At 40.0% G+C, this 121,896-nt stretch overlaps 1 protein-coding gene across 2 annotated transcripts; it reads right to left on the bottom strand.

Annotated features, from left to right (window-relative positions):
* Positions 1–734: 734 nt before the first annotated feature.
* On the bottom strand, positions 735–76,462 carry COL17A1 (collagen type XVII alpha 1 chain). 2 transcript variants are annotated; one of them, XM_040361837.1, is made up of 56 exons: positions 76,252–76,462; positions 59,956–60,021; positions 58,486–58,536; positions 58,200–58,301; positions 56,978–57,121; positions 56,813–56,860; positions 56,552–56,587; positions 55,527–55,574; positions 53,713–53,856; positions 53,474–53,632; positions 53,307–53,378; positions 52,076–52,174; positions 51,909–51,989; positions 50,468–50,626; positions 48,750–48,830; positions 48,633–48,671; positions 47,043–47,222; positions 41,934–42,131; positions 40,813–40,851; positions 40,385–40,411; positions 38,268–38,294; positions 37,702–37,764; positions 37,495–37,599; positions 37,089–37,151; positions 35,426–35,461; positions 33,455–33,508; positions 33,067–33,102; positions 32,916–32,951; positions 32,505–32,567; positions 31,727–31,762; positions 30,486–30,557; positions 28,411–28,437; positions 26,392–26,427; positions 26,237–26,269; positions 24,993–25,070; positions 22,721–22,756; positions 22,494–22,553; positions 19,947–20,000; positions 19,166–19,288; positions 18,182–18,295; positions 18,031–18,090; positions 16,167–16,202; positions 15,952–16,005; positions 15,741–15,836; positions 15,127–15,174; positions 14,016–14,162; positions 13,074–13,193; positions 12,740–12,823; positions 10,034–10,123; positions 8,360–8,536; positions 8,035–8,181; positions 5,993–6,208; positions 5,706–5,849; positions 5,309–5,380; positions 4,757–4,819; positions 735–3,720 (listed from the first exon to the last, which is right to left on the bottom strand). In XM_040361837.1, the coding sequence occupies exons 2-56, from the start codon at positions 60,008–60,010 to the stop codon at positions 3,671–3,673; spliced, it is 4,518 nt and encodes a 1,505-aa protein (XP_040217771.1). In that variant the 5' UTR covers positions 60,011–60,021; positions 76,252–76,462; the 3' UTR covers positions 735–3,670. The 2 variants fall into 2 exon arrangements, with proteins under 2 accessions (XP_040217771.1, XP_040217772.1); XM_040361838.1 differs by having other exon boundaries at positions 13,074–13,190.
* Positions 76,463–121,896: the final 45,434 nt, after the last annotated feature.

Below are 121,896 nucleotides of genomic sequence, written 5' to 3'. Positions count from 1 at the left end.
TCCATTATTTACCTGAAATGAAAAAGAGTTATTATAGAAGAAGAGTTCCTCTAGACCAGTGGTTCTCAACCTGGGGGTCGGGACCCCCTCGGGGGTCAAATGATGATTTGCCAGGGGTCACCGAATCCTGGGCTGTTCCTGAAGCCCACACTGCTCTCCCAGCCTTTTGCGGCCCCCCAGAAGGGCTGTCCTTGGAGCATGTGGCCGCCCAGCTGGTACGTTCCTGTGGCCTCCCACCAAGGAGTAAGTGAAGGAATAAAAATAGAGAATACATGGAAGGGAGAGGAAAAGGGGGAGGAACCGAGAGAAAGAATAAGAGAAATAACAAGAAAGATGGCTAGAGAGAGGGATGGGGGGAAAAAAACAAGAAATTAGGATAGAGAGAGATACAAGGGAAAAAAAGGAGAACAAAGAGAAAGAGTGGTACATCTTAAATGTACCATAAGGGGTTTTAACACTGTACGAGTGGAAGGGACTCAGGGAGCGCTAAATGTCTGTGGGTTAGGGGTGCAAATTACTTGTCTTGCCACGCAAATAATTTTACTGTTAGGGGTCCCCACAAATTGGAAAATGTTATCAAGGGGTCACTGCACTAGAGGGTTGAGAACCACTGCTCTAGACCCACATGTGAAATTGGAATGACCTATGTAAGTTAATAAAAAAAATTGGAACAACGCTCATGTTAGAAAATTCCAATATGAAAAGTTTCAAATATATATATTAAGAATCTCGAACACCATATAAAAAATGTATTTTATTTTGTTTTACACAAAGTGCATATGTGTCTGATGTCATTACAAATCTCACACAAAGTAAAGCAACTGTAAAGTATGAGTACAAGTCAAACATCTATTGAATGTGGCTTAACACCTACAGCAAACCAGTTTTCATGCACACCTGCTGTACGCAGCCATGCTGGGACTAAAACATTATTTAATATCACACAGGCAATCGATCCTCCAAGAATTGATGACATCACAGAAGCATGAGGACACTAGTTGCTAGGAACCAGATGGGTGCAATTCTTGGTTCCAAAAACAAAATGGCTAAACATGTAAAAGCAACAAGTACACTTTAACATCTTTGAACAAAGTAAATGTTTCAATAGCTGTGGGTTTCTAATAAAATTATTTCCCGTACATTTACACAACAGCTGCTAGAAGAATGTCTACAGGCAATAACTTACTACATAACTGTCCATCTTAGTCCTCAAAGACCATGGTTCTTCCATGTTTTAGGATCCCTCTATTAACAAAGTGAGGCAATGTCAATGAAGTAAAATGACTGTGCCTGTCTGGAAAACATGAATGTGGACCTCAAGGACTGGAGCTGGACAGTACTGACTCATATATGTTTCACCAATACAAAAACTTAAAAAGCTGAAAAATACAGGTTCGTCCTTTAACTGTTACATTTACCAGGAGGTATAACTCTTCATGATTTTACTGTAACTTGGTTATTTATTATGTTGTGTGAGGTCTCTCCTACAAATTTTTCTTTTATATTGTAATTCAGTGGTATTTAAACCTGTACTACGGCAGTGCCAGACATATATGGGGTAAAATTTCCACACAGCACAAGTAAAGCTCTAGTCTTATCTTTTATTAAATTCATCTACGTTTCCATAAAGAAATCCTGCAACTAGTAATTTGGCTCACAATAGAGGTTAGGTTTGAGACCATAGGTTTGATTTACTAAAGGAAAATAGGCTGTTTACTTTGCAAGGGCATTTTCTCCGCAATCACTAGGCTAATGAAAATTTTCCTTGCAAGGTGATTAGCCGATTTGCCTTTAGTAAAGAAAGCCTTATCTATCACGGCTTCTGTGTCGTTAAGCTGATGCTTCTGAATCTGTAGGCTCCGGGGGAGCCTATTGGCATATAATATAAGTATTTTCACTGTTCTTCCATGTCCACAAGAATATTTTATTATTTCAACTTTTTTTTAAACAGTGTTTAACCAAATACTGTAATTCCATAAAATAATTAATTTCAATTACCACTCTGTGTGTTGGAATGAAAAGTCTCTAGTGAACCATTCAAAGTAGAAGGCCAAGAGGAGAGCTTTGAATAAAGCTGGCTAAGGGAAGAGTGAGTTTTTAGAAAGCCACTTTTAACCTACAGGCAGTCAGTTGTATAGATGATAATCTGGACAATGTGAAAGCTTTGAATGCTTTATGTAGGACAAGATGGTACATTTAGAAATAAGAAAAAAATCATACATACAGTGATCTATATTACTGTACTGTTTAATTTGTTGAATTGTTGAAAACAGGGTAAGTATAACTATATAAATAAAATCTTTTTAATGGTCAACTGAAATTCTACAGTCATGGATTCGGTATTGGTGTATTTGGTGAAAAAAATATATTTTATTTAATTTTTATGACAGAGAACCCATTTTCTGATCCATAATTAAATGGTTACTTATACTGTATCCCCCTCCCCCTTACATTATCTACTAGATTCTCCTGTTGTCAAGTCAAGGTTTTTGGCGTTGTCAATATTCATAAAGACCAGCATCTCGAGACTTCAGCTGATAAAAAACTGTGTATGTGCCTGTGCCTCATAGGCATGTCTACAGATTATCAGTATTGACTTCTTTTTGTATTCTATATGGTTAATAAATACAGCAGGCTATTGGCACAGCACCTTTCTTAGTGCATGGATATACCAGGCTTGTTTTATCTCTACATCATGTAAACTATTCACTAAACCTCTGCATATGGGCCCAAACTGCTAAATACTTGTAGGCTTTAAATGATATTAAAAAATATAAAAGATATTCTATGGATACTAAAATGAGTTTGTAAAAAACACTTTTAAATGTACAAGTCTAATTATAAAATAACACTCACAATCATATCTGTATTAAAGAATAAAAGAAACAAAACAATAAAGGAATTACATTGGAAGACAAAGTATCTTTTAGAACACCAGTGCCATTGTAGTTGGGTTCCCGGATTGTGTAGCAAGGCAATTTCAGGCAACTTTGATTTTTCCTGAACTGTATTGCTCACGTTGACAAATCTTGCTGGGAGTATTAGTTCAACAACATCTAAAGGTCTGTATTTCCTGTCTGTGGTTTCTGATGTCATATATTGGCACTGGAGGGGATAGCGTAAGAAGGAGGTGCTGAATTGCATCAGTGTTTTCTCATGGCATATATACAAAATTGTGTTACATTCTTAGGGTGAATATGGGATTGTTTTTCATTATCCATTAATGAATTAATCTGTTGCACCTCGTTGATACACAATCCCCAGTAGGAATTACAGGTTGTATCTCTTAAACTGGTCACTGCTTAGGAATTTTTTTTAATGCCCGTTAATCTTTAAAGTTATTATGGCATTAACAATTAACTTTTTTTTCTAGAGAATATACTAACAAACATAATGAATATCTTTACACATCTTTAAGTTTTCTCCAAAGTCATAGACAATGTTCGTATCAGTGGAATCGGTGGAGAATGAAGACAAAATGTTTAGTGGCTGATATAAATTATTGCTTGTTGTTGCTCTGAAATGTTCTTGTGGAGGAGCACTGTGTCCAGATCCTATTTGGACTGCTGGGTGTACAGAAACAAGATTGATGTACTCTCAGCTTAAGTTTATGGCTCTCATCATATTAAGCAGCAGATGATCCTGGAAATCACTTGCTGAGATGGTTTTGTCAAACACCAAGGCTTCGTCTTTTTCTTTTTCCTACAATTATAGATTCACCTATAAAAACAAAAAGCGTAAATATGTCTTAAAAAAAGCATAAGGCCGGATATTGTTGCCTTTCCATTCTGGAGTCCCTACTTGTTTGGCTGTCATGTTGACCCTTTTGCTTTAATGTAGTGAGTCTCTGATCCAGAACCAACATACAGAACAGGTCTTCTAACGTATTTCTCAAGTTCTTGCATAATTTTTCCAGATCAGTGACTCAAAAAGTATTGAAGCCTGGCAACTAGCTGCTTTAGAAGGAAGTCAGTAATGACAGTTCTTAAATGTATCTCTTTACAGGAGTCACATATAATATACATTTTTTCACTGATAACTATAAGAAAATCTATATATCGATAAATGTATTGTCCACTAATGTGGAATACAGGATCTTCTAAAACGATTTTGGCTTGGTGGTCAGTTGCTTTGTGTTACAGCAATGGGACCCTCTACCTAAGTTTTGAATATATTTACCATGTTTGTATAGCTGTTCTTTTCTGTTTACAACTTTAGTAAGTAATGTTATCCAACATTTTTTTTTCCTGCACACTCTTCAGGAGCTATAGCTGCCAAAGAATCTTCATAATCCTCCACACTTTTAGGCATCAGATGCTTGGACCCTCTCTGTGCTCTGTGGTTCCATTTATTGGCCCATAGATCAGTACTGTGTCCAGTAGTGACATACGGGCTGGCTAATAGGACTGCAATGCACAGCAGGAGACACAGGCATCCAACACATTTGGAGTTATCAGGTTCCTAACATTCTGTTTGAGGCCATAGATCTGCATGAAAGCGAAGTTATGACTCTTTGTGTGCCGGAGAGGTACTTATTAGGAGTCTTTTTTTTGCAGGCAGCCTATTATAATATTTTTGTGGATAGTGGTTAACTTACTTTTAGTGGCTTCTGACCAAATAGGCCATAGACTGTGTGTTTGACTGTGGTAGGACTATCAGTGTGTAAGCTGCTCAGAAGTTAATTCTCTAAATAAATATTCTGTAAATAATGCTGGGATTTGTTGGAACTGCAAAAATATGTATATTAATAGCATACCCTTCTCTCCTGTATAACCCCTTGGTCCCTGTGGTCCAGGGTTTCCTGGTTCACCTCTGTCACCTGTAGAGATAAGGAAAAACTTTCATATTTTGCTTCTACGTCTTTAACACAGAGAAATGCAGAATTGTTTTTCTTCTTTTTCTCTACTAGCATTGCAGGCATAATGGATGTATAAAGCAAAAAACATTCAAGATTAACTCAGTGTATTTGACAGTATGCCTGTTGCTTCATAATCAGCTGTATTGGCTGTGTGTGCAAAACCATAATACATGGTGTCTAAAAGTTCACTAGAAAGCATCAACTTAATTTAGGTACAAGATTTATTTATTACGTACTAAATAGAATAAAGAATATCAGTGACTGACTCAATAATGTATAGAATAAAGCTAGATTTTTTTTTTTTTTTAATGAAATGTACTCTTGTTGAAATTATATTTGGTAGAATAATAGAATAAAAGCCCATACATAATAAATTAAAAAACATCAAATAATTTAAATTGATAAATAGCCTGTATATTTAAAAAAATCTTGTTTATATCATGTTGTTACCTTTGAGACCACGGAATCCCCTCTCTCCTTTCTGTCCTGCCAGACCTGGTGGCCCGGCAATGGTTCCATAGGCTGAAGAATAAAAGGGTTTAGTTGTTAATCTTGCTCTTGGATAATGTGGTAGATACCTTCACATAGAAGTTAAATTGTATGATGGCAGCTGGTAGACCAAACTATATATTAATCTATTACAGTCGGTATTTACTACTGGTATAAAATGCTAAAACTTTCCCAAATATAGACCAGCATTCTATACTATCTTATAGGATAAACCATGCTCTATATAATCAAATGCTACTGACTTTTTCAAACAGTGAAATGCTATTTTTTAATCATTGGTTCTTTATTCTATTTGTGGAATATAGATAAAATATAATACAGAAAGCATGTCTCTTACTTCTGAAGAGTTCCATAAGATCAGTGGTGATGTTAGAATGGGTTGCATATATCTGACAGATTCCGGGTGGTCCTGGTGGTCCTTGGGGTCCAGGAACAGAAACTCTCTGCTGGCTGAAAGAGCTATCTCCAAGAAGGCCTTGACCTAAAAATTGCAAACCAACAAAATCAGGGCGATACAAGGATAATGAATGTGTATGTTCATGCGACAACATTATACTGTTTCAGCAATTCTGTAACCTTATCTACGTCTACTAGCTGGAAAGGCAACTGAAGCAAAGAACCTACTCTGGATTTGATCTGTTACACGAGATGCCACTTCATTATAATCTATGGAGAATGATGAGGAGCCTGATGAAGAAGAGTATGAGGAGCCTGATGAAAGGGATGATGATGATAAAGAAGATGATGATCGAAGTTCCCCACTGTCTCCCTTGAATCCTCGTGGTCCAGGAGGTCCAGGTGGTCCTGGAGGACCAGAGATGTATCGGCGGATGTTGTCACCTGTGGAAAATAAAGAGAGTGTAAGTTATAATGTGGGAAACTTTGCACTTCATATTCCTAAATTCATTAAGCAAGTGTAGCACCCTCTAGTGTGCTAGAAGTGGTAGTGGTTAGGTTTTTGTTAGTATAGGCTCGTAGCCAAGCCTGTCTATTTGTTTGGTCTGGGTAGGAAGAGACTCAGGCAGAGCTGGGTGACTCACAGGCAGCATCACTGAGACCCCACACTTCTTTCCAGAACATTCTGGAATTTCCTGGAAAGGAAAGAGGAAAACAGAGGTGGAGCTGCCTGGAGTGTTCTGAGGAGCCCCGACCAATCCACAATCTGGATTGGCAGGGGGCAGGCCTCTTTAAATACTCAGAGTCAGCCCAGCTGGGAAGGTGTAGTTCTGGTGGAAGCTGGAGATGAAGTGCTACACTGTCATGATTTTAAGGGAGCTCCCCAGTCTGGGGGGGGGTGACCTAGGGCCTGGGTTCGGGTGCAAACAGGACCATCTCAAGACACTCAGTGGAATGAACTGTGGTGGCATAGGTAGTGGAGAGAGGCAGCTGCAGCCAAAAGGGCTGGCAGGGCGTGGTGCTGGGACCAGTAGTCACGTGGACAGCTAGCATTGGGACCATCTATATTTTTTCTACACTATAGGGACCCGAGGTCCCTGCCTGCAAAGAGAATTTGCTTTGGGCCTGGCTGAGCCAGTGTCAATGCCTGCATATCAGCGCTAGCTGGTCCTGGAGAGTGAGATCAAGAGCCAAGTAAAGTGCTGGAGAGCGAGAGATCTAAAGTTGAGTCAGTGCTAGAGGAAGTTGTATATACTGGAGATGTATATAGTTCAGTCCCTACATTTTTTGCAATCATATCTACCCAGAGATGGACTGGCCATTGGGACTACAGGGAGTTTCCCGGTGGGCCGATGGCTCAGTGGGCCGGGTTAAGTGACAGCGGACCGCGGCCCCCCTCCGCTCCTCTGTCTCTCCCTTTCTGCAGCGCTCACCTCCTCTCCCTCACCGCAGCGCTCACTTGGGGGGAACAGAGAACCAGGGGGGACGACAGAGGAGCATGGGGGAGGGGACAGACAAGCTGACTCAACAGCTATGGCCTGGGAGTTTCTCACTTCTGCCTAATCTTGTCCCATAAGGGGGGGGGCACCAAACTGATTCTTTGCCCTGGGTGAAATAATGTCTAGCTTCCCCCCTGGTACTGCCTATAAGAGTACCAGTACCAGCCATTCCACTCTAATAAAGTAGAATGGCTAGTGAAGGGGGAGAAGGGGATTGGGTGGACCGGGGGGGGGGGGGGGTGCGGGAGTTGTCCGGCCCCCATGGGAGAGACCTGTCAAAGTAGGCCAGTCTGGATGAAGTCCAGGGCCAAATTTTCGTCCCAGTCCAGCCCTGTATCTACCTTATCCCCATCCAAGTTTAATCCCCTCAATAAAAATACCAAAACAGAGTGCATAGACTGTTTTCTGTCTGGGAGTGACTGAAGATTGAGTGCCTGGCTGGACAGGGTGACAGACGGACCTCAACTACCAGCAGCCCTTACAGGGGTACCGCTACACAAACAATACATACTGAGTATTGCATTTGTAGAAAAGATTACATGGAATGATTTGACTTTCAGTAGATTTAAAGAAAAAGGTTTGTTTGTAAAACAGAGTAAAAAGCAATACAATAATACACAGCAATCAGTAAGATGCCATATTCCATAACCATTGAATATACCAGCACATAGACAAAATCAGCTCAGGCAACAAGAATGGAAGCATGTCACCTCTGATTTATGCTTGGTCCTGGGTCAGGCACTAAAGAAAGTAAAAAATAAATCTATTTACTTGTTAGATATTCAATAAGCTCAGTCCGTAAAACATCGCTCCTGGAATCCTCAGCAAAGGTGGCAAAACTGCTGCTTCCGCTGCCTGGTAGTCCAGGTGGCCCAGGTGGTCCAGGTGGTCCTTGAAGGCCTCCGATATGTTGCACATCTTAAGAAACAAAATGGTACCAATATTAGTAATGATAACTTAGTCTTAGATCAACAATTTCTTTACCATATTTCCTGTAATGAGTGTTTGAAAATTAAACTCAAAAACATTGAATGGCTGCTAAGTCAAATATCTAAAAATAGTTAAATAACACTGGCCAGAAAGGCATTGTACTTACTTTGCAGGTAACTTGCTATGTCCTCTGGAGTGAAACCAGCTGTCAAGCTTGCTACAGAATTTCCTGGTGGTCCCATGGGTCCTGGTGGGCCCTGTAGGCCTTGTGCGCCAGGGCGACCTGGGCGGCCAGGCTGACCTGGTGATCCTGGTTGCCCAACAAGTCCTCTGAATTCAGAAGCTAGATTTGTATAAATATTAATAAATTATTATTAATACAGATACCAGAATAAAAATGATGAGGCATACATCAGTAACAAAGAAAAAGAAAAGAAAAAATATATACTGTATATTCAACGTTGCATATATCCACTTAAAGACCGCCTCCTGCATATATACGTCAGCAGAATGGCACGGCTGGGCAGATGTATGTACAGGTACGTCCTGTACATGTTCCCAGCCGTGGGTCACGGCACGCGCCCGCGGTGCGCTCCCGCAACCCGGTCCGAAGCTGCGGGACCCGCGGACCCGATCGCCGCTGGGGTCCTGCGATCGGTCCCCGGAGCTGAAGAACGGGGAGAGCCGCGTGTAAACACGGCTTCCCCGTGCTTCACTGTGGCGGCTGCATCGATCGTGTCATCCCCTTTATAGGGAGACACAATCGATGACGTCACTCCTACAGCCACACCCCCCTAAAGTTGTAAACACACACTAGGTGAAACATAACTCCTTCAGCGCCCCCTTGTGGTTAACTCCCAAACTGCAACTGTAATTTCCACAATAAACAATGCATTTTAAATGCATTTTTTTTTGCTGTGAAAATGACAATGGTCCCAAAAATGTGTCAAAATTGTCCGAAGTGTTCGCCATAATGTCGCAGTCACGGAAAAAATCGCTGATCGCCGCCATTAGTAGTAAAAAATATTTTTTTTATAAAAATGCAATAAAACTATCCCCTATTTTGTAAACGCTAGAAATTTTGCGCAAACCAACCGATAAACGCTTATTGCGATTTTTTTTTTACCAAAAATATGTAGAAGAATACAAATCGGCCTAAACTGAGGAAAAAAACTATTTTTTTATGTATTTTTGGGGGATATTTATTATAGCAAAAAGTAAAACATATAGCTTTTTTTTTCACAATTGTCGCTCTATTTTTGTTTATAGCGCAAAAAATAAAAACCGCAGAGGTGATCAAATACCACCAAAAGAAAGCTCTATTTGTGGGAAAAAAAGGACGCCAATTTTGTTTGGGAGCCACTTCGCACGACCGCGCAATTGTCAGTTAAAGCATTTTGGTCTGGGGCTTAAGTGGATATTAATACACACACAGTATATATATATATATATATATATATATATATATATATATATATATATATATATATATATATATATATATATATATATATATATATATATATACATTTACACACCGGCACTGTACTACTGTACTACACTACTCCCTGGTTCAATTTTACTATTTGGATCATCTCAGTGCTAACTGAACAATGGTATTGAGACTAATTCAGCATCCAATGAATGAAAGTGAAACAGAGAGATGACATTGTTAAATCTCCATTGCAGACTCGGAAACTAGATGCCTTAACTGCCTGTGTAATGTGACAGCCATGTGTAAAATACACGATTGGCTGCATAGAATGAGAAAAATTATCATAGGTAAAACATACTGTATATGTATTTGAAATGTATTTAGCATTACACCATTCTTTCTTACTTTGGAGTAAAGCTGTTATATCGCCATATTGTGATCCAGGTAATCCTGGTGGGCCAGGTGGTCCCGGAAGTCCAATCTGTAGCCCATGATCTAGAAGACAGACAAATGAACATAAATCTCTTAGAATGTACCAGTGGCACAATTGTTTCAATTTACCGGACCCGTCAGACCAAGTCATTTGGTATACACACACGAATCCCTCCCTCTTTGTTCCCAGTGGCACAAATAAACCACTTTTTGTATGCTAGTGTCTTTATACCCTGGTTTGCTCTTTTTTAACCCCACCATAAGAATTAAGCCTCGTACACACGGCCGAGGAACTCGACGTGCCAAACACATCGAGTTCCTCGGCCAGTTCAGCACTGAAGCCGCCGAGGAGCTCGGCGGGACGAGAGCTCCCATAGAACAACGAGGAAATAGAGAACATGTTCTCTATTTCCTCGCCGAGCTCCTCGTCGGCTTCCTCGGCCGAAAGTGTACACACGACCAGTTTCCTCGGCAGAATTCAGCCAGAAACTCGGTCGGAAGCTGAATTCTGCCGAGGAAACTGGTCGTGTGTACGAGGCCTGAGCATTGTTGTCAGCATGTAAAAAGATTTGGCCCACTAGCTGGGGCACAGTTTTGCCATGTGAGTAAAGCATATAGATCAGATCACTTAGCCCAAGGGTGCTCAAAGTTAAGCCATTATTGCTACTATTTATTATACTTTTTATTGACTGGTGTTGTACCACTGAATTGGTGTAAGGCCAATGTGGTGTCTATTTTTAAAAAGGAATCAAAGTCTTTACTGTAAGTAGCTACAGACCGGTTGGTTTAACTTTTATAGTCAGGAAGATACTTGAGAGCTTAATAAAAGACCACATAGAAGAGTTTTTGCTAGAATTTTTTTTTTTTTAAAGCAATAGTCAGCATGGATTGATAAAAGACCACAGTTGTCAAACAAATCTGATTTCCTTTTATGAGGAGGTAAACAAAACCAAAAACAAAGGAGTGGTTAGGAACATTGGGTCAGATCCTCAAAAGGGATACGCAGGCGTATCTGCTGATACGCCTGCGTATCCCTGTTTCTCCTCCTGTTTACGCATAGATATTCCTAAGATCCGGCAGGTGTAATAGTTTTACACTGTCGGATCTTAGGATGCAGTACCTCGGCCGCCGCTGGGGGAATTTTTCGTCGAAATGCCGCTTCGGGTATGCAAATTAGCACTTACGGAGATCCACGAAGCGGTTTCCCTTTGTGAAGTCTCCGTAAGTTGTTAGTTTGCAAACGCAAAATTAGGGCTGCTTTTACAAAGTGTAAAGTTAGTACACCTTGTAAAAGTATACCCTTCTTTCCCGAGGTGATGTGCTTTGTGGATCGGGCACTTAGGTAGAAATTTTGCGGCGGTGTAACTTAAATAGGAAGATTTAAGTTAAGCCCGCTGGCTGTGGATCTGGCCCATAGTATACTTGGAATTTGACACAGTTCACCATACACGGCTAATGTGTAAATTAAAGCGCACAGGCTTAAAAAAATTAGTTTGTAAATGGAGAGAAAACTGACAAAGTCTGTGTTCAGAGAATAGTGATTAATGATTCGTAGAGGTGTACCCCAAGGTTCAGTGTTAGAACCCCCTACTTTTTAACATATTTATAAATGATATAGGGTCTGGGATTAAAAATACCATTTCAGTGTTGTGCAGATGACAACAAGCTATGCAGTACAATTACGTCCTTACAGGATGTCTCCCAACAAGTCAAACTTAATGCAATATTTAATTGGGCAACTATGTGGCAAATGAGGCTTAATGTTGATAAAAGTAAATTCATGCACGAGGGGGCTAAAAACATTTATATAATATACATACTAGGGGGAGTACAACTGAGGGATTCAATGATGGAAAAGGACTTGAGTGTTCTGGTAGATCATAGACTTAATAATAGCAGGTAATGCCAAGTTACAGTTTTGTAAAGCTAGCAAATACTTCCTTATATTAAAAGAGGTTTATATTCCAAAGAGAGAGACATACATTTGCCCCTGCACAAATCATTAGTAAAACCTCATCTGGTATATGCAGTTACATTTTAAGCACCAGTGCACAACAAGGATACTGGAGAAAGTATAGAGCATTGCAACAAAACTGATAAGAGGCATGGAGGACCTTAGCTATGATTATCTGAACTGAATTTATTCTTTCTTGTGAAGAGGAGATCAAGGGCAATATTATCAACATGTATAAAATTCATAAGTGGTCCATATAGTGAACTTGGTGTAGAGTTGTTCACGTTCAGGTCATTACAGAGGAACTCTTTACATCTGGTTGAAAAGAAAGGCTTCTTTAGAGAGCTGTGAAAATGTGGAATAGACTCCCTTAATAACTGGTTCTGGCCAGCTCAGTAGATTGTTTTAAAAGATAACTAGATGCATTCCTAAAAGTACAAAATATAACTGAATACTAATATGAGAGGTAATAACGCCAGGGGTAGTTGATCCAGGGTATAGCCAATTACCTCATGGGCAATAAGGAAGGCATTATTTCCCCAACTGGAGCAAATTGGATCATGCTTCTTTTTTTTTTTTTTTGCCTTCCTCTGGAGGTTTTCATTTGGAGGTTTTTTATTCAAGTGGCTTTTTTTAAAATCTATTTTAATACATGTTTAACACTACTATGGCATATGTATGAATTTCCTGCTAGTTTTGTTCAAATACAATTTTTTTTTACATACTTTGCAGCATGGACAAGATTTCTTCATAAGTTACAGCTGGACCTAGAATTGTTCCGGCTCCATCAGTTGAAGTTAATCCTGAACCTAAGAATACAAAACAGACAGAGTGTACTTATGGAGTCTATTTCAATCATGCAAAGAGCAGCAGTATGCAGCTATTCGTATCGCCATTCAAAATTCACCTTTTACTTATTCGGCTGGCCTAAGCTGCTAAAAGATGAATTATGTTAGTTTGCCACAGAAAACTGCACACTCTGCACTGCAAATCAAAATGTGTTGAACGTTTTTCAATAAAGAATGGAGGTTCTCACCACACTAGGTATTCAAAACTTACCCCTTATATAACTCATAACTCGGCTTGCCAATTCTGCATAGTCCACTTCTTGTCCAACATCTCCTGGTGGCCCTGGTGGTCCCTGCGGTCCAACAAGGTAGTTTCTGACATTTTCACCTGCTCAAGTGGAAGGACATGTCAATTAGATGACGTGAATTCAAACTATACCTGTTCTAAAAATGTATGTTTTTATTAAACTTTCGTGCACTTTTTTGATATTACCAAATATTCCAGTATATCTTAAGGTTTATTGAAAATACTTTGACCTTCTCAAACCATTATGAAGGAGGTTTATTAAAACAGAAGCATTCAGAGTCTGGGGCAGCTGTGCATAATAGCCAATCAGCTTCTAATTTCAGCTCGTTCAATTAAGCTTTTGCAATAAAATCTGATTGGTTTCTAATCTGAGTAGCATCAGATTTTTCACTTTGCAGTTTTAGTGAATAACCCCCTATGTACCCACTTTACTATGTCAGATACTCCAGCCCTCAAAATTTTCAGTGGAGAGGGGGCGCTGAGAGCAGATGAGTGACATTGTGCTCTCCAGCTGCCTGAATGATAGGAGTGACGCTGCCATCACTCCTAGCAGTTATTAATGTGTCCACTGACTTCAATGCTGAGAGTTACTAATGCGTCCTTTGATGCCAGTGTTGGGGTTTTTACGATGTCCACTGACATCAATGCTGGGGGTAATTACCGCAGCCTCTGATACCCGTTTTTGAGGTTATTATTACTGGCACCAATGCTGGGTAGTATTATAGCGTCCACTGACACCAATGCTGGAGGTTATAATTGCGCTGTAATTTAGAGGTTTAGGGGCAGAATTAGGGGTGGGACGGGGTAGGGTGGGGTAACTGGTGGCGAGTAACTCTTAAGGTCTGGCTAGTAACTCAGGACTTGAAATTTTGAGCCCTGAGATACTCTATTTCATTTATTACTTACTTTGGAGATACTGAGCAATGTACTGTTGGACTTCTTCTGCTCCACGAGCAGAACTGCCAGGTTCACCAGGAGGACCAGGTGGCCCGGGAGAACCAGGTGGACCGGGTGGACCAGGTGCACCTTGACCAGGTCTTCCTCCAGCTGGACCTAAAAAGGTAAAATAAGCATTTTTTTATATTCTAGACAAAATATCAACATTTCATAACACCAATCTAAAAACGTTGTTTATATAAATGGTAAACCACTTAGATGTTTATCAGCATGCAATAATGTAAGCCTATCATGGTCATGGACTTTTAAGGAAATGTTTAGGATAGCAGTCATGGAATGACGGAACAAAATACTACCAGAAGATGTATCATTATCTAAAAACGTTACTTTTAGAACATGAACTAGACTATCACACTGAAATTTTTGTAATTTTTTTTACTGCCCTCTGTGGGTTTCATCAGACTAGACCACCTTCTTCTATTGCTCTGTGGTCCAGTTTTGATGATCATGTGTCCATTGCAGATGAGTTTGGCTGTGGATAGGTGTCAGCATGGTCGCCCTGACTGGTCTGTGGCTATGCAGCCCTATACACAACAAACTGTGCGTTCTGATACCTTTCTATCAGAACCAGCATTACATTTTCAGAAATTTGAGCTACAGTAGCCATTTTATTGGATTGGACTACATGGCCCAGACTTTACTCCCCACATGCATCAATAAGCCTTGGCCATCCATGTCCCTGTTGCCAGTTCACCGGTTTCCCTTCCTTGGAACACTTTTGGCAGGTTCTGACCACTGCAGACCCGGTAAATCCCATATAAGCTTCAGTTTTGGAGTAGCTCTGACCCAGTCATCAAGCCATTATAATTTAGTTCTTGTCAAAGTGGCTCAAATCCTTATGCTTGCCCATTATTTCTGCTTTCAGCACATCAGCTTCAGGGACAACGTGTTTACTTGCTGCCTAATTCATCCCATTCAGATGTCATAATAATGAGCTAATCAATGTTATTCACCTTAACTGTTAGCGGTCATGTTATGGCTAATCTGTGTACAATGATATATATTTAATACTGTTTCATAGCTTACTACATTCATACCAACTTTACATGTTTTTACTCACCTCTGGAGCTTCCTGGAATACCAGGGGCACCAGGAATACCAGCTTCACCTGCAAGTAGATTTAATAAAATTTGAAATCCAAACTGTTGATCTGCTTAGTTATTTTATTCTGTAATGTCACCCTTTGAAACTCAAATTTACCTGGATAATGAACATATGTGCCTGTATATTTGCTTAAAATTTGTATTTTTGACATCACAACAACTCTAATATGCTAATAATTGTTAACTAACCCCCCTACCATTTGCCCTAAAGTCTAATCCTAACCCTAAACATACATTCTACCCCCGTCTAATCCTAACTGAGTAACCACTGATGAGATGCATGTTTGAGGAAAGAGGGGCGTGATCATTTTTAACATTGACGGCACAGACAAAAGGAAATCACCAGATGGCCCCATTTGAGAGTTAGGCTGGTCATACGTAATTTTCTTGTTCAATTTTCTTTAGACTTCAACTATGTAGTGCAATAGCCTGCCTGATTGCATAATTATTGGAAGTGTTTAGGTTTGACCTCATATTATATGTTTTGATAAATCTAAAGGAAAATGTATAATGTATGGCAAGCCTTAGGTTGGTACTCGGTTATCTGTAAGATCTGTGAAATATACATTACCTCTCTCTCCTGGTTGTCCGGGTTGTCCTGGGCTTCCGGGAGATCCAGGTGATCCTGGAGATCCTGGGCCTCCTGGAGGTCCGGGAGGTCCAACAGCTGAAATGACAATGCAAGAATCAGGCATAATTGGTATCATATAGTTAACTAATTGAAAACAAACTTGTTTTTGTGGAAAATGTGTTGTTTTTATCAAATTAACAAAAGTACTGACCATCACGGCCTTGTGATCCCGGAATTCCTGGTTGACCTGGATCACCTGGTTGTCCTGTAAGATAGAAATGCAGTTATTTACAGACATTCCTAAATCCAGTTTGTAAATTTCACTACCATCATAGCTTGAGATAGGATGAGGAGCTATATTTTCTATCACAACTAAATATCTACAAAGAAAGTAGGAAAATAAAAATATATATTTATTATTTTTACCTGGTTGCCCTGGAATACCTCTTTGACCAGGATCACCTACAGAAATAAAACACAAATATTAATGATTGTTGTGTGAATTAAATACATTCCTTTGCCCTAATGATTATATTAAAAGATTCATTTAGCCAAATGCCTTTGTTCTTCACTGATTGTATACTGGGTCATTTATAAAATGTGAAGTAATGAAAACTATATAGGAAAGTAAAAGAGAATATCTGGTTGTTAATTTTTATCAGTAGCGGATGGGTGTTAATTCTGTTTTTAGACTTTTTTGTAAACTCATCCCAGTGTTTGTTGCCGCCTAACAGCCAGTTGGATAACAACCAAAATACAGTGAAAATTCTCACACTGCAATTGGGCCAACCTAATTTGCTAAGAGAATAATAGCCAAATAACATTTTGAAAATGTTGAGTGGATATATGTGAAACTTATGATTTTCATTTATGGTTCACTATTTTAGGAATGGACATTAGTCTAATTAAAATCAAGATCATTTTCCAAAACGGATTGTTAAAAACAAATACATTCTGCCAGTTGTGTCTAATTTCTCTGCAATTAAAAAACAATATATATCTTGATACTTTTAGAAATGGGCTAACTTTCTGCATCAACTTCCTGTACTACATCGTGCTGATTGAGAGCACAGTGTTCACACAAAACATTGGGAAAGCCTACTGTACATCTTGGCAGCTGTTTTTTCTTGTGCAGACTTACTCAGCTATTACAAAGAAGGTAACATTTTAATGAGGGCAAACCCTTTTTTTTTAGTTTGGATAGAATAAGGAAAGCCCTGCTGTTTTTTTTTTTCACCATCCCCCATTCAGGAGATTTCCTTTCACTTCCTGTACCATAGTCCCATTCAAAAACAGGAAAGGGAGCAAACTCCCCCAAATGTAGGGGAATCCCTGGTAGTCACCAACACTAGTGTCTCCATTGGAGATTTCCCCTCTATTCCTGTTCTAGTGACCACCCAAAGTTGGGATTTTCTTTCATTTTGACTCACAGTGTTAACAGGACAAAACAGAAAGGGTGAATCTCCCTAACAGGGACACAGGCAACAATAAAATCCTCCACTCTCCACTCCTCTACTATCTAAAATGAGAATATTTACAAAAGTTTTGCCTTCAGTTATACTTTAACAGCTTCTCTCTACTGTAAGCCAAACTCTTCTGTGATGTCTACTGAAAATCTGTTCGACACTTTTGTCTTATGTTTCTAAGGCTTGTAGGGACTGCTAATACTGTATGCAAAAGTAAACCTGTACAGAGCAAAACAGCAGTACTCTTGAATTACTGAGCTCTCTTCTGCATATATTTACCTTTCCTTTGTTCCCTTCCCTGCCAGGAGGGAAGAAAAATACCGGATACCTACTCCCCTTCTCCCATGTGACAGTGTTGCTGCTTGGTGACTGGCCCACTGTTATCACATGATAGTGAAGAGGGATTCATCGATCTTGTGTAAACTTTGACTAGGATCAAATAAGAGCTTTCACAAGGCTTCTACTCTTCACTTCAGTAGCAGAAAACAAAGGGACAATAAGTATTAGATGCTATGAGGCTGGCTTTAAAGTGAACCTTATGCTTTGACCTGTGTTGCTACAGAATGAGGCAGTGAAGACAGCATGTGCTATAAATTGAACTACTCTACTGTATAAAAGCTTCTCAGACTCTTAGTCCCTGACACTAAGATTCCATTTACATTCTATGGATCAAAGTCGCATCAAAAGTCACACCAAAGTATTGCAGGCACCTTTTCAAAGTCGCTGCGACTTTAAGTCCTTGCCATGCGAATTTGATGTCCAAAGTCATATGACAAATTGCACAAGTGTAAATAAAGCTTTAGTGTTTCATTATTTGCTCTTACCTGGGTCTCCTTTACTTCCTGGTGTGCCAGGAGGTCCGGGTGGGCCAACAACTGCAGCTTCTGTGGAAACAAAACAATGTATTTTTCAGTTGCCACCACTTTATCTATAAGATATTTGACAGGCAGTAAACAGTTAAAAATGTCTGCATACCTGCTGATCCTGCTGCACCTGCTGCACCTGCTGGACCTGCTGGGCCTGATGGGCCTGCTGGGCCTGGTGAACCTGGTGGACCCGCTGGGCCTGGGGGTCCCTGTTTAGCTTCTCCTAAACAACACAATCAGAAATGAATGTTAAATACTTTCCTATATATTAATATAATTCTTATGTTAAAAAAACAAAAAAGACATAAAGAGAATCCCATTTGGTCCTGCTTTTGCTGATCATTTTCAGATAAATCATACATATAATTTAACTAAAAGATATAAGTACCAGGATAAAAAAAATAAAAATTTGATGTTGTAATTAAAGTAGTAGCCTAGTCCATTACTCTAAGGCCCCTTTCACACTGGCGCGGGGGCGGCGTTGGCGGTAAAGCGCCACCATTTTTAGCAGCACTTTACCGCCAATTTTGCATCGCTATTCGCCCACTAGCAGGGCGGTTTTACCCCCCACTAGTGGCTGTAAAAGGGTTAAAAGCCACCGCAAAGCACCTCTGCAGAGGAACATTTCCGGCGGTATAGTCACAGTGTCCCATTGATTTCAACTGACAGGAGCGGTGGAGGAGCGGTATACACACCGCTCCTTCACCACTCCAAAGATGCTGCTAGCAGGACTTTTTTTACCGTCCTTCTAGCGCACCGCTCCAGTGTGAAAGCCCGAGACACAGCAGCGGCTGTTTAGGGTTGGTTTGCCTGCAAAATGACCCAGTGTGAAAGGGGTTTAAAGAAAGTTGATATCAGAAAAATCTGTGTGGTTTTTCAATTCCCATTGTGATTTGTTCCAGTTTATTAAATGTATAGGTCAGTTGTTAAAGTTGGGGTAATGACAAAAAAACAAATATCTATTGTGTTATTGGTGGTTTCTAGCTAAATCTGTGTTCACTGGTTACCTCCAAACCAGGCCAGAAATACCTTATTTTTATTACATACAGTACATCTGCATGTTCTGATTATGCTAATTTAGGCAAGGACTTACCCTGTGGCCCTGCTGGACCTGCTGCACCTGGTGTACCTGCTGCTCCTGCTAGTCCTGTTGGACCTGGAGGTCCTGCTGGACCTTGAGAACCTGCTTGTCCTGGTGGGCCTTGTATGGAAGCACCTTATTAAGAAAAGCAGAAAATCTGGGTTAAAGACCAAAATTATACAAGCCGTAAGTATTAACTTTAGATTTTTCATTTATGAATAGCAAAACAGTGTAATCAGTCAAGTTATAGTGAGGGAACAAAAGCACCTCCCACTAAAATACTTACTCTTACTAGAGGCCCAAACATTCTGAAAAAGTTTTTTTGTCTGTTTTAATGAGGTGGACTTGTATTAGTATTTTTCTGTTGATGTGTATTTAATAGTATTAGATTCAAGGAAAGTCTAGAGGGTTGTGCCACCTAGACACATCTTTAGTTCTTCTGATTAACTCCTTCTCTTGCTTCTCTGTTATTACTTGCCAGGATGTTGTCTCCAGAAGCTTCAATGAGAAGCTACAATCGAAATTTTTAAACTAGCAGCATAAGTACTGCAGAGCACAAGATTGGCAGATTGGGATTACAATACTAGTTTAGACTGAGGCTGCCATAAGACTTTTCCCCAAAATAAACTGTTCAATTTTGGATGGACTACCTTCTTAATTCCCCAATCTAGCCTCTGCTCTAATTTTCTCATGCAAGGAATTTTTCTTATAAATGACGCTTTAGAGCCATTATTAATGCTTGTGTTTAAAGCGAAATGTTTTTCAGTTCTGTCACAGCCATTAGTAATTTTACCTGGGGGTCCTGGTGGTCCGGGAGGTCCTGGCATTGCCTGAGCCATCAATGAAGCTGTAAAGAAATGTAAAATGTTACAAAACTCTTCCTGGAAATCCATTTTGTTACAATTTTTTTTTTAACACATTTTCCTAAATATCTGAAAACTGGGAAAAATGATTAAGCTGGACTGAATTACTTTGACCTTTATAGATATTTACAGACCTATGGAGTTTCATCAATGTGTTACCACTTATGGTGGTCTTTGGTGTACCCCCTTCCCCCATAAAGCTTTCCATACCTTCACACCCTCCTTTGCCCTTGCCTGCTCTTCCAACCAGCCAATCAGACAGAGTTATCATAAAATTATTGTAGCAAACCATGGTTTCGCAAACATATTTTTGTGTGTTTGCCAAACCAAATGCATTGAGGCTCATGTCATTATCAAAAACCAAAGTGAAAGATGGTGTGCTATCTAATATTCTTATTCCCAGTAAGCTAGTAGACAGAGGGTCATTATATGCACAAAAGCCAACAGTAGGTGTTAGGTAGGGTCAGCTTGAGGGTCTGTTAGCATCTGTGACCAAGTGTCTGAGTTAGACTTTAAAACAAACTCAGACTGCATTATGGGACATCCCAAAGGTTTGGAATATCACATTACAGTGACTTAATAGTGTTTGCAACGGAAAAAGTCTCAAGAATCTCTGTAGTAATGTGCATATATTTACATAATTTTTTTCCAAAGCCTAACGTGAAATATCCGGAAGGGGTGACATTATGGTTTTAGCAACACCGAAAGCAAGATCTGCCAGCTTAGTAGAGTCCTGAGTATGCAACTTCAGTAAACATAAAACCTGATGCTTTTGGGAAGAGTGCAATGCAGCAGGTGTTCAGAAAGACAAATGTTGAAAAACTCTAAAGTGACTGCTGCATGAAACATCCAAAGGATCTAAGAGTCACATGAGTTGTACAAGCCAGATGTTGGGGGCCAATAGCAAATGTCTTAAAAGAATGTATGTATTTTTATATATTTTCTTTACTTATTAATTAAAGAACAGACAAAGAAATACTTTTTAGCTGACATTAAAATAATAAACATGTATTTGTATTGTTTATAAACTGATATTTTATAAAATCCCTATTTCATTTGTAAAAACAGTCCTTACTTACATACTAAATGTACATACAGTACATGCTAAGCTGCCTAATAAGAAACCCCAGCTCTAGCTCTGCACTTTTTCATTACTCCTGCATACTGAGGATCTAGAGATCTGAATCAGGAGAGGGTGTATCCCTCCTCTGAGTCAGTTAGCTGACTCATTCAGATGTGTACTGTGTGTGTCCTCCTCTCTGCAGCCGATAGCTGAGACAAGGTGGGGGCAGAGAGAGGTGCAAGGGGCACATGAAATGGCATTGTGGGCCAGATTTTGGCCTGCGGGCCTTGTGTTTGACACATGTGCTTTAGATAAAATCTGTCGAGAGTAATACACAGGCTGTCAATGCTGACTTCTCCTACAATTAAAGCTACCTGGCTGTCCGGCTGTGTTACAAAGATCAGGAGTACTAACTGTAATCCTTTAAATTGGCTATATGCTGCTTTAGACTTATGCCGCGTACACACGATCAGAATTTCCGACAAGAAAAGTACGATGTGAACTTTTGGTTGGAAATTCCGACCGTGTGCCCCATTGGACTTTTTCTGTCGGAATTTTCGACAGCAAAAATTTGAGAGCTGGTTCGGGAAAAGTTCTTGTTGGAAATTCCGATCGTCTGTATGCAATTCTGATGCACAAAAAAAATATGCATGCTCGGAATCAAGTCGACGCATGCTCGGAATCATTGAACTTAATTTATTCTCGGCTCGTTGTTGTGTTGTACATCACTGCGTTCTTGATGGCCGTAATCTTGTGTGACCGTGTGTATGCAACACAAGTTTGAGCCAAAATTCAGTCGGAAAAAAATCCACGGTTTATTTGTCGGAATTTCCAATCATGTGTATGCGGCATTAGAGGTAAAAACAAGCCTCTTTTAGATGCTTAGACTCATCTTTTTAAGCACCTAACCCGTGTATATTTCCTGCAAACAAGGCATTATATACTGTGTATGTGGGGCATCCCAAAAGTTTAAGGCCTGAAGTGGAAAGAGTGACCACACAGATATTAAACTTTATCACTGACCCAAGCTACTCTTCCAGATGTTCAACTCTAAAAATGGCGAATGCACAGTATAAAGTTTTCATGTGCTTCTTGTAAACAGTTGGCAATCTGAATTGAAAATGGAGAAAATGAAGCATGTGCAGTCATCAATTTCTGTGTTTTTTCTCTGGTTACCCATCCACCATACTCACCAGATTTTGCACCATCGGACTACCATCTATTCCCAAAACTGAAAAAGGACCTGCCTGGTGTTCAGTATATATATATATATATAGATATATATATATATATAGATATATATATATATATAGATATATATCTATACCTTGGCATGAAATAATACCCAGTCTTCCTATAGACCTCTCAAACGTGCAAATGTCTATACATTTCATGATACATAACAGAAACATACCATCTGATCTTGTGACAGAGATACCAGGTTCACCAGGGTCACCACGGGCTCCTTTGATACCTGGTCAAAGAAATATTTTTTTTTAGCATATTTGCTCAAAGTACATTCTGTTTACCCCCATAATGATAAAAGCCCAACACTTGAAACTCTTGCTTGATGGCACATGCATTAAAAATAATAAAATTACAGAGAGCTTAAATCCCTACTATAGATACATTTTTAATTACCTGGTGTTCCAGGAAGACCAGATGGCCCAATGGGACCTGTCATAGAAAAAAAATGCAACAAATGTTTACTAGTGGTAGTTTAATTCAGCAGAAATTAACAAACTAACTTGATTTGAAAATAATTGTATTGGTTATAAAAAAACACAGTATGCTTACGGCTAGTTATAGGTTGGGGTTGTTGCCATTTGTTTGTACAGTTCGTGAATTGGTGCGGGGACGCACTGGATACCTTCAGCTGCCAATGTGCCCTTGCTGGGTGTTCCATGGGTCCCTGTACCTTTAAGGAGGAGTGGGCTCCCTCCAGGCAAACCTGCCCTTAATCTATGCACTATTATATATGCTCCAGTTTGGGAGACTCTCAAAATTATAGTTAGGACTGCAATACACTGAGGTGCCTTGTCGTGGCCATTGCATCTTATACATATGTGCAACTAAATCCCTTGTTTTTAATGTGAGCTGTTGGACAGGATTGATTTGGTTTTGTTGCAGGCTGGCTGGTAAGTAAGCTGGGATTTTTTATTTATTTTTTGATGTGAGTTGCCCTTCCATGTGCTTCTTGCTGCAAAGGCTAGTTATAGGTTGAGGTGGTTGCCATATGTTTGTACAGTAGATCTGGCCAGTAAATCTGTTATTGTTCAACTTAAGCCTCGTACACACGATCAGTCCATCTGATGAGAACGGTCTGAAGGACCGTTGTCATAGGTTAACCGATGAAGCTGACTGATGGTCCGTTGTGCCTGCACACCATCGGTTAAAAAAACGATCGTGTCAGAACGCGGTGACGTAAAACATAACGACGTGCTGAAATAAAAAATGAAGTTCAATGCTTCTAAGCATGCGTCGACTTGGTTCTGAGCATGCGTGGATTTTTAACCGATGGTTGTGCGTACTAACGATCGTTTTTTTCCCATCGGTTAGGAATCCATAGGTTAATTTTAAAGCAAGTTGGCTTTTTTTAACCTAAGGTTAAATAACCTATGGGGCCCACACACGATCGGTTTGGACCGATGTCCTCTGGTTAACCTATCGTGTGTACGAGGCCTTACTTTAACAGACCAAGTTGTTCAGACAACATGGCAGTTAGAGAGTTGAAACAAACCATTTATCACTGACAGGGGTGCTTAAAAAGGTCAGCTTTTTGATTTATGTAAAACAAACTTTTTGCAATAACTGCTTATAAAGGGTTAGCTGGAGTTCAGATAACATTTTTCAGTCAAGTCCATCCAAATCTACTAGTCAAACACTACCCTCTACCCAGACTGACAATGCTGCTCTCCAAAGGTGTCTCTAGTTTTCCTCCATCCAGAATAGAGACACTCTAAGGCCCCGTACACACGACCAGTTTCCTCGGCAGAATTCAGCTTCCGACCGAGTTTCTGGCTGAATTCTGCCGAGGAAACTGGTCGTGTGTACACTTTCGGCCGAGGAAGCCGACGAGGAGCTCGACGAGGAAATAGAGAACATGTTCTCTATTTCCTCGTTGTTCTATGGGAGCTCTCGTCCCGCCGAGCTCCTCGGCGGCTTCAGTGCTGAACTGGCCGAGGAACTCGATGTGTTTGGCACGTCGAGTTCCTCGGCCGTGTGTACGAGGCCTAAGACAGGAAGTGAATTATGGGCTGGATCACCAGGGGAAAAAAAGCCTAAACAAATAAAACTAATGCATCCACCACATTTAAGGATTTGAAAGCTGCAATATATTACAATTTAGTTTTTAGATTAAATACCACTTTAATAACCCTGGATTTCATATGAGTTTCCCTCACTCCAACCAGCTTGTTGTGGGCTCCTCTGCCTGTTTCCGGCGGTGTATCAGTTCTTTTTCCTTCCTTCTCTAGACTTTGTCCTTTCTTATGCCCTCCTACCTTCTTTCTGCATTTCTTGTTCTTCCAGACTCCATCCTTTGGGGGTCAGTCTCAGCAATGGGACCTCCCCTAGGAGGACTGTGAAAAGGTTGTGGTGTATGGCCTTTTCTCTTCTCTTTCCATTTCACCTTAATTATCCTTTAATATCATCCCAATCACAAGAAGGTTTAACTATGATTGTTATGTTTGTATTCCTCTTGGATTTCTTTGTAATAAATGATCATTCCTTAGCCCCTGCGAGGGTGACCTATATGCTTGCTTTTGAGTTCTTACAATGTGGCTCAAAACCAATAAATACATTGAAATACCACTTTAATTTTTAAAGTCTTATATATAATACATAATCATGGTAGCATGATCAATGGCTAGTCCAGTACCCAGCCATGTTTAGTTTTAGTATGTGAACATACCTGAGACTCCTGGAGATCCAGGTGGACCCACAGGTCCTGCTGGTCCTGGTGGTCCGGGCATGTAATATGTACCAGAATCTGAAAGAAAAACAAATATTAACTATACTGCAAGACAGGACACTGCATTATTACTTTGCTATATTATATACAGATCTTTAAGTGCATCTAATGTCAAAATGTTCTTTACATTTTAGTAGAGAATGGTTATAACCTCTTTCATGTTTTTACCACTGTCTGTGTCCCCAGTGGACTGATTCACCCTTATATTTCTCTTGGTGACCATTACTATTTGATAGCTGTTGCATGTAAGGCACAATCTTCCAAAAGAGACACTAGGGAGAATCCTCTCACTTTAGGAGATTTTTTTTCGTACTTTCTATCATGTTTCCATGTGAATGGAAATCCCCCCAATTAACCACAAAGAAAAAAAGATATACTTTAATTACTGTACATATACAGTAAATGAGTTGAGTTGTTGTTTTGTTGGGCTTGGATAGAGCACATAATTGTTTTATGCATATCCCACTATACAGCATAAAAGAGCAACCCTGTCTTTCTGCCAAATGATACAAATATTGCAAACAAGCTTAGAGATGGTGTCACACTATCCAGTGGTTGTTTCTTAGTTAAGAATACGCAAGGTTTTGGGGAGTTCTTAAGGTGCTCACAAACATAACAATATGACTGATTTAAAAAGCTCTTGACCAATTTTGTGTATCGGAGAACTGACTGTGATATATATCAATTAAACAATTATTTTTCATAGCTCCTTTAGATTTATGTCTGATAGATCATATTTTTAAACAATATTTTCAGTCAATCGCAAAGTGTGTAATGATACCGAGTGTGTTGCTTCATTTTATTATTAAAAATGTAATTTTAATTGCTCGTTTTGTGATTGATCCTACCTAGATTGTTCATAAATGGCCACATAAATGGTCTTAACGAGACACCCAAACAACTATATTCCGTCACTGGGATCCTTGGCATATACAGTATAAGAAAACAACAGGTGAAGCTGACTGGTGCCAATCCAAAACTGTAGTATCAGTAATGATGCCCCTTAGGGCTTTTTTATGGTTAGATACTCCAATGCTTGCATAACTGCTATGACAGTTAATAAATCAAGTTGAAAAATACATATCAACTGATATACACTCGAAATGTGTACAGTTTGTATCTACAGTAGACGATATCAAGGAAAACAGAGCAGCAGTTGAGCATAATTAAATATAAGAATGTACCTGAAGAAACTCTTCCTGGATCTCCGGGGTCACCTATATGGCAAGGCATCAGAAATATATAGTTAATATTTTTTGCATAATACTCTTTTTTGAAGTAGATGAAAACAAATGTAAAATCTCTAATCTTTCAAATATCGTCTCATCCTTTTATTTACCTTTGGCTCCTCCTCGTCCAGGTGTTCCAGGTGGTCCTAAAACAGTTAAGATTTACAATAAATAGTTGCTGTTAAATTTTTATTAAAATTCCTAACAGGATAATATAATTAGTAATATTCACCAGCCAAAGCAAAAATGTATCCGTTGCATAGTGATGTGTCTGTTGTTTATTTCCTAAGATTGTCAGCACCACCTAGTGGCCATAATGCAGTATTATCCAGATTAAGGTATTTAAGCAAAATACTGCAATATGGCCACTAGATGGAGATGACAATCGTAGGAAATAATCATATTAGACGCATTACAGGGATGGTTTGTGATGGTTTCCTAAAAGTTAAGTTACTACCTGATTACTGACAAAAAAAGCTGCTGAGTGATTGACTGCTAATGCCGCCCCTCCTTCTCCCAGTCCTGCTGAACAGGAAATAGTTTGGAGACTGATATTCAGTATACATTTTACCATACCCCATTTTCATTTAAAGCGTTTGTAAACCCAACATTTCATATTCCTGAAATGTGCCTGCAGTACCATGTACTTGTATGAAAAAGTATCCTATTCTCTTTGCATTGCTTCCTTTGTGTGAAATCCCTGCAGTTCATGCCAGTCCCTCTGCTTTCCTATTAAAAACTAAGCAAGAGAATACACTGTGGTCAGTTCCCTAGCTATGCTGGGAACTCAGGCTGCTCTCCTCTAATGATCAGACTTGTCCTGACACATCCCCCTGACTCAGCTCCCCTGCACAACCTTTCACTGGGAAGCTCAGTGTGCTGCTGTTTCTCCTCCTCCATTTCCTATGCAGCTGAGAACAGAGGATATGTGATCAGAAAAAAAGGTATCTATACTTTTATTTTTATAATCTATACGCAAATGTTTTGCCTTTCATTTCTATTTTAAAGGGGTTGTAAAGGTACAATTTTTTTCAGTCCTCCTTCATTTACCTCATTCTTCGATTTTGCTTTCAAATGTCCTTATTTCTTCTCAGAAATCCTCACTTCCTGTTCTTCTGTCTGTAACTCCACACAGTAATGCAAGGCTTTCTCCCTGGTGTGGAATGTCGTGCTCGTCCCCCTCCCTTGGACTACAGGAGAGTCAGGATGCTCTCTACGTTGCAGATAGAGAAATGAGCTGTGTGTTAGTGGGCGTCCTGACTCTTCTGTAGTCCAAGGGAGGGGGCGAGCACGACACTCCACACCAGGGAGAAAGCCTTGCATTACTGTGTGGATTTACAGACATAAGAACAGGAAGTGAGGATTTCTCAGAAGAAATAAGGACATTTAAAAGCAAAATCGAAGGATGAGGTAAGTGTAGGAGGACTGCACTAAGGTAAAGGAAGCTATTTAGGAAAAAAAATTGTACCTTTACAACCCCTTTAAACTGAATGGGTTGTTTTACAAGGTGAGGGTTTACAAACACTTTAAAATACAGTTAAAAATATTCACAATAAAAAAACTAATTACATTACATATTTATAGAATATATCAACATCAATTGATATACTATTTCCTGCCAAATGGCCAACTGTAGTTATCCACAAACTAAAAATAACATATACTGTACATACATTTCATTTGACAAGTCTAACAATATGGTTACCCGTTATGAAATGATACTAACGAGGAAAAATATCCTACAATTTCTCTTAAATTCTTAACTATTATAAATATAATTGCAATGGGTTAAAGGAGGATGAAACTCATATGAAGAATTTAGGACAGAAACATAGTATTACCCATCTGCTCTATAGCCAACCCAATTTTCATAACTTACATGCATGTTTGGTGTACAACTGAAATGTACATAAAAAACATATCGAGAGACTGCACTGATGTTTTTAGATTTCATCAGTGTAGAATTGTGAAATAGTAAAAATGTCCTCTCATCAGGAGGATACGAATGTATAATGGAACGATGGACAGTAGACATTTCCCAGCCCAATGCTCTCTCTGCCTACTGTCTGAGAGTTTGGTTGGAATGAGTGTTTTACATACATGTTATATACTGAGTTCAGAAAGATTACCTGGTGGGCCTTGTGCTCCGGGAAGTCCTAAAAATAAGGCAAAAGAATATATTAGTTTATGTAACTACATTGTAATGTAAATGCTGTGCCAGGAAAACCAGCTTTCTAAAAAGATCTGCTTTCACGTTGTGAATAATTAAAGCAACAACTGAACGGAAAGCATTATGTGGAAATAGGTATCATGTGTTTTGTGATTCTTTGCAGTAAATAAATTATGTATGGGTTAAACTTTCTGTGACATTTTACATTATGTACACCCAACCCTCTGCCCACAAACAGAACAAGGTACTATCCAATAAAATTGAGTGAGAATGACATAATAAGAGCAAGTAGTACATTTTACGGCCAAACATTTGTTTAGCTGACCTATGCTGAAACTGACTATTGAAGGGTTGTACAGAAAAATAAAAAAATAAAAACACCTTCAGTACATATATAGGATACTGTGGACAGAACTATTTCAGGCTGAGTTACTAAAAGTATATAGGCAATTCACTTTGCAAGGAAATATTCCCTTAGCTTTGTGAATGTGGTGGAAGTTAATTTTGCAGAATATCCAATCACATGCCAGGAAAAAAAAACTGTATTTTTGCTTGCACATAAATGGTTGATGGAAAAGCTTCACCTCAATGACTAGGGTAAAGAAAAATGCCCTCATGAAGTAAAAAAATCCCTTGCAAAAGCTATCAGCTTATTTGCCTTCAGTGTTTTTCTCAACATTGTTGCTCTTATTGGAAACATATAGTCGAATGTCTGAAGCAGGTTTTTGGTACCAAAGAAGCATTTTTTCTTATGGTAACTCCTCAGTAACACCATGTCTAAACTTCTTTATTTTCTAATATTAGTGTTGACTTTTGGGGGGAGATATGAAAATTGGGGGGAGATATATAAATTTCAATTCCAGATTTTAGTCTCACTACAGGATAATTGGGGGGAGATATATAAATTTCCATTCCAGATTTTAGTCTCACTACAGGATAAATTAATTAAATTTGAAATAACACACAGGAGTTATTATACACCGTATAAATTGTTCAAAATATCCCCATCAAATTCTCAAAACTGTTGGAGATGTGCAGGTACCTTTATCCATATATTCTGGTTATGTCCGAAGATAATGGTATTTTGGAGAGAGATTCTGAGAGTAATTGACAAAGTGACGTCAGTTTCACTCGACCTAGACGCAGAGATCTGCCTACTGGGATTAGTGGAGGAAAATAAGGTCTCTATAGAAAGAAGAACACAGGTGGGCCTGCTGCTTTTCTATGCAAGAAAGGCAATAGTTTTAAATTGGAAGAGGGTGGAAGCCTCCTCGATAGCACAATGGAAAAATGTGGTAAATAGTAATTTGTCACTGTATAGGGAGACATATTGTGACAGAGGATATAGGGCGAAATATGCAAAAATATTGGCGAATTGGATAGAGAATGTTACGACGGCTTCAGGGTGGGGGGATACGGAAGTGAGATGGAAATACACCAATGGATGAAAGGGATAATAAAGAGGTTAAATCTATAAGTGTATCTAATGTGATTGTGATGAAATCATTTTTATTAATATGATTTTATAAGAAGCTCTTGAGTAAGTTGACAAATCTAAGACGTGAAATGTACATATGGATATGGAAAAAATCAATAAAGAGATTTAAAAAAAAAAGAGTTGACTTTTGCATTATTTTAGTTATTGGACATATTTCCTGCTGGCTCTAATGGCAATGGCAGGTCATTATTTAAGCAGGTCAAAGAAGAAAGGGCAAATACAATAGATTTCAGAATATATAAAGAAATTAATGACATAGAGGTCAACCAAAACAAAGGGGGATAGGTCTACCCTCGGTTCCCATACTACTTGATCATTCCGTAATCTGCCTTCCTAGAGAGTTAAAGCCAATACGTACAATGTAAGAGCATGTTATCTGTTTCTTTTAAGGTTATCTTTGCTATGCCTATAGACAGACAAGCTAAAATGTTGAAGTGATCTGAATGTACGAAGGTATCTTATTTAATACTGCCAATATGGCTCATGCTGAAAGCTGCTCCCTTAATCTTATTTCAGGAGAGAAGAAAGCTTCTTACCTGGAATTCCGGGGTCTCCTGACGATCCTGGTGGTCCTCTTTGTCCAGGCAATCCAATAGTTCCTTGTTCACCTGAACACCATAGACAATAGATATTATTACAGAGAAAAAATCATATTTTTTTTTATTGCAAAGGCTTGAATAAGATATTTTGCACAATATCTTGAAGTGGTATAAATATGCATACCTCGCTGATCCAATCATGCATGTTTATTCCACAATGTTCTATAGTCAATCTCCAAGCCCTCTCCCTGATGCTATTATTGTGTGTAGTGAACTGCAATGGTTGTGTGCATTCTTTTGTTTGGGTGAATTTGTGGGTATGAATTTAATACGGATCTTCACTGCATCTGAGCATCAGATATTTTTATTATTCAAATAAAACTTCTTCATCTATCCATGTCTCCATGCTTTATTACTGTATCTGATTGACTGAAAACACATATTGGATGCCTAGGAGTAGGAGGGAGGAGCCACATGGCAGAAGCCGCCGTGATTCAGAAGAGGAGGAGAGGACACTAGAGCCGCTGTCCGATGCCCACCTCCCGTAGGAGCCTGCAACCCACCCACTGCCCGCCACCCATAGGAGTCCACAACCCGCCCGTAGGAGCCCGCAACCTGCCGCCAACCGAACAACCGTAGAGTGTTGTTTGCCACCCCCCAAAAGAAAAAAAACACCAGCCGCCACTGCTCCTAAGAGTGCTGCCACTGGTGCTCAGCTTGATTATCCACCTGCCATTCTCATCTAAATATACCAGGATTGAACTTTTATGGACTTTCCACTAGTGACTTTTAATTTAAAATATTTCTCCAGCACTATTTTTTTATTGTGTTAGCTGAGAAAACCCCTCCTCCTCCACTCCTAAAGACTCCTGGGATGTATGACATAATTTGCATAGGCAGAAAACTAGGAAGTAACTAAGAAGAAATGTAAAAAATAAAGTTTAAAACAAACAAAACCTGTTTACTAATGCTAGCAGCAGAAAGATTTAAAAAATAAAATAAAATCAGTGTTGATTGGAAGAGTGATGTTCTAACAAATGATATGGAGGTTATATGTCCTAGTTTGATATTTTCTCATGGTCCAAGGTACAAACCTTTGAAGCAGAGACAAATGTATTAGCTTTTTTTTTTTTTTTTTGTAAGTACATTTTTTAATTTCCATTACAGTTGACTGACATGTATTAAATGACAAACAATAATGAAATATATAAATGCTTAAAATAAATGCCAGACTTTACCTCTTGGACCTTGATGTCCATCTGGTCCAGATGGACCTGAAAATAAGCATTGAAATCATTTTTAATATTATATTCTCAGTTTTGATTGCCTAGGTTTATGGATTTTTTTTTTTATTTACTTTGTAAATATCAGAACAATGTTGGAAAGATTGGACAATGTTTTTTTTTTTGCTAACTGACAAAAATTGTGAACACAGCAAGGCATTTGATCTCTTAGGCCTCGTACACACGACCGAGGAACTTTTTGTAAATGAAACATCGTTTTCCTCGACGAGTTCCTTGTCAGGCTTGTGGAGAAACTTGACAAGCTTTCTTTGCGTACACACTATCAAGACCAAATCTCCTCATTCTCAAACGCGGTGACGTACAACACATACAACGGCAGGGGACGTTCGATTCAACTGTCACAACCCTTGGGGCTGCTTTTGCTAATCTCATGTTACTGCGTGTTAAGTAAAAGTTTGGTAAGAGACGATTTGCACTTTTCAGACTGTTACAGCGTGACAAATGTGCTATTTCCATTACAAACTCTACTTTTAACCAAAGGTGCGCTCCCGTCTCATACTTTATGAGCATGCACACGAACGTGTTTCTTGTCGAAAACCAGCCCGTCGAGGAACACGACGAGGAACTTGAGACTCCTGTCGAGCAAAAAGAGAACTTGTTCGTCGAGTTCAAAAGTTCAAAAGAGCTCTGCCACCAAGTTTCTTGATGGATTCTGTCGAGGAAAACGGTCGTGTGTACGAGGCCTGATAATCATAAAATGATGAGATCTTACCTGCTGATCCCTTAGCTCCTGCTTCTCCTGAGGGTCCTGGTAATCCTCTGGGCCCTGGATCTCCTATAAAGAAGTACAAGTATGGTAAAAAAAAAAAAGACCATATGCAGAACAGACATTAAATTAATAGCATTTCTGTATATTTTTTTCTAATTATGATCCATATTTCTAGAAAACTCTAGGATACAGAGCCAACAAGTATAACACATCCACCAGATTCACATATTGAAATTCAGGCACCATTGAATGCATTTTAAACATTTTTGGAGGCCATTTGGTCAATTTAGAGTAGATGTATGCCAAATACATTTTGCTCAGTTAAGGTCTTAAGAAAATAGGTAGTGGCTAAATAGTTAGTAATATTGCCATGTATGTGACCCATCTTGGGCACTGCATTGCTCTCTTACTGACCTGGAAGACCTCTGGTTCCCTTGTCTCCTTGGTCACCTAAAACAAACCAAACATATTTTTATTCTATCAAATTAAAACACAAAATCTATATAGTGTTGTACATAGGCCTGAGAACAGATGAAACAAGTGCTAGACAATACATGTTACATACCTTTAACTCCAGATGGTCCAAGGAGTCCCTTTTCACCTGGTTGGGAAAATAAAGATACATGTCTAAATTAACATAAACAATTGCCAAAAGATTTTTACATTGCTATACATTTATACATTGCTTTTGTACACAAAAGCATTTGAGATCCTAAGAGCAGAGATACTATAGTAGTGCATGGCTATTCAGCAGTAGTGGAATGCATCAACCATTGTTGATTTAATTCACTGCTATTAAGCTGAATGTGTTATCTACTGAGCTTGATAGGGAGTCTCCCACCCCCAACCAAGTAGTATAGGTGCTATCACTGTTTCCTTTACTAATGGGTCCAAGCATTTATCATGCTTAGACCAGCAGGCATATTAAATGTCAGGTTTGAATATGATCTTACCTTTAGGTCCTGGAATCCCAGCTTCACCTTTGTAACCTTGTTGCCCTGGAGTACCTATTAAAAAATGGAATGACATATTTTTACTTTAAAAGTTTACTAGCTTATTAAAAAAAAAGGTATACCTTAAATCTTTATATATATGGAAGAAACATTCAAATATGATTGCTAGTCAGAGTCTTATGAAGTAAATTATCTTAAAGCCTATAAATAGGTAAATGAGTCTAGAAAACCTATGGTCCTGCAGTCATAGGTGTGCGCACAGGGTGTGCCAGGTGTGCCTGGGCATACCCTAATCACCCAGTGTGGTTCATATTTCCAATGTTTAGACGCGCGATCAGGATTCCCGGCGGTAAAAAGTCCGCCGGGAATCCCGGGGGGAAAATGGAGAACCTGCTCGGGCACTTTCCGAGGTTTTCCCGTCGGGAAAACTGTGGTGAGATCTTTGGCCAGGAATCCTGGCTGTGTGTATGCTCCACTGCAGTGTTTCCCATAGGGAAACTACCGGGAAAAAGACCGCTGGGAATCGCGGCAGGAAAAAAGAAAACATGTTCTCATTTTTCCTGCTGCGATTGCTGGAGGTTTTCCTGTTGGGAAAACTGCCATGGAGCATACACACAGCCAATTTTCCCAGCCAAAAGCTGTCATGGCAGTTTTCCAGATGGGAAAACTGGACGTGTGTACGAGGCATGATATTTCACCAAATAAAAAATCTTATTTGTACAATTTTTTTTAATAATATTGTAACTGCCCTACTGACACTGATCTTTGCCCTTATGACACCATCCACGTCTCTACTCACACTGTCAGTATATATACACATGCACACACACACGCATATGAGCGGCATAACTGGTAACAGGGAAAAAAACATGGGAATCAATCACTCCTTCCCTGAGGTCCCTCCACTGGCTGGCCGTAAAGGACCGAATCACATTTAAGGCCCTCTGCCTGACGCACAAATGTGTACAAGGAATCGCCCCCCAATATTTTTGTGAGAAAATAAAATACCACAACCCCAATCGCGTTCTTCGATCAACTAACCAAAATCTACTACAAATCCCCAAGGCCCGCTACGAGACCAAAGGAGAACAAAGATTTGCAGTCCAAGGACCTCAACTGTGGAACGCGTTACCAACCAATATCCGAACGGAGGTGAATCACCAGGCCTTCAGGAAAAAACTCAAGACCCACCTATTCTGAAGGCTAAATAGAAGGAAATGGATACCAAGTGCCTTGAGGCGATTCAGTTAGCATTTGTAGTGCTATACAAGTTATTCACTCACTCACTCACACCCTAATGCAATAGGCTGTGCACACCTATGCCTGCAGTTTTTGAGAAATTACACATTTCAGCATGTCTGGCAATTAGTGGCTTTTGGCAGTGCTGGGACTTGCAGTTCTTCCACACTGTGAGGTCCACAAGTATCCTTAGTTCTCAATTAAAGAACATCAATGGGAAGCTTAAAGCTGAACTTCAGGCAAAAATAACTTTTCACTTAAATATATTCCTTATTAGCCACAATGGATATAAATACACTTTGTGTGCCTTTGCAAACCCGGATATTATTTTGCAAAAGTAGCAGTGACATCATCACTGAGCTGTCCATAGTCTGTGCAGGGAGAAGAGCTGTGGGAGGGACCCAACACATCCACCCACTAAAGGCTGTCTGCAGAAAACTACAGGGGGTGGAAACAAGACCAGTCACCCTGCACAAGGAGAAACAGCAGCAGTAACTTGTCTTTATTACAGATAATTTCAGCAAAGTTTTACACTGAACTACTGCACAGATCTGTAAGAAATACACAAAGCACAAGATCAAATAAGAATACCTATGACTCTTGTATTCAAACAGTATTTGCTTATTCAGCTTTAAAGAGAGATAATGAAATGTTACCAACTTGTGTCACATCATCACAAAATCATCCTATATATTTTATTATTTTCTCTAATTGCCACTGGTGACAACATACCTGGAAGACCTTGAGGACCTTGAGGACCCAGCAGACCTGCAGATAGAAATTGAAATATTAGACTATATATAGATATTATTGGACCACGAGCCATAGTTTCTTGGAACTATTTGTTGCCAGCCTCCAGATGCGCCATTGAATAACTCTATATTTCGTATTCCAAGCGTAATTCAAGATGCAAATTTTCTAATGGCAAATTAGATTTTAACATTTTAAATTTTTGACCTTATATTACAAAGTGCAGATTACAAGACTACTGGGACTATATTGTGTTGTTAAAGCACATCTAAACTCCAAAACTAAAATGTAATATATTGCAAATAATTTGTCCACAGTTATGGTGACTGCATTTGTTTCCTTTTTCAGTTTTTATTTTATTTTATTTTCATGTGGTAATCCTGACAGTAAAAACTTTCTTTCCTGGAGTGACAACACTTATTCCACTGTATCTATGGAGGAACAGTGTTGTGACCCTAGGTTGCCCTCCTGATTTAGACAACAAACACATCCCCATCTCCTATTCTCTATTACATAAGGAGGATTAATTTTGCAATTCTGAGAAGGTAGCTGGAAACATTGACAACATGAGCTATCAGTTTGGTTCATAGGAAGTTTCTGTTCTTGCAGAAAATTTACTTAGCCTGAAAACGGACTGGTACTGCAATACATTAAATGTTTATTCTTGAGTTTTTGTTATTTGAAATCAATCAAACGTAACAACAATTGTTAAAACAAGCAAGCCAGATAGATAATCAAATACCCTATAAAGTATAATCCTGAAAAGTCATACCAATGTAGCCCTATATGTCCACCTGGTCTACATGTTTCATGGCTGGGGAAGCTAATGGCCCTTCCCCAGCTTTAAATAAATTATATAATGTATGTATTATGTATAATTTATTTTGGACTATGTAAAGAAATCCTATTGTGACCACCAGCCATTTCACTTTTGTAATATTCTAATATTTCTAATACAAAGCTCATCTTGATTTAGCAGAGAGTGGGTCCTGTGGAAGTGCCATTTGAAAAACATAGAGCCGGTGGACATACAGGAGTATAATGTTGTGACTTTTTAGGATTATACTTTATAGGGTGATTGGTTAGGCAAATAGCTTGCTTGTTTTAATGTTTGTTTTTGTATGTACTTTTACCTATATGATTCAAAAAATGTGTACATTGTATATATGTCTTATTTGACATTAAAGATTGCGTGTGGGTTACAGAGGTAACGTCTCTTTTTATCTTAATTTTTCTGTTCTTGGTTTTAGATATTCTTTAGTTGTAACAAAGAGTAATTGCCTGAAATGTGTTTAAATATTACATTTTAAGAGTGGTCTGTTTTGAGATTCTTCATATAGCCTCACTGGTTTTACAACATTTTTTTATTAATTAGTTCCAAATTTTCAACAGATTCCTATGTTTTATGTTGTAAGATCTTTTACAGTAGGACCCATAGTGACATTCAGCTGATGTCACATGAGTATAGAGAGTTGTCAAGAACTGTGTTAGATGAGGGACTTCTAATAAAAAGAAGTAGGTTAATACAGCTAGCATATCTATCTAGTTACAAATTCAAAAGGAACTAATAGTTAATTTGCTCATCAGCCTAATAACCAGTTTAAGATGGACCTAAAGTAGTACAGAGTTTTTAAAACATGCTTACCCTTTAGTCCCATTTGTCCTGGAACACCAGCTAAACCTGGCACACCTGGTTCACCTGGCAAACCTGTAGTAGATAAACTAGGTATGAGATAATCCTTAGAAACAATACTTAGTAACTTTATATAGGAATAAAGTAAAAAAAAAAAAAAAAACACAATAAGAGCAGCTACTTGTATACTTCAATACAGTGAAATATCTGTAGAGGTCCCTGTGCAAAACATAGTGACTGAGAGGCAGGGAGTACCAAAGTCCTTATCTACTGCCTTTAGCGAAGAACTAGCTACATAATCAATTTGGCACCACCAATCATTAATAGAAGCCATACATGCAGCTCCGATGTAAATTAATATATATGTGCCTACATTTAACCTTATTATTACATTGAAACGCACATAAAAAACATTTACCTCTGTCTCCTTTTTCTCCTACGCCTGGTGAACCAGGGTCACCACGATTTCCAGGTAAGCCATCCCTTCCTCTTTGTCCAGGTGGACCTTCCACACCAGAATCACCTACAAATGGCAGAGCATTGATGTCTCATATCCCACAAAGTTAAACCCTAACCTGAATCCATCTTGAGAATTACATGTACACTAATATAGCCGATTTCTTACCTGCGTTGCCTTTCTGTCCTTTGGGTCCCTCTGTGCCAGGATGACCAATGAGACCCGGAGTTCCTATAACAAAGATTACAAAGTGAATCTAACTAACAATATCAGGCAACAGTAAATATACTTTGTTACAGAGTAAAAGGATGTTTAGAACTGACTGAATGATGGCCATTGAAGTGATGAAATAGTGAGTTTGAAATCCATCTAACAACCTATAAAATTAGATTTGTAATTTTTTTTAATAAGTTGATAAATATAAGTAAAATTGTGACTAATTGCTATGTGCGACACCCATATTAGCATATTATTCGACTGAGGGCAGTTTTTTATTTATCATATTAATAATAATAGGGCCCTGCCTTTTATCTACACTGACCAATCCACATTATTTCCACCCATAATGCACTAGTGCCACTTGTTACACTTGCAGGTGTGTTAATTTAATTCCTTGCAGGCAATTTCATTCTCGTCACAGTCATGATTTAAAAATAAATAAATAAACATATATATATATATATATTCCTTCAGTAATAAATAGCAGATGACATTGGGTTCCAACTCTTCCCTACCTTGTGAGCCTGGATATCCTCTGTCACCTGAAAAAGAATGAGCAAATATATGACTTTCTCCCACTTAATGAATAATCAGTGATTATTACTGCTTTATGCTGGAACATTAAATATGTCCTGGATACCCACAGGCAAGACTAATGATGCAGATGTATACTTCTGCTAATGACAACTGTCTAAGAGGGGCGTTCCCATACTTTCAGGGGTTTTAACCTTTTAGCCATTTCTTACTATACCCAAAACAACAAAAAAGAACCTTTTGGCTTTAGATTTACTTTGCATAGTGATATTTTCTCCCTATTTAACTTTCAGAACACTGTGTCAAATTGTATAGTCAGAGAAACAGCTTAACACATTTTAATTTTTTTTAAATAATAAACGTGTAATCATGCAACCATGTGAAAGAGTGTGATTTTTCTAAAGGTCATTAAGTTCAGTGACTTAATTACTTTTATATTATTAGAGTAAGCTAAGGGTAATAGTAACATAAACATTAACATCAAATTAAGTAATGGGAAAAAACTCTGAATAAGACCCTCCTAGCAAGAGTCTACATGTAACGCAGACCCATAAGGTTTTCTAGCTTTACTATGTTTGCTATCCATGTCTCCTGGATGGTAAGTATTACTGAGCTGGAATTGCTATGATGAGGGCAGGATATTGTTCATTCCAAATTGAACCCCTGAGTCATACTTTCTGCCTATTGCCAAAAGGTTTAGTATGAGCTCTTTTGTAAAAATCATCATCAATCCACCTTTACAGAAAACAGCTTCACTATGTTTTTTTCACAGTGATGTATTAAACTATTATCAACTAGGGTAAAGCCCTGTACACACGATCGGATATCTGATGGACTCTAATCCGATAGATTGTTTTGTTGGATATCCAATGAAGCTGACTTTCATCAGTCTTGCCTACACACCATCGGTCAAAAATCAGACCGTGCCCAACGCGGTGACGTAAAACACTATGACGTGCTGATCAAAATGAAGTTCAATGCTTCCAAGCATGCGTCGACTTTTTTCTGAGCATGCATGTATTTTTGACCGATGGACTTCCACACAGACGATCGTTTTTTTCTATCGTTTTTTTATCTTTTATATTTTCGTTGGAAACAGAGAGGGCGGGAGTAGTAGTAATTGGTTGTATTTGAGAGTATCATGTGGCTAGTCTGTCTGGTAAACCAGCTGACCTTGCAGTTTTGTATAAGGCCCCGTACACACGACCGGATCTGTCCGCTGGGATTTATCCGCGGATCAGTTCCAGCAGATAGATCCGGTCGTGTGTAGGGCCTAGCGGATGAAAATCCAGCCGATGGATTTCCAGCATGCTAAGAAATCTATCCGCTGGAATCTGTCCTTCGGACTTATCTGGTCGTCTGTACAGACTCACCGGATAAGTCCGCCCGATCCCCTCCCTCGCATGCGTCGAAGTGATTCGACGCATGCGTGGAAGTATTTACCTTCCAGGGTCGCGCACGTCGCACGTCATCGTTGCGGCGACGGCGCGGCACGTCACCGCGGATGTTTTCCGTGGGGATTTTGATCTGATGGTGTGTACAAGCCATCAGATCAAAATCCGGAGGAGGAATGTCCGCTGGAAACGGTCCGGCGGACCGTTTCCAGCGGATATCCTCTCGTCTGTACGAGGCCTAAGAGTTGTTACGCTGTGGTGCGAAACATATAAAAAAATTATGGAACTTTTTGAAGAACCTTTTGTAATAATTTAATGCTCTGATACCCTTGCTAAGTACTTGACAAGACTCAGAACCCGACATTAAATGCCATGCAGTTTTATTCCAGAGAAATATTAATTCAATTTGTCAGCATACAGTGAAGCAGCAATGCTTGCAATGTACATACTTAAAACAGAGAATACTAAAAATGCTGGTCTTTAATAGTCTGCCTATATGCTGTTAGGTTCGGCATGGTCAACTAGCTGACATCTTCCTCCAAATACTGAAAACATCATTGACTTAAAAATTTCAATATGTCCCTGTTCTGCCCTGTTATAATTTATACATCCAACATCTTCTACAAACGTAAAATACAAAGCTACATTTCACCTGATTTTTTATGTTGAATATAAATTCTAGCAACAGGCAACAGATCACTAACCTTTCTCTCCTTGCATTCCAGAATCACCTGCAGATGAAATAATCCCAAACATATGAGAACAAAATACAACACCACAGGCCTTTCATATATTATGTCTTTTGTATTATTCCATGTTGCTTATTAGATTGTAGACTATTTGAGCAGGGTCTTTTATGTTTGTCCTTTAATATTTATTGTTCTTTTTTGTTAACAATGTATGGCCTAGTGTAAAGCTGCACCCAATATAAGTATAAAATATAAATATATAACTAATAAAAATAATACATATTATTATTAATAATTCCATTATTTTTATATTAGGCCAATTAACAGTATTACCATTAAAACAAAGTTTTTATGCTGTTCAAAAAATATATGCTACTCTGGCGCCTTGTAGTTCTCAGAATTGGTATAAAATAAAATACAGCAAGTTCTAAACAAATAATTACCTTTCGGTCCAGGCTCACCCCTCAAACCAGCAATGTTTCCTGTAGCAATTGGGAAATTTGGGAATTAGTTAAACATTTTAAAAGACATCAAGATTTCTAAAAACAAAGGGGTAGATTCAGAGAGAATTTACGCCGACGTATCCATAGATACGCCGCGTAAATTCAAATCTGCACCGGGGTATCTACTTTCTGTATTCAGAAAGCTAGATACGCCGACATTAGCCTAAGATACGACTGGCATAAGTCTCTTACGCCGTCGTATCTTAGGGTGCATTCTCACGCTGGCCGCTAGGTGGCGCTCCAATCGTTTTCAGCGTAGAGTATGCAAATTACCTAGTTACGCCGATTCACAAACGTACGTGCGCCTGGCGGTAGTTTTTTACGTCGTTTGCGTAAGTCGTTTTCGTCGTAACGTTGCTCCTGCTATTAGGAGGCGCAGCCAATGTTAAGTATGGACGTCGTTCCCGCTTTGAAATTTGAATTTTTTACGTCGTTTGCGTAAGTCGTTCGCGAATAGGGCTGGACGTAATTTACGTTCACGTCGAAACCAATACGTCGTTGCGCCGTACTTGGAAGCAATGCACACTGAGATATGTACACGTAAATCAAGTCAATCACGTCAGGTCATCACATATTACCATAAAACACGCCCCCTTCCCCATTTGAATTACGCACGCTTACGCCGGCCCCATTTACGCTACGCCGCCGTGACTTACGGAGCAAGTGCTTTGTGAATACTGCACTTGCTCCTGTAAGTTACGGCGGCGTAGCGTAAATACGATACGCTGCGCCGCCGTAAGCTAAAGCGCAGGTACGTGAATCCACCACAAACAATATAAATATAAAGCTAACAAGTGCAGTAGTATGTATAATCTAGAATCTATAAAGTAGTTTGAATGTAAAGCATCGTGTTTGAATGCTCTTTTGTGGTCAACATTGGTGGTTTTCCTTTTTCAGCTTCTTAATAGTATAATAGTGTATATAGCCTAAGTGTGTAAGATCACTGTGGGAAAATTCCAGAGGACAGTGATGGCAGATGTGATTTTCAGTCATTGCCATAAAAGCTTATTTCTTTAATTGGTATAATGTTCCGCTAAAACACAAAACTATTAAACAATTACCTCTTTCTGCCGACATCCTCTCCCTTACGTAGGACCAGACTTCATCTTTAGATAGACCAGTAATCGTGCCACCAGCAGGAATTGAACTGGCTAGGTTCACATCCGAGCGTAATACAGGACCAGATTCCAATCGCCCCAACGCACTGCCAGAGCCTTCCATATTGTCTACACGTTGCCTCAGATTCTTCACATCTTGCCCTAAAAAGTAATCATTTATAAATTTTGAACCCACATTTGTGCTGGTGATTTCATTAAGTCTACACTTATGTCTCTGAAGAATGTCATCAAAAACAATCCAATTTCAAAGAGGGGTGGTTATAAGTACAGTGTAAAGGTATACTTATTGTTTTCAGAATTACAGAAATGCTGTCTAGGCAATATACCAGGTAGAATAAGTATAAAACTTTTTTTATTTCTGTTTGTGTTCCCACTGGGTAGATTCACCCTTTCTATCAATCCTTGTGATCATTGTCATAGATGTCAAAGGAACAAGAGTTAAGTTTTTTTTTTCCAGTGGGGACACCTCCCCAAGAGTTTTAACCATTTCCTTGCTCTCTCAAAACAAAAAAGGTTACAGCTTTAGATATACTGTACTGTAATTTATGAAGTCAAATGTATCTGGCCTTTTTGAGCTATGTACTAGTATACTTGCTTAATTGAGACTGTATTTAAATTAAGTATGTCATGAGAGAAACATGGTCATTGCTAAGCTTTCCTTCTAAAAATATTAGTGGCGGTCTGTCACACTCTCCCTCCCTGTGACTTTTCTCTGACTTTCCTTATTTGCATACTTGCATTGCAATAGTGAATCAGCAAGCATTGAAGCGAGAGAGCCAGCATAACAGCTAGGCAATAAGCATTTTCAGAAAGTTACAAGTGGCAGGCCCTATATTTCTGCTATGACTGATAAAATTTAAATAATATTAAATGAAAATAGCGATAGATAAGCTGCAAGTGACAGCCTAGATTACCTAGTACAATGAATCTGCCAAATTTTTGAAAGTGGAACTAAAGTATCTCAATCAACATTGACTATGTTTAATCCGTATGCTGTTAGCATTAGTAAATAGATAGGGAGGTACAGTTAAGTCTATATATAATTGGACACAGGCACAATTCTCATACTTTTGGCTCTGTATGCCACCAGAATAAAGTTAAAATGAAACAATGCAAATGAATTTGAAGTGCAGACTTTCAGTTTTAATTCTAGGGGTTGAGCATAAATATCAAGTACAAATTTTAGGAACTGCAACCATTTTTATACACAGCCCCCCATTTTTAGGGGCTCAAATGTAATTAGCTGCTGCTAACAGAATATTGTCATGCATTAAAAAGGGGACCAACTCCAGAGATAAAACGATAATTCTACCGCTCTACAAGATTTTGGTCCGACCGCACCTAGAGTATGCTTTCCAGTTCTGGTTACCAGTCCTCAGGAAGGTTGTACTGGAAATGAAGCAAGTGCAAAGAGGGGCAACAAAGCTAATAAAGGGTCTGGAGGATATTAGTTATGAGGAAAGGTTGCGAGCACTAACTTATTCTCTCTGGAGAAGAGACGCTTAAGAGGGGATAAGATTTCAATTTACAATTACTGTAATGGTGACCCCCACAATAGGGATAATACTTTTTTTTGCAGAAGGGAGTTTAACAAGACACGTGGAATGAGAAGAAATTAGAAGAAAAGAGGTTTAACCTTAAACGAGGTAGAGGGTTCTTTACTGTAAGAGCAGCAAGGATGTGGAATTCCCTTCCACAGGTTGTGGTCTCAGCGAGGAGCATCGATAGTTTAACCTCCCTGGCGGTATGATTCTTTCAGAAAAAACATGCTAAAAGCGGTACCATTATTTGCAAGGAAATTTGGCGTTTTATATTGTAGGTCTGTAATTTTTAGAAATAACTCACTTAAATCTGACCAAACAAGATTCTAATAGGCATCCCGTGTATTACATTTTTTTAAAAACAAAATTATAAATTATAATATAATAAATAATTATAAATAATTATAACAAATAATAATATAATTATAATAAAAATTATTCAATAATGTAATCAAATCAAAATCACTGAAATTTGCTCAGTTGCAGAATTGTCGCTGTCATTACTTTTATTTTTTTATGACGAATTTCCCCACAAATCGCTATCGCACAATTCTGCAAGTGATTATAATTTATTATCGCTGTTTTTTAGCTGATCTAAAACTATTTTTGACATAAAGGGACACTTTTGGTTGCTATGGACAATCTACAGTTTGCAGGGAGAAAAAAAGGTTTTTATTATATAAAATGACATGCAGGACACTGGGCAGACCACTAGGGACAGGGGGGGTGTGTTTTTTTTACATACAGTACTGTAATCTATAAGATTACAGTATACTGTGTGTATAGTGTTTGTTTACGTTTTTGAATTTGGCGCCGTTCTCCGTCCCCGTGCGTCGTAACGTCGCAGGGAACGGAGATCGGCGTCACACGGAGGCACTATGTGAATCGAGCGAGGTCCCGCTCGCTCACACAGCGCGGTGGCATCGCTGGATCCAGGGACAAGGTAAGTAAAAAGTGCCTGTGGATCTAGCGAGGCAAGCCCGAGACTGACTCGGGGTTACCGATAGTATCAAGAAAATCTAACCCTGTGTCAGTCTCGGGAAGACCGCCAGGGAGGTTAAAAACATTATTAGATAAGCACCTGAATGACCACAACATACAGGGATATACAATGTAATACTGACATATAATCACACACATAGGTTGGACTTGATGGACATGTGTCCTTTTTCAACCTCACCTACTATGTAATTATGTAACTATATAAATTAATATAATCATAAATAAAATGTCAATTTTTATATATTTTGTTGAGAATCCTTTATTGGCACTGACTGCCTGAAGTCTGGAACCCATGGACATTACCAAAGACTGGGTCTTATCCATTCTGATGCTTTACCAGGCTCTAACTGCAGCTGTCTTCAGTTGTTCTTTGTTTGTGGATCTTTCTGTCTTTAGTTTTGCCTTCAGCAAGTGAAATGCATACTCAATTGGGTTGAGATCAGGTGATTGACTTGGCCATTGCAGAATATTCCACTTATTTTCCTTCAAAAGCTCCTGGGTTGCTTTTGCAGTGTGTTTTGGATCATTGTCCATCTGTACTGTGAAGCATCGTCCAATCAACTTTGCTGCATTTGGCTGAATCTGGGCTGACAGTATATTTCTAAACACTGCAGAATTCATCTGGCTGCTTCTATCTTCTGTCACATCATCAATAAACACCAATGACCCAGTGCCATTGGAAGCCATGCATGCCCAGATGACATTTTGTGCTTTGGATCATGAGCTGTTCCAAGCCTTCTCCACATCTTTTTCTTTCCATCATTCTGGTTCAGATTAATCTTAGTTTCATCTGACCAAAGAATGTTTTTTGGCAAAGTCTAATCTGGCTTTTCTATCCTTCATGCTTATGAATGGTTTGCACCTTGTGGTGAACCCTCTATATTTGCTCTTGTGAAGTTTTCTCTTGATTGTAGACGTTGACAATGATACGCCCACCTCCTGGAGAGTGTCCTTCACTTGTCTGGATGTTGTGGATGGGATTTTCTTTACCATAGAGAGGAGCCTGTGATCACCCACCACTGTTGTCTTTCGTGGATGTCCATGTCTTTTTATATTGCTGAGCTCACCAGTGCATGTTTCTTTCCTCAGAATGTACCAAACTGTTGATTTGGCCATGCCTAGTGTTGCTGCAATCTCTCTTATGGATTTAGTTTTGAATCCTTACAATGGCCTGTTTCACTTGCATAGATGGCTCCTTTGAACACATGATGTAGGTTCACAACAATAGATTCCAAATGCAAATACCACACTTAGAATCAACTCCAGACTGTTTACCTGCTTAATTGATGAAGACATAATGAAGGAATAGCCCACAACTGGCCATGAAACAGTTTAAATAGAGGAAATATGTATCAACACGCAGAGTGGTGCTGCGGATACATGAAAATAGTAACCGTTCCGCGTCCTAATATAATTGAAAACAGAAGAACAAGGGGCCAGTCATGGACTTTAAAGGCATGATAATAAAGTAGGGATATGGTCAAAAATGTAATATAACAAATGTATTACATACAATACACACAATACAATGGCCATGAAACAGCTTTTGATTCAAATGTCCAATTACTTTTGGTCCCTTGAAAAAACGGGGAACCTGAGAGTGTGCACTTTCAGCCCCTATCCATTATATAGCTTGAATATGTTTTAGTAAATACCATTAAAAAAATTAAAATTGTGCCTGTGTCCAAATATATATGAGCCTAACTGTATATTATAGTTACTTTATTTAAACTTTTTTTTTCTTTTTAATTTATTCAGTTGCTTTCTGGTTACTGGTCTAGATCAAAATGATGTTAAACATCCCACGAGTCTTCATGTACATGTTTTTTTCTTTCATCTGAAGGAGGGGAGGATTGGCTTTCTCAGCTAAGCACAATCTCCTGCTTGTAAGCCTGACATAAGGGCAGATGAATTCCAGGAAGTAAATGCTACATGAATCATCTGCCTTTCCTCAAGATGGCCGCAGCTAGAAATGCTAGTGGTGTTTTTCAAAGTTATTTCTCAACAAAATAAAGCATGGAGACGTGGATGGATGGGTGAGTTTGCTTTGAATATTAGAAATAAATGTATTATCAATTTCAGTTGGTGGTGCTTAGATACAGATTTGTTCCATTTTAACAACTTTTGCATAAGATATCAGCCTCCTTGGGGGAGTGCATTATTTTCAGAGAGTCAGCTGACTTATACACTTTCACTGTGAGAAAGAGCAGTAAAGAAAAAACAAACAAACACTGTATAACACTGTAAAGCAGGTAGCAGAGTATTCATCTGCCTCCATGGCTTCATGGCTGCCTCGATGATCATGTATATAACTTAAAAATTAAACTATACACACTAATTTGATTATTTATACCAAGCTGATCTATCTTCAAGGTCTAAAAAAACTTTGATAAAGCTATAGTTTATTTTTAAAGGTTGAATTTGTTTATTATTTGGGATTTACATTTCAGTTGTGTTGTATGTCCTGTTTTGGCATAATAGTACATAAAAAAAAGAGATGATTACTTACAAAGAGTGATCAGTCCAAAGAGCAGTCCCAAAAGGAATAATAGTCCAAGGATTAACCCAAGCGCCCACATCCACCATTTGCAGCAGGTGGCACATGGTCCACAGGCTCCATCCACTCCACTATCCTGTCTTTCAACATACTGATCATTGGCGGACTTCAAGCCATCTACCCGGTGTATCTCTGTGGTGAGTAACAAGCAATAATGAATATAATAAGAAAATAAAAAAGAAGAAGCTTTATGGTCATAGGCCAGCACTAGGATCTAAACACATGGTTGGAGATTTAAGGCTCGGTTCACACCTAAACGGCCCGCGGATCGCACAGCAACACTGTCCGTCCCTGTTCTCCGTTTAAGGGACGATTCAGGGCAGAATCTTTGCCTGAATTCGAACCTGAACAGAAGGCAAAGATGCACAGCTTTTCTGTGCAGTGCGCTCCGCAGCTGCCCCAGGGACAACTAAACCGACTCCATAGAAAGCCAGTCACATTCTCCTGCTATGTGAATTGAATACGGGTCCAATTCACATAGGTGTGAACCCAGACTTAATGATAATATATGGGAAAAAAACATATTTTCTATGGTTTTTAGTCTTGCTACTTAGTGGATCACTTTGACACATCTTGGTATTGTGGATTAGTTCTGAGGCTCCTCAGAAATGCCAGATTATTGCCTGTAAATTAAAGTGGTAATAAACCCAAAAGCAGACATTTATTATATTGCAGCTAACCAATTCTTAGATGTGATGGCTGCATTCATTTTCATTTTCAGGCTTTCTTTCTTCTAATTTTGCATGGTAATCTGGCCACTAAGTCTGTCGTTTTTTAACAGAATAAGCTCTCCAGTAGAGTGTCAAATTAGGAGATGAGGCAAACCATTTAACACTAGCAAGGGTTGCTAACAATGATCAGTTTTATGTATATAAAACTTTTATCCCAAAAGTAAAAACTGTTTGCTGTAACTGCTTATAAAGTATTAGCTGGTGTTTGGCTTCAATTTGTTTGTGTATCTAAATCTGCTAGTCCATTTAACACTCCCATCCCCCCAGACTATGTTGTGGTCCAATGTCCCCCTGTTCTCCTTCATCCAGAGTGGGGGCATTCTAATACAGGATATGTGTTCCTGGCCAGATCACCAGGTGAAAACAAATGGGAAAAAAATCCTAAAAAAAAAGGACTAATGCAGACACCACATCAAATTATTATTAGCTACAGTTAATTACATTTTGGGTTTTGGGTTTAATACCATTTAATAACCATTTCATGGTTAAAGAATCTTTCAAAATCTTAGATTTCTCGTTAGTAGACTTTACAAGGAGTTAATATGTGCATTATTAATACATATGAATTAGGCACTATGTGAGATGTTTGTTTATACATACTTTATTAACTTTTCTAATACTAATAGTATTATGCTTTTAATATATGTATTATTTGTATTCCCTTTTAAGACTTTCCTTAGTTTAACAACTGCATTTTGAAAAATATGGAGTCTTGGGAGTAAATGACTGCTGTACATTTTTACAACATCAGGTAATGTACATAGACATATAAGAAATAAAATGAATACATTAATGAATTAGGATTCCTTACCTGCATATGTTGCTTTGTCTTTGGTTCCCCTTAGGCCTCCTAGGATATAACATCATACATGTTAGTCTATATTACTGTAATTTCAATTGAAATGTAGGAGAAGAACACATTAATTACCATTAGCCTCTGTTCTATATGAGGTGTCCATACTGGTTGTCATCGTTTTTTCTTTTTTTAGAGCTTCTTCACCATATGAACCTGGGAAAATATCCAAACAATGTGATGATTTGAAAGGTTTCCTATGTGTAACATTAATGTGCACATAAACAACATCAAAGCCTCAAACTCAAGGGACTGAGAAGATGGGTTATATACCTTACATTTAGAAGGGTGCCACAGTATGACCTATCAATAGAGGGTTCAGATATGAGCGCATGTGTTCTGTGCTTCAGACCCCCATGTGTACAAAGCCAAAGGCAGCATTCACATTGGCAGCACGTAGTGTACTAAGATAGGGTAATTTAAACTGTAGGCATAAGAAAAACATATTTTTTGCTTTGGGTAGAATCAGGAACAGTTATGCCGCATACACACGATCGGACATTCCGACATCAAAACCGTGGATTTTTTTCCGACGGATTGTCCACTCAAAGTTATCTTGCATACACACGGTCACACAAATGTTGTCAGAAATTCCGAACGTCAAGAACGTGGTCACGTACAACACTACAACGAGCTGAGAAAAATTAAGTTTAATGATTTTGAGAATGCGTCTAATTAATCCGAGCATATGTAGGATTTTTGTGCATCGGAATTAGCTACAGATGATCGGAATTTCTGACAAGAACTTTTGTTGTCGGAAAAATTGAGAACCAGCTCTCACACATTTGTTGTCGGAAATTCAGACAGCAAATGTACGATGGAGCATACACACGGTCGGATTTTCAGACAACAAGCTCACATCGAACATTTGTTGTTGGAAATTCCGACCATGTGTACGTGCATTAGAGCCCATGTCAGGTTTTTATTGTTTGTAGAAAACAAATTGAAAGCACTAGGACCCTATGGTTGCCCTTTCATTGTAAGATTTATAAAATATCATTTAAACATCTGGATTAAGGGCACCAGCTTTTCCATCCCAAAGGATCGCCACTATCCCTCTGACTTGTGAAAGATAAAAAGATCGAAAGCGCCACAACAAAAATTTAAATGTCCAGGTGTAGATTTATTCCAAAATGAGATAAAAGATATTGTCAGGCAGCCAACATGTTTCTGGGGGTAAAAGTACTCCCTGTTCATCAGGGCTTATGTTTAAATATTAATGTTTCACAAATTGGTTTATTGTTAATGTATACAGTGTTGTGTCCCTGGGGGATGTAAAATACATTTTGAAGTGTGGCAGTTTTAACATTTACTGTGGTATTTTTCGTGTATAACCTTTGCACAATAAAAGGAAATACGATCTGAAATGGGAGACAGTTTTGGTGTTATATGTAAAATTTATTTGGTTTATTGAGTCTACAGGACAGGCTATAGGAGCCGGAAATGGAAGACTCCAAGGTTTTTTGGAACTTATCACTCAAGTAGATCATCGGTCAGGGACCTAGAGACAATAGTATGAATGTCTTTTCTGCATGATAATAAATACTGGACTAGATGTGGATATCGGATGTATAATAAAACATCTGTCAGCAGCTGGTTTGAGTCCATCTGACTTATCTGACCCTCTCCACCGTGTCATATCTAAGAGGTTCATTTTATAAACAGTTTTAGTAACATTCAGCTTACATCAGTTTAAGGTAAAGAGAGATAAATTCTGATTTGTTGGTAAGAATTGCTGCACTGTACACTGTGCTCTGTATATATAATATGATTGGCATGATTGTGCTAAATACCTGAACTGGCAACGCTAGCAGCTGTAAAGACCTTTCCGCTGTCTTTGGACATTATCAGCATGTCTCCATCCTTCTTAGCGGGTGCTTTTTCCTTCTCCAGCAGAAGGAACTTGTAATCTTTGCTGAGGATTTCTTCACCTTGAGTTCTACTGCTGGTTACTGAAAAGAATGGAGGGAAAAAAATACATATTGACTTCCTTTATTCACACACAAAGATATACTAACCAGCTAGCATGCTATGGCAAATGTAATGGCAATTTTTACCCTCATGTCTTCAACATACTGAGGTCCATTCAGACCATTTTGGAGTGTGGATACAAGGGGACACTTACCCTTACCTTGGGGAGCTTGGGAATCCCTAGGGGACTGCTCTACTAATCTTATACCCTCCAAACCCCCCCTGGTTTCTATTCATTACTATTAGTTTTATGACTATTATGCCTTTCACTTGAGATGTATATGTCCATGTTCAATTCCAGTTTTACCTTTGTGAAGCATATTGATATTATTAGATCACATTTGAAAATGTTCAATAAATATTCTAACAGGGAAAAAAATATGAAATTTAAAGTAGAACTACAGGCATTTTTTTGGGATAGAGTAAGGGAGGTTTTGCCATCTGAGTCCCATTGGGGAGATTTACCTTCACTTCCTGTCCACAAAGCCAAACAGAATGTGAGAGGAAATCCCTGCAAATTAAGGTAATTCCTTGAGCCCCCTAGGTCACCAAATCTAGTGTCCCCATTGGAAGATTTCCCCCCTGTTACTTTTATGGGGACAACCAAAAACTTGGCATTTTCATTTACGTTCGATGAGAATGGTACACAGGACAAAAATAGACACAGATCGGCACAGACAGCAATGAAAACCTAATAGGTGTTCTAATCCCTCTCCAATCTAAACTAAAAAAAATAAGTTTTGCCTTTAGTAATATTGTAAGTTGCACTTGTAGAATTGTAAAAAATTATATTCTCCAAAGAAGGCAGTGATGTAATGTGGACACTGCCCTTGTCATTTTGTTTTAGTTATTAAAGTTTTTTTTTTTTTTTCTTCAGAAGGGTCACATAATGCTCTACTCCACTACCCACTTTATCTTGATTTATATATTTTAAGCTCTTGTACTATTAAGGAAAGATAGTTGTGTGTGTTTTTTAAACTATAGTAACACTATAGGACACTAGGCCCTAGCCCAAAATTATTATTATGGGAACTACAGTCCTAAGTAGGACTGTAGTCACAAAGGACTAGGGTTGGCTGCAAAATTATGTCAAAACAAACCCTTCCTGTTGCAAAAATCAAGCATAGTGCCAATCTGTCCTCCCCTCCTCATTGATTGCTTGATATTTCTTACTACATTATAGGTGTGCATTATTGTAAACCATGCATATCAGTAAATTCATGTAAAGATCCTTAAATTCATCATCAAATCAGATCAACTCACCAGCTGATGAGGCGAGAGTGCTGCCGACTCCACCTGCACTTTGTGTGTTTTGTGTGATATTCTTCTGCACTCCATATCCTCCTGAAAAAAAAGTCACCCACGTGAATATAGTCATAGTCCAGTCAATCACTGTGCACAGAACTGAGCAATGAGCAATGCACACAAACCTGAATGTGCAGATTGGACTGCACTGTGGACAAGGGGAGCAGCAGCTAATGTAGGTCCTTGAGCTTGTAATGGGGCCAAATTATTTTGAACACCGAATACTGTGTTGGAAAACAAAAAGAAAAAAAGTTATATATACAATAAGACTTATTTATTTATTGCATAACATATATCCATGTGGTACATAAGGTGATACTATTTAATGGTTAGTCTGATCATTGCTAATATTTTGTTTATAGATAGATGCTGGTGAGTTTAATCAAATACTGTTTTCTGAGTCTGCCTATCGCAGCATAGGACAAATAAAGAGGCTGGGGAAATGGGAAGTTATGTGATCAAACTCAATTTATGCAGAAAAAGTTAAGATTTGTATTGACTTATGCTGCCTACAGTATATCTCTGGATCTGCTGATCAGTCTGCTGAAGGTAGTCTCTGTTTATGACGTTTTTATCACATGTTCAGTTTAAATTACTTTCGCTCATTCAAAGTTTACTTTTGCAAAGCCATTTTGTAAGATTTGAAAAAAAACCCTGGCAGTAAATAATTTTGAGTGAAAAAGCACTAAAAACCAAACTGAAAGATGTGAAGAAATGAAGAGAGGCAGCGGGGAGGAAATGTACTAACTGGAAAACATATAGAACGCTACCTATGTACCCTCCGGGCTGTTTTTTTAAGGTTATGAACCCAAAATCTAAAACTTGAACTGCAATTTTTTGCTTTTCACTTTTTAAATGTATTTCAAGGTTCTTAATTTTATATTATTATTATTATAACACAGGATACATGCTTTCCCTACTGACAGAATGGCAATCTGCCTTGTTTACATAGGCAGACCACCGTTCTTCCTCTGTACCGAAGGATCAGCGGCAAGTTATGTGGTCGGCAAGTGGTTAAACACATTTCTTATTTATTCTCCCTAAAACTGCAGTAAAGTAAGTTGTTCATGTAAAAGCTCCATCACTGTCTGGTGCATGAACTATTGAAAGATTATGGAATAGAGTTTATCAATTTTTTTATCTCAGCCACATATTCACACAAGCTGTATTTGTTAGGTGGTTTAGTTTGATTGTATTCTTTTTTTTTTTGTTATTGGCACTTGGTGCGTGTATTTTCTTACTCAGATTGGTGCACACCCCTGTGTGGGCCACACCGCCTGCTACTGTGTATTTTCTTCTTTTGTATCAACATCGAAAATCCAAATAAAGAGATTTAAAAAAAAGTAAGCCATTTACCTGCAGAGGAGGAGGAAAGTCCTGAATGTAAGGTAGGAGAGCTGGGGGCCAGATTGTTGGGAATTCCAAATACTAAAAAGAAAAATCATAAAGAGTCTTTGTAAAAACAAAAAACAAAAGCCATAGGCATAGATTGGTCAACCATTATTTTTCTTTTATAAATCTACCTGATCCTGAGGACTGGGCATTCATCATAGAAGACCCATAGGCCATGCCATTCATGTTGTTGTGGTAGCCACCCATAGATGACCCTGCAGGAAGCGTGGAGGTCCACATGTATGATGGGAGTGCCGAATCTAAGATGGTGGTGTCATATGACCCTGAAACTGTATGAAGGAACCACTGATTAGAACCAGTAAATGTCATGACGGTGAAAGCCATGCACAGTGCTGTCTCAGACCCTCACCTGACTGAGAGCTTTCTGTTACCATCTTCGTCTCCACAGCAGCTTTCTTAGGGATGGGAAGGGTATTGGTTGGGGATCTGCTGGGGCTCACACTGGTGGAACGGCCGCCCTTCAGCAGTTTCTTCACATCATCGAGTTCTGTCCCTGAAAAAAAGGGAGACATAAACAAATCAGTTTTATCACCTACAAAAAGTTGGACATTCTATAATATAGTGCAAGGCCCCGTACACACGACCGAGTTTCTCGGCAGAATTCAGACAGAAACTCGATCGGAGCCGTATTCTGCCGAGAAACCCGGTCGTGTGTACACTTTTGGCCGAGGAAACCGACGAGGAACTCGTCGATGCCAAATAGAGAACATGTTCTCTATTTCCTCGTTAGTCAATGAGGAAACTTGACTCGCCGAGATCCTCCGCCGCTTCACAAGGAACTTGTGTACGGGGCCTGACCCATTGCTAATAAAGCTGCCCACATTTAAAACTTTACAAATAGCAGTTATCTACAGAATAAGGCTTCTGGTGGGCTGCTATGTGTTACTGCATCACTCCACATTGAATTGACTTTATAAATACCCAATATAGTGTTTTTGAATATAGATCACTCTACCCCCTATATGTGTGATGTGTCTTCATTGAGTACTGTATTTGCACACTGTGTGGTTAAATTAATTAAATGCAAATAGGCTGTTCACTTTACAAATACATTTTTGCTTATCTTAGTGAATGAGGTAAAGCTCTGACCTATATTTTTGACCCATATATTTTGCATCCACCTTTTATTGGAAACTTGGCCCACCCTCCATTTGCCCTCGAGGTCTGATTGGGTCACATTACCACAGCCCCCGAAACAGACATCCCCTGGTACCCCCTACTCACAGGGCTGAGGCCCTTTTTTTTATCTGACCTGTAAGTAAACATATTATTCCCCTTTTATCTTTTCATTATTTTGGGAGTCATCCATTTTCTTATCATCTTTATAGATAATTTCTTGCATCTACTCCTGAGGAGTGGAGTTATAGGATGCCTTTACTATGTAGTCATGTATTTCCATTTGCTAAAAATCATGTATTACCATCCTCAAAAACATCATGTATACTTATATGAAGATTTTTTATGAATTTATATTGTGTATTATTGTAACCTATTATGGATCAGCTTGTTATTTCTCTTTTTAATTGGAATTTTATTGTGTCTACAAACTGTTAATATAAAATCTGCATTATGCAATAAATTTGTAATGGGGTGTACTAATATGTTTTGAAGTGATTTGCCTAATTTTATTGTATGCGTATTTAGGGATTGAGGCCCATCATTCATGGTGCGTCAAACCACATCAATTTATCTTTATATGTAAAGCTCTGACCATCATCCTATTTTGTGCAAGCAAAACAGTGATTTAAAAATGTTCCTTGCATAGTAAATCCTAACCACATTCACTAAACAAAGGGAAAATTTCACCTGCAAAGTGAAATTTCCCATACAGTGTAAACAACCCATTTGCCTTTAGTAAATCAACCCCTGTGTGCTGTGTCTTTGTGAAGTTTTTGCAACTTTTCTCTTTGTTCAATTCCAGGACAGGTATTTGAAACACTTGTCTATTTCACTTGCCCGTGGGTATATCATTTATATTTGCCAGCACATAAAAAGCTCTATACTGGTTTAATTTTTTTTTTCTAAATCCTAAACTTCACGTGTGTAAAATGTCAAAGAAATAAAACTCCTTAGAAAGAAGATATCTCAGAAATTCCATTACATATAAATGATTGCTTGTTCTATGTCAGTAATAAAATATGACAAATAGACATAAACACTCACATCTTGTAGAGGGTGATGCACTCTGCAGCCGAGTGCGGATTTCAGTTTCTGTAAAATCACACAATAATAAAATACATTTGAAAAGTGTAAAAGATAAAAAGATAAAAAAATGTACTTTCTTTGGATATACTTTAGATATACATAAAAGGGTGTATTCTTTGCTATAAAAACCCCTAAAGGACCAATAAGTAACACCAAGTAACACATTTATATGTAAATCCCTATGCATGTATAAAAAAATAAAAAATAAATCATATAATACATTTTATATATATCTGTTTTTTCAAAATAAAAAATACTATTCTGTATAAAGAGCATAAAATAACTACAAAAATTGACATATTCAGCCAAAGTACATTGGATACCCCTTTGTCAGACCATTCATTTTAACAAAAATCTTCCCATATGATTATATGTATGTTTAACATATTTTATGTGTTATTTTCCTGTAAAATTGTCCCTTTGGATGTGTATACATCCAAAAACCCTGAGACTGCCATTTGTATGTGATGTCAGCAACTCCAGCAGTCTCAGAGCCAACACTTAGTGACACTCTATAATATTCCCCTTTGCTTTTCTGGTTATTTAGGGAGATAAAAGAAGGGGCAGAGGCAGAAAAAGAAGCAGTGCACCGACAATAATTAGACACTCCAGAAGAGGAGACGGTTATGATGTGCAAGAGGGAAAGGGCTGTGCTAGGGAAATGACTAGTCAATTGAATAAAAAATTTAAAATGTCTAAATAAAAAAAAAAAAACTGCATCTAAGCATGTAAAATACTTTTTTAATGTGCCTGTATCTGCATTTTTTTTAAGTTGGCGACAGAGTCTCTTTAAGTGTAAATTGTAAATGTTAACAGGTCTTTTGTTTCGGGTAATTACTTTCTAGATTATTTCAGGCTGAACTGCTCATATGACTATGCTGTTTGACTGACATGGTTAACCAACCATAACTGTACAAAGACTGAAGGTAGATTATATTACATGATCTTGTTGGCATCCATGCATGTCCTAATCATGTACTCACCTCTGCTCTGAGTGCGCCCTCTAGTGGCAGAAGATGCTGTTAAAAGAAAACAAAAATATTATAAAGAACAAATTAATTAGAATAATTACCCAGGGCATGGAACCCTACTTTTTGGAGTTAATTCCCTATTGATGCAAATATTTTAGGAGGACCATTACCAGCATTAGGCCACTTGGGCCTAAAAATAACCATTTAAATTCAAGTCACTGTACATCTCGGTCAAGTATTTGAAATGATTTTGAATTACAAAGCTAAACATACCCATTTCTTTTCTTGTGTATTCCGGTGAAGAATTCCCACTGGAACTTCCTACAGTTGAAAATAAATACATATTGTGATTCATATAACTGGCAGATCCAAATAGGAAAATGTAACTGTCTGAAATGTACATAGTTTAGTCTACCGAAAATCTGGAATGGCCCTTACCTTCATAACCCGCTTGGCGAGAACTGGAGATGTAAGCCTTCCTATCGAAAGTGGAGTTTGGTGATACTGAGAGGGTAGAATTGGGGGACTGGGCGTATCTTGATCCCGAGGTGCTAATATTAACTTTTGAGCTGCCGCCTGTAGCTGGATTTTGATATGTTTTGTTAGTATTGTAGACAAATAGGAACATTGCAATAAAATAAATCACTTTTCATATTTTGTTTATTGTCCTTTCTATTGTTAAATAGAACTATTTCCTTCTTCGTATTCTTTATGTATTTTTTTTTAATATAACCAATTAACATATGTGTAAATTATGCTAGGACAGTCGTTGTGTTATAATATATATATATTGGATATGATGTTATCTTGTAACTACAGAAGCTGCAGCTGATTTCATTGTCAAGAGTGAAGTTCCATTTACAGCCATAGGATTCAAAGGCATTTTTTTTATTGCTCCATCTACTGGCCAAAATAGAAAATGTCACCTCATGCATCCTATTTCTTAATCATTTAAGAATACACATTTAAAAAAAGACCTTGCCTATATGCAGATTGTCATATAAATGAATCTTTAGCCAAATTTTACAGGTTTCTGCTTCTGTCTATGTATATGCCCTTGACATATGAATTCAACCTTTCTTTTTGTCTTGGTGACCAAGACTAAAAACTCATAGAAAATCTTAAACTGTATGTTTGTCACTCAAACATGAGATAAGGGAAATATTCCAATATGGACACCTGTTCTAGTGACAACTAAGCAGAGAAATTCCCTCACTTTGGAGGCATTTCTACTGACTTCCTGGTGTGTTTTAGGGACAGTAAGTAATGGGAAATCTCCCCAACAGAGATAGGGGTTCTTTCAAACCATTGCCTACTTCACCCAAAACAAAAAATGTTTTGGCCCTAGATATACTTTAAATATTCACATTTCCTACAGATAATATCCTATAACATACTAAATACAATACTAATAATTGATTTTATAGATTTACACTCACAATTAGAGATGAACTTAGATGTCCTTTAAACTTATCGCTAACTCGAACTCTGAACACCCCCTTTTGTACTCCGGTGAGCTGCAAGGCGGAGAAATTACAACTCACTGGAGTCTGAAAATCTGGGAGTTCAGTGTTCAGGTTAGAGATGGGTTTGGAAGACGTCCAAGCTGATCTCTACTTACAATTTGTAATATACTTAAAATGAAAGCCACAATACATACCTGATGTGACGTAACTACTGCTGCTTTGTACCAGGGTCTTCTTATCCCCACCACCTCCTCCCACCTGGTATGAGATTTTGGAACCACTAGTGTTTGCTCCTTCTGTTACAATACAATGATGAAAGAACTTTCACAACCCCATTCACAGCCCATAATTATTTATAGTCACAAAGTCACAAACGTCTATTTTGTAGAAAAAGAAAATGCAGGTAAACTAGTATACATAAATACTAGAGAATGTATATGTAACACTCACAACATTCACAATGCTAACACGATGACTTACTTGGTGGTAGTGACACTAGTCTTGATGAAGTTGTTACTGTTTCTGAATAGCCTGAAAAACAATAAGATGATTTTAAATAGCAAATTTATTTACAACCCCCTCTCACTTTTCCCTGGCATGAATGGAGCCGTTTTACTCGAACTTCATTGCAATATACATACATAATACCAGGATGTATTATAGAACCTAATAATATTTGAAGACGCATTATTCAATTACCATGTAGTACAGGCATACCCTACTTTTAAGTGCACATAGGGGTTTATTTACTATCGCTGGAGAGTGCAAAATGAGGCGTACTTCTACTCGCTGGAGAGTGCAAAATCAGGTGTACTTTAGAAACCAATGAGCTTCCAGGTTTTATTACCAGGCTTAATTGAACAAGCTGGGGGTAGAAGCTCATTGGTTTCTATGCAGAAGCGAGCCTGATTTTTCACTTTCCAGCAATAGTAAATAAACCCTATTGTGTATTTAAAAGTGGGGTATGCCTGTATCCCAATAGAAAGTCCAATTGAACCCTCGTATTTTATAACTGTAATGCAGTCAGGCTGCAAATACAATGAGAATTTGCTTTTTATCACTTTTTCTTAATCAGCTACGTGCTGCACCAGGTTTTCTAAACTCTGAGATGACAGTACTAGGAGGGTTTGACTGCTGCTCTCACATACAAGCAGCAGCCCGGCTCTCATTGACAGCTCATCAACAAGTACACAACACCTCTGCTCAGGGAGTAAAGCTGGCCATAGGCAGATCAAAATGTGGCTAGTTCACCAGGGACCAGAACATTTTCGATTAGTGGTTGGTTATCCCTGCTCAACAGAAGGTGATCACTTGATCGACTTCTGTTGAAGGGACATGCTGGAAAACTTTTGTTGATCAGTGTCTGCAGGCAAATGGCTGCAGCCGCTGATCAATGTATTCTGACAGCTTTGAGTCCCGTTGTTGGAATGCAATTTCCCGACAGAGGGATTCCTCCAGCCACCTCACTTATGTGGATGGAGGGATCTTTTCAAATTTTTTCCTCCTACAGTCCACTGGTTGAATAAATAGAAGTGGCTGTGGTCTGTGACCAGATTTAGATTGATGTAAATTAGAGCAGTGTTCAGTGGGGCAAGTCAAACCACTGGAGAGATTGTGTATGATAGCCATGGTCCAACTCTCCTATATGTTGACAACATATAATTTTTTTTTTAACCATTGCTACAGCACTGTGTAACAGTCAGGCTGCATATTGCTGTATATGCAGCCTGACTATTATTTTGAATTAAATTAAGACAGGGTTGGAAAATGAAAGCTTAATATTGACTTACAGTACACCCTTGGTCCTGGAGTGTGGTAAGAAAAGATAATCCTCTATTCATGTATAAATGCTTATGTACATTTTTCACTACAAGATAACATACTAATAATGATTGTATATTGACGATAAATAAAGTAAAAAAAAAGAAAAAGATATTAAACATATCTTACCTCTTCCTGCTGAATCCCCACCTTCCCGGTAGCTTTTCTTACTTATAATATCCATTCCATAGTCACCTGGAAAGAAATGCATACATTTAATCAAGACATGCTGTTATATTCCATGCTTTCTAATAATCAAATCAAAATCTGAAAACTGTATTGTTCTCTGAACTTTTCTAAATTTCTAAAATGCCTTAATTTGATTTACAAGCTTTTGCAATAGGTCAATGAGGCTAAAGCAGTCAAAATGCTCAAATACAGTGACCTGTAGCAGATAATTAGATTCATGCTTACTAGAAACAGGTTTTAGAATGAAAACGTGTGACTAGTCGTACTGTTTTATTAAATAAGCATGACAAGAAAAAGTTAATAAAAAAAAACATTCAGTAGCAAGTTAATGGCAAAAATTGTATGTTCTGTTAAGACTGTGTTTTGTGTAGTTGCAGGCTTGTATTGGAATTGGATCATTGGCTAACATCAATTAATAAGAGTTCTGTGCTTCCTGGATTCTGCCCGGGTAATAGATTGTTCTGTGGAAGTCAGTGTCCTTGGTTTTAGTGCTCAATGACATAAAAATTCTTGTTTTACATCTGAAAATATGCTTTGGAGTTGCTAATAGTTGCTTACAAACACAATTTCAAATGTAAAAAACTATGTCTCCCTTGTGTAAAACAATAAAAGCTCGACAGAGCTTACATTTTTTTGAATATTTTTCTTGTAGAATAAGAAAGGATAAGGACACTGAGATGTACTGTATGTCCCCTTTTTGTGTGGTTGTTTTGTGTATGTGTTGGAGGCTGTACCACCATTCTCTTTAAGGCTTCATACACACAACCATACAGGGACCGTTCATTATTTGGAGACTGCGTAATTACTCCCCTGGAACCTGCAGCATACAGCAACCCACTGAGATGAATTAGAAGATGCGGCAGAATGAGGTTACGTGCAGAGGTTGTGTAAAGCACCCGTATGTGCACAGACTTTCTGCGCTTAAAGCATATGTGCGTACGCAAGCAGGTACTTTTTGCTTCCACGCATAAACATATACTGCCACATCTGCTAGTTCATCTCAATGGTTTGCTGTGCATGGCAGCTGGAGGTCCTGGGAGAGTGATGCTGTATGGCCATTGTAAGGTCGTGAGCATGAAGCCTTGTTGGTAAATATACCTGCATTATTATAGATCAGTAAACCTACAGAGAGTATATGATATTGATTAAATACACTATAGGTTTTATTTACTATAGCTGGGGAGTTCAAAATCAGTCTCACTGCTGCATAGAAACCAATCAGCTTCTAACATCGGCTTGTTCAATTAAGCTTTGGCAATAGAACCTGGAAGCTGATTGGTTTCTATGCAGAAGTGAGCCTGATTTTGCACTCTCCAGTTTTAGTAAATAAACTCATATGTCACTATATCTATATATGTCATGTTATATTGCAAGGAGTACATTCTTCAAGCTGTGTTGTGTAGATGTGGAAAAAATCTTTTAGAAATTTTATAAAAATGATTGGCCCTATTGGAGAGACCCTCCCTCACTTCCTGTCCCATAAACTTCAGGAAGCTTTCGCAACAGATACTTGGATGAGAACCAAAACTCAAAAGAAATTCTAAACTTTCTGATCTCTATTAAAAATATATAGTATTCCGTGGGCACCCAAGCAAGGTGACTGTTTAAACCAGCTCAGCAGAAAAGTGTCTTTATGAAATACAATTTGCCCCAACCCCTGCTATTGACACTACATGTAAATGTGAAGAAAAATATAGGTAGCAGTGTGTGAAATTGAAGAATATACTGAATGTTATTATTACAAATATTAAACTCATATGGCTATTATAATACAAGATTTTTCACGATAATGTCCCTTTAAGTCATAATCATAAAGTAATCATACATATAACACAGATATTGCTTTCATCATTAAACATTACTTGCACAACAACAAACAATTTCTATACCACTATGGATCATCTCTGATCATAAACCAGCTTATAGGCAAATGTACACAGTTCACTTAAATTAAACTATCCATCGTGTAACAAATATTGGACATTCAAGCAAAAGGAAGAATGCTTTAGGCCCCTTTTACATGGGGCAAACTCCATTTTTATCAGCAGGGGATCTGTCCGCTGATCCCCTTCTGAACAGAGAAGAGCAGGCAGATGACAGGACCATGTCCACTCATTTTTGGCAAAGCGGACATGGACATTGCATGCTCTATTCTATGGGTGGCTGGGTGTAAACTTGAATCCAAACATGGTTCTTGCCCTCGCATTGTTTTAGGCCTGGGCATGCTTATGTTATCTGTACCTTTACAACTGAGGGGACACAAATTAAACTAATCTGCTCCAGTGTTTAAAGTCCATGCTTGAGCATAGTTAAAAATAGCACAGATCTGAGTCCAATTGAAAAGCGCCCAGGTTTACCAAGTGGGCTATGGCACAGTATGCTCAACTGTGGCCAGAGCTATCCTAGTAGTCAGACAAACTGGACTTTGCGGCTAAAATCTGCTAAGGCTCAGTATATTCACCCTATTGTGAGTACACCTTTAAAAGTAGAAAGTGAATACATTGAAACAGCATAGTCAGAAGGCAGATGTTTTCAGATGTCATCAGTGGCAGCCTCCATGCTTCCTTCTACAAGTTTCCTTTAAATACAGGCAAATGTTTGAATGTATGAAGCAAAAAAATGTTTCCCAAATGGTCAACTGTTATTTAGATTTCTTCGAAAAAACGGTCTTTGCGGTACATTTTAATATTATACAGGGTTAATACTTTTTTTTTTGGTAGAGGATATGCCTTAGTTATGTAGGTAGTAAACGTTTGTTACAATGCAGGCCGAATAAGTGTTGGAATACGATGTTCATATGTATTTTTGTATTTTGTGTATTTTGTGCAACAACTGCATCAGCCAGTAGATGTGTTTAGTTTGCAGCTGCATCGATTGTTAAACTCTATGTCTTTTCTCTGTATAATAAAGTTTCCTTTTCCTACCTGCAGTTAAGCAGCAAAGCCCATGTGAGCTATGCACTGTATGCATAGAGCTATATACAGAATTTCTAACAATAAGGCCTCGTACACACGACCGGTTTCCTCGGCAGAATCCATCAAGAAACTTGGTGGGAGATTTCTTTTGCAGAGGAAACCGGTCGTGTGTACATTTTTCAGCGAGGAAACTGTCGAGGAACTCGACGAGCCAAAAAGAGAGCATGTTCTCTTTTTCCTCGACGGGAATGGAGAAAATTGGTTCATCGAGTTCCTCGACAGGCCTAACAAGAACTCGACGAGGAAAACGATGTGTTTCGCCCGCCGAGTTCCTCGGTCGTGTGTACGAGGCCTAAGAAACCCATTTAAAGCACCAAACTCCAGAATATAGGAATCAATGATCTATGCTGCAAAGAATCTTATAAAGTAGATGTATACTTCCAGAAAAAAATCTGAAAACACTACCTAAAACATTCCTCCAATTTTATCATAGGGCAAAGATACAATGTATGGAGCCATGTAGAAACTAATAAGCAATGACCATTGTTCTGACTGGTCTAGTTAAATTTGTTTGGTTGTTCTTTTAACCCCTTATGACAATGGGAAGTAAAACCTTAAAGAAGCATACATCTCTGACAGAAAACTCCACTACATGTCTGCTACCCTAATTCCTAAACCTGTTCTGTTAAGCTTGATTCATTGCTATGTCAGATGGCTCTAATTATTCCCACTGTAAGATGATCTGCAAAATTCAGAATTTTGCCTGGAGAAGCAATAAAAGGAATTTGCACATCCAGCAATAGCGTTACACAAATGAAAGACACACGTTACTGAATCAGTAGCTTGTGAGCAGGCTTAAATAGGATTAGTCAGTCCTTGAACCCTCATTAGGTGCTTCTATTGCACCAGTTCAACTCCACTGCAAGTGAGATGCCATACTGCCCTGGAGCTAGTGTGCAGCCCAGAAAATGGGCAGAGCTGCTCAATCTGGAGGCTGCACACAGTTTATTAAAAACACAATATGCCAACTGAAAGATGTAAAGAAAAGTTGTAAAAAATTCTTTATTTTCGGTTAAGTGACAATCAATGTTTTTTTTGCTATGGGCTGTGAATTTTTTTTTCCAGCGGGAGAAGCTAGGAGGAAATAGTTTGAGTATTTAAAGAATGGGGTGTTATAAATATTCTTAAATGTTCCCATTAAAGACATCATCAAAGTCAAAACAAGATAGTTTGCAGCTTTACACATTGCCTTTGACAATACACTCAATTCTCATTATCTTTGGACTGTTCCATGTGCATTCAACACACATAGTAAGGCACATGTGCTGTAAATCAACCCTAGTTTTCCTTTCAGAACACAATAAACTGCAGCCTCATACAGTAGTTGTGAACCAGCCATAGAATAGGATTTCTGCTTGAAATACATTTTCGTGCAGCAAAATGTCTACGTTTTGCTGCATGTAAATGGTCAATAGTGAATAGGCCCTAAGGCAAGAGCACTAACCACACAAAAACCGTGGTAGTTATATATTTATAATTATATGTAATATAATGTAAATGGTAAATAGAAAAATCAATACTTCAATTCACATTTGTAGCATTTAAAACATAAATATTATTATTTTACATGGGGTTGGTTCTATGCTTAACGTTGTAGTTTGTCCTGAAAGGAAACTTATATGGGCCCATGCACACCTACACATGTGCTTTACTACATGCGCTACTTGCACATGGAACACTGTGAATCTAGCCCTAAAGTTCTGCTCTTAAGTCTCACCAGGGCCACCATCTACATGTAGTCTGTGGCTCAGATTCTCAAAGGAGTTACGCCGGCGTATCTCCAGATACGCCGTTGTAACTCTGAGTATGAGGCGTCGTATCTATGCGCCTGATTCTTAGAATCAGTTACGCATAGATTTGTCTTAGATCCGACCGGCGTAAGTCTCTAACGCCATTGTATCTAGGTTGCATATTTACGCTGGCCGCTAGGTGGCGCTTCCGTCGATTTACGCGTCGAATATGGTAATGAGTTAGATACGCCGATTCTCAAACGTACGTGCGCCCAGCGCATTTCTTTACGTCGTTTATGTAAGGCCTTTTTGGGCGTAAAGTTACCCCTGCTCTATGAGGCGTAGATGAGGCGTACCAATGTTAGGTATGGACGTTGGAACAGCGTTGAATTTTTCACGTTGTACGTCATTTGCGTAAGTCACCCGTGAATGGGGCTGTGCGTAAGCTACGTTCACGTCAAAAGCATTGAGTAGTTGCGGCGTAATTTGGAGCATGCGCACTGGGATACGTCCACGGACGTCGCATGCGCTGTTCGTTAAAAGCGTCAATTACGTGGGGTCACGATTAATTTCCATAAAACACGCCCACCACTTCCACATTTGAATTAGGCGGGCTTACGCCGGCCCAGTTACACTACGCCGGCGTAACTTAAAGCGCAAGTTCTTTGAGAATACGGGACCTGCCGCTCTAAGTTACGGCGGCATAGTGTATCTGAGATGCGCTACGCCCGCCTAAAGATAGGCGAATCTACGTGAATCTGGGTCTGTATGTGCTTCTCCTGTCTGCAGGGGTCTCGGCTCTGTTTTTTCACAAACAAATGAAGATACTGGTAGATTCATTTACTTCCTTCCAAATTGGCCCTAGTGTACACTGCAATGACCAATGTGAAAGGTTCTAAGTATAATGTAATATGTTGCACAAATTGGTATATCAATATGGGAAATAAATAATTGTTCCCACTGAAAAATAACTCCCACATGAAATCCATTTCTGACTTTTACATACACACTATCAATAATATGTGTTTTCAGCTATTATAGACATACGTGAAGAATCTAAGACCTGGGGTCTGCCACCTGTCAACCCTGATTGCAATTTGTCATTTCATTGGAACATTTCATCAGTGTGAGCTTGGTATATAGAGGGAATGAGCACTTCTTCACACCAGAGTGCCTGTCATTGCACTTGACCAGATACACCTGGTCAAAATCGTGCTACCCTAGTGCTTGCAGATCTAAAGCACAGGCTGTTTGCTAATGGGTTAAAGAATAGTTAAACTGACCAACCACATTGCTGTGGAGCTCTTTTATAGAAGCCATGTTAGTTATTGCAGCCAACAGAGCAGCCTTTCCCAGTCAGGGTTCTGTGGAACACAAGGGTTCCTCCAGAGATTGCAAGAGGTTCCTTGAACAATGAGCAATTTCTGCCTTTGAGATAAGTAACCATTGATGCCAATGATCTTCTTAATTATCATATAATGGGGGATTCTTTGCACTGACCACAAATATAAAATGCATTCTTCACACTGATCACTATGCTAATATATCATGAGTTGTAGATAAAGTAATTATTAGCAGAGATTCCCTGAGACCAGAAAGTTATTTTAAGGATTCTATGATATTAAAACAGTTGGTAAAGGATGCAATAGTGCATTATTTCACAATGTGAGATATACAATGAAACCAGACATCCATTGTTAGCCTAACATTGTCCTTTGATGCATTTCTTGTATATTAGCTTCAGTATATATTGATATTCAGAAATACATTGTACTCTTCTCTCACATTGCTAGATTCTGTCACATATTTACATCTCCTCCATCAAATGCCAAAGCAAGTTGAAACAGTTTAGGCTCCTATAAATGCTCCTATTTATCCAGAGTGTGCAGACTTTACTGGCTGCATTGCTGAAGAATGAAGACTATTCAGCACCAAAAGCATTTGTAGCTCAGACACCTTGCGTGATCATTATAATCTCCACAATATAATGTTCCTGCAGGCAACATACATGCAAACACCTGTATTTATTGTAACAGAGCAACGCCCAGAGTTATCCTCTACAGAGTATAGTAATTGAAACCCCTATAAAATATAGCTTGGAGGGAGGAAAAAACCTTTTATGGGTATTATATGATTCTGTAGGGCAGCATACTGTATATTGTCGGCCAAGGAATCCACAGTCAAGTTTTTGAAAAGAATGAAATGAATAAGGATGAGGAAAAATATACTTTACAGAGAGATTGATCTACTGAAAAAAGAAATCTTAACCCATTTAACTGTATACTCCTTTTATATAGCAGCACAGTGCTGTAGTGAGTAGCACTCTCGCCTAACAGTAAAAAGGGTCGCTGGTTCGAACCCTCACTACGACACTACATGCCTGGAGTTTGCATGTTCTCCCTGTGCCTGTGTGGGTTTCCTCTGGGTACCGGTACTGTGGTTTCCTCCCACACTCCAAAGACATGCTGGTAGGTTAATTGGCTTCTGCCTAAATTGGCCCTAGTATATGAATGTGAGTTAGGGACCTTAGATTATAAGCTCCTTGAGGGTAGGGACTGATGTAAATGTACATTGTATATGTAAATCACTGCGTAAATTGATGGCGCTATATAAGTACCTAAATAATAATAATAATGTACAGTGAGTGTCAGATCTACAGCAAATGCATACAGTGTAGAGCAGGGGTCTCCAAACTGCAGCCCGAGGGCCAGATGTGGCCCTTTGCTAGCCTTTATCCAGCCCTCAGGGCTTTATTCTCCCCACTGATATAAGGCACTATTCTTCCCACTGTCTCCAACAAGGGGGCACTTTTTCTTCCACTGATACCAATGATGAGATACAATTACTCCTACTAATAGGGGCACTACTCCTTATCCTACTGATGGCAAACTATGAGGCCATATTTATTCTCACCAATGCAGGGCCCAGGGCATTTTCTACCCCGCTGGCCACAATCCGGCCCTCCTAAAGGCTGAAGAACAATAAACTGGCCCTTTGTTTGAAAAGTTTGGAGACCCCTGGTGTAGAGGAACCAATGTCCAAGGTTGGATGAAGACTCTCAAGGGCCATCAATATTGCCAAAAACAGAAGGGTCCAGGGCAGAAGCACCATGGTCCAAGGTTGGAGGAAGATACACATAGGACATTCCCTGTCTCAATGAATATTGATAATCTTTATGCCGCAGCATTAGTAAATAGATAGGGAAGTATAACATAGTTACTTCCTTTTACATTTCTTCTGTTACTTCCTGGTTTCTTGTCTAGGTAAATTATGTCATACATCCCAGGAGTCTGGAAAAGGGGTTTTCCCAGCTAAGCTCACTCTCTACGTGCATGCCAGAGCTAAGAGCAGATGGGTTCCAGAAAGTAAATGCTACATGAATCATTTGCCCTTACTCAACATGGCTACGGTCAGAAATGCTAGGGGGTGTTTTTTCTAAAGTGATTTCTCAACAAAATAAAGCATGAAGACAGGCATGGATGGGGGAGTTTTCTTTGAATATTAAAAATGAATAAGATTTGGTTTGTGGTGCTCAGATGCAGTGAAGCTAGATAAATATAGGTCATTGATACTGCCAAAATCAGCAGGGTCCAGTGCAAAGGCACCAGGGTCCAAGGCTAGATAAAGATAGGTCATTGATACTGCCAAAATCAGCAGGGAGCAGTATTCAGTGTCTATAATGCTGATGCCTGCACCAAGGTATTCTATACTCAAAAGTACACACCGCATCTTTGGAAAGAAGAGCTTCAGTCAAAAACAATTTGTATATTTAAATGAGACAAGTCTATTTCGAATGCCTTTGTTTAAAATGCTCAAAGTTCCCTTTACAGAGTTGAAAACATATTACCTCCAATTTATAACTGTTATGCCATCAGTCACCTGCATTAGTTTTTATCTAACTATAATTTATTTAGTTTGAGTATTCTAAACTGGCAAGCCAGAATAAAACTCAGGCAAATGTAAATGGTTGTTCTTGTGACTTATGCATTTTTTGAACTGTGTGCAGATATTCACATGCGCACACATAAAGGCTCATAAAGCGGAGTTCCGGCCACAATTTCACTTTTTAAATATAAATACCCCTGTAATACACAAGCTTAATGTATTCTAGTAAAGTTAGTCTGTAAACTAAGGTCTGTTTTGTTAGGTTGTTACAGCATTTAGACACTTTATAAAATAGAAATTGACTGGGGCCATCTTAAGTGTGGGCATCATGAAGTCAGACTGTATGACTTCCTGGATTTCAGCCTTGCAGATCTCGCACATGCTCAGTGCTGCACAAGCAGTGTAATAGGTTTCAGATCAGGTTTCAGCACCTGTACTGTCCAAGTCACATGATTCTTCGAGACTGGGGAGTGCACAGACTCCTGGAAAGTTACACCCACTACATTCCCAGGAGTCTGTGCGGTGTAGGTTAGGAAGCTTAAGCACCTAGGTGCAGGAAGTGGGAAGATTAACTATTCTGCCTAGCAACAACACTTTGAAGGCATCTAAAAAATATTTTTTTTTCTTAAAGGACTAAAGACATTTTTTTAAAACTACTGATTTAATGTTATATTTATGGGTGGAACTCCACTTTAACGATAATTTGTATAAGCAACCCGTTGATATGTTTCTCAAACTTAGTCATACATTGGGGCTGATTTACTAAAGGCAAAGAGACTGTGCACTTTGCAGATGCTCCAAAGCTTAGTAATCGAGCAAAAGCTCCACTGACTTCCATCTTCTAATAAAGTGCAAGCAAAATAATTTTTTTTTTTTTCCTTGCATGTGATTGGGCATTCTTTGCAAAGAGAACCTTTACCTCATTTACTAAGCTCTGTAGCAACTTCACTTTGCAAAGAGCACAGTCTATTTGCCTTTAGTAAATCAAGCCCACTGTGTCCATTCTTCTATTAAACCATTCAAAATGATGTGATGTTATGGGCTGCTCCCACTTTCTATGCCTTTTTCTTAGGGTTCCAGTGTCCATATCTACAATGTTTTACTGTAAAAGGCTTTCATTCTGAGAAGTATTATGATAACCAGGAAGCTATTAACAAAATCCTTTTGATTATATTATTTGCATCCATAGATACCATAGGTGAGCAGTAGGTATACGATTGGTGTCAGTAGTTTTTTGTTTTTATTATTTAATTTTGTTATTATGTTTTACAATTTGTATTTAATTTTTATTTTTTTTACCATATTTTATTTTTTTATGAGCTCCATTGAAGGTGAAATAGCCGCGAAAGGGACTAAGGACAGAGATTCCCCAGTTCCTTTCTCTGTAGCCTCAGTTTCCACAGGGGTAGGGGCATTTGCCAGTGGAAATCTGCATTGCACAGGGTAAATAGGGTGTACCCAGGCACACCCAGCACACCCTGTTCGCACACATAGATACATATTTAAACACATCTACATGTAATAGCAAGGACACCTTGTAAAATGCCATCTATACAGGTGGGACATCCATTGACTGATATAGTCCTATGCTAGCCTTCCTTATAGAATGCCAAGCATTTAGAATCCTCTGCTTCTTTTATATCTCTGGATGAATCTATTAAAATTCTATGTACATGTGCTGATTTTCCCAATTAAATTAATGCATAAATCCCAGATAAGTGATGCAATCTTTAAACATGGCACAAAAAAATCATCATAGAACGTTACATAAGGGGAAGTCTCAGACTGCATTGGCTCCCAAAATGAAATTGAATGATTTTATTTGTGGTGTTTGCACCCAATTGGTCTATTTAAATTCCCTTCTGCTAAACGTATCTTATGTTTATCTACTATAGTCTGCTCTGCTCAATACATATCCCCTCATCACCTAAATACATGGACATTGCTAGTATTGGATGACAGGCATCTCACATGTATCTGCATCCTCAAAGTGTCCATAGTGTTTCTTAACCACTTAAGCCCCGGACCAATATGCAGCCTAAAGACCCAAGGTGTTTTTACAGTTCGGGACTGCGTCGCTTTAACAGACAATTGCGCGGTCGTGCGACGTGGCTCCCAAACAAAATTGGCGTCCTTTTTTCCCCACAAATAGAGCTTTCTTTTGGTGGTATTTGATCACATCTGCGGTTTTTAGTTTTTGCGCTATAAACAAAAATAGAGCGACAATTTTGAAAAAAAAGCAATATTTTTTACTTTTTGCTGTAATAAATATCCCCCAAAAACATATATAAAAACATTTTTTTTCCTCAGTTTAGGCCGATACGTATTCTTCTACCTATTTTTAGTAAAAAAAATCGCAATAAGCGTTTATCGATTGGTTTGCGCAAAATTTATAGTGTTTACAAAATAGGGGATAGTTTTATTGCATTTTTATTATTTATTTTTTTTTTACTACTAATGGCGGCGATCAGCAATTTTTTTCGTGACTGCGACATTATGGCGGACACTTCGGACAATTTTGACACATTTTTGGGACCATTGTCATTTTCACAGCAAAAAATGCATTTAAATTGCATTCTTTATTGTGAAAATGACAGTTGCAGTTTGGGAGTTAACCACAGGTGGCGCTGTAGGAGTTAGGGTGCACCTAGTATGTGTTTACAACTGTTTGGGGGTGTGGCTGTAGGAATGACGTCATCGATCGTGTCTTCCCTATAAAGGGAATGACGCGATCGATGCGCCGCCATAGTGAAGGACGGGGAAGCCGTGTTTACACACGGCTCTCCCCGTTCTTCAGCTCCGGGGAGCGATCGCGACGGAGCGGCTATAAACAAATAGCCGCGCCGTGGTCCCGGATCGCTCCCCGAGCGGACCCGACCTCCGCATGTAGCGGGGGGGGTCCCGATCGGACACCCCACCCGTTAATAGGCGAGGACGTACGTGTACGCCCATGTGCCTGTACGTGCCATATTGTGGACGTATATGTACATGCGGGGGTCGGGAACTGGTTAAAGGGGTTGTAAAGGATTTTTTTTCCCCCTAAATAGCTTCCTTTACCTCAGTGCAGTCCTCATTCACGTACCTCATCCTTCGATTTTGCTTTTAAATGTCCTTATTTCTTCTGAGAAATCCTCACTTCCTGTTCTTCTGTCTGTAACTCACCACCGTAATGCGAGGCTTTCTTCCTGGTGTGGAGAAAGCCTCTTGAGGGGGCGAGCAGGCAAGTCAGCACACTCTCTACTTTGCAGATAGAGAAAGGAGCTGTGTGTTAGTGGGCGTCCTGACACTCCTGCTCGCCCCCTCCCCCCTCAAGAGGCTTTCTCCACACCAGGAAGAAAGCCTTGCATTACGGTGGTGAGTTACAGACAGAAGAACGGGAAGTGAGGATTTCTCAGAAGAAATAAGGACATTTAAAAGCAAAATTGAAGGATGAGGTAAGTGAAGGAGGACTGCACTAAGGTAAAGGAAGCTATTTAGGGAAAAAAATGTTTTCCTTTACAACCCCTTTAATGAAAAAAATGGGATTTATTTATGAAATGTGCCAATTTGAATTTATGACGGTTTTTGAATGGTTTTGCTTTCATGTAAGATGTTACATGTATTTGTTACACTGGGTTAGAACGTGGTTAGTTATAGTCTCTGGCTAGATTTGTCTGTTCTCTTTGGTTCTGAAAATGGAATAGAACACAAATAGAGAAAGAGATTCTCATGCACACTCTAAAACACCTCTATTTATTGGGAATTACAATGTGACTTTTTTACTGTATGGTAATCATGCGGAGGGTCAATGTAATATTTGTCTTTTGTTTATATATATATATATATATATATATATATATATATATATATATATATATATATATATATATATATCTCTTTTACAGGCTTTAGTTTTACTGCATTTTCAAAGTCATCCTCTAGGCGTAGCTATCGTTATATAACATCATATTGAAATCTTGTAGCTACATGACATACTCATGATTTCTGAAACATAAGGCAATATATTCTGCATTCCTGCGTGCACCCATCCCTGTGGCGATGGCTTACATTTTTATGTATAATTATGTGGCGTGCATCGTTTATATGCGCTGATTGGTTTCATATCCACTATAATTCGGTTAGGTATGTATTCTACATGTGTTGTGATATACTGTCAATTATTAAACATTCTCCAAAATAGAGATAAACCTTTTCCACCTATTCATGGAGGAGGCTGTATAATGATTACAGCCCTCACCTCATTGTGTGAGGGGGTATATGAAGTCCGAGCACTTATCTGTAATTCTGTCCTGGTAAGAACTAGTTGTCAGGGGAGGTATTACCATAGATCATCACAAAACTGACTAGGTATCTATGTCAACACCAGTCATCCTCTTTATGGCTAATTACAGTTAAGGGCTCAGGCTGTACCCAATCCTCCAGCTCCCATATTTCTTGACTGGGCTGTAAATCATTAAACACTGAAAAACATATTTTATCCTCTCTTTTACTGTAAAAATACATAAAGTGGAATTTTGAATTGCAGTACCATTCCCCGACTTCATTTTTGGGGAGGCGCTGTTGTACTATAGTTATACTTCTGCATAGCAGCACAGAGGGTTCTTGGTTCAAATCCCAGCCAGCATTTGCATGCTCCCCCTATGTTTGCATAAGTTTCCTCCATGTACTTCGGTTTCCTCCCATATTTCAATGGTATGCTGGAAGGCTAAATTCCTTCTGTCTAAATTGGATTCAGTATGCCTGTGCATATACACTATATTACCAAAAGAATTGGGACACCTGTCTTTACACGCCATTGAACTTTAATGGCATCCCAGTCTTAGGCCGTAGGGTCCAATATTGAGTTGGCCCATCCTTTACAGCTTTAACTCTTTTGGGAGGGCTGTCCACAAGGTTTAGGAGTGTGTCTATGGGAATGTTTGACCATTTTCCAGAAGTGCATTTGAGAGGTCAGGCATTGATGTGGATGAGAAGGCCTGGCTCCCAGTCTCCGCTCTAATTCATCCCAAAGGTGTTCTAACTGGTTGAGGTCAGGACTCTGAGCAGGCCAGTCAAGTTCCTCCACCGCAAACTTGCTTATCCATGTCTTTATGGACCTTGCTTTGTGCACTGGTCCAAATCATTTGGTGGAGGGGGGTTATGGTGTGAGGTTGGGCTTGGCCCCTTAGTTCCAGTGAAAGGAATTCTTAAGGCATCAGGATGCCAAGACATTTTGGACAATTTTATGCTCCCAACTTTGTGGGAACAGTTTGGGGATGGCCCCTGCGAGCCAGGCCTTCTCGTCTACATCAGTGCCTGACCTCACAATTGCGCTTCTGGAAGAATAGTCAAACATTCCCATAGACACACCCCTAAACCTTGAGGACAGCCTCCCCAGAAGAGTTGAAGCTGTTATAGCTGCAAAGGGTGGGCCAACTCAATATTGAACCCTACGTACTACGACTGGGATTCCATTAAAGTTTATGTACGTGTAAAGGCCGGCATCCCAATACTTTTGATAATATAGTGTATGGATGTATGTGAGAGAGGGACCCTAGATTGCAAGCTGTTTGTGGGCAGAGACTGATGTGAATGTGGAGTATGTAAAAGAATGCATAAATTGTCAGCACTATATAAATTACTGTACTGAATAAATATGTCTGAGGTAAAACAACAATACCATTAAAGGAAGAAAAAGCATGTCTAGTGGTTATATTTTTTTCAGTATTCCAAAACCGAAACCAGTACAAATCACGGCTGTACTGCGTAATCAGCAAACCCAACATCCTAAAACTACCACTTGCTGTCATTATTACAGCTGTATAATACATACCATATGTAGATTTAATACTAAAAACTACACAAAACACCCCAAGCACTGGCTGTAATACGCTATATATTTAACAGGGCTCTGGAGCTATCAGTAGAAGAACATCAAACGCATTAACGTAGTTCAGATTTGTGCCAGGATAAACATTTCCACTTGGATTTTTTTACACTTTTCATCTCATCCACAAATGCAATCTGTTGCTAAGGTATAACAGTAGCCTGTCTGTTTCTCAATAGACAGTGTGGTTTTCAGAGTGATCTAACAGTAAAAATCTCTAGCACATCTCCCACATCTCACATAGTAAGCACACTGCTCTCACTTTCCTTCTTCCTAACACAAACTTGTCAATGGGCAATGAAGATGTGGGAAACATCTGTTTAATATTCAAGATTACTATGCCAAAAGTGACTCCGTGTCAACGGCTTCTAACTTTGCATGTTTGTGAATATTTTGTGTGGCATAACAAGTTAGTCACGTAGGTGACATCTGGTGCAAACTACTACGTTACATGTATGCCACACAGTGACCTTTCCCTTTAAATCAGTAGAAGTATGAAACATTTGAAGTCTGGTTGTCACTAGTACAAGTCTTGGCTGTATTAAAAGAAACCTGTACTAAAGGAAATGCTGTTTGCCTGGCTTCCTAGCTGATTCTCTGGTTTCAGCGCTTGTAGGAAAGTCTACAGATCAGGAGTGCTGGCTCTATGTTGACGTGCTGCATGCTTGTGCTGGGCCAGTGGGGTTGAGTTCCTAAAAGGCGAAGATCTGCTGACTGTCATCCAATCATGTGCAACCAAGAATGCATTTTTTTATGTTCCTTGAACGTGATTGGGTATTCTTTGTGAAATTTCACCACATTCAATAAGCTCTTAAGGAAAATTCCCTTGTAAAGTGCAACTTCCCTTACAAAGTAAACAGCTTTTTTGACTTTAGTAAATCAACCCAAGTGACTCAAAGTATTGAAGCCAGAGACAACCAGGCAATTGGCATTTTCAAGAGTAGGGCGACAACGGTAGCCAGCCATGTCCTTTCAATACAGGTTTCCTTTAAGGGAGAGTCTGATCATGCTATCAGTAGCATAATAATATAATCCAGAGTTGACTACAGAATAGAATAAATATTTGTCTAGCATATCAGGTATTAGCATGACATGCAGTCAGACATAATGTAAGTGATTTAATCAGACGTATTGCTCCCAATTATCAAACAGAAATGAAAGGTTAGCTGCTGAGTAATGAAATAGCCATGACCATATCTCCCATCCAAGGCTCAATGACAACAGTGAAAAGTCGATAATTAGTAACGTGGTCCAGGCTTGCATTTTATAGTATGTCTCCATACATCGTGCAATAAAGAACCTGAACATTTTACATTTAGTACATGTATTAGCCCTGCATCAATGGAACAACACTCTAGGAGGCTCATACAAATAATGTCAAGTTCAAAAGTCCACAGTCACTGAGTCACGGGCATTGGCAACACCACCTTAGTAAATAGTCTACCGAGTAGCCGAGAAAAAGGACTTTTAAATTTGTATCCATATAAAAAATGCTTTTAAAATCAAAATCAAAATGCTTACAAGTATAAGAACCAATGCTATTCTACAACATATCAGTCATTTACCATGTCACACAACTTTTTCTATTCTGTCACAGTAGAGGGCACATCCCAATTAACATCTAGTTATCCAAACCTTGTATGATATCATTAAAGTATGAATTATATACTTACACACTAATCGTAGCTTATTTGTCTCCTACAATGTAACACCTATTAAGTCGATGTACCTAACAGTCTAACGAAACATACAAACACAATGCGTATTTTGTGATACGTACCTGGTGTGTTTTGGCAAAAGAAGAACCCCTGGCAACAAGGGAGGCCAAATTATGTGTGCCTTCCCCAAAAAACTTTTCCTTTTTATAATTGCTTGCCCTCCTACACTTGTTTACCCGTCCTCCGAGGTGTGTTGAGGCTGACTGATGCTTCAAGAATGTTAAATTTTTCTCTTATTCAACCCATCTATCCCAGTCTCCCGTCATCTCCAGGCAAGTCCTGACAAAGGTGTGGCATGGCTTTGAGTTTTTTTCTCCCCACCCTACAAGTCAGCCCAATAATCTGTGAGAGAAGAGAAAAAAAAAATCTCTGCCTGGAGGATGTAAAACTCTGAAGGAGGCTGCACCTGTCTGAGAACACAGATTGAATGTACAGTAACTGAATCTAGAATACAAGAAACATTATACTTTACAGAAAGATATACTTCTTTGTCACAATTCACAAAAGTAGATATGCATTCCACAAACTAGGTAGATTGCTGGCACTTCTTTTGTCATGATAACAAATTTAAAATAGTTTTTCATGTAAAGTTTATTCGCATGGATAATGTCTCATAATACTTTTATATGTATATCTGAATTCATTGCTTTTGTTTTTAGTTCATCTTTCATTTTTTTAATCAATATATTTTTATTAAGGTTTTAAGATTTAACCTAGTAATCAAAATGAAATCCAGTAACTAGAGACAGAAAACCCTTTGATCCATAAAGAAGCACAAAGGAAACAAAGGAAACAATTGTCTACCGTAAGCTATAGTGTTTCATAATAAGTGTAATCTGTGTTTGGGTCAGCAAGGTAGGTCATGGGGGGGGGGGGGGGGGTAGAATAGAAGTAGATGTGTGAGGTGTTTCTGTATAAAGGGGGACTTTAAATTATTTTAGACTGAGTGATGGAATGGACCAAAAGTAATCAGAAAATCATAAGAATTAGGAAAGACAAAAGAAAAGGGAGTACAGTAAAACCTTGGTTTGACTTGATATACAAGCCATGTCTTGATATACAAGTAGCATCATGTCACAACTGGGTATAAAAGAGAAGAGAGGTGCCTAAGTGTAGCAATAGAGTTACATTTAATGAAGGTACAATATTAAGCAACATATTGCTACACTTAGAGGCACCTCTCTTCTTTTTTTATACTCTGTAGCTCCTGCTGGATTTTGCTTTTAATCCCCTTTGTGGATGGATATTTTATGGCTACACAACCTGGTCACATTGCTATAATCTTTTTATATGGACTATAAACTGAAGGACCTATGAATACATGGTTGTGGAATGAATCATTTGAGTTTCCATTATTTCTTATGAGGAAATTTGTTTTGATATACAAGTGCTTTGGATAACAAGCTTGTTTTGTTTGTGGAACCAACTTAGCTCGCAATCCAAGGTTTTACTGTTATTTGGCTTAGACAATGCCTGTCGGGTTAAGGTTAAAGCTTACCTTTTGCCCTGTGGAGACAATGGACTTCTCTGTAGACTTGACTAGAGGATTGAGTTACAAACAAGACCAAAAAATATACAAGTTGGCCTGATTTATACTTAGGCACCCACATCACGAAAGGAGGCTGCTGTTTTTAGGTATAGTAAGCCTTACAGAAGGCAAAAAAAATGTGAGGACATTATTATTATTAAATTGCACCTAAAGCCATAAAATGTTTTTATTTTATTCTATTCAAGCATGTATTCTTAACTCAAAAAGTCCCTTCTGTTGCTCTCAGCCTCCTCCAAATCTCCAAATTCCTTTTTTTTCTGCTGTGATACCACTTCCTGTTAAAGGTCCAGGGCCAGCGCTGCCACTAGGCGAACTAGGCAGCCACCTAGGGCGCACTGGTGCCTAGGGGGCGCAGCCACAACTGCTGACTTTCCTACTAGCCTGGCCAGGGAACACAAGGGGCTGAAGACTGTCACCCTACACAGGGCTGGGGCACTAACTGACTCTCTGCTGGCCAATCCAGAGAAAGCAGAAGCCTTTGAGGACAACCGTCACAGGGGCTGTGGAGAGGGTCAGCAGCAGTTCAGCCTGTGAGGAGGGTGATTCTGGGCCGTTTCCTGGGAGTCGGAGGACAGCTGGGGGGCGGGGGAGGTGGCCACCATGTTTCCCCTCAGGATGGAGGAGATGTTCTTTGGCTTCAGGAGCATGCTGAAGGGCTTCTACCAGCTGTGCTGGCTATCCAAGCAAGCCCAGAAGCTGGAGCTCATGCTATAGCAGAATCTGCTGCCCCAGTGAATACGTAAGTTCATATTGGACTCTGGCTTGGTCTTGCCTAGGGTGCAAAATAGTCAAGTACCTGCCCTGGCTACGTTCGTTTTCCATGGTTTCTCTGTATGTAGGAATGTAGTCACCCTCTATTTCTCATTACCTAGATGGACCATGGGACTATGGGATTTGTAGTGTGCATACCACCAGCATGGCTAGTGACAAGCCTATCCATTAGCATTGGCACCAAGGTATCTCTATCCCTATTTTTGATTTTTGCTATCGTTGATATAAAAATGACTTGCAAATATCTTACTGAAAAGAGATACTCGTAAAGATGCAAAAAAAATCATAAATTCCAGAGTAAATGTACTTCCATAAATTGTAGGATAAAATGTATGCATGCATGCTGGATTAACTGGTTTAGAATTTTTTAACTTGAATAGAAGTTGGAAATGTTGATAGTGGAAGCCAGTTACCATAGTGACATTTTCTCAGACACAACGCATGTATATTAGGACAAACCTTCAATATGGGCTGAACCCAGGGGTTGCTGAATACGGATGGAGAGGGTGTTCTGCATATTTCCGGAGCAAGTTACAGCAGATCACATCCTCATCACTGCCCTGACCCAATTTACCCCATGGATAGTCACGGATGCTGATTGGCCGATGCTATTTGTTCTGCAGGTTTTAATTTCATTTTTTTGATCTTGTGAATAATAAAATAAGCAGATCAGACACACCTTGAAATTCCACACTAATATGCTTAACTGCATTTTTCTGCACACATTACTTATATGCCCTAAAAAATAAATAGTTTTCTGCAGAAAGAGGCAATGCATGACCCTTTCCATTAATTTGTTAAAAAGCATGGTAACTCAAGAAATCTGTCACTCTGCCAACTGCAGAGTCTTTTAGTCACAACATGTGACTTCAAAGAAGTTTTGATTAAATATCACACTTGGAAATAGCCAGATTCCTTGGACCCCACTTTTTTTTTGTCTAATATTTGGCAGTGTTTCTTACAGGGAATCCCTCGGGCCAGAGGTAGAAGAGCTGCTACTGGCATATTTTTGAAGGTATGAGCTATGGAATTGTGATCCTTACCCTTAACCTTGCCCAACTACATAATGAGGTTGATTTACTAAAACTGCAGAGTAAAAAATCTGGTGCAGCTGTGCATAGTAGCATCTAAATTCAGCTTCCTCAATTAAGCTTTGACCAAATAAATAACTGGAAACTGATTGGTTTCTAAGCAGAGATGCACCAGAATTTTCACTCTCCAGTTTTAGTAAATAAACCCCACCGAGTCAATGTGGTTGATTTACAAATAGGGTATTGCTATTGAGCACCCCACATTGCTATTTTTGTACGTGATCACTTTTATCCATGTCATATTTTGTTTATGACTTTTATAAATAAACCTTTTTGGTTTTAATTGACCTGCACTATTGGAGTTCCTTTTTCCATTTTTTTATATCATCCATCCCATGCCTTATTTGGAGCTTTAGCAATGTCCTTTGCCTGCACCTCTTGACTGATGGTCCAAGGATTGTACTCGGAGCTCGTGGTATTGACGCAGTACACCATTCAAGCACAGCTGGTTCCTGTTGTCCACGCCATTTGGAGTTCCAGTCCCGCTTATGGTCCTATTCCGGTTTCAGTGGTCCCAGTTTCCAAAGACCACAATGTCTGGCTGACTCTTTGCTGTATAGTATTAGAGTCCAACTCATCTGGTAAGCGTGTTTATATCCACTCTATACCTTGATGTGATTGTGATCTTCATAGAGTTCTACAGACAACTTGAATACCTGTTGCATCCCAATCATTGGACAGCAGCTCACCTGTCTTTCTGCACCAATTATTTAATTGATGTCCATTCAACTTTAAGACATAGACTTTACAACTTTTTTCTTTATATTTAGCACTGTTTGGGCTACCTATATGTATGTCAGTAGTTCATATACATGCACTTACATTATGAATGTTGTTGCCTCACATGGTACCATATATTTTGGAGTTTGAGTTTGTTAGCGCTACATTTTTTGTTTACTAGGCTGGTCACTTTGTGAGGAAAATTTTATTTAGTGAATGTGATGATAATTCACTTTGCATAGAATACACAATGAAAATAAAAATGCACATGATTTGATGATGGAAGCCAGCAGAGCTTCACTTCATTCACTAAGCTAAGGGAAAATTCCCTTGGAAAGAGAGTAGCCTATTTACCTTTTGTTAATCATTCGACTGACACAGAGCAAGTATGTAGTTAGTAAAGTGTCAGGACCCCTGGCCATTTTACTAAGCAGTAAATCAAGGATAAGGATAACAGATTTTTACAGTAACTTAGCAAAAGGAGCTCTCATGTGTCCTGACCAGTTACTTTTATTGTGATTGAAATAAGAAAAGCATTGAGATCATGTCAGGTACTATGTTATTTTTCCTGAAAATCATCAGCAATTTATGTGGTTGTAAACCCTTACATATGTAGCACTACCCCCGAAGGAGCTGTTGGATATTTTCGGGCGGCATGTTACCTCTATCTTCTCGCCGTCCAGTTTGATAGATGAGAGTTGAGAAAGTTCAATGTCCACACTGTACACTTCTTTTTCTAAGATTTATTTGTAGAACTTGGTAAGGAAATAAGAAGTGGTTGAAGTGATGGAAGGGTAAACAAGTAGATTCAGGTGAAAAATTTCAATCCAGAAATACTCCTGCTTCCAGCAACACAGCTTTCGTCACCACTCTAACCAGAGTGGGTATTGCTCACCCGGATAGGTCTCTCTCACCGGACTAGCAACCAGTGGCGCACAAAACAAAGTACAGTCTCTGCCACAGACCTTCCTTTGAATGGAGACACTTTCGGACCAGAATCCCCATTGGGAAGTCCCCAGAAAGGGATCGCGGGCTCTTTACAGACAACAACTTCCCTCCGGAAGTAAATTTAGCACAAGACGTATTCCCCAAGAAAAAAAAAGACATCCTCCCCCTGGGGAGAATCAAGAAAAGCCTCCCAGAGGTGTTAATGGGTAAGTCTGAGAAGCGAACATACAATAGGCATTCAGTCTATCCCTTGCAGTAAGAGTCGTTTGAGTCAGTGGGGACATCTATTCAGCCCCCTGTCTCCCAACAGTACCCATGGGGCGCCTGCTAAGTTCCTGCCCACCAGATTTTTCTCCAAAAGCACCCAAAGTTTTGTGTAGGTGTCAAGATGCTAGTTCAGTATTTGAACTTGCTGGGCTGTTCTGATCAGACAACGCAAGATGTAAGCTTCAACACTACCAGTACTTGCTCGAAATGTTTCCAATCAGACTGCCTCGAAAGTTGGATAGAGCACCTCTATAGCCTGTGTATTAAACCCGCCAACAACTTTAAGAGCTTGTTTTAAGGAACCTAATTGAACCAGATTCCTGACATCAAAATGTAGCGTGCTGCAAACATTTAGAATATAAAAATGAAGAAAGAAAAATGTAACAGTTAAAAGTACTCAATCAAAAATTACTTTTCATTGATGTGACTTTAATAAACTGAAATCTGATTGCTTTGTATGTTCTGAGGCATGTCATTCATCTTTATTTACAATTCTGCTTTTTAAATCTGATTTAGAAATTGCATAACTTTATATATTACTTTAACCCAATAAAACAGACAATGTTACTGGTGTGGCACAACATACCAATGTGTGTCATTCAAACTGAAGGCAAATTATGAATGGTAAAAAAATACAAGCCACATACCTGCCTATTTTAATTCTGTGCCAGTACTTGGTAACTGGGATTGGTATGAATGTATATGCAGCATGTTAACATAATGTATATGCAGTACGTTAACAGGGTGGGATGACCCCACCTTTTTCTTTTCTTTTGTGATCACTTGGACTATTCTAGTTTTGATCCCACCAGCCATTTGAAAATCTACAGAACATTCCAAAAATGAAATTGTTCAAACTAAATTTTACTGGTGTATGTACAGCTTAAGAGGGTCAGTAGAACTCCAGTAAAAAGCTTTTTGAATTACTTTATTTGTCCTCGCTGGGTTAATCAACCTCAATATTTGTCAAAAAGTAAGAGGAAATACAAAATCTTACAATTGAGTAGAGGCTATATTTTTCAATGGGTACACCTCCTTTGGTGACAACTGTTGTAGGTGGGATTTTCCCTCAATAAGTACATATTTATACTCAATTCATTCCATGTATTTGGAGCAGGAAATTAAGAGAATTCTCTCCAATTAAAATACAAACAGCAAATAAAATCTGTTTTCAACCCTTCCACTCTTCAACCAAGCAAAAAGTTTTAACGTGTACGTTAATTTTACCCAGCGTCCTATGTTACAAAACAATATCTACAATTCCATTTGTTGCTGTTTAGATGACAGAACAGATTTAAGGTTATTATGCTTTGTCCACTGTAAACTGAAATCCATGCAGCAGGATTTCAATTTACTCCCTGAGTCAATCCTTATATTTCATTACATAACTTTTTAAACTCCTTATTTTTTTTTTTCATTTTCAGGTATAAACTAAATCCGGAAATAATTCCTTTTGCTGCAGCACCCCCAGGATAACTGAGTCACAGCATGTATGCTGTTTGACGTGGATGTAGGGAGGATCATATTGAAAAAAGTACCCTTTTGCATTGACCAAACATGGAAGTAGGAAATCGCTCATAAAAATCACGTATTGCATATACATTCATACCAATCCCAGTTACCAAGTACTGGCACAGAATTAAAATCTGGTGGGTCCGTGGCTTGTAGTTTTTTACCATTCATAATTTGCCTTAAGTTTGAATGACACACATTGGGGCTGATTTACCAAGCCTTTACTCCATGACTCATGGAGTAAAAGCAGGAGTAGCAGCCGTTTTGCCATTTACTAAAGAAATACGCTGCTAGTGCAGTGTATTTCCCTAGTTACTAATGTGCTCCGTGCGCCCAGGAGAGGGTGCATTGTGCACCAGTACAGACCTGGCGCACGGCACATTAAACTGTAAATTGCGGGGGTTTGGGCGGGAGTTTATTAGGGGGGGAGGTGGGGGGATGCAGGGGAAGTGAAGTGACATGTGTTTTAAGGTGTTTGGCGGGCCGAATTGAAAGGGAAAGTGTTTTTTGAAAACAGATCCCCGTACGCTTGCACAGTGCGCCTGAACCTCGGGAGGTTCATTTGCATACTGGGCATGCGCAGAGAGAAAAGTCAGGGATTCCCGTGCGCCTTGTCAGTACGCCGTGAAAATCTTGGTAAATACCAAGCGGCGTACCCGTGAATGCGCTGCGTGACGCGGCGCACGGGAATCTCCGAGCTGTTTTCAGCCCTGAAGGGGAACTCCGCGCCAAATTTCAAACTTGAAATCGGCGCGGGTCCCCCTTCAGGGCTACATTAGGCTCTTAGGCTTGGTCCGGAACGTGAGGGGTTAAACCCGCGCCGATTCGGCGCGGGGGTCCCCCCCAGATCCAAACCAAGCCCTCATCCCAAGCATGCAGTCTGGCCCGGACAGGAATGGGGGCGGGGACGAGCGAGCGGCCCCCCCCCCCCTCCTGAGCCGTACCAGACCGCATGCCCTCAACATGGGGGAGTGTGTGCTGTGGGGGAGGGGGGCACTGCCCCCCCACCCCACAGCACTCTTGCCCCCATGTCGATAGGGACAAGAGCCTCTTCCTGACAACCCTTGCCATTGGTTGTCGGGGTATGCGGGCGGGGCTAATCGGAATCTGCGAGCTCCCTTTAATAAGGGGGCCCCCAGATGCCGGACCCCCACCCTATGTGAATGAGTATGGGGTACATCGTACCTCTACCCATTCACATGGGGGAAATGTAAAGTAAAATAAAACACCACACACAATAAAATATTTTATTAATCAGCTCCGGAGCCCCCCCTTTCTTCTTTAGCTCTCTTAGAAGGGGGGGTTTCTTCTCTCCCGATCTTCTGCCGGGACCCTGGGCTTCGGTGATTTCTGCCGGGGGAGGGCGCCATCCCTCGGTCCTCTCCGGAGCCTTCCGCCGGATGCCCCCACCCCATTTAAGCTCTTTTTCATTAGGGAGGGGCATCCGGACTTCGGGGTCTTCTGCCGGGGGATGGCGCCTATCCCCCGGTCTTTCCGGTGCCTTCCACCAGGGTTCCGGTCTTCCTGGTCTTCTGCCGGGGGTGCGCCAACTCCCCGGTCTTTTCTCTGCTCCCTCTTCTGCCTGGCTCCCCCGCGGAGCCAGGGCTTTCTTCCGTCTTCTTTCTTCTCTCTTCCTTCTTCTGCCTGTCTCCTCCGGGAGCACAGGGCTTGTCTGCGCTGTCCTCTCCCTTCTCTTCCATTGGATGTTGACACGACGAGGTTCCGCGCTGACATGCCGTGTCAGCGGCGGGCATGGACTTATATAGGGCAATGCCACCATGTGACCTCAACCCATGTGACATCACATTCCCTGGGCATGATGGGAATGTGATGTCACATGGGTTGAGGTCACATGGTGGCATTGCCCTATATAAGTCCATGCCCACTGCTCAGACGGCATTCCAGCGCCGGACCTCGTCGTGTCAACATCGAATGGAAGAGAAGGGAGAAGACAGCGGAGACAAGCCCTGTGCTCCGCGGAGGAGACAGGCAGAAGCGGAAGGCATCGCAGAAGCCCGGAGAGTGGCGCCCTCCGGCGGAAGACACCGTACAAGCCCGGGACCCTCCCCCAAAGGCAGGAGCCTCCCTGGTGAAGGGGGTCCCGGTGAATTACGTCGCTGAAGACGGGGGTGGGGTGCCAGTGCACCCCCCCCCGCAGAAACCGTCGTGGAAGCCCGGGACCCTCCCCCAAAGGCAGGAGCCTCCCTGGTGAAGGGGGTCCCGGTGAATTACGTCGCTGAAGACGGGGGTGGGGTGCCAGTGCACCCCCCCCGCAGAAACCGTCGTGGAAGCCCGGGACCCTCCCCCAAAGGCAGGAGCCTCCCTGGTGAAGGGGGTCCCGGTGAATTACGTCGCTGAAGACGGGGGTGGGGTGCCAGTGCACCCCCCCCGCAGAAACCGTCGTGGAAGCCCGGGACCCTCCCCCAAAGGCAGGAGCCTCCCTGGTGAAGGGGGTCCCGGTGAATTACGTCGCTGAAGACGGGGGTGGGGTGCCAGTGCACCCCCCCCCGCAGAAACCGTCGTGGAAGCCCGGGACCCTCCCCCAAAGGCAGGAGCCTCACTGGTGAAGGGGGTTCCGGCAGAAGATGGCGAAGCCCGGGGCCTAATGGGGTGGTGGTGGGGGGCCCCGGCAGAAGACCCCCGGCTGACTAATAAATTAATTTATTCATGTGTGGTGTATTATTTTTTTCCATTTTTTTCCCCAGGTGAATGGGTAGGGGTACAATGTACCCCCATACTCATTCACATAGGGTGGGGGGCCGGAATCTGGGGACCCCTTTATTAAAGGGGTCTCTCAGATTCTGATAAGCCCTCCGCCCGCATACCCCGACAACCAACGGCCAGGGTTGTCGGGAAGAGGCTCTTGTCCCTATCGACATGGGGACAAGAGTGCTTTGGGTTGGGGGGGCAGTGCCCCCCTCCCCCACAGCACACACTCCCCCATGTTGAGGGCATGTGGTCTGGTATGGCTCAGGAGGGAGGGGGGCGCTCGCTCGTCCCCACCCCCATTCCTGTCTGACCAGACTGCGTGCCTGGGATAATGGCTTGGTTTGGATCTTGGGGGGGACCCCACGCTATATTTTTTGCGCGGGTTTAACCCCTTATGTTCCAGACCAAGCCTAAGAGCCTGGTATGCACCTGGAGGGAACCCACCTTATTTTTTTTTCGGGGGTCTGGAGTTCCCCTTCATGAACAGCGATCTGTCATTTTCACATGTCAGTCCCCCCCCCCCTACAGTTAGAACACACCCAGGGAACATATTTAACCCCTCCCTCGCACCTAGTGTTAACCCCTTCCCTGCCAGTGGCATTTTTTGAGTAAGCAATGCATTTTTTACAGCACTGATCGCTAGAAAAATGCCAATGGTTCCAAAAAAGTGTTCGATGTGTCCGCCATAATGTCGCAGTACCGATAAAAATCGCTGATCGCCCCAATAACTAGTTAAAACAACAAAAAAAAAAAATTTGTAGACGCTATAACTTTTGCAAAAACCAAACACTAAACGCTATTTGCGATTTTTTGGAACCAAAAAGATGTAGAATACGTATCGGCCTAAACTGAGGGGTTTTTTAGTTTTTTCAATATATATTTTTGGGGATATTTATTATAGCAAAAAGTAAAAATAATTTTTACATATGTGGGCGGGACTTACGCAAGTCCCGCCCACATATATAAACATCGTTCAAACCACACATGTGAGGTATTGACGCGTGCGTTAGAGCGAGAGCAATACTTTTACCACTAGACCTTCTTTGTAACTATAAACTGGTAACCTGGAAAAAAAGAAAAAGGTCGCCTATGGGGATATTCACGGAATTCATTTTGGCCCCATTGCAGGAGTGTTTCCAATAGTAAAGCGTGACATGTAAGGTATCTATTTACTCAGTGTAACATCATCTTTCACATTATCCCCAAAAATTGGGCTCACTTTTGTGTTTTGTTAATTTTTAACCACTTGAGCCCGGACCATATTTCTGGTCAATGACCGGGCAAGTTTTTGTGATTCGGCACGGCGTCGCTTTAACTGACAATTGCGCAGTCGTGCGACGTGGCTCCCAAACAAAATTGGCAACCTTTTTTTTCACACAAATAGATTATTAAATGTGCGTGTTTACTTCTGTTTTTAACACCTCCCCTTCAGGCTGGAAAGCATCAGATCAGGGGAAACAAAAAAAAAAAAGCTCTCATTCCATTGCAGCTTGGTTCCTACATGTGTGATGAACTGAGCATGCTCAAACACTTAGAAAAAAAATATCCTTTCTTTTTAAAAGGTGAAAAACACTCATTGGATGCTCATAGAGCGTGGTTTGGATTAATTGCAGGTGTGCCCAATTACAAGCTCACCCAAACTAGAGACTGCAATTTGTTCATGTGATTCCAATTGCTTCATTACTAGCACTGTTATAAAAAGCTTGGATCGATCAGTCCTCAGCTGCCCTCAGAAGGGGCAGGCTGGCAGAAATGCTGTTGCTAAACACAAATGTGGTTTGTTGCATGGGTTTTGTTTTATTTTGCCAATGGTTTTGGTTTATTTTTAAATGATGTTCACTTTGATGTATTTGTCTATGTGGCCTTATTTTATGAAAAATGTGTAAAGCTATGGTTAATTAGAATTTTGAAATGTATTTTTGTTTGTGTTTGTTTGTTTGTCTTTTTTTGCTTTCCTTGTTTTGTTGACCAATAAAAATTACTTTAAAATTGTTAAGTTTGTCTTTTGTTACTTTTTCATGCTACATATGTTGACAGCTGCAGCTGAACTAGGTTAGGGCCTAACAAATTATGTGTGATTTTTGTCTAAGCTTCTTTCCTGGTGTGTAATCATGAAATGTTTGCCATGTTTATTCTCCCTGACTTTAAAGACAAAAACTGGTAAGTATTTTATTTATTCTGCAGTGGTCCTCGGCCCTCAAGTACCCCCGACAGGACATGTTTTGGGGATTTCTCTTATCAAGAATTGCTGTCCAGACTATTTTAAAGCACATGTGCAAGATGAAGGAAAACCTGCAAACATGGCCTGTGGGGGGGGGGGGGGGGTTTGCTATTGGTGGACAGGCTTGACGTGCTGATTTACAGCACTGTGCTTAAATCTAGCGCAAGGCAATCCTATTCAAATTGTGGGTGTTTGAGGGAAGCCAAGTGAGTGTTAGAACCCCTGCTTTGTGTTTTTTTATTTTTGTGTTGAGCTTTGTGTCCCTTTTCTTAAAATTGGCTTCACTTCCTGTCACACAGCTGAACAGGAAGTGAGGTTAAAACCCTACCAGTGTCATTTCTTGGGGACACCGGTCAATCTAACTAGTGTCCCCATTAAGCAAATTGCACTCCAGCACTGCTGTGTACACCCCAAATCATGGGTCTTCAAACTACGGCCCTCCAGTTGTTCAGGAACTACAATTCCCATCATGCCTAGTCATGTCTGTGAATGTCAGTGCATTACAAGGCCTCATGGGATGTGTAGTTCTACAACAGCTGGAGGGCCGTAGTTTGAGGATCCCTGCCCCAAATGATTATTTAGTTTGGGGTTTAGTAAAGGCAAAGCCACTCTGCAGTACAAGCATAGTTGCTGAAAATCAGAGAGGAAGCACTGATGGTTTTAACATCCAATCCTGTAGAAGCAAAGTTGTTTTGTTTTCTTCCTTGCTTTGCACTTGTAGGAGTGGATTTGCCTTTAGTAAATGGACCCCAAAGTCCAAGATCCCTAATAATTTGGGGTGTACACAGCAAAATGCTAGAGTGCAATTTACATAATGGGAAACTATTTAGATTGATCTCTGTGTCCCCAAGAAAATATATTAGTAAGGTTTTACCCTCACTTCCTGTTTGGCTATGTGACAGGAAGTGAATGAATTAGAAAGGGTGAAGACACCTCACAAATGTTGTCACTATCAGGGGTGCAGACATCCCCAAAAAAATGAGCAGATAATACTTATTTGCAAATTAATAATTTTTTAGTTAACATTGGGTGGGGTGCTCTAACACACACATTCCTACATATTAGCAACGCTCTATCCTGGCCTATTGGCATGGTTATATTTTCTTAGGGCTCTCAATAAAACTCTATGAAATTTGTGCTTAAACTAGAACCAGGGGCGGACTGACAACTCATGGGGCCCCTGGGCAATAGAAGATTATGGGGCCCCTCTGGCTTACAGATGACCACCACGCCAGGAGGTAGTGCAGAGGCGGGCAGCTAAAATCTTGGGATATTCACATTAAAAGCATGTCATTTTCGGACATATCAGGGACAGATCTAAAAAAAACACAGATTTTTACATACTGTCCCTGGTTTTACTGAGCCTGGCAACCCGGATGGGGCCCCCTAGTGGCATGGGGCCCTCGGGCAGTGCCCGAGTGACTCAATGGTCAGTCCGCCCCTGACAAGAACTATAATCAACAAGTTTTATTTTCTTTCATTTTGGATAGAGTGAGGGAGGGTTATAGGCCCTGTCAGTTTATTTTGTATTATCTGTGTCCAATTGGGGAGATTTGCCTTCACTTCCTGCCCCATAGCCAAACAGGAAGTGAGAGAAAAACTATGCAAATTAACCACTTCCCGCCCAGCCTATGGCCGATTTACGTCCGGGAAGTGGTTACACAATCCTGACAGGACGTCCTGCAGGATTTCATGCCGCACGCGCCTGTGGGGGCACGCAGCGCGGCGATCGGTGATGCGGGGTGTCAGTCTGACACCCTGCATCTCCGATCTCGGTAAAGAGTCTCTCACGGAGACGGAGACTCTTTACCACGTGATCAGCCGTGTCCAATCACGGCTGATCACGATGTAAACAGGAAGAGCCATCGATGGCTCTTCCTCACTCGCGTCTTACAGACGCGAGTATAGGAGAGCCGATCGGCGGCTCTCCTGACAGGGGGCGTTCGCGCTGATTGTTTATCAGCGCAGCCCCCCCTCGGATCACCACACTGGACCACCAGGGATGCCCACCCTGGACCACCAGGGTGTGCAAAAACAAAAAAAATATAGAACAAAAAAACAAAAAGCATTAAAAAATAAGAAAAAAGATGCCAATCAGTGCCCACAAATGGGCACTGACTGGGAAAATCAGTGCCACCCCACAGTGCCCATCCATGCACAGTGCCCACCTGTGCCACCCATAAGTATCCATCAGTGCCACCCATAAGTGCCGCCCATAAGTATCCATCAGTGCCACCCATAAGTGCCGCCCATCTGTGCCGCCCATGAGTGCTCATCAGTGCCGCCTATGAGTGCCCATCAGTGCCGCATAGCAGCGCCGCCAATCAATGCCACCTCATCTGTGCCGTCAGTACTACCTCATCGATGTCCATCAGTGCCATCTCATCGGGGCCCATCAGTGCCGCCATATCAGTGCCCGTAATTGAAAGAGAAAAACTTATTTACAAAAAAATTAACCTAAAAAAAGAAAAAGTTTTTTTTGTTTCAAAATTTGCAGTCTTTTTTTAGTTGTTGCGCAAAAAAAAAAACGCAGAGGTGATCAAATAACAACAAAAGAAAGCTCTATTTGTGGGGAAAAAAGGACGCCAATTTTGTTTGGGTACAGTGTTGTATGACCGCGCAATTGCCATTCAAAGTGCGACAGTGTTGAAAGCTGAAAATTGGCTTGGGCGGGAAGGTGCGTAAGTGCCTGGTATGGAAGTGGTTAAGGGAATCCAGTGCCCCCCCAGAACTAGTGTGTGGGTCCCCTGAAAATTACTGGGCGGGGTTATACAAAAACAGGGTGTGACCTTGACAGGAAGGGGTGGGTCATTTTTCTATTAGGAGGTGCAGATATGTAGTCAGGCCTAGGGCAGAACCAAACCTTAATATACTACTGCATATTAGGGCTTATTTAGACCGGAACCGATTTACAGCGTGTTTTTATATTGTGGGAGGAAACCCACGCAGGCACAGGGAGAACATGCAAACTCCATGCAGATGCTGTCACGGGCGGGATTCGAACCAACAACTCTTTTGCTGCTAGGTCAAAGTGCTATACACTACACCACTGTGGTGAACGAACATGATTGCAGCTGAAAGCATGAGATCTTTTTTTTTTTTTTTCAATACCATGCTTTCCAGCCTTATTGACCCCGCCTCTCTCCATAAAGAGGACCTGTCACACACTAGTCCTATTACAAGGGATGTTTACATTCCTTGTAATAGGAAGAAAACTGATCATTTTTTTTTTATTTTTTTATTTCAGTGTAAAACATTATAAAACTAAATAAAAATAAATAAGAAAACCCCAAAAAAAATGTTTAAAGCGCCCCGTCGCGACGAGCTCGCGCACAGAAGCAAACGCATACGCGAGTAGCGCCCGCATATGAAAACAGTATTCAAACCACACAAGTGAGGTATCGCCGCGATCGTTAGAGTGAGAGCAATAATTCTAGCCCTAGACCTACTCTGCAACTCAAAAAATGCAACCTGTAGAATTTTTTAAACGTCGCCTATCGAGTTTTTTAAAGGGTAAAAGTTTGACGCCATGCCACGAGCGGGCGCAATTTTTAAGCGTGACATGTTGGGTATCATTTTACTCGGCGTAACATTATCTTTCACAATATAGAAAAAAATTGGGCAAAATGTATTGTTGTCTTATTTTTTAATTCAAAAAAGTGATTTTTATCCAAAAAAAGTGCGCTTGTAAGACCGCTGCGCAAATACGGTGTGACAAAAAGTATTGCAATGACTGCCATTTTATTCCCTAGGATGTCTGCTAAAAAAAAATATATAATGTTTGGGGGTTCTGATTAATTTTCTAGCCAAAAAATTGTGATTTTCACATGAAGGAGAGAAGTGCCAGAATTAACCCGGTGGGCAAGTGGTTAAAGTACTCATGGCTATAAAGAATAGAGTCATTGCTCATTAAAAAAAAAAAAAAAAAAAGGGGGTCCCTCCAAATTAAATTACCAGGCCCTTCAGGTCTGGAATGGATATTAAGGGGAACCCCGCCGTAAAAAACAAAAAAAAAAAAGACGTGCGGTTCCCGGCAAATATCCATTCCAGACCCTTCAGGTCTGGTGTGGATTTTAAGGGGAACTCCACCCCAAATTGAAAAAAAAAATGGCGTGGAGTCCCCCTAAAAATCCACACCAGACCCTTATCCGAGCACGTTGACCTGGCCGGCCGCAGAAAAGAGGGGGGGACAGAGTGCGGCCCCCCCCCTCTCCTGAACCGCACCAGGCCACATGCCCTCAACATGGGGAGGATGTCCCCATGTTGATGGGGACAAGGGTCTCATCCCCACAACCCTTGCCCGGTGGTTGTGGGGGTATGCGGGCGGGAGGTTTATCAGAATCTGGAAGACCCCTTTAACAAAGGGGACCCCCAGATCCTGACCCCCCCCTGTGTGAAATGGTAATGGGGTACATTGTACCTCTACCATTTCACCCCAAAAAAAATGTCAAAGTGATAAAAATGACAGTAGCCGGTTTTTGACAAATCTTTTAATAAAATCTTCTTTTCTTCTTTCCTTCGGGGTTCTTCCGCTGCTTCTTTCTTCTCGTCCACATCTTGCCCGACGTCTTCTTCTATCTTCTCCGTCCGTCCTTCCGCCTTCTGGTCCCGCATCTTGCCCGTTGTCTTCTCCGTCCGCCTCCTCGTCCGCATCTTGGGTCTTCTGCGGTCTTCTTCTCGGTCCGCCGCCTTCTCGTCCCCTGCGTTTGAATTGTAATTGGCCGCCGTTTTCCCGCTCCTGGGACCCGCCCCCCTCTGACGCCACAAGTAAACTCCTTAGAAGGTCATGTGCGTCAGAGGGGGGCGGGGTCACATGAGTGTGACACGGCGGGAACTTCTTCTCCGGGCGGCGCGATTGAAATTGAATTCCCCCGCTGTGTGACGCTCTGCGACCCCGCCCCCCTCTGACGCACATGACCTTCTAAGGAGTTTACTTGTGGCGTCAGAGGGGGGCGGGTCCCAGGAGCGGGAAAACGGCGGCCAATTACAATTCAAACGCAGGGGACGAGAAGGCGGCGGACCGAGAAGAAGACCGCAGAAGACCCAAGATGCGGACGAGGAGGCGGACGGAGAAGACAACGGGCAAGATGCGGGACCAGAAGGCGGAAGGACGGACGGAGAAGATAGAAGAAGACGTCGGGCAAGATGTGGACGAGAAGAAAGAAGCAGCGGAAGAACCCCGAAGGAAAGAAGAAAAGAAGATTTTATTAAAAGATTTGTCAAAAACCGGCTACTGTCATTTTTATCACTTTGACATTTTTTTTGGGGTGAAATGGTAGAGGTACAATGTACCCCATTACCATTTCACACAGGGGGGGGGTCAGGATCTGGGGGTCCCCTTTGTTAAAGGGGTCTTCCAGATTCTGATAAACCTCCCGCCCGCATACCCCCACAACCACCGGGCAAGGGTTGTGGGGATGAGACCCTTGTCCCCATCAACATGGGGACATCCTCCCCATGTTGAGGGCATGTGGCCTGGTGCGGTTCAGGAGAGAGGGGGGGCCGCACTCTGTCCCCCCCTCTTTTCTGCGGCCGGCCAGGTCAACGTGCTCGGATAAGGGTCTGGTGTGGATTTTTAGGGGGACTCCACGCCATTTTTTTTTTCAATTTGGGGTGGAGTTCCCCTTAAAATCCACACCAGACCTGAAGGGTCTGGAATGGATATTTGCCGGGAACCGCACGTCTTTTTTTTTTTTGGTTTTTACGGCGGGGTTCCCCTTAATATCCATTCCAGACCTGAAGGGCCTGGTAATTTAATTTGGGGGAACCCCTACACATTTTTTTGTTTGTTTTATGAATGAATCCCTTTAGAATTGTCAGAGCCGACAATTCATTATAGCCGCGTGTGAATTTTTAAATGACTTTTTTCCTTCAGAATGTCACTTTGTGCAGGGGGAGTTCTAAGTGCGGGAAAAATTCGCTATTTCACATGCTGACATTACACCCCCCCAGGTACGAAATTTAAAGGAATATTTCACTTTTATTGTTTCACTTTAAGAATTATTAATTTCACTGCTCCCGAAAAAACGGCCGTTTTAAAAAATAAAAAAAGCATTGATACATGTTCCCTGGGGCAGGACTGAGGTCCCCAAACACTTTTTAGGACTAAACTTGCAGATTAGCCTTTAAAATGAACACTTTTGATTTCTCCCATAGACTTCTATAGGGAGTTCGGCGCGGCTTTACATATTAGTTTCAATGCGCCGGCTGCTACGCTGGTTCATGCGCCTGATTAAGCCTCCACCCGGAGTACTAATTAATGCATGAACCAGCGCAGCGCACATAGCTTAGTAAATCAGGCCCATTGGTATGTTGTGCCACACCAGTAACATTGTCTGTTTTATTGGGTTAAAGTAATATATTAAGTTATGCAATTTCTAAATCAGATTTAAAAAGCAGAATTGTAAATAAAGATGAATGACATGCCTCAGAACATACAAAGCAATCAGATTTCAGTTTATTAAAGTCACATCAATGAAAAGTAATTTTTGATTGAGTACTTTAAACTGTTACATTTTTCTTTCTTAATTTTTATATTCTAAATGTTTGCAGCAAGCTACATTTTGATGTCAAGTAATGAGTAGCATCTCAAATTATGTGATTTTATTTTTAAATTGCAACTCAAACTGCGTCCACTAGACACCATCTCTTCTTTTGAGAACTAGTGCATATACCCCTCAGATTCTAGACACCTGCTTTTACATAAGCCAGTTCTTTGGGCCCAATTCCAGCCACCTCCATATTATATTAGAGGGTGGGAGAAGGAACTGGAAAATTAATTTCACCCCCCCCCCATATTCAAAAAAGGATATGCTTGACTCATGTTTCCTCCATTAGTAACTGTATCCAGGAATACCCCTATAAATTCTTAACTAGGTGGTACAGAACTCCTTCTCGTCTGGCCTAGATGCTTCTGGTGTGGATTCTAGTTGGTGGCAGGAATGTCCCCAACATGGCACCTTCCTCCTGCCCAAAGACCCAGGTGTTCTGGGAAGCAATTACCACTTGGATAAAGAAAACAACCATTAAACCAGTTCAGTGTACCCTGCTGCAGTTTATATTCCATGATGTTCATTCATTGGTTAAGTTGTATTAGAAAAGTGTGACTCCCCACCTTTTAAACACTGCCAAGAGCCTGATCCCATGTTATTGTAAACAGGCTGCTTGTCATATATTAGCTGATGAAAATGAGAAGTGGACAAAATCATGGAAGTGGAACATTGGGTGCATGTTGCCAAGGACCAACTTGACTGCTTCCATAATATAGAGTCAGGATGGATGTACTATTCCTCCGAGATCACAGATGACTGAACACTCTTTTGAATTTTTAACCACTTTAACGCACTGGTAATTTAGCACATGTCTCAAGCCTATTTCCTTCTTTTTATCTATTTTACCATAGAATTTATTTAGCACCCTGTGCACCCACCTGCAATTTCCTGAGATGGTCACTCTCAGACTGTTAGGCCTCGTACACACGACCGAGTTTCTTGGCAAAAACCAGCTGGGAGATATTTTTTTGCCGAGGAAACTGGTCGTGTGTACATTTTTATCGAGGAAACTGTCGAGAACCTCGACGAGCCAAAAAGAAAGCAAGTTCTCTATTTCCTCGATGGGAGTCCAAATTGGCTCGTCGAGTTCCTCGACAGGCTGGTTTTCGACGAGAAACTCGGATGTCTGTATGCTAAGAAACCCGCGCTTGCTCAGATTAAAGTATGAGACGGGAGTAAAAGTAGCATTTGCAATGGAGATAACACATTTTTAAAGCTGTAACAGACTGAAAAGTGCAAATTGTCTCTTACCAAACTTTTATTTAACACGCAAACACATGAAATTAGCAAAAGCAGCCCCAAGAGTTTAGCCAGTGGAATCGAACTTCCCCTGTCGTTGTATGAGTTGTATGTCACCGGGATTGAGAACGAGGAGATTTTGGCTTAACAGTGTGTACGCAAAGCAAGCTTGTCGAGTTCCTCGACAAGCCTAACAAGGAACTCGACGAGGAACTCGATGTGTTTCGCCCGTCGAGTTTCTCGGTCGTGTGTACGAGGCCTCAGTCTACATGTATATCCCCAGATTTGTAATTTATTGGTGTCAATTGTTCCAAATGGTTTTTGGTCAGTTGATTTCTGACTTGTTTTTTTTTTCCTATTTCCTATGGCTACCTGTGGTCCTGGAAGGAACATTCTCCCTCCTCACTTGTTTTTCCTACTTGTATTAGAATTTGTCCTAGGTACTACAGGATTTACACTGACTATTGTTACAGAAGCACTGTTACTATATTCTATTGAACTTATCTTTGTATTAATGTTTTTTTTACATTTTTTTGTACGTTTTTGTATTACTGTATAAAACATAATAAAACATGATTACAAAGAAAAAAGAAAAAAAGAATAATAATTTATACTTATCAGCAGCCCTTTTGTTAATGATAGAGTTATTTTAACTCTTAAATTCTCTGTAACCTTACCAATTTACCTACCCTCTAAAAAAGGCCAATCCTTTTCCAACACTGAGGCCTCGTACACATGATCGTTTTCCTCGACAGAATCCATCAAGAAACTTGGCAGAGCTTTTTTTGCTGAGGAAAACGGTTGTGTGTATGTTTTTCATCGAGAACAAATTCTCTTTTTCCTCAACGGGATTTTCAATTTCCTTGTCGTGTTCCTCGTCGGGCTGGTTTTTGACGAGAAACACGTTTGTGTGTATGCTTAGAAACCCGCGCATGCTCAGAATAAAGTATGAGACGGGAGCGCACCTTCGGTAAAAGTAGCGTTTGTAATGGAGATAGCACATTTGTCACGCTGTTACAGACTGAAAAGTGCAAATCGTCTCTTTCCAAACTTTTACTTAACACGCAGTAACATGAGATTATCAAAAGCAGCCCCAAGGGTTGTGCCAGTGAAATCGAACTTCCCCTGCCGTCGTATGTGTTGTACTTCACCGCGTTTGAGAACAACGAGATTTGGTCTTGACAGTGTGTACGCAAAGAAAGCTTGTCAGGTTTCTCGACAAGCCTAACAAGGAACTCGTCGAGGAAAACAATGTTTCATTTACAACGGGTTTCTCGGTCGTGTGTACGAGGCCTTAAACACCTAAACCCTAACATTCAATCAAATCCTCCAAACTATTAACCTAACCCCTAATACTAATTTGACTCCTTCTGCTACATACTTACCCGAAAAAACACGAAAGATGTTAATCAATAAACATTTTATAGCAAAATTTGATATCTTCCACATTCATGACATAACATTAGGGCTATTCCTCTGGCAGATCCTGAAGCTTGGAAAGTTAAACTCCAACTATGCCAGAGTTCTAATATAATGGAAAATGATTCTGGTGGTGTTGTGTGGTTTAATGGTATCTTCTCAATTTAGTGTAGGAGATGGGGGATAAGTCTGATAATGGAATTTCTCATTAAGAAACAAGAGTGATTGTATCTAAAATAAAGTGTTTGTTACCCCAACATTTCATATTCCTCATATGTGCCTGCTGTACCATGTACTTTTATGAAAAAGTATCCTGTTCTCTTTGTATTGCTTCCTTTGTGTGAAATCCCTGGTGTTCCTGCTAGTCCATCTGCTTTCCTAATAAAAAACTGAACACACTAAGCAGGAGAGCACACCATGGTCACTTCTCAAGCTGTGCTGGGAACTCAGCCTGCTCTTCTCCAATGATCAGACTTGTCCTGACATGTCCCCACTGCACAGCCATTCACTGGGAAGATCAGTGTGCTGTTGCTTCTCCTCTCCCCAGCTCTAATGCAGCTGAGAACAGAGGGAATGTGATCACTTGTCCATACAGAAATGTTTTGCCTTTCATTTCTATTTTTAACTGAATGGGTTGTTTTACAAGGTGATCATTTACAATCACTTTAAGAAAAATAGATGGTAGAGTTTGGGCATATAAATTATAAATGTACCATTGGTTGACCATTACTGATTAATAACAAGGTAATGTATAAACATACTGTCATCTGTAAAAAGCATGATGTAGAAGACATGATACCGTCATAGAAAAAGGAATGAAGTTGCGCTGTGAACAATAACAAAGCTAGACTAACACAGTGAAATTACAGGGACCCAATGTGAGTAAAGTAGCCCTTGCCACAAAGGCTACTAAAAATATTGTCCAAAATATGTGAAGCAAAATTCAAATGTGAGACAAGTTGTGAAACAAAGTTTGATTATGAAGCAAAGTTCAAATGGCAAAAAACAAGCCAAAAACCACTTGAAGTGAATTAAGCAAAACCAAATCTTGCGTGGTAAGTGATGAAAACAGTCCTGATGATAAAAAGTCCTATATATATTATCGACTGAATACCACCACCAAAATTACACCTTAAAAAGATGGAGGCTTACCAGATGGCAAGCTTGACTCGCTTGCGGCTGTAAACCCCAGCCAGGGCCTTTATGTGGTCAACACCAATTACAGATGGATCAAGGAACCCTCCAGGAGGATCAGCGGCAAGTTGAGTGAATCCAGGAAATAAAATTCATATGGTGAAGTATGACAAAACAGCACGTGCAAAGAAGTTGATTGTGACTGAATTAAAAACCATCACCAGATTGGACGGGGGTTCTCAAAACTCTGAATGATGTGTTTATGATTCAAGTACCACAGACCCCTAAAGTGTGTATCCTGGGTATTATAGAAGACCTCCCACTGGAGGATAACCCTAAAAAGGCTGTTGGTAGGGCCCTTTTTCAGGCCTGCAAACTTATCCTTAGGCACTGGAAGGATGCGGAGCCCCCAAGGTTGGGGGAGTGGATAGCCCAGATGGGATTCACTCTCCAGGCAGAGAAATACATCTATCAGCACAGGAAACGGTGGGGCAGGTTTGAACTGTTGTGGGTCCCCTGGTTAAATTCCCCGGGATTAGCCCCACTTGAGCTGGTATTGGACAGGCTGCTCATATAAAAGGCCGGAGGCGAGGATATAAGACCGGATCAGGGGCATTCTGTGGAAGGGGGAGAGGGCCAGGGGATTGCACCCCTGTATACAATGGAGCGGGTCCAGGAGTGTGAGAGCTTGCTGATATTCGTAAATTGCTCTAATGCAAAATGAGATGATTTAGCGGGAGGAGGATGTAGCATTCCAGAAGTTCTGTGTGTTTTTTTTTTTGTTATTTTATTATTTTACGATTATATATGGCTGTACAAAAGAGGAAGTGTAATGTAACAGACATAATGTTTGTAACCATGTACTATTGTCATATTATTCAATAAACATCCTTTTTTGAGAAAAAAAAAAAAAAACATCACCAGATCACCTCATAGAATGAAGGCTTACCAGAAGAACATTTAAGATCAGCTTATGGCTAAAACCCTAGCCTTCATAAGCCTTCATTCTATGATGGTTTTTAATTCAGTCACAATCAACTTCTTTGCACGTGCTGTTTTCATTTTGTCATACTTCATCATATGAATTTTATTTCCTGGATTCACTCAACTTGCCGCTGATGCTCCTGGAGGGTTCATTGATCCATCTGTAATTGGTGTCGACCACATAAAGGCCATGGCTGGGGTTTACAGCCGCAAGCGAGTCAAGCTTGCTATCTGGTAAGCCTCCATCTTTTTAAGGTGTAATTTTGGTGGTGGTATTCAGTCGATAATATATATAGGACTTTTTATCATCAGGACTGTTTTCATCACTTACCACGCAAGATTTGGTTTTGCTTAATTCACTTCAAGTGGTTTTTGGCTTGTTTTTTGCCATTTGAACTTTGCTTCATAATCAAACTTTGTTTCACAACTTGTCTCACATTTGAATTTTGCTTCACATATTTTGGACAATATTTTTAGTAGCCTTTGTGGCAAGGGCTACTTTACTCACATATGGTCCCTGTAATTTCACTGTGTTAGTCTAGATTTGTTATTGTTCACAGCGCAACTTCATTCCTTTTTCTGTACTATTTTTGTGTGTATAACACCTAGTCGTTGCAGCTTTTATTTTAGTTTTTTTTCTAGCGCGGTATTTCTGTTCTTTTTTTTTATGATACCGTCATAGTTGAAGAAAATATTACATAAACAAGGTCACCATTTTAGTTTATAAATTGTACCGAGCACAATATGCCAATTTGTAATACACTAGCATTTAATTGAGTTTTATAACATGACACAACATTATTAGGCATGTTGTTTAAATCACATTCACAAAGCAGTCAGTAATGTTTGTATATGAAATTATTGTGTCCTGCACTATTTGTAAAATAACAAGAGGATGTCTGTAATATTGGGGAATATTTCTGAGCTTTCTGGTCATGTAATGAACATGATACAGCTTGTTGCTTTCACTCATATACATTAAAGTGTGTATGCTGTCAGCTACATAATAATTATTATACAGTCCACACTATATGAGACTGTGACACGTGCCTCTCATATGAACAGGCTCGAACATGATTCTTTGGCTTCTACTGTAACCTCCCAGGAATAAGCAGATTGATTTTTTTTTATATTTTCTTATCTTCTGACCTCTGAATGTAATGGACCCCCGGTCTAACGGCCCGATCCTTGAAAGCGAATTATGGCCAAATCTAATTTGACTATGCTTCTCTTGTGCGTCATAGGAGAACATATGTGCTCTCTTCTGACCTAGCATCCAGACAGTGTGCTAAAGCCCACTGCTGGTTGATGTCACAGAGCTGCCAGATTCTGGAAGGATCCCAACAATAATGTTGGTATTCACCCAGATGATACACTAAGAATATTATCGGCATCTGGGACCTGCCCAGATGCCTGACTAGAAGCTGGCTCAGCCTCTCAGCATGCTGCTGAGAGGCTGAGCCAGCTGCTTCTGACCACTTCCACAGCCTGGTGCTCCATTGAGTCTGGAGGGCAAAGCAGAGAGCCGTGATTAACAGTCACTGCTCTCTGCTCAGTGCGGACCCAAGAACTGAGCGATCAGCTGTCACATGATTTCTCAATTCTCAGGCTTAGAGCTAGAGGTGAACAGCTTACAGCATTGGGCTGATTCTCCAGCAGGTATGTAAGTTAATGTTTATTTTTTTATATTCACACACTTATCCTTTAAGTGCTAAACTTTAACAGATAGATCCTAAAGTGACACTGTGCTTTGCTAATGCAGTACAAAACAACAGGTTTACTTGAATGTCTTGCTCCTCAGCAACATATACCTTTCCTTCGTTCATCATCACTCCATCCAGCCACTGGGAGCAAGGATGGAAAACCCAGAGTAATTTTTTAGTCACTCTAGTCAGAGCTCACAGAGGACAGAGGACACCCTCCCTGCCCCAAGTCACATGCTCCTCCATCTTTTTGGATGTTGCCACAAACTTCTGCTAATAGTTACATAGTAACATCATTTTTCAGGTTGAAAAAAGACACAAGTCTATCCAGTTCAACCACAAAAAAATAAACAAACAAAATAAAAAACACACTACAATCCCATACACCCAACTCCATACCCACAGTTGATCCAGAGGTCCAGTTTTGGTACAGTGGAGGAGTAAATGTAGCTGTCCACCCAAGGAGAAGAAGTTAATCACAGGATTACCAGGTGAGAATAAAGGGTATAAAAGTCTGAAAAAAAAAAGAAACTGAAGCAACCACCTCATCTAAGAAATGATAAGCTGCAAAATTGTATTTTGTTTTTGAGTTTAGGTACACTTCAAAGTGTACCTGCCCCAAAAATTGTGTATCACATGCCCCCAGAGAAGTTGCTGCTTATACTGAGCCCTTCTGTCCATGAGGAGGGTGACCTGTTCTGGCAGCTACTGTACTCACTGACACACCTTTTATTTGTTACAAATTTTACTAAGCAAGACTACCCTGAAGGAAAGAACAGCTAGATACAATCCCCTGAATCCCCTATTAGAGTGCTCACCACCAATTCCCTCAGTTGGAAGTTTTTGTAATCTCACATGTTAGCAAAGCAAACTTAAACAATGGCCGAAAGTGCTCTCATCACAATAAATGACCTTGTAGTTCAGCGTCAACGACAGTCTTCCTCCATGGAATCTCCTCCACTGTTGTGACAGTAGTGGCTCAGTCCAAAAAAGGCTCTGCAGAGGGCTTACCTTGCACAAGAATATGCTCTTTCACTCTCTGTACCCCAAATACTCACACATAGTTGAAGAGGCCCTCCAACTCTTATTATGGGACAGCTATTCGATATCAAACGAGTGCTGCACAAAGTGTGTGGTACTCACAAAGAACAAACTCAGTCTTTGACCTTACGAGTACTCATAATTATCGAGGACTTAGTCTCTGTCCCTAAGAAGCAGCACCTACCCCTCCAAACACAGCTATGTGGTCCTGGGATCACTCTGAAGTGTAGACCTCTTCCATAACCTGGTATTGCCACCAGCAGCTTGTGGAGAATGGATTTCTGAAACCCCCAGCAGATGCATGGACCTTGTACACCCAAAAAAGCCCACTAATTTCGCAGCTGAACACCACAAGTTTTTTTCCCGGATACAGCATGTCCTTATTTCTGGAAGTCTCTTCATCCGAAAGCAATTCCAGTAACATCAGTCTGGTATCTTCCAAGTTTGCTGCTGCATGTTCTGGGGACATGTTTCATTTCAGCACTGTCCACCAATGCAAGAATACTACAGCAGTGTTATATGAGATGTTACAGTTCTGCCAGAAAATTGTCTGAAAAATAAAAATAAAAGATAAAAAAAACTTGGTCCTGGCTTTGGATGCTTCTTAAAGGCGCTAATGATATCACTGTGTTTTACTGCTGCCTCATAAGATAGCCGCATACTGATAATCGCATGAAAATACACCCTAGCCAACTGCAGGAGTACATTCTTGTGCAATTTCAAGTGCCCAGGAGTCAGTGGTGAGGTGCAGTGATCTCATCCACATACCCCAGAAGCAGTTGATATTTAAGCCAAGGTAAGCCAAGGTAAGCATCTTTATTTTGTAATGTTTTTTGTAGCTTATTTAATTTGGGCAGCAGGGGGCTGGCAGAAAATCGAGCCTTACATTTTCACAGAAAGTCCATTTTAAGCATAAAAGTTTAAATTGACCCTAAAGGCCCGTACACACGGTCAGACTTTTTGCCAACAAACTTCAAAATCTGCAAGTTTTCAAATTTGTCCGATCGTGTGTACGCTCCATCGGACCAACTTTTTCGGGTTTCATCTGACAAAAAGTTTGGTCTGCAAACGGACAAACTTTACGTCAACAAAAGTCCGATGGTGTCTAGTCCGACCGTGTGTACAGCAAGAAATCGGAGTAAAAACAAATGTCTTTACTTTGGATTAGTGTATTTTGGTTATATGAATCAAACATATTTTTATATATTTTTTTGTGGGTCAAGTTAGCACAACCCCATTGCGCAACATGTCTGCCTGATGAACGGATGTTCAGAAACGAACAAAATTGCACGAAACTGAAAATCGCCAATGCACACAGACGAAACCTCTACAAACTCTCAATTAGCATAAGGAGCCCAAAGGATGACGCCAGAGAATTGAACTTCCTCTTTTAAACTCTCGTCAGTACGTTGAAACGTCACTACGTTTGTGTTTGTTGCCGAAAAAGTCAGAGCGTGTATATGCTATGGGTGTGACCGGACAACTCCCTTCGGACAAGAAAACAAGGGAAAGTTTGTGGGATGTCCGACCGTGTGTACGGGCCTTTAGGCTCGCAGAAATGTACTGGTTACAGATTTTACAAGACCCATCATGTGGTGGCACTTTTGACCCAAGGCAAATAATGTACAGGGCTTTGAGTCATCTCAAACAATCATGGTAAGTTTGGTACATCATGATAACTGTGATTCATCGGTGTTACCAACAGTCATACTCAACTCAATGCTGTAGGCTTTATAGTGAATACCGGAGAAAGCCCTATGTTACAACCGTTAAGAAATCACATGAATCATTGTCTATTAAACCTCTCTAAAAAGAATTTTAAATGAAAAGTAGTTTTGATGACATTGCAAATCATAGACAAAACTATAAAATAAGCAAGGAGGACTATATAGTATTAAAAAAAGTAATGGTTCTGTGCCCGATCACAGTGCCGATCTGGAACTTCCACAAAGATGTGTGTAGATTGCAAAGCATGAGAGCATTATTAACGGAACAAGAACTATTGAAATTATACTGTGTAATACATAACTAGGCTACAACACTTCCTTCTTCACAGCACTTACTGAGACCTCTAGCATAAAGGTTGGATATCGGAGACTGTAAGCCCAGTATAAATGTACATGTTAAAATTCTCTCGCCTTCTCAACTGGTAGCATTGCTAGTACAGAAATAAATAATAGACGTAGCTTTCATCCTTTTCAATGTTTACTTTGATTTAATCTCAATGCTAGTCAAGGTCATTGTATGCTCACCTGTACTACAATAGGATGTTAGGACAAGCACACTCTTTGATGTTCACTACTTAATTATTATTAGTCGGTTTGAGATAGTGTGCCAGAAAAATTGTCACTGGAGAAGAATGTAACTTTGTATACTATTTACAGTGCCTTGGAAAAGTATTCATAACCCTTGAAATTTTCCACATTTTGTCATGTTACAACCAAAAACGTACATGTATTTTTACGTGATAGACCAACACAAAGTAGCACATAATTGTGAAGTTAAAGGAAAATTATAAATGCTTTTCAATTTTTTTTACAAATGAATATCTGAAAAGTGTGTCTTGCACTTGTATTCAGCCCCAGTGAGTCAATACTTTGTATAACCACCTTTCGCTGCAATTACAGCTGCAAGTCTTTTTGGGGATGTCTCTACCAGCTTTGCACATCTAGAGAGTGACATTTTTGCCCATTCTTATTTGCAAAATAGCTCAAGCTCTGTCAGATTGAATGGTGAGCGTCTGTGAACAGCAATTTTCAATTGGATTTGGGTCTTGACTTTGACTGGGGCATTCTACCACATGCATATGCTTTGATCTAAAGCATTCCATTGTAGCTCTGGCTGTATGTTTAGGGTCGTGGTCCTGCTGGAAGGTAAACCTCCACCCCAGACTCAAGTCTTTTGCACACTCTAACAGGTTTTATTCAAATTTTGCCCTGTATTTGGCTCCATCCATCTTCCCATCAACTCTGACCAGCTTCCCTGTCCCTACTGAAGAAATACATCCCCACAACATGATGCTACCACCACTATGTTTCATGGAGTGGGAATGCTGTGTTCAGGGTGTAGTGCAGTGTTAGTTTTCCGCCACACATAGTATTTTGCTTTTAGGCCAAAAAGTTCAATTCTGGTCTCATCTGACCAGAGTTCCCTCTTCCACATATTCTTTCAACCATGGCTTTCTTCTTGCCACTCTTCCATAAAGGCCAGGTTTGTGGAGTGCACAACTAATAGTTGTCCTGTGGACAGATTCTCCCACCTGAGCTGTGGATTTCTGCAGCTCCTCCAAAGCCTCTTGGCTGCTTCTCTGATTAATGCTTTCCTTCCCTGGTCAGTCAGTTTAGGTGGACGGCCATGTCTTGGTAGGTTTGCAGTTGTGCCATACTCTTTGCATTTTCGGAATGATGGATTGAACAGTGCTCTGTGAGATGTTCAAAGCTTGGGATATTTTTTTATAACCTAACCCTGCTTTAAAGATCTCCGCAACTTTATCCCTGACCTGTCTGGTGTGTTCCTTGGCCTCCATGATGCAGTTTGTTCACTAAGGTTCTCTAACAAACCTCTGAGGTTTTCACAGAACAGCTGTATTTATACAGAGATTAAATTACACACAGATGTAATATTTGATGGACATTTACTGGTTGGATTTTTCCATCCTAGCAAAACTGTTGAGCTGTTTAAAGGGTAACTCCACTTTTCAAGAAAAAAACAACAGCAAATATAAAAAACATAATATAATATATGCAGGTGCAAAATCAAATTGTAAATTAATGTTATTCAAAATGATCTTTCCTTTTCAATTTGCAACTGTATTACTTTTTTTGTAAAATTCAGTGCAATGTGGCCACCTGGAGGTCTTCTGTCCATAGTTGGTGTGCAGAACTTCCCCAGAAATTAAAAGTAATTTCCTGCTCGGCTCATTGATTTTTCCAGAAGTCTACACTAAGTTGCAAGTCAAATTTTAGGCATCCTCTGCAATAAGAATTATCTTTTTCATAAGATACTCCATAAGGGTTAAATACTGTACTTCTAAAGGGATGCAGACCCTCTAACTTTCCTCATTTGAACAGTGCCAGTGCGTCAGCTGATTATAATGAACACAGGTACTACCATTCAGGAATTAGTATGAACATACATCTTTTTCTTAAGAACAAAAATAGGTCTTTGGGCCAGATCCACAGAGCAAGTACGCCGGCATATCTACTGATACGCTGGCATACTTTCAAATTTCCCGCGTCATATCGTTGTTTTGAATCCTCAAAACAAGGTACGACGGTTTCTGGGTTAGATCCGACAGATGTACGTCTTCGTACGCCTTCGGATCTAAGATGCAATACTTCGGCGTCCGCTGGGTGGCGTTTTCCGCGTCGGGTATGCAAATTAGCGATTTACGATGATCTACGAACGTACACGCGGCCGTCGCCGCCGTACACGCGGCCGACGTTTCTAACGTCGTCTGTAGTCGGCTTTTTTCGGCGTATAGTTAAAGCTGGTATTTTTTGGCGTATACATAGAATTGCAATGTTAAATATGGCCGCCGTTTCCGCGTCGAAATTTGAAAAAAAAAATGTTTTTGCGTAAGTCGTCCGTGAATAGGGATTGACGTAACTAACGTCTAAGTTAAAAAAATGACATCGTTGCAACGTCATTTCGCGCAAAGCACGGCGGGAAATTTCTGGACGACGCATGTGCAGTTCATTAGGCGCGGGGATGCACTTCATTTAAATGAAACCCGCCCCCAACCCGCCCAATTTCAAATCCGCCACCAGAAATACACTACACCGCCGTAACTTAAGGTGCGAACTCGCTGAGGATTCGAATATACGCCAGGTGAGGTACGGCGGCGTAGTGTATCTCTGATACGCTGCGCCGATGCAAATGTATGTGGATCTGGCCCAATGTTTGGTAAAATCCTTGCAATTTGCATAGATCACCCAAAGGAGATTGTTTTGTTTTCTCTACAAAAGTGAAGTTACTCTTCAAGCATTTACAGAAACAGTCATATGTTAGATCATGAGGTCCTGCATTCAAATACGTTTTCTAATCAGCTGATTTACATTGTATGTATAGCTGGTCAAATTAAATTCACCCAAATGTACATTTCCATTTCAATACTTTTTATTAAAGGTTTTCACAGAACAAACATAAAGAGATTTCAGCGTTGATTCTGTAGAATATGTAACTTCCACAATTCGAATTGCATGCTGTATAAAAATAGAAAGTTATACTATATAATTGCATGAGTACAATGCGAAGGACATATTACAACAATTCGTCTGGCAATAGGCCATGTTCCCTGAGACAACTAGCCTCTTATATTTCAGTGGTATATAACTAGAATCTGCAATAATGATGCTCTATTAACCTCAGTCTTATTTGTTAGTTTCAAAACAATATGTAAAACCTAGAGGTCTCAGTATGGTAGGTTCTCCTATGTTATGGTAACAACACAATTTTAACGGGGCTCAGAGTATGTTTCTCACGCCAAGGAATGCAGATCCCCCCCAAACAAATAGAGGAGGATGCCTCTCAATACCAAAATACAAAACGGGGGAACCAAAAAGAGCAAAGAAGGGGTGAAAAGAAGAAGAAAGAGGAGAAGGGGAAGGGGAAAAGTATTCCACGCTCTGGTCCACGTCAACCAGGAGGAAACCTAGCCTGGGATAGTCTGAGGATCATTAGTCAAGTTTCGGATCAATGGATCCCATACCTTTTCAAACACCTTCAATTTATACGGTAAGATTGCTGTCAACCTGAAAGTTTACTGAAATTTTATGTTTGAGTTGGTCAAATGGTATAGCAGCCGACCTCCAATTCCTGGCTATCGTAATTTTAGCGAAAACAAATCTAAACGCGTGAGGAATCGTCTCTGAGTTTTGGAGGCCTCCTCAACCTTATATCCCAGTAACGTGTGTTTTGGGGGCTTGGTCAGGTTAATTTAAGTAAGAGTAAAGATGAAATTGTAAACTCTGATCCAGAACCGCCGTACCTTGGGGAATTTATGGTAGGCCATCCCTTCCTGCCCACAGCCCCCGGAAACACTTAGATGAAGCACACAGACCAAGTGGCCAAACTGTCCTGGTGTAATGTGACTCGTTAGTGTTACAAGGTCTCAGTTGTGAATAAATTTGGTGTTATCACTTTTACTCTCTCATACTGGTCACTGGAAGTTCAACATGGCACCTCATGGCAAAGAACTCTCGGAGGACCTGCAAAAAACTTTGCCTGTGACTTTTCCCTGCGACTTCCTTGTGACTTGATCCGACTTCAATGCTGTTTAGGAGCCTGTACAAGGGCTGAAATCACATCCAAGTCAGACCAAAATAGTTCCAGAACCTTTTCTAAAGTCAGAGCCATGTGACTTAAACTTAACCTGCAACTCTAACCCCTAACATACCTCAAATACATACATATAACAGGACCTCGAGTGCCCAATCCTTACATCAAAGAAGAAACAGATATGACACTGAGGTTTTCACAGAACAGCTGTATTTATACAGAGATTAAATTACACACAGATGTAATATTTGATGGACATTTACTGGTTGGATTTTTCCATCATAGCAAAACTGTTGAGCTGTTTAAAGGGTAACTCCACTTTTCAAGAAAAAAACAACAGCAAATATAAAAAACATAATATAATATATGCAGGCTGAAATCACATCCAAGTCAGACCAAAATAGTACAGGAACCTTTTCTAAAGTCAGAGCCATGTGACTTAAACTTAACCTGCAACTCTAACCCCTAACATACCTCAAATACATACATATAACAGGACCTCGAGTGCCCAATCCTTACATCAAAGAAGAAACAGATATGACACTACCAAAGCCAGCTGTTTCAATATACATTACTATATATATGGTCTATAGCACATGGCAGCCACAAGAATCAATGATTTTACAAGCTGCTCAGTTACAGTGGCCTAGGAGACACAGCCCTCTTTCCAGTTATTATTGCAATATAAGTAAATAAGGCCATAAACATATCCTTAACCTGCCTGGCGGTATTCCCGAGTCTGACTCGGGGTTAGATTTTCATGCTGCGAGCAGTTACCCCGAGTCAGACTCGGGCTCGCCTCGCTGGATCCACAGGCATTGTTTACTTACCTTGTCCCTGGATCCAGCGATGCCACCGCGCTGTGTGAGCGAGCGGGACCTCGCTCGATTCACACAGCGTCCTCCTGTGCCGCCGATCTCCGTTCCCTGCGATGTTACGGCGCACGGGAGCGGAGAACGGCGCCAAATTCAAAAATGTAAACAAACACATTACATACAGTATACTGTAATCTTATAGATTACAGTACTGTATGTAAAAAATACACACCCCCCCTTGTCCCTAGTGGTCTGCCCAGTGCCCTACATGTAATTTTATATAATAAAAACTTTTCTTTCTGCCTGCAAACTGTAGATTGTCCATAGCAACCAAAAGTGTCCCTTTATGTCAAAAATGGTTTTAGAGCAGCTAGAAAACAGCGATAATAAATTATAATCACTTGCAGAATTGTGAGATAGCGATTTGTGGGGAAATTCGTCATAAAAAAAATAAAATAATGACAGCGACAATTCTGCAACTGAGAAAATTTCAGTGATTTTGATTTGATTACATTATTGAATAATTTTTATTATAATTATATTATTATTTGTTATAATTATTTATAATTATTTATTATATTATAATTTATAATTTTGTTTTTAAAAAAATGTCATACCCGGGATGCCTATTAGAATCTTGTTTGGTCAGATTTAAGTGAGTTATTTCTAAAAATTACAGGCCTACAGTATAAAACGCCAAATTTCCTTGCAAATAATTGTACCGCTTTCAGCATCTTTTTTCTGAAAGAATCATACCGCTAGGGAGGTTAAAAGAACAACAATGACAGTCCTATTAATAAATTAAAGGGTATTACCTCAATTGAATGGTTAAACCAATAAGGGTGGGTACCATTATCCTTTAGTTAGACAATGGAAAGAGGGAGAGGGTTGTCGAGGGCTACTCCAAAACGCTCCCCCGCGACATCAATAGTGCTGAGGACTATCTCGGTATCCAAAGATTAGGACAAGATAATTGTAAAAATATAAACATTTATTGAAACAAATTTCCATAGAAAAATTTAGTCAACAGAACATAAGAGTAATTGTTGTATAAGATGTTGATGTTGCGGGGCAGCCTTTTTGAGTAGCCCCCGACAACCTCTTTCCACAGTCCTATTAATAAGATGATTATAAAACAGGTAAATGGTGTACCAGATAACCTCACATCTCTAACATCTCTAAGGGGGCACATATGGACCCCAAAACTATTGTATCCTTTCTTACATGTATTTCAATTTGTTTTTCTGTATCTTTTTTATGTACATAAAAACTCCTCATGTTAACAGAAAAGCTGATGTATTTATTTTATTTTTGTATTGTCATATCTCAAGTCACCCTGGTAAAGTGTTTGCCATCTAGAGAACCTCAATTTCTAGCTGAGCCAAGGATTAAGGGGAAGATATGTGTTCATCTGGGCTTTGAGACTACAGATATAGAGATATACAGTAGCTTGACCGTAATACACCTGGAAATGTTGTTTCTTGAAGTCACAAACATATAGTATTATCATTATTTGGAAATTACAAAAATTTGGAGTTTTCGTTTTACAGCTACATCACTGGTGACTAATAGAAAGCATGCATTTTTCGAAATGCTACAGATAAAAATCACGCTAGCCTCCGTATCTCATATGATTCTTTGAATATTTCAGATGTTGCCATAGTTGCACCTGCTGTCCTGCGGCTTTCTTTCTCTGTTGTCTAGTACAGACTTGTAAGCCTAAGAGAGTGACCCTCCTGCAGTCACAAAATATACATTCCATAAATATACAGTATCATATTAGATGTTCCACAGTCACAATATTTCCTAGAACCGTTTCTTAATTATCATCTTTATAACACATATCATTATGGGCATTCTGAATGTCTAGTAAAACTTCTTAATTTTGAAGGTCATAGACTTAAAATCTTACAGGCACATTTCAGGGTATTTGGAGATCAATTTAGAGATGTAATACAGTCACAAACTCCACTTTGGATGTGCTAGTATATTTTCAACTAGTACCACCTATAGATCATCTATATAGAATGTTCATACTAGAGCTTCTTTCTGTTTGAAGGAATACACCCAGGCAGTGGCGGTGCATCTATAGAGGGCGCTGGAGCGCCGCCCCCTCTGGCTCTCACACCGCCACTGAAATAACATAGATTCATGCACTGCATGAATCTATGTTATTGTTGCCGGCCGCTGGTCTATTCAGATGGCCGGACCTTGAGCGCCGGCCACCTGAATAACGGCAGCTGGTTGGCTGTGCGGAAGTGCCTATCAGAGCCAGCGGCTCCGATAGGCTTTCCGAGTACAGCCCTCAGCCTTCCGGATGCTTATCCAGGGAACGTACGGGGGGTGCGTTCCTTGGATAAGACTGACAGGCGTCTCAGCCAATCAGGTTCACTGGGTTTGGTTATCGGTAATCTGATTGGCTGAAGCCTCATCGAGGGCGGGAGAAGACATTGAGGGACGTGGAAGGACTAGGAGGATGGCTGACTTCCAGAAAGGTAAGTGCCGGGCAGGGGGAAGGGGCATTTTACCGGGCACAGTGGTGACAATGGGCACAGTGGTGACAATTGGCACAGTGGGGACAATGGGCACAGTGGGGACAATGGGCACATTGGGGACAATAGGCACAGTGGGGACAATTGGCACAGTGGGGACAATGGGCACAGTGGTGGCAATTAAAAGGCACAGTGACATCAATGGGCACAGTGGCGGGAATGGGCACAGTGTCGACAATTAAAGGGCACAGTGGTGACAATTTATGGGCACAGTGGCTGCGTTTGATGGCATGGCACAGTGGTGACAATTGATGGCACAGTGGCTGCGTTTGATGGCATGGCACAGTGGTGACAATTGATGGCACAGTGGCTGCGTTTGATGGCATGGCACAGTGGTGTGAATTGATGGCACAGTGGCTGCGTTTGATGGCAGTGCACAGTGGTGCGAATTGATGGCACAGTGACTGCGTTTGATGGCATGGCATAGTGACTGCATTTGATGACATGGAACAGTGGTGACAATTGATGGCACAGTGGCTGCGTTTGATGGCATGGCACAGTGACTGCATTTGATGGCATGGCACAGTGGTGACAATTGATGGCACAGTGGCTGCATTTGATGGGCACAGTGAGGCTGCAACTGCACCCAGGGACCACTCCTTATTTGCCTACCTGACTATAAAAAGTAAGCCTGATCCATGTACAAAAACATCATGTCTGCTCTTTTACTCAGGATCTTGTTCTAGAAGCCACTATCCATAATTAAAAATCAACGATTATACAGTAACACATACAGATGAGTAAACTATACACTACATCAAAAACGTATAGAATATATCAAAACACACAGGATACAATCCTACAGCCTCCGATCTTGTTTCCAGGAACCCTAGTCAATATCCAATTCTATCTCTCCATCCAGTGATTGTAAATGTGATCCCAGGCTACCAGGATTTCTCAAAAAGGCAGAATCCCCTTACAAATTAGGAAAAAGAGTCCTAGATTTAAAGGATAAATATAAATTGTGGTCCTAAATTTATTTTTTTAGAGTACATTCCATCACATAAAAGAGTTATTTTTATGAACATAAACCTAATTTAGAAGAATCTGGTTTGTACAGGCCCCAGGAGGCTCCCTAACCCTTTTCATCCAGTATTACAACTATATTACATGAGCACAAGCTACTGAGACCCCATATTACTCTCATGGCACTGACCTCCTAGTCTGCAATAAAGATATGTGGAGAATGATTTGAAAACGCCCAAAGTTATTCGCTGTTTACCCTTCTTTATTCTCTGAACCCATTCACAGACTAGAGGATTTAAACAGTGGTAAGGAATCCACTGTCCACTTTTAAATGGAATACCTCTCCATAAAAGGCACACTAGTGTACTATGTTTTGTAAATGGTAAATTGAAAGGAACTTCAAAATGTTTTGGTACAAAAAGGATTTTTGAGAAAAATAGACAATCACATACATGACAAATAGCAAGAGATATGACCTATTATCGCCACTGTGACATGCCTCCATCCCTAAATTACTTTTAATGTAAAAGGAAACAGTGGTCATGGGACTTTAAATGAGCCATGTCAAAATAACATGAAGTAAATGATATTACAATTCAAGAATAAATCTACATTATCGCAGAAAAACACAGTACATGGTAATGAATTACAAAAAAGTTATAAAAACCAGCTGACATATAAAAAGCACATACTATAATCTGCTCTGTAAGTACATTTGACCACAGACGTGTTGGCAGGTGCCTACAATATACTGCTGTATACTGTAGGTTATGTTTCGGTAACAATTATGTTCACCTTGTAAAATGTTGATTGTACTATCTATACTATAAATGCTACACATATACTCTACTGATTTTCTTACTCTCTTCTCAGTTAAGCCATATCGTCCCAGTGTGTATGCTTTTGGGGCCCATGCGGTCTGCTTTCTGGAGACGTTCCATCCCTTTTCCCATCTTTTCCCATTTTCATTGGGTTGGGACGCATGTCAGTGGAGAAGGCCCTTTTTTGAAATTGTTATGCTTTTATGGATCTTGACCTGTGTGGACTCATAGATTAAGGACATTGTAAGTACTGTCTCTAAATCCTACCTATCGCTACAAAAGCCACCATTATATACAGTTTGATGAATGTTTTTAATATGACTCTCATTTTGTAGACTGCAACTATATATAATAGCAAAAAGTCTGTCCCTGAGGAAGGAGTCAAGCTGCTCTGAAACGCATCAGCCATGTTGTTATAAAAATATTGAATAATTGTTATGTGAACAAATGGTGTGGTAATATATGCCTCTTTTTACTGTGTATTGCATTTTTGATCATTACATATTTTTTTACTTTTGTAAATTAATTTGATAAAATTAATTGAAATTTCATGAAATGAAATTTGAATTTTAAAACAAACCTTTTTTTCTCTCCAATGCCTTTAAAGTCTCATTGTAGAGAGGGGGAAACTATGTTTTTCCATTATGGTTACACCTGGTGTCCTAGTAGTTATTTGTGTAGATCTCTGGTGTTCATGTGTTCTAACTCCGGGAGCATATAAATACTGGAGATTGGCACTGAAAGGGGGCTCTCGGGTCATGTGTGTGTAGAGACAGCAGGGTGTAGGATTTTAGAACTTTATGCTGGGCAAGTTGACTTCAGCAGGAACCCAGTCAGGGTGCTGGGACATGGATTTTTCCAATATTGGATCCTTTATGTATGGACTCTGAAGTAATTTGGGGTCATAAAGAGGTGCATTCAATTCAAGGTGTATTCCAGAGCAAAGTTGTCTAATGGTAAGAGACATTAGTACACAATGGATATAGTACCAGTATTCTATATGTTGCAAGATTAACCTTTGTAAGTGGGGTCCCTGCTGCGGTGAATTAAGGTACAAGTGTCTACTAAAGATAGGAGACAGCCAGCAAGAAAGCAGGGTGACTTGGTATGGGTGACGGAGGTCCCGTGTAGAAAAGGGTGCCGACTAGCAGTTGGTACTCTGACATTGAGTCTGACTGTGCCTGGTAATCACTAAAAACAGGGGGAAAGGCCAAGTGGAATAGAGCATGGTACTAAGCTTCTTGGAATACACAAGCAGATTAATGTTAACAAGGAGCATAGGAATGAATGTACTGTATGGAAGAACAAGGGGATAGAGACGTCCAATGATGTAATTGAGTGAGATTATAAGTACTGGCTGGTGGAGTCTGGTTTAAGCTATGTGGCACAGGCTCAGAAATGCCACAGCTAGTGATATTGGCTGAAGTCGACGTTGTCTGTCAGAGTGTAAACAAGTGGAAGAATAAAAACTAAACGTCCAAACAGCAAGAAGTGTTGTCTATTAACAGAAAGTGCCGCTTTAGCACACTTCATGTGTTTTTCGGCAAATACCTCTGTCGGGCTCTAGGGGCATAAGTGCACACTTTCGCTGTGTCCCCACCTGAACCTGCTTACAGACACATAACAGAATGATTTATATGCCCACTATCTACAAAGGAGTGATAAACCCCTTTTTGGGATCTGTGATGGAAGGGAAATACACAAATACCTTTTGTTTTAAGAAGGCTCTTTGTGCCGCTGGGAAATTAGTAAATCCAAGCCATTGAGTGTAGTTAACATTATGCACCCATGTACATGCACCCGACACAATAATGCTTAGCCCCCTTGCAATGTAAATATAAATTATTGTACAATGTATATATTTTTGCACATTATAGTTACATGGCATTTACCTTTTTTAAAGTCTAGACAACCAAAATATACATTTAATCAGTGTGAGAAATCTGATAACCTTGATATCTTCAATTTCACAGAGAATAAAGTTCTCTTTATCCTAAGGGCACCTAACCTTAGCTTTCAGACTTAAGACTTAGCACTTCCACAGTGTCTCTGATTCAACTACCATATATAAAACCACTCCTTATATTTATGTTTTTCACTGTTTGTTCTTTCATTGAACATGTTCACTTGCATGTATCTCGGTTGTTCTGTTGTTCATTCATCTTCTCATTCCAAAGGCTGCAGGAAGAAAGAACAGTGTATGGCTATGTGCCCTGGCTCTGTGGCATTATAAAAGTATGGGATAGCGGACAAGAATAATAGCAGCTGATGTTGCAATCTACACAAGTCACATCACTTCGATGCTTGTCTCAATTCAATTTAAGGCCAAACTCCACCCAAAATTGTTTCTCTGTGGGCATTAGAGGTGTAACTCCTCTGATGACTTCAAGCTGTTAACACCATGATGAAGGTGTGACATCCTTGCATACTAGATTCCTAATTGATTTAATTATTCCACAGCATGGAGAAGACAATGGTGGAGGTTTTTTTGGTTGTTTTTTTCATAGGCACTGTTTCAATCTTAGTTTGTAAGTGGAACTGCTCCAGGTCCAAATGATCTACAAAAAAAGAAAAATAGAGGCAAACAGTTGACATAAAAAGAGAAGTGGGAAAGATTGGATTAAAGGGAAGGATGGGAGGGAGGAATAAGGGAGCAAGAGGTGGCAGGCACAGTGGCTTAGTTTTTATCACTTCTTCCTTCCACTACTGGGGTCCTTGGTTCCAATCCCAACTTGGATACTATTTGCATGGAACTAGCATTTACTCCCTGTGCTTGCATGGGTTTCCTCTGGGTATTCTGGTTTCCTTCCACACCCCAAAGACATGCTGGTAGGTTATTTTTTTAACCCCGTATAAATGCCTATAATAAATAAGAGGGGAGAGGAATCGAACACATCAACAAATTCAATCATAAAAAGTGGATACATCTCATTCATAATTTAAACCATTAGATATCCTGGTTTTGATAGCAAATATCCCAAAAAACGTCTTCTCCAGAAGTGTCTGACGTTTTTTTTCTAAGATCTGGACTTTCAATGATTCATTTTTTTTGGAGTCATGTTTCTGAACAAAATAATTGTTTACTTTAGTATTATTTGTTTCATGTGTATTTCCCAGGTGATCACCAAACTGGTCATGTAGCCACTTAGGCCCCTTTCACACAGTCGGACCATACATCCCCATCCATCCATGGCGGATCAGATCGGGTAAGATCTGATGAAAACAGACATACTGTCCGTTTTCATCAGATCTCTCCATAGGAGACAGCGGCGCTGCACAAGCCCCTCCCCGCTCAGTGAGCAGAGAGGGACTTGTCATTCGCTAAGCCGGCGGGAGCTGGTGGACTCCGTAGCGACGGAGTCCGCCTCGTGTGGAAGAGGCTTTAGTGGTATGGCCCACATACCCTATACTCTACACAGGTCTAAACATATACTCCATACCTAGTATTACAACTAAATAATTATTTTTTATGATATCCTTTGCCTGTGTTTCATAAGATAGTAATGTAGTAGGTAGTGTCCCAAAAATTACAACCTGGACATCTGGTAATTCCAAATTTGAATGTACCACTATAAAAAAGAAAATAACTGACCCACACGCTGATGACATCATCAGGGCTAAAACACTCTAATCCAGTGACAAAGGTTAACAACATGTCTTCCTGCTCATCCTCCTTCCATTCCAATGCATTTCACCCAAGAAAGGGCCCAATCATGGAGACATAACGAGATGGAATATACTGTACTACTAGTTCTTACCATGTACTGGTTTGTTTCTAAATAGGCCTGATGATAAATAACATCCAACAGTGAGTGTTTTTCTGAATGCAATTTCTACCCCTTACTCCAATTTTGTAAGATATTCTGGATCATGTTTGGGAGAATATCTTCTAAGTATAGATTTAATTCTGTCAAATATTTTGCTGTATTTAGTAGAGAAAACAATCCTTTTACTGTCTTGATGTAAAACTCAAAATTTTTGTAACTTCATGTTTCTCTCAACAACTCCTCCCTATTTCTTCCCTGTGCATAACTGCATGCTTTTTCAACATTATCCCCTTGGTACAAATCTTTCCTTAAAGCGGTATTAAAACCAGAACCAATAATGTAATATATTGCAGCTTATTGATCATTAGATGTGGTGGCTGCATCAGTTTTCTTTTTTGGGGGGCTCCCCCCCCGTGTTCTCACCTGGTGATGTGGCCAGTAATACACCTCCTGTATTAGAGTACCTCCACTGTGGATGAATGAGCACAGGGCACCTTTGGACAGCAGCATTTGTAATCAGGGGAAGGGGAGTGTTAGATGTACTAACAGATTTGTATACACTAACAAATTAATACCAAACTCCAGCTCACACTGCAGTCACACAAGCAGTTACAGTAAAAAGTATCTTTTGGGATAAAGGTTTTACATGAATAAATTAAAGCTGATCATTGTAAGCTCCGCTTTCAGTGGAAAACGAATGCATCCTGAAAAATATTAAATTAAATTATTATTATTATTATTATTATTAATAATATTATTATTAATAATATTATACAATTGATATGAATTAAATTAATATTCTATTAATATTAGTAATATTAAATTAAAGCTGCAAAATATTAAATGTTTGCTTTTGGGTTTATTTTCACCAGAGCTTTTTTTCTCAGAAAATAGGTGCAGGAACTCAACCACGACCTGTTCAGATTTCACAAACAGTAAAGGGGCATTAAAGGGGCATTAAATACCAGAATTGCATTATATACAGAGTGCAGAGTTCAGGGGGGTTACACACAGAGTGCAGAGCTGGCACTTGTAAACACAGAAACCAGACTTCTGTGTTTACAAGTGATTGTGGTGAGCAGGCACCAAAGGGTCTGAGCCAGAGGTGGTGGAACTGAGTTCCCCCAAGTTCCCCCAGAAAAAAAGCCCTGATTACCACTATACGTAATGCTGCTTCTCTATTGAATATTTCAAGGTTCAAGCAATTCCTCATAATTGATTCATGTTTTCTGCTTCTCCTCCCTGTTTGATGATTCCATATTTTTGCTTGCTCTGTCTTTTGTTAAAAAACAAACAAAAAAAAAACAAGGCCAATAAAAAAAAACAAAAAAAAAAAACATAGGACCTGCAGACAGAAGGGAGAAGCAGAACACACATAGGGGGTTATTTACGAAGGGCAAATCCACTTTGCACCAAAGCGCACTTGAAATTGCACAGAAAGAGCACTTGGAAGTACAGTCGCTGTAAATCTGAGGGGTGGATCTGAAATTAGTGGAAGCTCTGCTGATTTTATCATCCAATCATGTGCAAGTTAAAATGCTGTTTTTTATTCTCCTTGCATGTCCCCCTCGGATCTACAGCGACTGCACTTCCAAGTGCACTTTCAAGAGCACTTTGCACTTGTAGTTTGCACTTGTAGTGCAAAGTGGATTTGCCTTTAGTAAATAACCCCCATAGTGATATACAGGAGGGGACTGACAACTCATGGGGCCCCCTGGGCAATAGAAGATTATGGGGCCCCCGGGCAATATGAGATTATGGGGCCCCCAGCAATAGGAGATTATGGGGCCCCCGGGCAATATGAGATTATGGGGCCCCCGGGCAATAGGAGATTATGGGGCCCCCAGGCAATAGATTATGGGGCCACACAATATACACACATACAGTATACATACACAGTATACACATACAGACACACAATATACACACACAGTATACACACACACAGAATACACATACACACACTGGAAAGGTACTGGAGAGGCGGGGAAGCTATAATCTTGTGATTTTTTAAAAAACACAGATTTTTACATACTGGCAACCCTGATGGGGCCCCTTAGTGGCATGGGGCCCTCGGGCAGTGGGAGCGAGAGCCCGAATGGTCAGTCTGCCCCTGGTGATATAGTGACCCTGCATGTAGCTGGAGTGTCAAAAATAAAAAACAGAATGCATTGCATCCCTGTGTCCTTCAAGTCCAGAAATACGCTGATTATACAAGTTACTCACTCACTCACTCACACTGGTCCAGAAGCTTATACTGTACATCCTAAAGACCAAACAACCAAGCATAAATAGAGTGCAGTATAATGTGGCTTTAAAAGACCCGGGGAGACAAAACAACCTCTCAACGAGCCTCATACCCAACATTGGAGGGCAAAATCTAAAGGATAAGACTTAAGTATTTCTCTACACCTTAAAGGGGTTGTAAAGGTAACATTTTTCCCCCCTAAATAGCTTCCTTTACTTTAGTGCAGTCCTCCTTTACTTACCTCATCCTTCAATTTTGCTTTTAAATGTCCTTATTTCTTCTGAGAAATGCTCACTTCCTGTTCTTCTGTCTGTAACTACACACCGTAATGTGAGGCTTTCTCCCTGGTGTGGAGAAAGCCTCTTGAGGGGGGAGGGGGTGAGAAGGAGTGTCAGGACACTCTCTACTTTGCAGATAGAGAAAGAAGTTGTGTGTTAGTGGGCATCCTGACACTGCTCGCCCCCTCAAGAGGTTTTCTCCACACCAGGGATAAAGCCTCGCATTTCTGTGTTTTCACCTGGTGAAAACAGGTGCAACATTCAGATGGTAGGGTCAGAATTTGGAGTAAATAACATGAAAGCGTGGATCCATCCTGCGTTGTATTAACGGTTCAGGCTGCTGGTGTAATGGTATGGAGGATATTTTCTTGGCACACTTTTTAAATGTCACGGCCTTCCGTGTCCATCCCTTTATGACTACAGTGTACCCATTTTCTGATAACTACTTCCAGCAGGATAATACACCATGTCACAAAGTTCAAATTATATCACCACTGTTTTTTTGAACATGACAATGAGATCACTGTACTCCAATTGCCACAGTCACCAGATCTCAATCCAGTACCTTTGGGATATGGTAGAATGGGAGATTTGCATCATGGATGTACAACCGACAAATCTGCAGCTATGTGTGATGCTATCATGTCAATATGGACCAAAATGTCTGAGGAATGTTTCCAACACCTTGTTGTATCTATGCCATGAACAAATAATTCAGTTCTAAAGGCAAAAGTAGGTCCAACCGAGTACTAGCAAGGTGTACCTAATAAAGTGGCCAGTGAGCGTAAATGCTCGGGTATCTTCTTGATACTCATTAGAACTAAAGAAGTGGCTTGGAGAAGCTATGAAACAACCTCTACTTTATGGTATACACTATACAGTCTGATTGTACAATCTTCTTTAGATCAATTTTGTAGTGCAAGGGCCTGCCTGATCAGATATAGAGTGATTGTCTAGATAGGAGTTTCCTCCTATTATATAAATTTGATAAATCTAAAGGAGAATGTACAATCAGATTGTATAGTATATGGCCATGTTTATACACCTAAAATGACTAGTTGCCCTTTCAGTGCCATTATCTGTTAATGGTACACCAAACACAGAAGCAAACAAACATTTTGCCATGTGAAAAAAACGAGGTGCAAATGTTGCGAAATGCCCAGTAAGAAACACGCAACCCACAAAACGCCGAAATGTCCCTTAACCTCCCTGGCGGTATGATTCTGTCAGAAAAAACATGCTAAAAGCGGTACCATTATTTGCAAGGAAATTTGGCGTTTTATATTGTAGGTCTGTAATTTTTAGAAATAACTCACTTAAATCTGACCAAACAAGCTTCTAATAGGCATCCCGGGTATGACATTTTTTTAAAAACAAAATTATAAATTATAATATAATAAATAATTATAAATAATTATAACAAATAATAATATAATTATAATAAAAATTATTCAATAATGTAATCAAATCAAAATCACTGAAATTTGCTCAGTTGCAGAATTGTTGCTGTCATTATTTTTTTTTTTTTATGACGAATTTCCCCACAAATCGCTATCGCACAATTCTGCAAGTGATTATAATTTATTATCGCTGTTTTTTAGCTGATCTAAAACTATTTTTGACATAAAGGGACACTTTTGGTTGCTATGGACAATCTACAGTTTGCAGGGAGAAAGAAACGTTTTTATTATATAAAATGACATGCATGACACAGGACAGACCACTAGGGACAGGGGGGGTGTGTTTTTTTTACATACAGTACTGTAATCTATAAGATTACAGTATACTGTATGTAAGGTGTTTGTTTACTTTTTTGAATTTGGCGCCGTTCTCCGTCCCCGTGCGTCGTAACGTCGCAGGGAACGGAGATCGGCGTCACACGGAGGCACTGTGTGAATCGAGCGAGGTCCTGCTCGCTCACACAGCGCGGTGGCATCGCTGGATCCAGGGACAAGGTAAGTAACTTTGCCTGTGGATCTAGCGAGGCAAGCCCGAGTCTGACACGGGGTTTCCGCTCGCAGCAGGAAAATCTAACCCCGTGTCAGACTCGGGAAGACCGCCAGGCAGGTTAAGCCACATATAGCACAGCCCATTTAAATCAACAGGTTGCCCTATACATGTC

This window comes from Rana temporaria, chromosome 8 (assembly GCF_905171775.1).
Source record: "Rana temporaria chromosome 8, aRanTem1.1, whole genome shotgun sequence".
Taxonomy (NCBI): domain Eukaryota; kingdom Metazoa; phylum Chordata; class Amphibia; order Anura; family Ranidae; genus Rana; species Rana temporaria.
Note: the sequence above shows the minus strand (reverse complement) of the source record. Positions and strands in the feature narration are given on the sequence as shown.

Excerpts from the sequence above, each read along its gene's own strand:
- COL17A1 (XM_040361837.1), bottom strand. The coding sequence starts at position 60,010 with ATGGATATTATAAGTAAGAAAAGCTACCGGGAAGGTGGGGATTCAGCA. Across the intron at positions 47,223-48,632 it reads AGACAAAGCAACATATGCAG|AGATACACCGGGTAGATGGC; the intron begins GTAAGGAATCCT and ends TACTCACCACAG. Across the intron at positions 35,462-37,088 it reads AGGACAAATGGGACTAAAGG|GTCTGCTGGGTCCTCAAGGT; the intron begins GTAAGCATGTTT and ends TTCTATCTGCAG.